Genomic DNA, 126,294 nt, shown 5'->3' on the forward strand with positions numbered 1-126,294 from the left:
AAAAACTACCACCTGCTCAAGAGGAGGCGGTAGCAGCATTTTAGCACACGCTATTCCGCGCATTAAGGCCCTAATGCACCTTTGTAAAAGGAGCCCTAAAACTCTCTCTCTCTCTCTCACACACACACACACACTTTTTTTTAAATTCTTTATTCATTTTCAAATTTACAATAAGTGTAACAATATATCCAAACAAATTAACAATAAATATAACACTTAATAATCATCAATGGTACAAATAATATGCTCTTATCTCTCACCCTTCCCACCCTTTCTTATCATATAATCAATACCTTATAAAATATGTAACAATAAATTTACCCTCCCCTCCCCCCTCACAATCAAACTTGTAAATTTAAGGGAAAAAATAAAATAAAATGTCATCTAATCGGTACAATACTTTGTAAATGGCTCCCATTTCCTGAAAAAACTGTGCTGTATTGCAATAAATCTTTCCATTTTATAAACATGACATAAGGAATTCCACCAGAAATTATAATTTAATCTACTCCAATTTTTCCAATCATACGTAATTTATTGAATGGCAACCCCAGTCATTATAAGTAATAATTTGTTATTGTTGTAGAAATCTGACTTTTTGCTCTCATTGCCATACCAAATAGCACAGTATCATTTGATAATGCCACTGGGTTGTCTAATAAACAATTAATTTGGTCCCAAATTGATTTCCAGAAATTCATAATAAATGGACAATAGAATAATAAATGATCTAAAGTCCCTGCTTGAGATGACAGTGCCAATATGGACACATTTTAGTAATAGCAGATAGACCTATTATCACATTTAGCAGGGATGGGCTGTGATTTCCAATGACATGGGAAATAACAATGAAATATCCCTTGTCATTTAACAAAAAAAGAAAAACCCTACACTTTTTTTTTTCCATTTGATCAAAACAGTGTACACTCTTTTGATAATCTGTACATGCTTTTCCCAATAGCATGCCAATTCAGAGCATTAAGAATGCACAAACCACTGTACATATTTGAATAGAGCATGCATGTGCAAACTCTCTGGAAGAAAATGTACAGTACTCTCTTTCTGAGCCCTCTTTGCAAATAATATGCATTCTTTCAAAATAATGCACTGAAGGACTTTGTTCCCATGACAACAAAATGGCCAAATAAATAAATACCCTCTGAAATGAGATGGGAACTATATGGAAAGGAAAACTTTTAGGCTACCTATTCTTAATTCCTAACATTATGACACATTCTTTAAAATGGTTGGTAGGAAGAAGTTTTTGTAGGGCCAAGAATTGAGGCCATGGTAAAGAGGAATAAATCAACTAGATAAGCATTTTTGATGTGCACTTTCTCTATTAGAAAGGAAGAATTTATAAATTATAAGAAACTCCACATTTTAAAGCTAGTATAAATCCTTAAACTTTCCTTTTCACAATTTTGGGAAGAGGGCCAACCAGATTAAGCTGGGTGGCTATTAACATTGGCAGGAATTACGGCTGCTCATGTGTGGGGGAGTAAAGGGTTAAGCTATTGTGGAGGGGGAAAGAAGAAGGGAAGAGAAAGAAATAGGTTAATATAGCAGGGCTAGAGAAGGGAAGGAATTAGGGATTGGAAAAAATAGACAAAGTTGATTGGATGGATGTTGTGGAGGGAAGAGCAGAAAAGAACAGGAAATTTGTCAGGTTGGGAGATAGAGAGCAATGGAGTGAGGCAGGAGGTGGGAGGGGAGGAAAAAGGGTTAGTCTTTGTGGGAAACTGTCTCCCTCCCGCCCAGCCTAGGTATGAGACTTGAAGGATGGGATGTGTGGGTGTGCACTTCAAGGTGGTTCGGGGGATGGGGGGTTGGTTGCAGCTGTGGGTTGGAGGGTGAGCTATGAAATCAGTATTGCTCTGGGATGTGGCTGGAGATATAAGATGTGATATAGTTATAAGTATTAAAAATTTGACTCGTGGGCGGTACTGTCACTGGTTGATGACACCATAAGTCACCAAGGGAGCAGGAGTAAAAGAATAACAGTCAGTAGTGGGAGCTAGTTCTGATTCTGGATGGCTCCAAGGCTTGTCCAGCTGCACGGTGGAGTTGGGTGGCCAATGTATTAATGAACAAGAAACCAAAGTAAAAAAATGTTTCATATGTCAATAAGTATAAAGACAGTTCATTTTTTAGTCAAGAAAATTGCAGTTCAACTGCATTCCTTAAGTATCCATTTATGTTTATGAAAGCTTTGTAAAAGTTAGAACATAAGAGTTGCCATACTGGGACAGACTAAAAGTCCATCAAGCCTAGTATCCTGTTTCTAACAGTGGCCAACCCAGGTCACAAGTACCTGGCAAGATCCTAAGGACTAAAATATATTTTATGCTGCTTATCCTAGGAATAAACATTGGATTTCCCAATCTTAATAAAGGCTTATAGACTTTTTGTTTTAGGACATTATCCATAACTTTTTAAAAAAACTTTGTTAAGCTAACTGCTTTCACCACTTTCTCTAGCAACCAATTCCAGAGTTTAATTAAAGGCTCAGTGAAATAAAAATATTTTCCCTGATTTGTTTTAGCTCTAAACCCTTCTCCATTATTCAGTGATTGTACGTCAACAGCCTTTGTAATTCTTTTTTTTTTTTTTAGGTGTATTCTTTGAAGTTCCATATTTATTCAAATGTTCATCTAGAGAAAACTAGATGAACTAGACTTTTACAGTAGCCTAGGCCCAAAGACCTTTGTATTGGAGTAGTGACAATTAAAATCAGATACCTACAAAGATTGTTCTTACTCAAGGAAAGAGTTTATACGTGCTTGGCAGGGCATCACATAAAACTGGAGAACTTGAACTTTGGAGATTTTCACTGGAGTTGGACTGGTTTGGTCTTACTTTGAGAGGGGAAATATAGCTGGCTGGGAGGAGGAACCAGGTTTATAAAGAGTGGAGAGAGAGAGATGGACACTACTTTTGATAAACACTTGCATTTCTGTTGAACTACAATGAACAATAGGGTGCATTATATCAGATGGTTCACTTGATTTGGAATTACAAAATGCAGTGTGGCATAGTCTAATAACAAAAATCCTTGAGGCTAATTAAAGACACACTTGATCCTTCACAAAACAAACAAACCAACCCAAGAACTAAAAGAACAATTGAACAAAAGCTTTATTGGATTGTCAAAAACAGACTGATTAAAATAAACAAACAAACCTCTTCAAAGTTCATTGTTTTTCAGCTCTTTTAAGAAAGTCTCTTATTGTTCACAATATCAATATCATTAAAATTTAGTGTGTAACTAATGTTTATCTTGAAAAAAGGTTTACATCCGGTTTATTTCGCTCTAGAATTTTATTATGTCTTGTAATATCACGGACTTTAGGACTTTTATACATTGAATTAAAAATCAGGCAAGTAAACGGTAACCTAATTTGACACCCGGAAGTTGCATTATTAATCATCTTGAGTCTTCTACGCCTGAGCAGTCTTCACCATCTTCATCTTATCTGCTGATTGGCTGCTTCTGGCTTTGTTTTCATCTCTGAAGAAGAAAATATGAAATAATGTTGTGTTTCTATGGGAGGATGTCTTGCTTCTACAGAAAGAGAGAGGGATTGTATGGGTATTGTTGCTCAATATATGTAACCTCTATTTATTGGGAATTGAAAAAAACCCAAAACGAAACAAAACAATTGGTTTGTTTAATTTATTTTTGATGCTGCTATTAGTAGTTTTGAAATGAAACTGTTCCACTGCCTTGGAAATACTTCTAGGAAAAGGTCAAAAGTAATTTTTGCCATAAGTTATGGAAAAGTACAGTGCAAGTATTATCTGCTACTTGAAGCCTGTTTCTTTCTTCTTGCTTCATTTTCTTCTCTTTCCACAAAGCGCACAAATCTGTCACAGTCACCCTGCTAATAGAACCCTGAAGACGTGATGTTTGCTGGCCGCGATCCGTATGCACGCCTGGATAATCTCACTTTCCATTTTGGTCGAGTGCCTTTGTCCATTTTTACAGAGAAGGAGCACTGAATGACACGTCCTGTTAGCCAAACCCCTCCAAAATCCGGACATACCCCCCTCCCCCCCCCAAAAAAAAGAACTTGACTGTTTGCCTACGGCTGTTATTAAGATATTTTCCTATCCCAAGGCAGTGCGAAAAATTAAGAGGCAATTTAAAATATGTATCTGGAGACAATATTTCTGACCATGGAAAAATTGTTCATCAGATCGAAGGGCAACTGGCCAGATCATTTGGATAACCTTTCCTAACTTTATAATTCTGCTTACATTATTTTATCTACATTATAATAAAGTGCATTGTCTTCCTCGGAGGAAATGCACTGAATTATTATTTCGTCTTTTCAAATAAGTTTGGAAATGTATGCTTAGAATTCTTGGGTGGGCTGCCTCTGATTCGAAACACAAAGAAAAAGTGCTCTAGGATTCTTTCGTTCCTCCAGAAATCTTCGATAGCTTTAAAAAGATTCCTCTTTCTAAAAACTTAAAATGTGCAGAACTCATTTTGGTGCATGTAATTGTGCAACCACAAATGAATCTGAAACAATGAGAATGTATTTATTGTGCCACAGTGAAACAAAACACATCTAAATACGTAAACGAAAACGCCATTCTTTGGATTCAAAGGCGTAAGAAAAGATGCAAAATGTACTGTACTTCATCTATCTATCTATCTATCTATCTATCAAAATTATACATGATACCAGTGGGCTACACGGGTCCCTGCTTTGTGCACACTAAAACATTATGAGGTTATGAGGTTGGAAATGGATAAAAATGTTGAAAGAACCCACAGTTCCTTATTAGGCGAAGATACAATATTTATTCCTTGTCTCCTGGGATGAAGCTCTTCCATCTATTGTCCTCCCAGTTCTCAGTGCTGATGCTTAATTTTCAAAACTTCTATATTACCAAGGGACCTACGACATCAGCTAAAGAAATACCCAGCAAGTACAAAATCTGATCCAGGGAGCGCCTCTTGTGCAGAGGGGAAATTTTTTCCTGCAGGTTTTTAAAGGAGTGCAAGGCAAGACGATTTTTTTTTTTTTTTTTTTTTAAATCTCCATGTGTGCCTATATGCATTTTGGGGGAAATACAAGAAGTTTGGATTTGGGGGCAATATTCTGTCGATAGAAGGAAAACTGCGTTCTCGGAAAAATGTCAACTACTTTCCCGGGACTTGTCCACGATGCAGAGGTATTTTGGTGCTGTTCTGATTTTTAATCCATAGAATCGTTACTTCTAAATTGAAATCTGCTTCCAATAAACTTAAAGAATGAGCGAAATCGTTCTGTCACCAGAAAACATTTTAGACCACAGAGCAGCTGCTCTAGTGAAAATTGTAGCAGAAAATATTAAATGAGGGAATTAATATGCGACACACCTTTTTTATTTTGTAGGTTCTGATTACCAAGTTTGACCACATCAGAAGGAAAATTGTATTTATTATTATTTAGAATGGGCTTTCTAAGCCGTATGTATGGGAAAATGGCATTTGTAATCGAACAAAGCGTTTTACTATTTTTTTTAAAGGGGGGGGCAGTGGAAACTGTATATTAGACGTATAATTTTCATTTTAATTAACACTTTAATAGGAAAAAAAAATGTGCATAGTAGTCTGAACCAAAAGTATGGCTACAATAGCCCCTTGAATTGACTTCAATATTTTCTTAACACCTATTGTCCTGACGCAACTATTTTGATGTTTCAGCTAAAGTCGGGCCTTGAGAAGGTCTCCAGGCATTTGTGTGACATTACACAATTTCTTGGCGTGATTACATTTTTTTTATTTCGGGCGAGCAAGATACCTGGCCCATGTCAGACAGTGCGATGTTTTAAAATGACAAACCTAAGAGGGTTTTGCTTTCTGTTTTTTTTTTTACCCTTCCTTTCAGATACGTCATGACGGATCAAACAGCTACCGTTTGATGCAGCTCGGATGTCTGGAGTCTGTGGCCAACTCAACTGTCGCCTATTCTTCGTCGTCGCCTTTAGCATATTCCACAACTGGAACTGACTTTACTTCCCCTTATTTCTCCTCCAATCACCAGTACACACCACTTCACCACCAGTCCTTCCACTACGAGTTCCAGCACAGCCACCCGGCCGTCAACCCAGACGCCTACTCCTTGAATTCTCTCCATCATTCGCAACAGTATTACCAGCAGATCCACCATGGCGAACCAACAGATTTTATTAATCTCCACAATGCCCGGGCACTCAAATCTTCATGCTTGGACGAACAGAGGAGAGAGTTTGGGTGTCTAGATGCCTACCGTCGGCATGATCTGTCTCTTATGAGCCATGGCTCCCAGTATGGGATGCACCCAGATCAAAGACTTCTGTCAGGACCAAGCCTGGGGCTTGCAGCCTCTGGTGCAGACGATTTGCAGGTAAATAAAAGGAATACTTTTTTTCCCCCCCTGTAGTATATTCTCAATAGATCCCCTCCACCCCCATAGTTGCAACGAATAAAACCATGAAGCTAACATTTAACATTAAGGACAAAGCAAGAATTACCTCAGTGATCGAATAAAAATCTTACCTGGATTTGATGATTAAAATAATGGGAATTCTTTTGAAGATTTTTCCTCTTCGGGGAGGGGGGGAGGGAGGGGCGTTAAGATATTTCAGAGAATTTAGTTTCCATCAACTTTAAAATTAAATGTAATCGTTTTCTTTAAATTTGCCTAGAAATTTTTAGTTTTCTTTAAACAATCAAATAAGGACGTCATCTATTAAAAAGTAAGATTCTTTGGTCAGATATGCCTCTAAGCATTGTTTGTATCCTCTAAATCACACTTTTTCAAAAAGCCATAATAATAATAATAATAATAAAACATATTACAAATACGAGAAGAAAAAGAGCAAAACGTTAGCAATTACTAGAAAAATAATCCCAAATCTTTTACACGATTGCTTCCATTGTCTAGATCTTCCTTATTCCCCATGCTAAACGCGTGCTGATTTGCAAAATGGAAGTGTTAAACTGAATTTAATTTGCACTTTTATAAACCATAACCAGTCACTGATCCATTCCCCGTTTTCTTCGGCACAAAATATTGCTAAACTCCCCATAATTCCGAGTTCTCTTTGGATTGCGGTAGGAATAGAAATGATTTCGCTTCAAAGAGTTAAAATGTTTACAAGCAGAGATTCAGTAAATCATTTTTTTCTGCTAGGGCATTCTTTACCAGTCTGCATTTCCACATGGGTCCCTTATGTCTCTGCTTCCCCTCTCCATCCCACTCCAACACACACACACACAAGACTTTGCTATTCAATGAACAGCTCAACTAAGACCTGTTTATTCTTTCGTTTTCTTAACCACGTCTGCTGCTGATTTTTTTTGTATCCGAACAAATTTTTTTTCAATGCTAGGCACCGAGCGTACTATTTTTCAAAAGAGGGGATTAGGCCCTTTGCAAGACCTACACAAAGACTAAATCCTTTGGAAAGAGCACCGTAGTTTATCCAATTTTCGACAATCCTATTCAACTGGTCATTTCTGCAATGTCATTCGACTCAACACGCTTCAAGTTAACAAAACAAAACAAAAAAACAAACAAACCCCGGAGACAGAGTAAAATTGCAGTCAAATACGCTCTGAGAAATCAGCATTTTATTTGAAAACAGTTACATCGTTTTAAAATAATACAAGTTTTATACATTGGCCGCCCTGTTTAAAAGTTTTAATTTTACCTCAATGGACGGATGATATATTTCATTTTTTTTATATGATGCATGTCAAAAATAAATATTTTTCTTCAAATGTAAATGTTGTATCTTTGGATCATGCAAGTTTTTAAATATATATTTTTTTCGTAATATAAATAGTTAAGGAAATAGTCACCCACTTTCTGGTTTTCATCTTTCTTTTCGTCTTTTCTTTAGAAAGGTCTCTCAACATATTGTCTCATTTGAGTTATAACAAATGTAAAATACATTTCTCCTGGGCAGAATTTTAAGTTAAATCCTAATAGTATGGAGAACAGTCCCTGGAACAGATGTAAACAGTTCTTGGTCTGCAGTTACATCTTTGAGGCTCCTAAAAAGATTTGCCATGCCCAACAAAGGAAACTGTCACACCTTTTCCCATCACCAGCTTAATTTATGCCACTTCTTACAGTTTTTCTGTATTGATTTGATAATCACTTTAAGGCAGAACGTAGGAAAAGAGCCAGCGAGTTGGGGAAAAAAAGAGATTCGATAAGCTTGTCTCTATATGAGGGAAAACAGAAAGGAAAGAAGAACTGTATGCTTGTTTTATAAATCTGGATTTTAATATGCACGAATTCTCCCCACGCTCGCTGAATTGTTCACGGGCTAGTTGGTGTATTAACACGCTTAAAGGCCTTTTTCTAAGTAAAGTGATCTTGTTATTCTAAAATATCGTGTTAAAGGGGGAAAACCCCCCCCCCCCCCAAACGAAACAAAACAAAAAAACAGAAGCAAACAAGGGGGGAGACAAAGATGCATGAAAAAAAAAAAATCCCATGCACAGTTTTCTGTAATATGTAAATATTGATCCATCTTCACAAAATTGGACTACTTTTCAAGGCTTTTTTTTTATTTCCTGGTAGGAAATTTTTGCAGCCTCACTTTCTAAAGATCTTTGTCCACATATACTTTTTAAAGAAAGCTATGTTCTTAATGTATGTGCACTTCACAATGGAACTTTATGAGATACAATCACATTGCACAAATCTGTCTTTAATAAACTTGCAATTGGTATAGGATGTATTTCATGTTTGCTTAGCATATATAAAATCTCCTTTCATGTACCACCGTTTATGGGTGAAAATAAAGAACGTGTCTCCATACAAATAAGAAAGATCATGAGGGGGTTCTGGGCAATAATTAGGAAACAGAAATGTGCACTTTGCAGAATACTTTGCAGAATGCTGTAGGCTATAAGTAATTGGTGTTGTAATAATCATAGGAACAATTTTGTGATAGTGCATGCTAGTTTGATTTTCGCCTGCTGCTTCTTTATGCTTTCTCTATGCATGGTTATACTTTAAACATATTTGTGCATATCTGATTTATGTTAAAGGGATCAGTGGAGGCACAGTGTGGTTTAGTACTGAACGGCCAAGGTGGGGTCATAAGGAGAGGTAAGAACACTTCTATATATTTGTTACATTAACTGTAAAAGGGATAAATCCATGTTTCAATTTCATTATAATATACTTAAGAGATGAAAAAAAAGATACTTCCACATAAAAAAATAAATGAGACAACATTAGAATTTTCAGAAGTGCAATGGACAATTAGAAATCTAAAGTGCACATAAGGAACATCATTTTTTTGTGGCAATAAATTTCTTTTTCTAAGTAAACCAGATGTCAAGGACGTTTTTGATGCCGTTTCTGGTTTTCTACCTTAGGTTTCTTCCACAACTGCAATGGGCAATACAAAATATAGGAATCAATTTAATGGGAACATTTATTATGCAACCTAATATCAACAATTTCCTTAGAGTTTGACATTTAATATTTCATTTTATTTATTAAAAAATACAAAAAAACAAAAATCAACTCTGCGAAAAAATCAGTTGCTAATAAGTTTCTGGAGGAAAAAATGTGGATTTTATTCAGTGTAAACATTCATTTCAAAGAAGTGGCTTTTTAAAGGCTAAATAAAACATACTTTTAGACACCAGATGACTTTTTTTTTAAATTAGCCATTAGAAATCTTTCCAGGTGGGAAGATTTTATTAAAAGTAAGGGACACAGAATAAGTTGCAAATAAATTAGTAGGTCATGACTTTTTTTTTGCAATAAAAGGGGCCCGCCTTCCAAATATATTTCTTGCAAAATTTTTGTCCTAAGATGTTGTAGTTGTATATTCTTATTATCATGAATTCCTAAATTATCAATTTATTATTACTAATGTATATTCTGTTACAGTGTACTGTAAATGTTCTCAGCATTCTACATGTTATATTAATATTAGACACTGCAATATTTAAACAAAAAACCTCACATACAATAAAATTCAATCACAATAACCTTATTTTTGTAACTAAAGATGACAAGGTTTGCAAGATTTTATACCATGAGAGCACATATATTTCACCATTGCTGATCCAACATTGCAACAATACACAGATTCTGTTTATTTTGGTACATTCTAAACATCACTTAATGGTTAAAATAGAAGACCATTAAGAGCTTCAGTTTATATCTTATCCTGTACTTTAATATTGAATGGGGAGATTTATTTGTTAAAATGTTTTAATGAAATTCACAATATATATTCAATTATACATGGCATCTTAATCTTTTAATTATGTTTGGCGTTTTCACTTGGGCATGCCACATCATCCCTTTAAAAGCATATTAAAGCAAGTAATTATGTTGATCTTATTAACATTAGATTTCAAGATATATAGTAAAGAATCAAAAGAAGGAAATACTTTGTCAGAGCAGATACGAAGTTGTTATTTAAACATTTTGCACTGTACTGAAAAGAAATTAATTAGAAAGCATAGTGGACGTACAGATGGTGCTGAAAGGCTAGTTCTATCAGTTATAATCCCTTCCCGTGCAGGACGCTTCTGGTAATAATATTTGGTGTTTTATAATATTTATTTATTTGACTTTAATTTCCTTTTGAAAAAAATGTTTTTACCTTATGGTTATTTATTTGAAATATATTTACTGAGAAGTTAAATTGAATTCTGGAAATGTAAATATACCATATAGGGAAGTAACTTATTAGAGAAGTAAAAGCAGCTTTAAGAAAACATGTCTTCCAAAGAATTGTGACTAATATTAAATTATGAAATTGCAACAGTAAAAGACAATAAATATTCTACTAATATTATTATTATTATTATTATTATTTTGAATGTATAAACTAAAATTTCATATTTTTCAAACAAAAAGTTTCCCCTTTCTGTTATATGCAAATTTTTAAAATCATTTTGCAGATTTGTTTGCTATTAATTAGACAAACAAGAGATTATTGTAGTTCCTGAACTAATACTTAGGGCTCCTTTTATGAAGGTGCACTACTGACTTTAGCGCAAGCAGAAGATTAGCAAGGAGGTGGTAGCGGCTAGCGCGCGTGGCAATTTAGCGCACGCTATTTCGTGCGTTAAGGCCCTAACGCGCCTTCATAAAAGGAGCCCTTAATCTCTCCAGATGTAGATGATCTTAGAAAATAATATGGAATCCCCATAAACTTGGATTTAACACTGAGCTGTCTGATTGAATTATAAATTCCAAGACAAGGCTGCATTTCAATCTCACATCAATCAAAGTTTATCATATTTTGCATTTTTTTGTTAGCCAACTGATGAAATAATTCCTGATGCACTGAAAGACTTAATGCAGTCCAGTAAAATAAGGGCTCTTTTTACTAAGCCGCGTTAGGGCTTTAACGCACAGAATAGCACACGCTAAATTGGCATGTGCGCTAGACCTTAAGATGTTTTCTAGCTGTGTAGCGTGAGGTTAGGGTGCGCTAAAATGCTGCGTGCGCTAAAAACGCTAACGCAGCTTAGTAAAAGGAGCCCTAAGTGTTTAATATACAGCAAAACTAGTAGGAAATAATTTTTTTTTTTAGGTCAAACAATTTTTATTGATGAAAATAGGCACCAACAAGAAAACAGCAGACAAGAAGGCATAACAACAAGGATGATAAATCCAAAAAAGGAGCAAACAAAACATCATCAAATGTGGGAGAACAACCACAATAGAACCCATCCCCCACAGATAAGTCTCCCCCACCCCCCAATCCCATAGCAACAGGATATCAACACGGTAACAATGCAGGAAGAAGCCAAAAAATACCTCATTGGAAGAGATGGGAATAGAAAATATGCCAAGGAAATATTAGCACAAAATAGGAAGCAGTCTAAGTGAAATGCAAATGTTTTGCTTCATACCTTATATTAGCAAAGCAGTTCTAAGAAAATACGATGAATGTACAAAATTCTTAAAAGAAACAGCTTTTACTTTTCATATTTCTGAGTAGTTGCTCGTTCACATTTTTACCAGCAAAAAATGGTGCTGATATTTATATTGATACTTTTAAGAAGTGAATAAATAACTATATAAAAACAAATAAGAACATAAGAACATAAGAACTGCCATCTCCGGATCAGACCCATGGTCCATCAAGTCCGGCGATCCGCACACGCGGAGGCCCAGTCAGGTATACACCTGATGTAGTTTTAGTCACCCATATCCCTCTATGCCTCTCATAAGGAGATGTGCATCTAATTTGCCTTTGAATCCCAGCACAGTGGATTCCTTGATAACCTCCTTTGGGAGAGCATTCCAGGCGTCTACCACTCGCTGCGTAATAACTCTTCTGATGCTCATTATGAACTTGGCGAGACAACTTTCCCCCTACTTGTCAGCAACAAATTTGGAGAACAAACCAGTGGTGCATACGGGAAGGATGTGTTATCTCTAAGGGCTCCTTTTGCTAAGGTGCGCTAGTGTTTTTAGTGCGCGCTGGCGATTAGCGTGTGGTAACCCCCGCGCTATGCATAAAAACTAACAGCAGCTCAGTGGTGGCGCTAGCATCTTGCGCACATGGCAATTAACGCGCGCTAAAACCGCTAGAGCAGCTTAGTGAAAGGAGCCCTAAATCTCCTTAGGTTGCCTGGGACCATTTATTATCTTCTTGCGTTTCCTTTTCGCATTTTGAAAACATTACGGGCCAGATACAGTAAATAGTGCCCTAAGATCGGTGTCATTAAGATCTGTGGTAATTCTATAAAGGTCAGGTAGTACTAAATAATCTACAGAATAGCACTAAAGAGGGGGGTACTGAAAAGTTCTCAGCCCAACCAACTAACTTCCTAAGTTTTGGGCATTATTTTGCCACTGTAGTTGAAAAAAAAAAGTGTTATCTTATTTCGTTAAGTGCCAATTTGCAGAAACAAAATTCTACCTTTTTGACATTGTTTCAGATCATTGATTGAACCACATCCACATCATTCTCTTCTTGGTTGGGCTGAGAACTTTTCAGCACCCCCTTTGTAGTGTGGATTCCCACACCCAAAGGACTTACACCTACTGAAACCTGGTGTAAAAGTTGGTGCACAGCTAATGGAAGTTGTGTCTGTGTAAATGATCCTATTTTGTAACACTGTGCCCAAATTTTGAGACTGTCCTTCACCCACCCAAGCCCCGCCCCTGGCCACACTCCTTTTAAGCTCTATGAAAACCGATTTAGGCATTCAGCGTTATATGTGAGGAGCCACTGGAAAATTTTCAGCCCAGCCAAGAAGAGAATGATGTGGAGTCATGAAACTTACAAGTTATTCAACACTTTACTTGACAATTTTCATTTCATATCATGGAAACGAAGAGTCAAGAAAAATGTGAAATAATTTGTAATTTCATGGCTCCACATTATTCTCTTCTTGGTTGGGTTGAAACTTTAAAGTGGCCTCTCGTAATAGCACAGATCTATGGATGTCCTAATTAATTCCAATTAACATCAATAATTGATTAATGAATCATTAAATAATAATTATGCATGTGAATTTAGATCCATGTTCAAACTGAGGCATCCCAATTTGAGTAACCTTTATAGAATTTGGTGGTAAATGGAAAATTTGAAGGCCAGAAAGTTCTCTGGGTTTCCCTTCCTAACTCCCATAGTGTATAATTTTTTTTATTTATTATAATGTAGCTTGGGTAGATTTGTGCTATACAGTATGGCTAACTGTTGTTGTCTTACTTTGAATATATACTGTAGCTTTTTTTTTTGCTAATTTATCCTCATTTTCAGGATTTGTAATTTGAAATTTATGTATACACATATGTATTTGGGGGGGAGGGGAGGAGAGGAAGAAAGAGAAATAATGTCTCTTTAATCAAACTGCAATGAAAATTTGCTGTTCCTGTGATTTGGCCCAAGACTTAAGGAAGGATGCAAATTTTAACACAACAAACATTGGGGATGTTCCCAATATTTTGTGTTACAGCTCATCACATTCTGTCACCTGCATATATTTATAACATAAACAACAAACAACCAATAAACATACTCACACTAACCCCCTCTTCTGTTAAACTGCGCTAGCAGGTTTTAGCGCAGACAGCCGCGCTGAATGGCCTCTGCTGCTCCCAATGCTCATAGAGTTCCTATGAGCGTCGTGAGCAGCATGGGCCATTCAGCGCGGCTCTGCGCTAAAAACTGCTAACGCAGTTTACTAGAAGAGGGGGTAAATTGTGGAACAAGCATTTGACCACAGCTTTATTAACTATTCATCTTTAACATAAAATTCAATCCAAATAAAACATCAAATACCCCAAAGCAGTTTCTTAAGAATTGTTATACTGGGACAGACTGAAGGTTCATCAAGCCCAGTATCCTGTTTCCAACAGTGGCCAATCTAGGTCCAAAGTACCTAACTAGATCAGAAGTAGTAAAACATATTTTATGCTGTTTATCCTATGAACTACTTTGTTAGAAATTTGCCAAACCTTTTTCAAACCCTGCTAAGCTAACTGATTTCATCATATTCTCCGGTAATGAATTCCAGAGTTTAATTATGAGGGGCCGCTGAAAAGTTCTCAGTCCAACCAACAAAGTTGAGGCAGTATCCATCGAGGGCTAAACACGTGGAGGGGCATAATCAAAAAAAGCGTCTAGGTCCCCTTTTGGCCTAATTCCTTAACCGTTTCACCCAAGAAGCAGGGAAAGTGTCCATAACCAAAACAAACGTCTTTGTTTTGATTATGGCCTTCCTCTGCCTAAACACCCAATCACCACTACGTCTAAAAGTACACCCACACCACGTCTACACTTTCAGCCATAAAGAAACAAAAAAACGCCTAAGCCACAAACGTCCAACAGAAGGGCTTTTAGGCGAAGGAGGAGCCAGTCCTTCGCCTAAAAGCTGGATTCTGTAACCGGTGTCTGTCAAAAACAAGACCGGTTACAGAATCCCCCCCCCCCCCCAACCATCCAGGCAGGAGAGTGCCCAAGCACTCCTGCCATGTCAAACACGACCCTCCCCCCGACAACATCGGGCAAGAGGGAGCTCAAGCCCTCTTGCCCCGGCCAACCATGGCACCCCCGATGATATCGGGGCAAGAGGGAGCCCAAGCCCTCCTGGCGCTGGCGACCCCCTGCCGCTACTCGATTGGGCCAGGGGGGAGCCCAAATCCTCCTGGCCCTGGCGACCCCCCCCCCCGCCGCTACTCGATTGGGCCAGGAGGGAGCCCAAACCCTCCTGGCCCTGGTGACCCCCTATCCCCACCCCCCACTACATTACGGGCAGGAGGGATCCCAGGCCCTCCTGCCCTCAACGAACCCCCTCCTCCCAACATCTGCCCCCCCAGAACCCCCTATCGCCCCCCCCCCAGTCGACCCGTGACCCCCCGGCCGACCCCGCGACCCCCCACCCCCGCCCCCCTTCCCGGTACCTTTTTAACGTTGGCTGGACAGACGGGTGCCAAACCCGTCCGTCTGGCAGGCAGCCCACAGCAGAATGGAGCCGGATTGGCCCAGCCATCACGGTAGGGAAGATGAGGCATCTCTCCTGCCGCGATGGTTAAGTTGCCGGGCCGCTGAACTGATGGCGCCAGCGGCCATCAGCTCAGTGGCCCCTTTTTCGGCACTTAGACCTGGTTTTATTTCGTCTAAGTCAAAAAGGTCTAAGTGCCGACTAGGCAACCTTTAACTGTTTTGGTTATACCTGTTGTATGCCTAGGTGTAGGTCGGCCCACCTCCCGCCCACTGCCCGCCCTTTCCCTCCTCTAAACACACCTCTTTTCTCTCTGTGCGTTTAGTGGCAGGGGAAAGGCCTAAGCTGTTTTTAGATACGTCTAAAAACCAGCTTTGGTTATGGGTACTTGGACGATCAGGCTTTTTGATCGTCCAAGTAGCCACTTAGGACACTTTTTAGATGTTTTTTTAAAATTATTATTACCCCCTTAGTCCAGTGAATTTTTTTACCTTTCTCATTCTGTATTTTTCTAATGGAACAAAAAAAAGTGTGGGAAATCACTGGACTAAGTGTGTGGCCCTCAATGGAGATTGACCGAACTTTGTTGGTTGGGCTGAGAACTTTTCAGTGATCCCTCATACATATTGTGTGAAGAGATATTTTCTCCGGTTTGTTTTAAATCTAATACTTAGTAGGTTCACTGCATGCCCCCTAATGCACTCAGTATTTTATAGACCTCTATCATATCATCCCTGAGCCATCTCTTCTCTAAGTTAAAGAGCCCTAGCTACTTTAGCCTTTCATCATAGGGAAGTCATCCCATCCCTTTTATCATTTTCATCACCCGTCTCTGTACCTTTTCTATTTCTGCTATATAATTTTTGAGGTATGGCAACCAGAATTGCACACAGTGTTCGAGGTGCAGCCGTATCATAGAGCGAATGAGGGAATTTCCATATTTGATTTCCATTCTTTTCCTGATAATGCCTAACATTCTATTTGCTTTCATAGTTGCTGCTGCATATTGACCTGAGGATTTCAAAGTATCCTAACGATGACACCTTGATACTTTTCTTGGGCAGTGAATCCTAACGTGGAACCCTGCATCACATGGCTATAGTTTGGGTTCCTCTTTCCCACATGCATCACTTTGCACTTGCTCACATTAAATGTTATCTGCCATTTGGATGCCCAGTCTCCTAGTCTCATAAGGTTCTCTTGCAATTTTTCACAATCCTCTTGCGATTTATCAACTTTAAACAACTTTGTGTCATCAGCAAATTTAATTATCTCACTAGTTATTCCCATCTCTAGATCATTGATAAATGTTAAAAAGCAGCGGTCCCAACACAGACCCCTGGGGAACATCACTATTTACCCTTCTCCATTGAGAATATTGACAGTTTAAACCTATTTTCTCTTTTCTGTCCTTCAAACAGTTCTTAATCCATAATTGGGCATTACCTCCTATCCCATGACTCTCTAATTTCCTCAGAAGTCTTTCATGAGGTACTTCACAATTCCAGAGAGCTATTTGGTGATGAAACTAGCTCCCTTTAATTTTGTACTTTTTAAACAGCATACAAGCTTGATCCACGGTAACATCATGTCAGGCCTCCTCTCACATCTATGAGTTTACATTTTAATTATTTATGAACTACTCATCTCCCAACTGCACCTGAGAACAATGCCCCCATTTTTCTGCCCCTCAATCAATAGCTGCAACCTCTCCACCCTACCCCAAACCCCTACTAACACCCCACCCCAAAGCCCAGGCACCACCCCTTGAACCACCAAATCTGCCACAACACAAAACAAAATACATTGGAGGGAGGGTGGGAAAATTACAACAGGTGCCATCTAACCCTCTCATTCCTTGTTCTTCGCAGACTAATCCCTCAAGTTCACCAAAAGTTTCCACCAATTCCATCATTTGTTTATCTAACTCCACCAATCCAGAATTCTGTTATATCTCTGTTTCTACTCTTGCTATCTCTTCCATACATACTGTGCTACTTAGTCTTCACTGCCCACATCACCTCATTTTATCCCGCCCTCACCCAAACCATTTACAGGTGCTCAACTCAGCTAATGTTAACACACCATATTAGTCTGGTGTGTCTCCTTAATTCTGTATTAGGCAGTTAGAATGCAGTAAATCTGCAAAATGCCTTCCAGGCCCCTCCCCACCCATGCCATACCCTTAGCAAAAATAGCACTTAGAGCCGGATTCTGTAACTGGTGACTATGTTGGTGGCTGCCTTACAAGCGACCACCGATCGTGTGCCAATCACTCGACAGTGCCGGCTACAGAATTGTGCCTAAATTCAGCCAAGATAGGCGGCTGAAATGTAGGCCCAGGAAACCTCTGCCTACATATCATGAGGCTATCTATGCCGCCGCGGGATCCTAAAGTCAGGCTGCAGTAGCCATAATCTGATCATGGCAGGGGAGGTCATCACCAATCAGATGAGGTGGCAGAGCTCCCTGAAACCACGGTGCCTACTGACGCGTATGCTTAGGCACTGGTTATAGATTTCCCTGTTAGAGCTTGATTCTATAAACGATGTCTAACTCCTAGGTACCCTTTGGCATGGTTGTCAATCAACCGCTAGGCACCATTTATAGAATCATGACTAGTGGCACCTAAGTGGTTTTAGGCACCGTTAGGTATTAAAATCCTTAGACGCACTCCATTTAGGCCAAGATTTTCTTAGCCTTAATGAGTACAGCTAAGGTACGACCTAGCAGTGCCTAACTCAATCTATACCCAAACTGCACCCTGAATCCACTCCTAACAATGCCTACTGGCCATGTAGGTGCTGGTAGATGCCTTGGTGTAGACGCCTACCTCATAGTGGTAGGCATTTACCGAATTAGGCACCTACCGACAAATTGATTTAAAAAAATGGTTTTTAATAGCATTTTCAATTAACACCAATTAGACCAATTTAAAAAAAAAAATTTAAGGGCTCCTTTTATGACACCTATAGTTAGGCACCTAGATCAGTGTGCCTAGTTGATTGAGGTGCCTAACTTACCCCCACTTTTACGAAGCTGCATTAGGCTTTTTTTATCACCAGTTGTGGCGGTATTAGCTTCGATGCTCATAGAATTCCTCTGAGCATTGGAGCTAATGCTGCCACAGCCGGCGATAAAAAAAGCCTAATGCAGCTTCGTAAAGGTGGGGGTAAGTTAGGCACCTCAATCAACTAGGCACACTGATCTAGATGCCTAACTATAGGTGTCATTTATAGAATCAGGGCCTTAATGCACAGTTAATTGCAAAAAAAAAAACCCCAAAACCAGCAAAATCCCTTAATACAGTTCTGCACTAACAGTTAAATCAGCAGAAACCAAGTTTAGTAAAAGGGCCTCTACTGAGTGCTTGAGTTTTCAAGACATATAAGGGTGCTGAATGCTTTCAGTTTAAAAGATTACTTTATTCTTAGAGCCAGTGGTTCTCAACCAGACTGTATTTTAGGATATCAACAATGAACATATTTGAGATAAATTTGCATGTACTTCTTCTATTTTTTTATATTTCTTTCATATATCCTGAAAACCCCATGACAAGATGTATCCTGAAGGCAGGATTGAGAACCTGTGTTCAGAGCTAAAGATAGCACTGGTATGTGTCTACGGTGACAATGCTGATGCTCTCTCAAAACCCTTTCGTAGCAGCATAATGTATGGATACATGTATGTAGGGCTTCTTTTCTTAGATATTTATAAAGTATAAATTTAGAATTTTTTTATTTGTTCAAGCTACAAATTGGGCACTCGGTACCCATGTCCTCCCCTTTAGTAACTTAAATAACATACAACACCACTCGCGTGTCTTCAACAGTAAGTGGATTTATTTAAGGCCACAGCCAAGGCTGCATGCATTAACATCTGCTAAGCAACTAACAATGAAAACTCCACCACTCTCCAACAATGAAACGTGATTACAGTTCCACTCAAATTATACAATCATGGTAACAATTTGTTGAACTGCTTTCTGCCCTATTCTGTTCTTGCCTTCCCTAAGCTAGTTACACAGCAGACCTCACTAGTTCTTGTATAGGAGACTGCCATATATGCAGCAACCTTTCACTGCCCATGGTCTTATCCGTGTTTTGTATCATCCCATCGAATGATGGGCCCATTCTCATGCCAAGCTTTGAGGATATCAATGGCCTCCCAGTCATCCAAACTGTGAGACAATCCTCCATTATACTTCTTAATATCACTTAAGCAATGACATCTATGAATATTTTACTTCCTTTTCATCTTAGCATTCCAAATAACTCCTGGTGCTTAAAGAGGTGTGTATATTTTATTTATTTATTTCTTCCATTTGTGCGTCGCACATACCTATACAAGCTCTTGGAGAAATTATAGAAGAAGGGGTTAGAAGAGGGTAGGGAGGACAATGGAGGGCAGGAAGATACAGGAGGAGAAGAGGATACAAGTGATTAGGTGCCAAATAGATGAGTTTTCAGTTTCTTCTGGAATTTCATGCGGTTAGGTTCTATCCTGGTCATTTCAGTAAGGTCATTCCAGGTTTTTACGTCTAGAAAGGTGAACATGGAGTGGAAAACACGCTTGTATTGTAGATTTTTTTGTGGAAGGGAGATTTAGAATTATTCTGCTGAGGGTTCTACGGGAAGTAGACCATGCCTTGGAGAAGTGCTGGATGAGAGGAGCCGTGGAGTTTCCTTAAGGTATACGGTGAATGATGCATGAAGTTTTGAAAGTTATTTGTGATGGGATGGGTAGCCAGTGCAGTTGCCTGATGAAGGCTGTAATTGAGTCATATTTTCTCAGGTTGAATATTAGTCTGACAGCAGTGTTTTGGATGAGTTGCATTTTGTGAATCAGAGTGGTGTTGATTCCCATGTAGAAGGAGTTGCAGTAGTCAAGTTGTGGAAGTATCATCAGCTGTACAACTAAGGCGAAGTGGTGTTGGTGAAAGTATGGTCTGATTAGTCTTAGTTGTCTCAAGGTATAGAGGGATTTCTTGGAGATATCCAGCCTAAACTGAAAACTACCCACCACAGCCCATGATAGCAACACCTCACTTATCTCTGGCTTTTCCCATTGCTAGCCTATGACTGTGGTCTTATTCCCTTAGCAATTGTTTCCAAGAAATCCTGTAACATGCTAATAAATATATCCAATCCAATATCATAAAGGTGTGCCCCATCATGTCTATACAAACCTGGGCAAGTATCAGAGATCAATTCATGTGATTTGGATAAGTCACTGATCTTTCACATGAACTTCTGTATCCACTTATTTATCTTTTTCCTTACTTTTTCTATGGAATGCTGGGACCTCACTCACCTCCATACTCTTCTAGGGATGATGTGATAACAAGCTAACAAGATATTAGGGAGAAAGCTTGATAAGTCCAAAAGATTATTCTGCATTTTACCAGTAAAACACTATTTATGGAGGTGATGATATTTCCTCCCAAATGTATTATCAAAGCATATGGCACTGGATGATTGCATAAGGCCCAAAGAATTGATGGCATGAACTGATCTCACATCATGCTCCTGAGACCCATCCAGACCACCAATAATTGTTTCCTGGGAAGTCCAAAATTTATGCCCAGTGACCTTGACTGTTCCCTCCTCTGTGCCCAATGTATAAACAAATGACTGCAAATCCAATAATGCCTTTTCTCCCCATGAATACCTGAAAAACATGAATATGTAGAGTTGACATACATGACTAATTGCTCACTATTGGCTCAAGTCTAATATATCTTCTGAATGCATTGGATTTCCTTTGCCCGAGGGCCATAATTTGCTCTCTCAAGTCTTTGTGCCACTGTAATGAGGCCACACCTATACTGAAGAAGTGCGGACCTAAATATCATTGTTTGCAGACCTAAATTTTCAAGGCATAGATGTAAGGTATGTGTGTAATGTATGCCTAAAAATTGTGAACAGGACAGGCCAGATCTTGGGTGTTTAACAAAATTGTATCCCTTTTTGTCAATTGATCAGTTTAGAATTTCTGAATGAAGGCTTCTAAATGATCATTCCTTATTAGGACATCCTACAGGTACAGGCCCGACGAGGGGGGGGGGGATTCCACACCTTCATCATTTGCGTAACTGCAAAATGTTTTTCAGGTTTCTTTATACCCAGTGCTTTGGAGAAGAAGCTAAAACTAGATAATGATGCGGCTACCTTATACTTCGTTACCCTTGCTACTTGCTTTGTACTATGAACTGCCTTGTAAGAGACCTGCTTCTAATCAAATAACTGTTGAATACAGTATATCTTTTTCTTGTCTGGTCTGCGAGGGAAGATACCATCATGTCTCATACTTTGAAGGGCTGAATTTCCATACTGACCCTGGTATTGGAGTAGATGTCTCCGCCTCTGGAGCTAATGCTCGGAAAACTGCCAGCTTTGAATGAGAAAGAGCATCTGCTATTTTATTCCTGACTTCTGGAATATGCTTAACTCTGATTGTGACATTCTGATAAAGGCATTGTAAAACAATTTCCCTTAATATATTGATTATGGGTAGTGTATTCCAACTATTGCCATGTTATCTGATCTGAACAAAACGAATGTTTCCACTAGATACTCTTCCCAGATGTGTAGCACAGCCAAGATTTGAAAAATCTCTAAGAAGGAAATGTCCTTAGTAGTACCTGAATTGTACCACAACTGAGGCCACTTCCCATAACACCATATCCCTTTAAAATAGATTCCAAAACCCTCCACCCCAGAAGCATCTGTAAACTATTCCATAGTATTAGCCTCTACTGATGATTCCTGCCATAAGCCCAAAAATATACAGAATAAACTTTTTAACAATTCTGGTACCAAACTTTCTATATGAAAACCTAATTTACTATGTCACCAACCCAAACAGATTCCAAAATATATATTAATTAATATTAAAGTTGTTTTGTGCTCAGAGATTTCATTAGTTTGAGACCATAAGGCCAGTCCACTGAATATTGCTAGAAAACTTTCCCACACTTTCATGTCTTCCGTAATGGGGCTGATTACCCTAATGTGATGGAACAGTTTGGATGCCACTGACATAACTCTAGCCAGTCTCCTGGAAAACACCATTCCCATGGGGTAACCCTTGTAACAAAATATAACAGGTCCAGCAACTCTTGAAATTTTTATATACTAGCTTTCTTAGCGCCTATTATTTTTGAAACTGCCATTTTGAGCTTCTCCAATTTCTCCTGAGGTAAGCATGAGACTTGATTGGTTATGTCCAGTTCTATGCCCAAAAATGTCTTATCTCCTGCTAGGGGAATTTCAAAGTTAGATGCTAAAGTACTGAACACTTGAAGCATGTGTTTGCATTCTCTCTCCCCTCCCTGGCAATAAAAAAGAAAGTTATCCAAATAGTGCACAGTCTTACTGGATGTGATAAATTGTTCCATTACCAAGTGCAAGAAAGTGCTGAATTGCTCAAAATAGGCACATGATGCAGAGCATCCCTTGAGAAAACACTTTCAAAGCAGAATTGATCATACAGGGAAAACCCCAACAGTGGGAATGAATCTGGGTAAATAGGAAGGAGTCAGAAAGCTGATTCTATAACCACTTTTGCAAGCTATGCCAGTTGCCCCTGCAGTTTTATCACCTGAATAGCCTGATCCAGGGATGAATATTGTACAGAGCATAACAGGGATTCAATGAAATCATAAACTGAATTGCCCACTGGATCAGAAAGATTATGAATTATCCCAAACTTCCCAGGCTCTTTTGTGAGCACAACGCAAATGGGTGAAACAATCATGTTAATGAATGGCAGGTTCTTGCATGGGCTCACCATTCTCCCAAAATATATTTCCTTTTGTGAGGGGGGGTTCCCCCTTGCAATCTGTGGAGCAATCTGAGGATATTTAAATTAATCATACACTGAAATGCGGTGTTCCACAAAGGTCGGTACTATCACCACTGTTATTGAATTTGTTTCTTAGCCCATTAGCGCTTATTATACAATCATGTAGCATAAGATTTTTTTTCTTATGCTGATGATATACTACTGGTTTATTACACTTTATCTAATTCACCAGACCTCTCTCTCTTGCAGATTTGTTTAACAAAGATTTCACTTTCGTTGGTAGAGCATCATATGATTCTTAATTCAGAAAAAAACTATTTTGTTGGGTAAGAGGTAGGAAGTTAATTCCTTCTTTGATTCCCACACTTTTGAACAAACAAATTCAAGTAGTCAACTCATTTTGTTACCTGGGAATAATTATTGATTCAGCATTATCATTTACTGCCCAGATAACAGCTGTGGTAAAAAACCTGGTTTTTATGCTCTATGGAGACTTAAATGAATTCAAAATTTTGTTACCAAAGAATCTTTACTAAAACTTTTCTATGCATTTATAAAGTCAAAATTAGACTATTGTGATGTGATCTGTGCAGGTTTACTGAAATCACAACTAAAACATCTTCAGACATTAGAAAATACAGTGGTGAGAATATTGAGTAATGCTCATAAATACGATTATGTAATGCCTCTATTAAAACAATTACATTGGTTACCTGTTTATTTTCGGATACATTTAAAAATTCTTACTTTGACTTACAAAATATTACATTACAACTTTAATTATTACATTACAACTTTAATTATTCCTTATTCTCCATAAAGGACTCTCCGATTTTTGTTAGATAATAGATTGGTTATTCCACATCCCTCGAAAACGAAATGGGAGAGAACCCGAAATTCAGTGTTTTTTTGCTATTGCACCAGCACTATGGAATTCTTTACCTGCAAATTTGCATTTAGAATCATCATATACTCGGTTTTGTGTACTTTTGAAAACTCACTGTTCTGAATGAGCTTTAGCTTAATTGAAAAAATTAGTGAAGAGCACATTTTTGCAGGGTTGGTCTTTCAATGAATATTTTTTATATTTCTTTTTGTATGAAGAAAGTATTCTATCCTATTTTTAATGACATTCTATTTCAATTTCAATGATGCGTTATATTGTAAACTGCTTTGAATTGTCTTGCAGTTAAAGTGGCTTTTCAAGTTTAATAAATGATAAACAATAAACGACAAACCCCGGGTGAGCCTGTATAGAGGATGCATTCCTGTATTGCATGGGGTATGTTGTTCATGGTCTGTGAAATGGAATTCTGAAACCCTCTGAGAATCCTGTCCGTATAGCCTCCGCTTCAACACTTTTAGGATACCCTGCAAGCCATGGCCACATCACTTCAAGCTTGATGGGGGATGGTGCTAGCTCCCTCAGTGTATAAGTTCTATGTGCACCAGCTGTTATTGTATTGGCTGCATGATCAACTCCCAAACTACAAACCTCCCTGCATGTTCTGTCTAAATGTACCCTTTTGCCATTGACTCAGTGCTGTCTGACAGTGTAGGCCCAACCTGAAGATGAATTGGTTTTGAAATCTATGAAGTTGAAAAGATCTGTTAGGTGACATTTCATGCTTCTGTGTAATGGACTTGTCCTCTGCCATAATTTTTAAAATTTAATGTCATAATTAAGCCACACCCAACCACCATATAATCTATGAGCTCTCATTAATGTGTCTGAGTACCTGATCTTTTGTAGTCCGTTCTGAGCTCATGGGAGGATGGAGATGGGATAGAAATCTAAATAAATGAATAAATAAGATATGGGATCATCTGGGATTTATTGGTGTTTTGGGTCACGGGTAGTATTGCTGATTAGCTTTTCTAGTGGAAACACACATGTATGTTTGTATCATTTAGGAGATATTTACAAGAAAGAGCAGAGATTCTTAGTAAAGTATATGAGATAAGGGGAAATGAGAGATAACTGAGCAGTAAGAAAGTGGTGTTTTATCTTAAATGTTATCCAATAAACACCTAATCCCCTCTTTTACGCTATGGGGTTCATTAAAAAAAAAAAGTCTAAAAAGTGTCCTAAATGGCTACTTGGACGATCAAAAAGCCTGATCATCCAAGTACCCATAACCAAAACTGGTTTTTAGACATATCTAAAAACAGCTTAGGCCTTTCCCCTGCCTCTAAACGTACAGAGAGAAAAGAGGTGTGTTTAGAGGAGGGGAAAGGGCGGGCAGTGGGCAGGAGGTGGGCCGACCTCACCTAGGCGTACAACAGGTATAACCAAAACATTTCACAGGTTGCCTAGTCGGCACTTAGAACTTTTTGACTTAGACAAAGTCAAACCAGGTCTAAGTGCCGAAAAAGGGGCCACTGAGCTGATGGCCACTGGCGTGATCAGTTCAGCAGCCCGGCAACCTACCCACCGCAACTCACCCAATCTCTCCTGACGCAATACATCACCCTCCCCCGACAACATCGGGGCAAGAGGGAGCCCAAGCCGGCCCATGTGCCTAAGGCCCTACCCACAGGAGGGTCCTAAGGCTCCTGGGCCTATTCTGATTGGCCCAGGCGCCTCAGGCCCCACCTGTGGGTGGGGTTTCTGCCGCCTGGGCCAATCCGGCCCCATTCTGGACCCGGCTGGCCTGCTGGATGGCGGGCTTGGCACCCGTCCATCTGGCCAACTGAACAGGTACGGGGAAGGGGTGGGGGGTCATGGGGTCAGCCGGGGGGGGTCGGGGGTTGGTGGGGGGATGATTGGGGGGTTCTGGGGGTGGTCATTAGGGGGAGGGGGTTGTGTAGAGGGCAGGAGGGCCTGGGCTCCTTCTTGCCCTGATGTTGTCGGGGGGGGGGGGGGTTCGCGGTTCGACATGGCAGGAGTGCTTGGGCACCCTCCTGCCTGGATCGTTGTGGGGGGGGATTCTGTAACCGGTGTTGTTTTTGACAGACACCGGTTACAGAATCCAGCGTTTAGGCGAAGAACTGGCTCCTCCTTCGCCTAAAAGCCCTTCTGTTGGACATTTGGGGCTTAGGCGTTTTTTTGGTTCATTATGGGCAAAAAGTGTAGACGTCGTGCGGGTGTACTTGTAGACGTAGTGGTGATCGAGACGTTTAAGTATATTACCGGCCGTATCGAGATGGAAGAAGAGATTCTCTTTCTCAAAGGACCCTCAGCCACAAGAGCGCATCCGCTCAAACTCAGGGGTGGGAAATTTCATGGCGACACCAGGAAATATTTCTTCAATGAGAGAGTGGTTGATCCTTGGAACGAGCTCCCGGTGCAGGTGATCGAGGCAAACAGCGTGCAAGAATTTAAGAGCAAATGGGATGCCCATGTGGGATCCCTTAGAGGGTTAAGCCAAGGGAACCTGTCACCAGGAGTGGGATCCCTAGGATAGTAGACTTGGGGGTGGGTCAGTAGAGTGGGCAGACCTGATGGGCTATGGCCCTTATCTGCCGTCATCTTCTATGTTTCTATGTTTCTATGATCTGGGCGTTTAGTAGAGGCAGGCCATAATCAAAACAAGGACATTTGTTTTGGTTATGGACACTTTCCCTGTTTCTGCTTTGAACGTTTAAGGACTTAGGCCAAAAGGGGATTTAGATGTTTTTTTTTTTATTATGCCCCTCCACCTGTGATTTTTACAAGGAGTCATGGACTGAAACTGAGGGGCACCAGGCCCAGGACAAATATCAGAAAGTTCTGTTTCTCACAGCGAGTGGTGGACGCTTGGAATGCTCTTCCGGAGGGGGTTGTGTCAGAGACCACCATTTCAGGATTCAAGGGCAAGTTGGATGCACACCTTCTTGGAAACCACATTGAGGGATACGGGTAAACAAGGTCTCAGCATGGAACCCCGGGATTGGCCTCCGTGTGTGCGGGTCGTCGGACATGATGGACCTAGGGTCTGATCCGGCGAAGGCATTTCTTATGTTCTTATGTTATGTTCTTAAGAGGGGATGTTTTTTTGCATCAGGGTTGTTGTTTTTTTGCTAGTGTTTATAATTAGAAATATATTTTCTCTCTCTTTCTTTCTCTGACAACACCACTGATTTTGTTTTAATATATATATAATATATATTATTTTACATGTTCCATTAATGTGGATTGGAAAGCAAAAACATTCATATTATTACATACTAGATGTAATTACTATGTAGATAAAAAAATTTGCTGTAGAATGTATTCCTGTGCAGAATTTAACCCAAAGTGTCACTGCTCTAACCATCAGAACCAATAATCTTTACTTTACCTAGTGTTCCTGTATCGATAGCTTCTCTAGCCTGGGGGCATGTGCTTTGATATGTTAATATTTCTGACTGCCAAATTCTGCAGAGATCATATTAACGTTGTTCATACACAGTGGAGCTTTGCTTTAGCTGAATATTCAGATTTTCTGTTTCAAAAGAAATTACTTAAAAATTGAAATTCCTATTTACAGGCATCTTTTGTGCTTTTAATTGTTTATTAAAACTGTTCTTACTTTCCAAGAGCTGGTATAGTCTTAGTCATGACCTTTCATTTCTAGCTATGAGTATCTAAAATAATTTCTTTGATGCCCTGAAAAAAAAAAACCCAGCATATAGATTTCTGCATATGTTGTACTGAAAGCTAGGTGATCTCTCCAAATATTTGAATAAAGAGACAACAAGATGACATTTGGCCTTTGTCGTTTTATGAAATCTAAATGGCAAACTCCAAATAAAGCTCTTGTTTCACTTTTTGATCATCTAGTCTTGCTGCCCGAGGCATATTTCTGAAGCTTAAATACTGTTATAGCCTCTGGGCCATGAAGAGAGGACCAGACTATTGGCAACAGTTATTTTTCAATTGCCCTTGGCAACATAAAACATAATCTACTGTACTTTGAATTAAAACATTTGGGGGGAATTAATATGATCTGAACCCTACACATTTTAGGAGATCTTGCGTTAGTTAAATACATACAGGTGAGTAGCTTCAGAAGGCTGAGTCATTAATTCTTTGATAAATATATTGTCAATTTATATTTAAGTTAAACCAGTTTCTGAGAAGATCGGAATGGATACCCAGGCACACCAGGGTAGCCATCCAAATATTATCCTATTCTAGCTTTTATTTTCTAACTGAGATAGTTCTGGAAAGTTCAATGTGGACACAGTTGTTGGTTTTTTTAAATCTATAATGTTGATGCCATGACTTCTTATTTAATATATTTAACTATACACAGGCATATGAGCAGACACACACACATACATACAAACATCAAGTGAATGTTTGAATAATCACCCACTCTTTTTTTCTTCTAAAATTATTTAAGGTTATTTGCTAGATAGGGAATCTCAATAGATGAATAATAGAGATATGCACAGTTTCTTCATCCCCCCCCCCCCCCCCCCCACCACCACCGTATGCTTAGAACAAGCTACCCGAATCCCTACGGTAGGCTCCATCTCTGGCAGTGTTCAAGGCCCAGTTAAAAGCCCACCTCTTCGAATATGCTTTCAGCTTCTAACTCCTTGCATCCTTAACCCTATATGTCATGTCTGTCTGTCCAAGTTAGATTGTAAGCTTTTCTGAGAAGGATACATCTATTAAATGTCAAAAAGTACAACTCTGCATATGCCTTTCAGTGCTATATTAGTAGTAATAGCCCCAACATTTCAAAAGCATCACATTTAGAGGTTATTTTACAAAGCTGATTTGGTGCTAATGTGCACCTAGCACATCTTAAAATGATGTACCATGGGACACAGTCAGGCATTCTGAGGTTACAGACAAATTAGTGCATGATAATCTAGGCACTAAAAAAATATTTGTATTTTATGGGGAAATGAGACAGGTCAGGAGGGCAGAGAATGGGCATTCCTGTGCTAAATGGTTAGCAAATCCACATTAGGTCATATCAACTGGTTAGAGCAGGATTAGTATGTGAGCCCACAAATGGATAGCGGTCAGTCGGAATGGGACAATTCATCATGGCCAGTTCATTTTGGGATGTTTCATCGCAGCCACAATGAACTGACCGCAATGAATCGTCCCATTCCGAGAGGGGCCAGACACTGGAGAAGGAAAGTTGGGGATGGGGCACAGGGAGGAGAGGGGGAGGATAAAATTTTTGGTGGGTGGGGGGGGGTCATCGGCCCTAAAATTCTGAATCACGCAGAATGAAAATTTTTAGGGGGATGGGGGGTATGGAATCCTTTTTGGGGGGCGTGTTTGCCTGAAATTCAGCCACTGTGCCTCTTCCCCAGTTATGGCAACTTTCAGTGCAATGCTTGAAAGAGAGAGGTCAAACTGTGGGAATGGTGGTGGGTGACCTCAGAGGGAGACATGCTGGACCGGGGAGAGTAGAAGAGAGAGGTACAGATGACAGGGACCATGCTTCATGGCTGATTCATAGAAACATAGAAGATGACGGCAGAAAAGGGCTTCAGCCCATCAAGTCTGCCCACTCTGCTTACCCACCCCCTGTCTATGCCCTAATGACCCAATTTCCTTATCTTGACCCTCGTAGGGATCCCACATGGGTATCCCATTTATTCCTAAAGTCTGGCACGCTGTCTGCCTCGATCACCTGCACTGGAAGCTTGTTCCAATGATCAACCACTCTCTCTGTGAAGAAATACTTTCTGGTGTCGCCATGAAATTTTCCGCCCCTGAGTTTGAGCGGGTGCCCTCTTGTGGCCGAGGGTCCCTTAAGAAAGAAAATATCATCTTCCACTTCGACACGTCCCGTGAGGTACTTAAATGTTTCGATCATGTCTCCCCTCTCCCTACGTTCCTCAAGAGTGTAGAGCTGCAATTTGTTCAGTCTCTCTTCGTACGAGAGACCCTTGAGCCCCGAGATCATCCTGGTGGCCGTCCAGAATTGCACACAGTACTCCAGATGAGGTCTCATCATGGCCCTGTACAACGTCATTATGACTTCAGGCTTTCGGCTGACGAAACTTCTATTGATACAACCCAATATCTGCCTTGCCTTAGATGAAGCCTTCTCCACTTGATTGGCAGTTTTCATGTCTGCACTGATGATTACTCCTAAATCTCGTTCTGCTGAAGTCCTAGTTAAAGTTTCTCCGTTCAAGAAGTACATCCTGCATGGATTTCCGCTTCCAAGGTGCATGACCTTACATTTCTTAGCATTGAAGCCTAGCTGCCAGGTTGAGGACCAACTTTCCAATGTAAGCAGGTCCTGCGCCATATAATTCTGTAAACTGCATTCACTTACTATATTACATAGTTTGGCGTCATCGGCGAATAGTGTTATTTTACCTTGAAGCCCTTGAGTCAGATCCCCTATGAATATGTTGAAAAGGAGTGGACCCAGGACCGAGCCCTGCGGCACTCCACTGGTCACCTCCGATGTTTTAGAGAGGGTACCATTAACCAAGCACTGAAATGACCATGATTAATTGTTCTAGACCCTGTAGTATGTGCTCACATGGTAATTGTTTTTTTTTTTTGAGGGGGGGTTAGGTCTTTTTAATAACTCTTGAATAAAGAACACTAAAACAAAGAAAGCACTTAAAGAAGCTGAACATAGGACTCCTTTACCTAAGCTGTGCTAGCGATTTTAGTGTGCGCTAAGCACACGCTACAATGCAGCTCGCTAGACGCTAATGCCTCCATTGAGCTGGTGTTAGATTTTCCATGTAGCGCGGGGGTTAGCACGCGCTAATCTGCAGTGCCCGCTAAAAACGCTACCGCAGCTTAGTAAAAGGAGCCCATAGTTTTTAAATAGTGCAATGCATAAGATCCAGCATAAACTATAAATATATTCCTCTGTTATTTTAAGGTACAGTTTTCCCCAAAACTGACAAAACAAATCCTCCTTTTCCTTACCCAACCCCTTCCCCCTCTCCCATTCCTGGGTAAAATATTCGTTTTTACCATAGCCATATGGCCAGACCTAGAAAGCCATAGCTGATACAATGATCAAGGTTCACTTGTGTTTCCTGCAGCAAAGCAGGATAATTAGCTTGAAACAAAGACAAATATTCTACTGTGAGATATACCCCAAGATTCTTGGTTTTATGTTCCAGCCATATAAATTTTAAAAAATCTATTTAACAAGGCTAACATAGCACTACTCAAATTAACATGAACCACTTCCAATTTACTCATATTTACATTAAAACCTGATACAGTAAATTTGGTAGAAAAGCACGAGGTATGATAAGGGATGTCATCAGCATAAAGTTCAACTCACTCTGAGACCTTGAATATCTGGGTTCTCCCTAATTGCCACGGTCGAAGTTTCAGTAACGAGTGCAAAAATCAGAAGTGACAGAGGGCATCCCTGGTGGGTTCCCCTACTCAATTCAAACATTAGAGAATTGCCCCGATTGATTCTCACACAAGCCCATTCAGTGGCATAAAAGGCTTTATTCTAATCCCAAAACTAAATTCAAGGCTCTCCTAAAAGCATTTTATTATTATATTGCTTTTCAGACCATGGTTTATAGATAACTTGGAAGAGTGCTTGATTAAAATGGTTGCTTGATGCAGTGATTGCATTGTTCTAACTTCCCTTTTGTCCATTCCTCTTCTTATTCCTCTTATTATTATAAACTCTCTATTTTCCCTTCCTATTGTGTATGTTGTACTGTCCTAGTTTATCTTTTGTTATATCTCTGAGTCCCATTTCCCTTTATTTTAATATTTTAAACCACTTAGATTGCCTAAATTTATAGGCAGTATGAGGGGCATTCAATAATTTATCTACCTTAGTAGGAATGAAAATAGTTTTCAAAAATGTTTTATTTTATTTTAAAGTATAGTTCCCTGATAGTTCCATACACTTTATCCACTTTTCTTGTAATGATCCCTTTGAAAATAATTTTTCTGTTTGAGCATCAAACCAGGACATGACATCTTCCTTGACGTCTTCATCATTTGAAAATCGCTGTCCATTAAAAGATTTCTTTAAAACTCAGAACATAGGAAATAATCTGAGGGAGCCAGGTCAGGACTGTAGGGTGGATGGTTCAGCTGCTGAAATCCACATTCTTGGATGGCAGCCTGTGATTGTCATGACATGTTCACCAGTGCATTGTCATGAAGAAGCTGCACACCTGCTATGAATTTTCCTCGTCTTTTCTCCTTGATTGACTCACACAAAGAGACCATTGTGTTAGCATAACTCTCCCTTGTTATGGTTGTCTTGTGTGGCATGAACTTCAGAAGCAAGAATCCTTCTTCATCCCAGAAGAAAGTTGCCCTGACTTTGCCTGAAAATTTTTCTCCCTTGAACTTTATGGAGTGAGGGATGACTTGTGCTTCCACTGCATAGACTCCATTTTAGACTCAGGATCTCTGTGATAGACCCAAGTCTCATCTCCAGTCACCAAATTATAAAAAAAAATAAATCACTGGGTCTTCACGGAGCATCTCCAGGTTCTCCTGACAGCACTGGAACTTTGTAGCCTTCTGACATGGTGTCAGCATTCTTGGAACCCATCTTACACTAACCTTGGGTATACCCAACTTTTCATGAATTATTTTCCAAACTGTACCTGCCAAGATACCTTTAATTCATCTGTCTGATAAAATTAAATCCTCAATTTTCTTGCACATTTCTGTGGATGTTGCTTCCACGGGTCATCCAGTTTGTGGATTATCTTCAGTGGACTCTCTACCAGTGTTCCCTCTAAGCGGGCGGGTGTTGTGAGCAAACTTTTTTCACTGTGAGCTAAAAATATCGGGCGCCAGCAAGTTATGAGCCAAATAAATATGTTGCTTTCTACCACAGAACTTCCTTACGTTTGTATGGAATCTATCCCCTTTCAACTTTAGAGAGTGCCCTCTCGTTCTCCCTGCCTTAGCTACTAAGTCTATTCCCTTCAGTACCTTGAATGTTTCTATCATGTCCCCTCTCAATCTCCTCTGCTCAAGGGAGAAGAGGCCCAGTTTCTCTAATCTTTCGCTGTACGGCAACTCCTCCAGCCCCTTAACCATACGTGACAAAAAATCAATTCATGTAGCAAATGCTACATTTATCTTTTGGCATGGCCCATCATGTAGCAAATGCTATAACTGATGGGCCATGCCAAAAGATAAATATATATATACTAAAAAATAAAAAATAAAAATAAATATATACTAGGAGTAAAGGGGCATGCAATAAAGCTTTTAAGTAGTAGATTTAAAACAAACCTGGGAAAATATTTTTCATTCAACATGTAATTAAAAAAAGATTTGGATAATTTCCTTAAAAAATCTGCATGACATTATTAAGATGGACTTAGGAAAGCCCACTGCTTATTCCTAGAATAAACAGCATAAAATCTGTTTTACTCTTTTGCACTGTTGTGCTTTCAGCAAAATGTTTTAAACACAAAAACAGAAAATCACATGCACAGGCATTAGGTCACCCAGGCATCTAGAATTAGCAATCTTGCACAGCCAGCCTATGATTGACAGGAGCTGCCAAATCACATTGAAAAGGATGATAAGGAAGGCAGATAAGAGATGGTGGAAGGAAGACAAAACGAAAAGGCAAGAACAAAACTGAAGTAGAAACGAGCCAAACATACAGTATAGCATACAAAAAATGTATGTTTTCCTTTGGCTTCCAAAAACTGATTGGCATCCAAGTTCCCTAAAGTTTCACACAGTCATCTTCTAATAATGTCACCATATACAGTTGGCTTGCCAGAAATATGTTTAGGATGCCACTGCAACTCTACCAACAGCATATTAACTTAACAGTGTAGCTTCAAAATAACTGCATCTCTATCCTTCCCTCCCCCCTGTGGTTTTTAGCATATCTCTCTTCTCATTTCCTCCACTCAGATCTGATCATTCTCTGCTCTCTCTTCCCTTTTCTTCTCTGGTCTTCCTTCTCTATTTTCTGCCTCCATCTAAATTAAATTCTTTCTTACTATTTAGTCCCGTTTCCCTCTTTTCACTGTGTCTACACACAGCTTGTCAGTCACCCCTTTCCCTCACCCCTCCATTATCTTACTATTTTCTTCCCCCTTTATTTATCTCCTCCTTCCATCCAGTATGTGTTCTTTCCCCACTTCCATTCAGCATCTGCTCTCCCTTCTCAACTGACATCCATCTGCCTTCTGCTCTCTCTCCCTTCTTCTCACTTCCATCATCTGTCCCCTTCTCTCTCTCTCTCATCTCCTCCATTCCATCATCTGCCCCTTCTCTCTCTCTCTCTCTCTCCCCCCCCCCCAACTTCCATCATCTGCCCCCCTTCCCCTCACCTTTGTGGGTCACTTTCTTTCCCCTGAGGGTGGCTCATGTCACAGGGGAAGCTTTGGCCGAGCAGAACCGCTTGATTGACAGTGGAACTTACTTGATTGATGTCGATGCTGGGGCCCGTTGCCGTTTGAAGGAAAAAAAAAAAAGGTGGAAAAAAGGAACCTGTAAAGGCGAGAGGAAGGGAAACCTCCAGGACAGCTGCTTTTTGCCCTCCTTCAGCGGCCCAAGAGTTCAGACCAGCAGCGGCAGCTCTGTATGCTTTTAACTTCGGCACAGAGCTGCCCCTAATCAATAGTTTAGCGCGGTTTCATGGTTTCATGAGGCAGCCTCGGGGCCTTTGATAGCCGGCCCGCTTCGATGATGCGATGTGGGCCGGCCTAGCAAAGGCCCCGAGGCTGCCTTATGAAACCGCGCTAAACTAATGATTAGGGGCAGCTCTGTGCCGAAGTTAAAAGCATACACAGCTGCCGCTGCTGGTCTGGAGGTGCGGTGGAAGGCAGGAGTCCCGGCGAAGGCAGGAGTCCCGGCACAGCGACTACAACAGGAAGTTGCAAGTCAGCTGACGCCGGCCTTTCGTTGCGGCGGGGACCGAATCCTTCGCGGACCGGCAAGATTTTGTTTGCGGACCGGCGGTTGAAGAACTGTGCTCTACACTGTGTGCGCTGTGACGAGAAACTTGTGCGCTGCGAGGTAATATTTTGTGCGCCAGCGCACCCCAGCGCAGCTTAGCGGGAACACTGCGTCTCTACCCCACTTATTCTGCTTGCTCCAAAATTTTACTTTGTAGGATGATGAAGCAGACTCACCATAAACTGCAGTCATGCCTTCATGGATCTCCTTTGGCTTTTTTCTTTCTTTTGTGAGAAATTTTATCACGGAACAGTACTCCAAATCTAACAGTTTCTTACTTGATTCACACAAGGACTCTCCTTACATCCAATTTCTTGGAATGTTAGGCTCACACTGAGCCATAACTGTCCATGAGCAACCTTGAGACATGTCACAACATGCACAGACTTGTTTCAACACACTTGCTACTTTCTATCATACTCAGGTAGATAAATTATTGAACGCCCCTCATATATAAAAAAAACTCAACTTGAATACCAAGCCCAAATATATATATATATATATATATAAACCAAGTATGGGAATGGCCAATGAACCTTGCCAAAGCACCAACACTGAGAAGACGCATAGGTATTTGAGAGGCATGAGTAATCCTCATAAGATTAATGGTTCTGCCTGTTCAGAATAAATCCTGACCATAGTGAACCTAGCTGCCAAAATTTTAGTCAAAACATTTACTTTAATTATTGAAATAGAATTATAGGACTGACAGTTCAATATATCTTTCTGTTGCTTAGGAATCAAGTAATCCATGCCTTCATCACAGTAGCCAGTAAAGATCCACCCCTATGAACTGTATTAAAGATATCTGTAAGAAATGTGACTAGTTCTGAAGCAAAATGTCTTATAGAATTCTCCAGAGAAGCTATCGAGACCTGGGTCTTTATGGGCAGGGAGTTTTTTGATGGCAGTTAACATATCCTCAATGGTAATTGAGGATATGTTAATAGTCTGGGTGGGGGACAACAATACAGCTCAATAGCTGCACAGCAATTGAGAAATCAGTAGTATTTAGCTCTTTATAATATTTTTTTAAATCTAAACTAAACTAAACCTTAAGTTTATATACCGCATCCTCTCCACGGAAGTGGAGCTCGGCACGGTTTACAAGAACTTAAAATATAAGAAGAGAAAGGAAAAGGTTTACATGAGCTTATATATAGAATGGAAGAGTAAGGTGGAAAATAGAATTACATGTTAGAGAAGAGCTAAGTTTTCAGTTGCTTGCGGAATAGTTGGAGAGAGCCCAGGTTCCGCAACGGGATAGTAACTGTGGTCAATAATCAACTAGTTTATCTTTAAGTTTAAAATTATACATAAGTGTAAAGCTAACAGTCTATTATTTTTCTATTATTGATGTTTCTAGTAAGCCTGATGCAAAAGTTATTTTACCCATAGCAGCCATGCAACTGCAGCTTTGATGACCAAGCTTCCTGAATATACGTGGAGGGGCATTTTCAATAGTGCATTTAAGTCTGACTCTGGACATTTCAGAAGATGTCCAAATATTGGGGTCAGGGAAACATCCAATTTCAAAACTGCTAGACATTTTTTTTTTTTAAATGACCTGTTTGGACGTCTTGGCCTTTAGGACATGTAACTTTTTTTGCCATTTTCAAATACAAAAACATCCACATTCAAAATATCCTGATCCAGACCATTTGGACATGGGAGGGGCCAGCATAGTAATGTATTGGCCATACAGACATTCCAGCAGAGTAGTGGGGCACATTATAGAGCACTACTGTGAACTTCACATAAAGGATGTCGGATGTATATCTCCAAAAGGCGATTAAAAACGCTTTAAAAACTACCAAAAATCTAATTGTTTTATTTAAATTTATAACTAGTATAGAGACTAAATAATGTACGGAGCAGAACTTATTTAGGTTTCATTTTAACCTGGTGCTTGTCATCTATGAGTTTTCTGCCCGGGGCCATGAAAGTTACCCACGTTTAATCCAGACCCGTACTGAGATATCTCTTTCACTATTTATTATATAGTTTTTTTTTATTATTATCTTTGTAATTATTGTTCCATTTACATTTAGTGAACTCCTCTGAGAGCCACATACAGGGCACTATTATTTGTTTTGTGTTTCAGATGTATATCTCACCACCAAAACTCCCTTAAAACCTACTATACTCACCTGTGTACCACCCCAATATCCCTTATGGCTGCTGGAGGCTCGTATATGGCAGTATAGTAGGTTTTGAGAAGGATTTGATGGGCACATACTTAATAACATAGGTGTTGTGGTTAGAGTGCCTTATGGGTCTAGGTTCACTATCTCACTCACCGAGTAACTCTACACACCTGATGCTCTACTAGGTTTCCCCATACCAGATGCTGCTGTTTTAGAGCCAGGTATGTACCTTTTTGTTCTCATTTATTTGTGGTAGAAAGGGGGTCAGTGAGCACTGGTGGAGTGTGGGTGTGTCTTACCTTGATGCATACAGCAGTCATCTGGTCAGTTTGGGCACCGTTTTGTCACTTTGATGCTTCTAAAACAGGTCTAGCTCCAAACATCTAAGTTCCATCGAGGACCTCTTGCAAAACACTTGATTATTGCTACAAGAAGTCCAAGTCTAACCTGCCCTTATGCATGCCCAAAGTCTGCCCATAGCTCATCTCCACCACGTCCATCTCGAGTTCTAGACACAGAGAGGCTGGGACACATTGCTACACATTCAGAAAGGTGGTTTTGATTATCAACACTTGGACGTCTTGGCAATTAGGATATCCAAGTGCCAATTTAGAATGCTTTTTGGATATTTATATTTTTTGAGTATGAGCCCCATAATGTCTGACCCATGTTTTTATATCACTTTTAGGATAGTGTTGTTAAGAAACCAATATTTGGTCACAGGCTCACCCTCTGTGTCTGTTAACTCTATCCATGTAGGAATATGATCAGGAAGAACCAATAGGTCCGCATGAACGACTACGTTGGAAAATTGAGAGCCATGGAATAGAGGGTGAAATACTCATGTGGATTAAAAACTGGCTAGCGGATAGGAAACAGAGAGTGGGGGTAAATGGACAATATTCGGACTGGAAGAAGCTGGGCCTATTCTCCCTTGAAAAGGAGACTGAGAGAGGACATGATTGAAACATTCAAGATAATGAAGGGAATAGACTTAGTAGATAAAGACAGGTTGTTCACCCTTTCCAAGATAGAGAGAACGAGAGGGCACTCTCTAAAGTTAAAAGGGGATAGATTCCGTACAAATGTAAGGAAGTTCTTCTTCACCCAAAGAATGGTAGAAAACTGGAATGCTCTTCCGGAGTCTGTTATAAGGGAAAACACCCTCCAGGGATTCAAGACAAGGTTGGACAAGTTCCTGCTGAACCAGAACGAACGCAGGTAGGGCTGGTCTCAGTATTTTAGGGCTGGTATTTGACCTGGGGGCCGCCACGTGAGCGGACTGCTGGGTGCGATGGACCACTGGTCTGACCTAGCAGCGGCAATTCTTATGTTCTTATGTTCTAAGTTCCTATGTTAGCTGCATAATCAGTACAAAGATAAGCATTATCTACAAATAACATGAGAGTATGTGATGCAGGGGTTAGAGCTAAAGCCTCAGCACCCTGAGGTTGTGGGTTCAAATTCCTTGCTGCTCCTTGTGACCCTGGGCAAGTCATTTAATCCCCTCATTGCCCCAGGTACACTAGATAGAGTTTGAGCCCACTGGGACAGATAGGGAAATATGATAAAGTACCCGAATGTAAACCACTTAGGATATAAATGGAATAAAAATAATAATAATAAAAAAAATCCTAGAATAAGAACCATGAAAGTGTGAATTAAAAGTGCAAATATTCTCAACCTTAAAGGTTGTCTGATCTCTAAGCATCCATTAATCCAAAGTTATCAATTAGATGCTTAAGAGCCATAGCACTGCACTTATCTTCCCAGATCTGATTGCAAACAGGCATTGATATCTCATCTCAAGAACAATTTTCCAATTACAAAAATGGAAAACAATTCGATTTTAAGTTAGCAAAGAGAATCTCGGCAAGAGGGAGAATTAGAAGGGCTTGAGCATGCGCAGATGCATGCTCAAAGCCGGCAGAGACAAGGAAGAAGATCTTCAAGCGGCACCGGCACTTTTGGGCTGCGTGCCGGTGCCAAAGAGGGGGTGAGTTAAAGTTGGTCGGGCAGGGGGTTCCTGTTCTCACGGGGGGGGGGGGGCAATTCGAGCGGGAGGGGGCCCTTTGCGAGCGGGGGGGAGGGATGCCGGTTATTGGGGGGTGCTCGTAAATCGAGTCAACACTCGGTTTGCGAGACACGTTTTGCGAGAATGTTTTGCTCGTCTTGCAAAACACTCGCAAACCGGGTTACTCGCAAACCGAGGTTTGACTGTATATATTTGGACTTCCAGCAGTTTGCCATTCAAAAATGGTCATTTTTGTTCCTCCAACTTTGGACGTTCAGTTGGAAATGTCCAAGTTGGACTTAGTTGGGTTTTTTGTAATGCCCCTCTAAGGGACATAGATGTTTCTGTTGCTTTATTTATTTTACTGTATTATGTATTGTATTGACATAGTAAGCAGCCTATTATGCCATTCTATATAGTTATTTCAGTATTTTTACTGTTGCAACTGTCTATTGCTTATGTTGAGTTTATTTTTGCTGTACACCACCTTGGGTGAATTTCTTCAAACGGCAGTAAATAAATTTGAATAAAGAAATAATAAATAACATAGACATTCTTTTTGACATTTGATATAGTTATTCTTTTATAAAATAATTCCCCATCCCCATTCTGTTTTATTTTATTTGTGAAAAGGAGTTTTTATAAAATAGTGTGGCTGAATGATCACATCAAGCATAGACATTCTGAGGGTAGATAGTAAGTAGGGCTGAGTAGAGCTGCAATGTGCACTTGTCTTTCTGAGAGGAGAGGAGAAGAGCAGAGGACATATTTATCTCTGAGAGGAAAGGAGAGGACATATTTTTAAGAGAGGAGAGGAGATAGGATATTTCTCTGGGTAAGTATATATTATTTTGCTCTGAGCTTTGATTATTTGGGGGATAAAAGCTAAACTGTAGGTTCTGTAGTCCTCTGCACTCGAGGGAGTGCAGAGGAGGGCGACTAAGCTGATAAAAGGTATGGAAAATTTTCCATACGCTGACAGGTTAAAAATGCTGGGGCTGTTCTCCCTGGAGAAGAGGAGACTTAGAGGGGACATGATAGAAACCTTCAAAATCCTTAAGGGCATAGAGAGAGTAAATAAGGACAGATTCTTCAAACTGAGGGGAGCCACAAGCACTAGGGGTCACTCAGAGAAATTGAAAGGGGACAGGTTTAGAACAAATGCTAGAAAATTCTTTTTTACGCAGAGGGTGGTGGACACATGGAACACGCTTCCGGAGGAAGTGATAGGCCAGAACTCTGTACAGGGGTTCAAGAAGGGTTTGGATAGGTTCCTGGAGGATAAAGGGATAGAGGGGTACAGATAGAACTTGAGGTAGGTTATAAAAGTGGTCAGAAACCACTTCACAGGTCGCAGACCTGATGGGCCGCCGCGGGAGCGGACCGCTAGGCGAGATGGACCTCAGTCTGACCCAGTGGAGGCAACTTCTTATGTTCTTATGTTCTAAATCTTAAAAGAGCAAGCTTTACTTAGCTAGATTCCATAGAGTAAAAGACTGCTATAGTTTTAAACTTGAACTTTCTGCTGGGTCTGACTTAGTCTGCATTCCATCCTACCCATCCCACACTCACCCATCCCTAATTCATTTCCTTTAATTATAGTCTTAATTTAAATAGTCAATTATCCTACTTAGCACAAGAAGTGAACATGTTATTACATATTCTTATTACATTTCATTACTTGCTAAGACTCAAACACTAAGGGGTCCTTTTATCAAGCTGCGGTAGGGTTTTAACGCGCATTAAACTGCTTGCCGCGATAGCTGCTAATGCCTGCATTGAGCAGGCGTTAGTTTTTTAGCCGGCCGTGGGGGTTAGCGCGTGATGAAATGTCCGACACGCTAACTCCGCTAGCGCGGCTTGATAAAAGGACCCCTAAATAAAACATACAAATTATCTTAAGGTTCTCTATACCAGTCTAACATACCCAGTACCTTAATAGGATTTTTTTTAATTTATAATTTTCAAACAAAATATACAAGAATCCACTTGTTACAGCAATACGGAGTATCATTTTAAACAACAAGGAACACAATTAATTTAACCCAAAAATATCCTTCTTAGACCTCAATTAACAATAGTGAGAAACAAGAAATAAATGAGATAAGGAGATAAATGAAATAAATAGATAAATGAAATAAAGAGATAAATGAAATAAATCACACAATAAATCTGAGGCAAAGGCTTAACATGACACACAGCCCAATTTTCTGCAGCACTTTTATGTTAATTAATTAATAACTTTCTTTGTGTTCAAGAAGTGTCGAAGCTGTTCTGGTGCAAAAAAGACATACTTGGTCCCAGCATATCTTAAAAGGCATTTGCAGGGGTAACTAAGTAGAAATGTAGCTCCCATTTTTAATACTTCTTCTCGCATAGCTAAGAACTTCCTACGGTCTTGAGTAGTCTTTGTTACATCTGGGTATATCCAAATTTTTTGACCCATGAAAAAATTCTGAGAGAATTTAAAATAAGCCTTCATAATTGTGTTCAAGTCCTGTTCAAACACTAAGGAAATTATCAAAGTTCCGCGGTATTCATTTTCTTCCTGGGAGCTTTCTAATATATCTGTTATATTATTTAAGTCCATTGATTGGGGATTATCAATTTGATTAAGAGGCAACTTTTCTAAATTCCTAGGCAGGTAATAGATTTTGTTTACTGGTGGTAAAAGTTCAGAAGAGAATTTCAAACTCTTTCTCAAGTATTTTATTAAAAGTTTCAATTGGTGTAGCGAAAGCAAGTTTAGGAAAATTCAATATAAGCAAATTAAGGCGCTTCTTATAATTCTCCAATTTTTCTTCTGTAGAAAAAGTCTATCTTATACCACTGTTGAAGAAACATTTTGCAATGAGGAAATCTCTTTTTCAATTTTTTCAAATTTTATATTAGTTTCTATCTTAATATTTTGAATTGAAATAGTCAAGTCGTCCAATTTACTCACAACATTCAGGATATCTCCTTAGGATTTTGTAGAAGCAGCTTCCAACTTCTGGAGCACTCTCCATATGTTTTGAAGTGTCGCCGTCTATGAGGAGTCAGCAGCTTCTGCTCCTCGATAGATGGTTGATTTGGCATCCTGATTTGCCTGGTGCCTTCCCCCGTGTAAGTCGGGCTCATCGGCTTCTTGGAGCTCATACTGCCCATGCCTTCCATTACCAGATTCAGCGGTGATTGTGCTGCTTGGGGGGGGAGGGGGGGAAGCGATGTTTCAAACCCCATGGCTACGGTGTCTCCTTCCACCCGAGCTACAGCAGGGACTCCCCCCTCCTAGTATGGCTGATGAACTCTTCAGGAAGCATTCCATCTGCGTTTGTCCGGCTTTGGAAAGGTCCAGCTGGATAACACCCTTGCGTTTACTGTGAGGCATTGGTCCCGAAGCAGAAACAAAGTAGGGATCCAAGGGGAAAACAGTCGAAGCAAAAGGTAGGACGGAGCGCTTACACTGGCTGCTAACACGCCACCGCCATCTTGTTTCTCCCCTCTACCTTAATAGGATTTAATTAAGCAGCTCAATAATAAGATGCAGACAGTAGCATGGCAGCAAGAGGGGAGCTATCCAGTCTTTTGCACCAAGTGTCACACATATGAATATCTCCCAGTTGGCGAGAAATTATATGTGTGTGCTCACTGCAAAGAGCTCCTGGCTCTCATAGACTGAGTTCATTCCCTTGAGGCTGGAGTTGCAGGCTTGGAAGAGTGGAGGGATACAGAGAAATACATAGAGGAGACCTACAGGGACATTTGGTTTTATATTTGCGATATATCAAATAAATTGAACTTGAACTTGTAGAGAAGTCCCACCTCCAGTGTGACAGCACCTGTGCTGGAGGAGGGTAGTCTCCTAAAAGGAGAACATTACCCAGGTGATGCAGGAAATGATCCTGTAGCCAGGACTTTCCCACCAGAAGATGCAGATTCAAATTCAAATTTATTTATAACCCCCTATACCTTGACAGTTCAAAACGGTTAACAGCAAGAAGATCTGCCAGACACAGATGAATTACATATCGGATTACATTAATTGCATGGCTGAAGTTCTTAAACAGATTTGTCAAAACAAATACATTACAAATTATGTTATTTATATGGCTGAGATTTCTTAAGTGAAGTTATCATACAGATAAGATTTCACAGATTTCCTATACATTTGGTATGATAGTGAGTTCACAAATAGACCACTTAAAGTGTTGCTCCATATACAGGCCTTGTAAGATAAAGTTTTGTCCAGGAACCTTTTTACAATACATCCTTTTAGCACTGAGGATCTCTCTCTAGGGTCTTCAGCCCAGAAGGGAGGAGTTAAGACATCAGTTATAGTGGAAGATTCAATTATAAGGCATGTTGATAGCTGGTTGACTAGTGGGTGTGAGGATCACCTGGTCACTTGCCTGCCTGGTACAATAGTGGCAGACCTCATGTATCACTTATATAAGACATTAGATAGTGCTTGGGAGGAGTCATACATCTTGGTACATGTAGGTACTAATGACATAGGAAAATATGGGAGGGAGGTTCTGGAAGCCAAATTAGGTTCTTAGGTAGAAAGCTGAAATCCAGATCCTCCAGGGTAGCATTTTCAGAAATTTTCCTCATTCCACACTGTGATAAGCGGACTATGCCTGCTAGGAGTGTCCCTAGCTCAGATTCTAGGGTAAGTCCTGCCACAGTCCAGAATCTGCCTTTTTCCCCATATTCTGCCACTCTGTCTGAATTTCCTACTAGGGCCAGTAGAGGGAGTAAGAAAGCAGCAGTGCTGAATTCCCATCCCCCTCTGAATCACAAGATGAATCTCAGGAAATCCTTTTCACCTGAGGGTTGGGGGCGGGGCTGCAAGCTATTTTCTCTGAAGGCTAAGCTCCTAGAGAGACAGAAGGGAGAGGAACAGCAAGAGGGAAGGTCGCAAGGCTCAGGGTTGAGAGCTCCTGATGGCAGACCAGCTCCAGAGGACATGGAGATTACTGAGGCTGAAGGAGAATTGCCTACCAGCCTGAGTGAGAAACCGTTGGCTATGGAATTAGAAACAAGCCCTGAAGCCTGTGTTGAAATGACTCCTGATTATACTTCCATGGAAGTTTGCACCACAAAAGCAAGTACTATTTGAATTTTGCTGGAGTTTGTTTTGAGACTTTTCTTTGGGTTTTTGCTGTCTGAAATAATCTTACTCAAGTTAAAGAGTGGATTGGACTATGCTAAGTTAAGCAAGGACTTTTTCTTTTTGGAAGTTTGTAGTTTTCTTCCTTGAAAGGAAAATGGTGGGTTTTTTTTTCTTCTTTTTGAAATGAAGCCTCCTTGCTGTGCGGAGACAGTGGGGTAAGCCCCGTGTTACGTGGTGGGATAGCGGGCCTAAGTTCAGGCAAGAATAAGACCACACGGCGCACACTGTCCTTCCAGCCTCAAGTGGCTGAAGAAGCCAGTACTTCTATATTGTCTGGTTATTTTGAGTTTTGGGAGGAAAAGTTTTTTTTCTTCTTTGCTTTTGAACTCTATTGAGACTATAATTTGAATGAGAGTTTGTTTAAGTTGAACTCTTTTTGAGTTCTCAACCAAAGACTATTCTTGGGAACTTTGTGCTCGATGATATAAGAATTTTGTAATCCTGACAAGCAAATTATTCTTTTTTCTTTGTTTTGAACAATTAAATACAAACCTGAATTATTGTTTGAAAGCTGTCCCTTTTTCTGAAACGTGAAAAAACAAGTCATCCTTGTGAGACATACAGCAACTCACAAGAGTTTAATTGTGGCCAGCAAGCCCAGGCCCTCTGCCTGGAGTGTGCAGGTTACAACACGCAGGACCCAAGAGGCAGGCAGAGCTCCAAAGTCTCAATGCATGGTTGAAATGATGGTGCAGGGTTGAGGGATTTAGATATATTAGGAACTGGGCTACCTTCTGGGAAAGGGAGAGCCTATTCCAAAAGGATGAACTCCGCCTTAACCAGGATGAAATCAGGCTGCTGGCACTAACGTTTAAAAAGAAAATAGATCAGCTTTTAAACTAAGAAAGCCGATAGTCACCTAGGAACAGATAGTTCTTGTGGAGAATCCTTGAAAGATATTTTTGAATCAGATAACATAAGAACATAAGACCATAAGCAGTGCCTCTGCTGGGTCAGACCAGAGGTCCATCGTGCCCAGCAGTCCGCTCATGCGGTGGCCCATCAGGTCCAGGACCTGTATAGTAATCCTCTATCTATACCCTTCTATCCTCTTTTCCTTCAGGAATTTATCTAATCCTTTCTTGAACTCCCCTTACTGTACTCTGTCCTATCAAACCCTCTGGAAGTGCATTCCAGAAGTCCACCACCTTTTGGGTGAAGAAAAACTTTCTAGCATTAAGAACATAAGAATATAAGAAGTTGCCTCCACTGGGTCAGACCCGAGGTCCATCGTGTCCAGCAGTCCGCACTCGCGGCGGCCCATCAGGCCCATGACCTGTAATGTGATCCTTCTCTAATCCCTTTTATCCTTCTATCCATACTCTGTCTAAAACCTATCTCTACCTCTATCTGTATCCTTCAATCCCCCTATCGTTCAGGAATTTATCCAATCCTTCCTTGAACCCCGTAGTGTACTCTGTCCTATCACAACCTCCGGAAGCGCATTCCAGGTGTCCACCACCCTCTGTGTAAAAAAGAACTTCCTAGCATTGGTTCTAAAATTGTCCCCTTTCAGCTTCTCTGAATGCCCCCTTGTGCTTGTGGTTCCCAATAATCTGAAGAATCTGTCCCTTTCCACCCTCTCTATGCCCTTCATGATCTTGAAAGTCTCTATCATGTCTCCTCTGAGTCTCCTCTTTTCAAGGGAGAAGAGCCCCAGCCTTCCCAACCTGTCTGCGTATGAAAGGTTTTCCATACCTTTTATAATTTTTGTCGCTCTTCTCTGGACCCTTTCAAGTATCGCCATGTCCTTCTTGGTTCTGAATCTGTCCCCTCTTAATTTTTCTGAATGCTCTCTCGTTCTTGTAGTTCTTGAAAGTTTGAAGAATCTGACCATCTCCACTATGCCCTTCATGATCTTGTAAGTCTCTATCATGTCCCCTCTATGTCTCCGCTTTTCCAGGGAAAAGAGCCCCAGTTTCTCCAATCTTTCAGCGTATGAAAGGTTTTCCATACTTTTTATCAAATGTGTTGCTCTCTTCTGAATCCTCTTGAGTATCGCCATATCCTTCTTAAGGTACGGTGACCAATATTGGACGCAGTACTCCAGATGCGGGCGCACCATTGCCCGATACAATGGCAGGATAACTTATTTCATTCTGGTTGTAATACCTTTCTTGATTATACCTAGGGAGTCCCAATAGAGAGGTTTCAAAAATAGTTGATTATACCTAGGGAGTCCCAATACCTAGGGGTTGTCCCAATAGAGAGGTCCCAATAGAGAGGTTTCAAAAATGGTTAAAAACAAAAAAGCCAAGAGTGCTTAAGAGGGAAGCAGAGTAAAGATGTCAAGGTCTCCCTGTCATATTCTCAGCAGCTTGTAGATTATAAGGAAAAAAACCAACACAATTTGAAGTGCTAGAGGTCTAAAAAATAAAGTAGGAGAGTTAGAGTAAATAGCACTGAATCATGAGGTAGATATAATAGGCACCTCAGAGACCTGGTGGAAGGAGCTAATGGGACACTGTGTTACCCGGGTAAAAATTATATTGCAATTAAAGAATAGATTAAACTGAGTGCCCTCAGGATGGGTCCTACAGTGATGGGCTGGGTCAAGAACTGGTTGAGTGGAAGGCAACAGAAGGTAGTGATCAATGGAGATTGCTCTGAGAAAGGGATGTTACTAGTGGTGTGCCTCAAGGTTCTGTTCTTGGGCCTGTTCTTTTTAACATTTTTATAAATGATATTGCTGAAGGGTTGTCGGGTAAGATTTGCCTCTCTGCGGATGATACCAAAATCTGCAATAGAGTAGACACGCTGTATGGTGTGAATAACATGAAGAAAGACCTGGCAAAGCTTAAAGAATGGTCTGAAATTTGACAGCTAAAATTTAATGTTAAGAAATGCAAGGTCATGCATTTGGGCTGCAAAATGCCGAGGGTTGAAAAGGTGACGGTGAAAGCAGGAAGAATGCTAGGTTGCATAGAGAGAGGTATGGCCACTATGAAAAAGGAGTTATTGATGCCCCTATATAAGACTTTGGTGAGACCTTATTTAGAATATTGTGTACAATTCTGGAGGCCGCACCTTCAAAAAGATATAAAAAGGATAGAGTCAGTCCAGAGGAAGGCTACTAAAGTGGTATGTGGTCTTCATCATAAGGCGTATGAGGACAGACTTAAAGATCTCACTCTGTATACTTTGGAGGAAAGGTGGGAGAGGTGAGATATGATAGAGATGTTTAAATACCTATGTAATGTAAATGCGCATGAGTCGAGTCTCTTTCATTTGAAAGGAAACTCTGCAATGAGAGGGCATAGGATGAAGTTAAGAGGTGATAGGCTCTTAGTAATCTAAGGAAATACTTTTTTACAGAAAGAGTGGTAGATGCATGGAACAGTCTCCCAGAAGTGGTGGTGGAGACAGAGACTGCATCTGAATTCAAAAGGGCATGGGATAGGCACATGGGATCCCTTGGAGAGAGAAAGAGATAATGGTTACTGTGGGCAAACTAGATATTTGGCCTTTATCTGCCATCATGTTTCTATGTTTCTAACACAGATAGTAGGGTGGAATCCATAAGGAGAGAAATTCCATGTGTGAAGGGAAAGATAAACAGGTAGGGTTATACTACCAGCCCCCAGGACAGAATGAGCAGACAGATGAAAATATGTTTTTAGAGATTAGAAAAACTGGCAAATTGGGAAACAGTATAATAATGGGTGATTTCAACTATTATATTTAAACAAGAAGCATAATCCAAAACCAGAAAAACAAAGAAAAAATTATGCTTGACACTTCAATTATGCTTGACACTCCAAGAAAGCCAAAATCAGATATCAACTATCCCAACATTGACTGGATAAATGTTACATCAGGGAGTGATAGGGAGATAAAATTCATAGACGTTGTAAATGACTACTTATTGGAGCAACTGATCCAGAAACTGAAAAGAGAGGGAACTATTTTAGATTTTAACCTTAGTGGAATGCAGGACATAGTACAGGAGGTAACTGTGTTGGGTCTGCTGGGAAACTGATCATAACATGATCAAATTTGAGCTGATAACTGGAGTGACGTCACTAAAGAAATCTACTGCAGTGGCATTTAATTTTCACAAGGGTGGCTATGATAAAATGAGGAAAATAGTTATAAAGGTGTGTGGCAAAGGTCAGAAATATAATTTGGAATTTGTCATTTATTTATTTAATCAATTTTCTATACCGTTCTCCCAGGAGAGTTCAGAATATTTTACATGCATTTATTTAGGTATTCAAGCATTTTTCCCTATCTGTCCCTGTGGGTTTGCAATCTATTTAATATGCCTGGGGCATTGGGGCACCAAGTGACCTGCTCAGGGTCACAAGGAGCAGCGCGTGTCAGAACCCACAACCTCAGGATGCCAAGGCTACATAGCATCACTACATGGCAAATAATATACAGTAATCTATTTTTGCTAGTATACAGTATTTACCAGAAAGGTGCTTCAAATGAAGTTATTCTAAATCACTGTCAGAGTAACTAGATTGAGATCAGAGATCAGATTCATCTGAACTTGACTTATTATTCTACAAGCAAAATGATAAGCAAGCATTTTGTTGTTTGTTTTTGGTTGATATTTTTGTTTGCTTTTTGATATATTTATTCCTAAAACTTAAAACTGAACAGTATTTTAACCCCCCACCCTTTTAGTAAACCGCAATAGCGGTTATTAGCGCAGGGAGCCACGCTGAATGCTCCACGCTGCTCCCAACACTCATAGAGTTCCTATGAGCATCGGGAGCAGCGCAGCTCCCTATGCCAATAACCACTATTGTGGTTTAGTAAAAGTGGGGGTGGGGGTAAAAAGATCATATAAATGAGACGTCTAGTTTGAGATATCATTCTGCTTGTAGTTTGGAACAGGATCTGTCAACCTAGTGTGTTGTAAAATACATTGAGGAATGAATATTTATGAGACAATTATGTGAAATAAGAGCATCCACTTTATAACCACAAATACCCAAGATAGCAAAGGGATCAACACAGAAACACACATGTATGTCCTGAAACACCAACACACACATTTTAATGTATTTATTTAAAACATTTATATTCTGCATATCCCAAAATCTATGCGGGTTACAAACAACATATGCAGTGTGGCGCAGTGGTTGAAGCTACAGCCTAAGCACCCTGGGGTTGTGGGCTCAAACCCATGCTGTTCCTTGTGACCCTGGGCAAGTTATTTAATCCCCCATTGCCCCAGGTACTTTAGATAGATTGTAAGTCCACTGGGACAGACAGGGAAAAATGCTTCAGTGCCTGAATAAATTCATGTAAACCACTCTGAGCCCCCTTGGGAGAACGGTATAGAAAATTAAATAAATAAATAAACATAAACAGCCAAACATATGCACATTAACAAAAAAAAAACATTTCAAAATAGTCTCTTATAAATCTCCTAAAAAAAGTAATAATTGGAACATACATGTTTATATCAACCATTTTAGAAATATACATGTGGTTTTTTTTCAAAGCTGTCACAGAGTCTGGTTTTTTTCAGAGGCTGTTCTCATACCAAGTGGCAATTAGGGATAAAGAGCTCAATTGTCTGATTCTCGATTCTTTTTCTTATTTACATTTCAGGAAATCTTAGAAAACTTATTTGTTTGTTAATTTTTTGTAATATTACATTTATATTATGCAGTGTTTGTTTAGCTTAATTTTGTTGTAAACCGCATAGATCTGCAAGGTACTGCGGTATACAAATAAATTTGTTATGTTATGTATCCTTTGACTGTATCACTTTTGGGTGTGTGAGGTGGGGTGGGGGTGGGGGACAAAAAATTCTGAAGGGTTACGGTGGCAACCACCCCTGCTCCATCCAGTGGAGAGAGGCACCCGAGGCATTCTAGAACCTAGATTCCTCAGGGGCAGTTAGACGGCAACTTCACAAAACCAGGTGGACTTTACAGTCTATGACCCAGAAATATCAAAGAAGAGACAAGTTCATTTAATCATATATTTGTAATGAGCATAACTAATGGGCAGACTGGACGAACCGTTCTGGTCTTTATCTGCCGTCTTTTACTATGTTATGTTACTAGGTAAATCCTAACATTCATGTTGGCAGACATAAATGAAATGGAGAATGCATGTGTACCTTTTTGTGTCATCCTGGTCCTGCAAGAAAGAAACACAAAAAAACACACAGACAATTTCCCCTTGCCAAATACATATTTTCAAGTTTTAAGACATGATTTAGATATATATGTAATATACACATGTAAAGGATGGTTTGTGCATGTCTAGATGGGAATAACATTTCTAAAATAAGGAAGACATTTGTTGTAGACAGAGAGATGATAGCGTTGGAGAAGCATTCCAGGAGCATGGAAGGAGGGAAGAGCTAGGGGATATTTATGGGGAAATTATGGTATGGAGGAAAATGGGAAGAAAGGTGAAGGAAATAAATTTGGGAACTTTATTTGAGGTTTAAAGATATGGGGGATTGGAGGTGAAGAAGTGGAAGGGGTTAAAAGAGAAAAGTGATTTGGGAGAGATGATGGGGGTTGGATAGTTGGCTGTGGGTATTGAAAGGGAGTGAAGGTATTGGAGAGCGGGTAATCAGAGGAAGGGTTATCAGTAAGAAAGTGAAGAGAATTAGGTGGGATGCTTTGGAGATGGTGAGGGCGGTGAGAGGCTGTTGGTTGAAAACTATCCCGCCCGGCCTGCCTTTCTTAGGGGGAGGGCAGAGTAGGATTCAGAGTGATCGCAGAAGGTGGAAAGAAAGGTTTGGAGAGCAAGAGGGTCATTTAACTTATTAAGTAAGATAGCAGGGTTCAGTGGTGTTTTAAGTTGGGACTCATGTGCGATACCAAGGAGACAGAGCATGGCCTTGTGGTACCGCAGGTTGTGCATTTTGGGTAAAAAGAGTTAAAGGCTATGGGTTAATAAGACAGCTAGTACGGTGCCGCCTAGCTGTGGAAGATACAAATTGTATTGTAATGGTGTTATGTCAATGTTACTGCTGCTGTTAAGGAATAAAGCTGCAAACAATGTTTTGCTACTATTTGGGGAGTAGAAATTAATCTTTGGGGATGACTTAAGTAATGAAAGGCAAATGGAATTGCAAGTGCCAGTGTTAAAAACCTTGTGCTTCACAAAATTTTCATGCCAATTTTGTTGCAGAGTAAAAATTGCACCTATTTTGTACCAGTGTTTCCTTCATGAAGAATAAAAGGCACAATGAAGTCTATACAGACACCAAATTTCTACAGATGAGCCCTAGCATATGAGTTTAAAATTCCGTTAGGATGTTTGTTTGGCAACGGAGCACATTAGTAATTAGAAAACAGAGTCAGAGCATCCTGATTTTAATCCATCTTCGCCAATTGCAGTGTGACCTGAAGCAAGTCATTTTTCTTCCCTGTGTCCATAACTTCATTGCATGGTTCTCAGGGCAGTTCATTTTAAACAAGTAAATTGTCTTCTAAAGGAGTCTGCCATGATCATGATGGCCTACAAAAATATTTTTGTTCTTTCCAATACAATTTTCAGGTGGTACCTGTGTGGTGAATCCTACAGACCTCTTCTGCTCAGTTCCTGGTCGCCTGTCTCTACTAAGTTCCACTTCGAAATATAAAGTGACCATTGCAGAAGTGAAGAGGCGTCTTTCCCCACCAGAATGTCTCAATGCATCCCTTTTAGGAGGCATTTTAAGAAGGTAAGCTTATTTTACAGGAAAAGATTTGCAAGCTATTGCTACTATTCATTTTTATTTTTATTTTTAACCTGAAATAAAAATCACCTCAATTAATCTAATCTACGTGTAGCACAGCAGGAGCTCTTCTTTAAAGGGTTGTGTATTTATTTGCAATGGAAATGAAAAATGTAGTGCAACAAGCTGTTTTGTTTCAGATTCAAAGGAAAATATAAAGATGCATTGTATATTAAAATTTAATAAAATCTTCAAACTAAAAAAAGATGCAAACACAATCTTTGCTTAATTTTGTTATAATGTTGTTATTCAATGCCTACAGGGAAGAAGCAATTCTCACTTTATCCTTTAACCTTCAGTGGAGTTCCTTTCTCTCTCAATTCTTGTAAACTGTGCCGAGCTCTACGATTGTGGAGAGGATGTGGTATACATACTTAAGGTTTAGTTTAGTTTAGTTTGTAGGAAATGCAGGAGAGGGGAGATAGAAATGTTTAAATACCTACGTGGCATAAATATATATGAGGTTAGTCTCTTTTAATTGAAAGGAAACTCCTGAGTAAGAGGCTCTGGGGTAATCAAAGGAAATACTTTTTTTATAGAAAGGGTGGTAGATGCCTAAAATAGTCTCCCGGTAGAGACAAAGACTATGCCTGAATTCAAGAAAGCATTGGACAGACACGTGGGATCTCTTAGGGAGAGTAGGAGATAGTGGATGCTGCAGATGGGCAGACTGCCATGTTGGCCTTTATCTTCCAACATGTTTCTATGTAACTGCATGGTGATCTGCAAATCGAACAGTGATACTGATTGTGCTCTGAGCCTCAGAGAGCCTATAGGGTATGGCTGAGAAGGGATGTTCCTGAGTATGTGGGCTCAGGAGATGGTTTTGTGTTTAATTCAAGCTAAAACAATGAACTTTGGTTGAGTTTGTTAGAGTTTTGAGTTCCTGCATGTGTGTCTCAGGAGTTTTTTCCTGAACATTTTTACTGTTTTCTCTGAAATGGGCTGAGTTGTGAGGAAGCTCTAGAGAGAGCTCAAAGAACTGGAAAGAAGCTGTAAGAGCTTTGCTTTGGAAAAAGACTGTGGTATACTTATTTGGTAAAGTTTTAAGTGATTTTAGTGTGTTTTCTGGCATCTGAGGTGTAGAGATGCTGATAAAGGACCGCATTATTGAGCACCTTCATGGACACGATCTGATTAGGACCAGCCAGCACAACTTCAGCAAAGGAAGAACTTGCTTGATGAACTTGCTGCACTTCTTCAAGGTTCCCACAAGGTTCCCAAACACCCAGTTAATAGCACTGATACTTTTAAATACCTGTGATGATATATTGGACACTGTTTATAAGTATGGACAGTTGCCTGTTAGTATCTGTGAGTTATAGATTTCTCAAAATAAGTTAGTTCTATCAAAACTTGAGTGCTTTGGTAAATTGAAACACAAAATGGAACTCAGCATTTAGATCTCCTACCCTGGACATCTAGGTTACTGAAAAGTGCTCTGATTGAGTAGTGCTCCATTAGAATGATTAAGAGAGGTTACCCCCTTAATCCCTCAGTGTTTGATCTCCCTCACCTCCCCCCAAAAGTAAAACTGGCAAAAGATAATGGACTTGGTTACTGCTTTAGGAAATATTGACCCTCATGTTACAAAAATCACTAACATAAGTGTTTGTGCCCCAGCTATAATATAACATGGGTGTTATGTGCTGCGACATTGTCATCCATGTCTCTGTTTTGCTCCATTCATATTAGAGGTTTCTTAAAATTGTGACATATAACCATTAAGAAAGAACTTCCAGAGCAGTTTACATTTTAAAATTTAGTTTAAAAAAATTTAAAAAGAAGGGGGGGATAAAGAAAAATAGCTCCATTCAATATAGAATAATGCAAGAGAGAAATTAAATTAGGGTAATAAAGGATTATAATGCTAGTGTTCGGAGGGCTCCTCAGGCAGGAGCCAAACATCCACTATGTCATTAATAGCCCCTCCCCTTTTTTCAAGCTATCGGGGGGCGGCGAGGTAAGTGCTCTGATGCTCATGGGAATTCTATGAGCATCTGAACATTTACTGCCCTGGCTCGCGCTATAAACCTCTAGTGCAGCTTGATAAAGCATCTAACAGTTAATAATATAGGCATCCCAGAAGAGGAAGATTTTGAGGGTGGAGTGAAAATCAGTGTAATGGCTGATTAATCATATTTAAAAGGACAGGACATTCCACAGAGTTGGACCAATACCGCTAAATGCATTAGAGCAAGTAACATCAAAACATTTGTCGGGATGAAGGAAAATGTAACAAATTTAATTGAGATGATCTTAATGCTCTGGAAATATTCCATGTTATAAAATGGATGTTCATACCACACATAACCAGTGCATGGAAATTTATTTCACCATATATATTTAGAATAGGCTCTATGTCAGAAGATCTTGTTCTGAAATGCAAGTACCACTTGGGATGCACTGATCATTCTGGACATCTCGATCCCAAACTGGAAGTCTTTTCTAAAATGCATATGTGTGTGTGTGTTTACCGACTCTAATGTGTGTACTTTATAATATTAAGCCCCTCCCCATTTTCTCCTTCACCACTGGTGATCTGTTTTTTTCTTTTTTTTTTCAGAAGTTCCCTCAAGTTAAGAAAAAGTTGTGGGAATGGGAGAGCAAAGGGGTCATTAGAAAGATAGGATGTGCCAACAGTGGTGAAGGTGAGGATAGCCTTGGATTAGTATTAGTTCTTTTCTGGCTAAGATAACACATGACTTTTAAAAAAAAGAGAGAAAAACTATCTATTAGAGAGAGTTGTTTCAAATGCAGAAAGACTTTTTCATCACTGTTGTTATACAGTAGTACAGAGCTGGGGGGAAGCAGAACACCAGCTCCTCTTTATTTCCTTTTAGGTAGCCCTTGGCTTTACTCTGTACAAGGGCCATATCAGGAACTTCCAAATAATCAAAATAAACTTTTTCACGGTTCAACTATTCTTTGAATTGTAGTGCTTGAGGCAACCGTTGCTTCTCATTAAACACAGTTCCAGCAGCTGTTTCTCCTTTCCCCCAAGGGTAGGTTAAAGGAAACCCTAACCTCCTAGCTGGGATACTGCTTTCTCTCCCCTGCTCTCCACGACACAGGAAAAAGGGTTTTTTATTTTCCTTTCTTTCTATTCCTCTTCAAGCTACAGCCTAGCTCACTGCAATGCTTCTCTCTGCACTTTTGCCCAGCTTGGGCTATGGCACTGCTGACCAGTTTTCTTAGGGACAGAGTTCTGGGGATACTCCTCCCTGTATAACAGTTGGAATCATGCCCTCCCAGTCCCCTTATAAGTGCCCTAGACTGAGCTTTGGCAGAAGGCAGCTTTTAGCTCCCTAAGTTTTCCCACCTAGCTCTTGTGCAGTAAATTCCCTTCCCCCATTCCTAGCTGGGGAATTCAGTAGTATTCACACACACACAACTTTCCATTTTGAAACTAACTGCAGCATTTACTTTCATACCCCATTGGTTTAAACTGAGGCTTTATTCAAACATACCTTCATTCACACAGGCTTCTCTGTCAGTTAGCCAGTCCATGCAACTGTCTAGATCACTATAACAGATTCAATATCTTCATAATCCATTAATAAATCAGGCTCTGCATAATCTTCCCTGCCTCCTGCTTCAGGAGACAAACGGCCATTCTCAGCAGTTTCAAAGGCTTCCCCTTCCCTCACACCTTCCCACACTGCTACCTTGGGTTTAAGAACTCGCCTTTTCTCAGTAGGGCTCTCATGGGAATTAAAGTGAAGGTAGCAGGCAGATTTCTGCCTAAAGAGGCTGTCTGTGCTTTCCTGTTTCCTCGTGGCTCTGAGAAACTAGGCTGCAGCCTCCCTGTTAGACCAGCTGGGCTCAATTTACCTGCACATTCTCTGCTTGCTGGGGAAACTCTCTCTCTGATTGGCTGCACAGCATGTTCCTCACTAGACTGAGACTCACTTCCTCTGTTAACATTTTTAGGGTTATTTTACTAAGGTGTGTTAGCCGTTTTAACGCATGCTAAATGCTAACGCGTCCATAGACTTATAATGGGCATGTTAGTGTTTAGCGCGTGCTAAAATGCCTTATTAAAAGAACCCCTTAGTATCAAATCTTATTCTGTGGGGCTCACAGATATTCTGCTCAGTCTTCCTAGCAAGGGAATAATAGGGAGTTACATTATCCTGTCTGATTCTGGTAGAAATCTCCCTTCTGTTTTTATCCCTCTGCCTTGTATCCACTGGGCTATTTCTCCTAGCAGGTGTTGGGACAGTTTTATCTCTGGCAATGTCAGAAGGGGTATTTCTACCTGAGACAGGCAGTTGCCTGTCACAACACACAATATATTAATACATATATTAATACAGAACGGTAATCACAACATTAAAAAAACACAAAGTACACTGTACACAGAGAAAATCTTAATTATCATTTATATTTGTTTTTTGTTTTTTTCCCCAAAGAGGTCACCTTAGTAACAACTATTGAAAAATAGACAAATATAGTGCAAAATATAGACAGCAGATATAAATTGAAAATAAAATCATTTTTCTTACCTTTGTTGTCTGGCGATTTAATGAGTCTCTGGTTGCATTTCCTTCTGACTGTGCATCCAATATTTCTTTCTGCTTGTGCATACTTCCTCTCCTCTGGACCTCATTCCCTTGCCCAACCAATATCTCTCTCTGTCCTTCCATGAGTCCAACTTGTCTTCCTCTCTCCTTTACCTCCATTGGTAACGTCTCTCTCTCTCTCACTGTCCATTTGTCTTGAGAGATCCAGGCATCTCTCCCACCCCCTCTACTACCACATCCAACATTTCTCCCTCTTTCATCCCCTGGATCATGTGTAGAATTTTTCACCATTGTCCACCAGCCCCATGCCCATTTCTCCTTCTATCACCCCTCTCCAGCACCATGCTACATCTCTCCCTCCATCATTATGTCCAATATTCCTCCCCTTGCATCCCCTTCAATTTGTCTCTCTGTTCTCTCCATATCCAACATTTCTCCCTCTCATCCTTCTCTTCCCCATGCAACTCTACCTCTCTCTTCTCTCTCTCTCTCTCTTCCTTTCCCCATGTGCTACCATCTCTTTCCCTCTCACTCACACACTCATACCCAATAAATATCCCTTTCTATTCCCTCCCTCTTATGTCCCCTTCCTCCCCTGTGTACCATGTTCATGCCACCTCCCTTCCTTCTGAGTCGAGTTCGTGCCCCCTCCCCATCCCTGCCTTCCAGCCATTGTCCCAGAATCGTGCCGCTCCTTGCCCCAATGTGCTCCTTCCCCCCCTCCTTTTTCCCTTTGTCCCAGAAAGATCATGCCCCTTTACCTGTTCAAGCTGCACTCACTCTGTCTGCTTTCAGCAGCTTGTTGGGGGGACACGCAGCCAGCAGCGATTCACATGCTGCATGTGGCTGACCCACAAGCCTTCCCTCCGATGTCAGCGCTGACCTGTCAGCTACGTGTCAAATGTATAAAATTAGAATATAAATATATTTATTTATTTATAACATGTCTAACCCGCTTAAACCTCAGTGGCTTACAAAAAATACATATAACTGTTAAATAACACATAACATGTACATAAAAACAGAATTCTATAAATTTATTACAGCATTACTCCCCAATCAATTAAAAGCTTCTATAAACAGAGTAGTTTTCAATACCTTTTTAAATTTCAAAACATCAGAAAGTGATCTTAAAGGTCCTGTCAATTTATTCCATAGCACTACTCCTGCTGCTGAAATTACAGCTGCTCTTCTGTTTTCATAGTGCATATGTGCAAACCCATCCATTGACAAATGCATCATTCCTCAGACCTTAATGATCTGAGAGGCTGATAAAGTGACATCACTTGTGTCAAATACCAAGGGAGTTTACATTGAATAACTTTAAAATTCAGCACAAGAACTTTATAAACCATATGAGATTTGATAGGTTTCTTCAACCCTGGTGTTACATGCTCAAATTTACTTCCACCATATATCATACTCGCTGTTGCATTCTGAATAATTTGCAATGCTTTGCACCATGAAGATGGTATTCCCAAATAAAGAGCATTGCAATAATCCAATTTTTGCATGATTACAGTCTATACCACCAAACGGAAATCCCATCCCAATAACATTGGTTTGAGTTTACTCAATGAGCACATTTGAAAAAAATACTACCTTAATCACCACCATTACCTGGTCTTTCATATTTAGTGCTGAATCTCACCAGACCCCCAAAATCTTCAACAAGTTTCATGCCATTCACTAGAACACTTTGAGGCTATGAGGAGTCTTCCTTCCTTCCAAGCAGCATCACATGAACTATTAATCGAGTACAACATTTCATATTCCCATATCATCTCAAAATTAAAATTAAAATACTTACAATAACTAAAAAGTGTTCTGCATGTGTACATAAGCAGCTCCCCATCTAACTGTTGTGTGCAAGATGTGCAACTTCTTTTCCTTTGGTTGCTTTCCCAAGTTTATGTGAACATTTAGAGTAAAGTTTGAGATGTACAAGTTAGGACATATTTAGTTTGTCTTTTCAGAAATACCTACAAGAGTGTACATTTATTTACTGGCACATACAGCAAGAGCAGCCATTTTAGAAACCTATATGAGGATAAATTATTTAATCCATATACTCATACTTGTGCATCATATTCCTTAGGACCCCTGAAGAAGGTGTTCATAGCTGAAATACTGATCATGTTGGGTCCACACTATTCATTGTTGTGTGATAATACTACCTTCACCATTTGGAATGTTTATGAAGAAGTACTACAATAAACAGTGACATCAAGTACCTCATATCCACAGTTCTCTTGTTTTAAGATTTCCAAAGCTTCCACATTGAAGTGGTAATTTTGCAACTTCCATATGTCTGACAAAATTAATTCCTTGACTTTCTTGCACATTTTTGTAGATAAATTATTGAATACCCTGCTTTCTCATACAGATGTCTGCATGCATACGTCTCCAATTGAGTAGTGAGGCTGCAATTTTAATTTGGTTTTATTTTGAAGGTAGAAATAAATAATGGGGGATTAAGGAGAATGATTCCCTTAATCCCTCATATAAAAGTATGGCCAAACACTTTTCATAAACTGTGTATGCTTCTGAGCTGGTATAAAACCTAACAGGGAATTTTGTTTCCCATACATATCTAAAGTTATTCCCACAATGCCCCCTTGAAATATCTGCATGGTATGGATCTACAAGGGGCGTTCAATAATTTATGCATCTGAGTATGAAAGAAAGTAGCAAGCATGTTGAAACAAGTCTGTGCATGTTGAGACTTGGCTCAAGGTTACTCATGCACCGTTATGGTTCAGTGTGAGTCTAACATTCCAAGAGACAGGATGTCAGGAGAACCTTCATGCAAATCAAGTGAGAAACTGCTAGATGTGGAGCACAGTTCAGTGATAACATTTCTCACAAAAGAAGGGAAAAAGCCAAAGGAGATCCACGAAGGCATGATTGCAGTTTATGGTGAGTCTGCCTCATCATCCTACAAAGTACAATTTTGGAGCAAGCAATTTAAGTGGACAGAGAGTCCATTGAAGATGACCCTTACACTGGACGGCCTGTGGAAGCAACTTCCACAGAAATGTGCAAGAATGTCAAGGAATTAATTTTGTCAAACAGATGAATTAAGGTTTCCCAAATAGCTGAAAAAATGGGCATTTCAGCAGGTACAGTTTGGAAAATAATTCATGAAAAGTTGGGCATGTCCAAGGTTAGTGCAAGATGGGTTCCAAGAATGGTGACACCATGTCAGAAGGTCACGAGGCTCCAGTGTAACTGGAGATGAGACTTGGGTCTATCACAGAGATCCTGAGTCTAAAATGGAGTCAATGCAGTGGAAGCACAAGTCATCCCCCACCCCAAAAAAGTTCAAGAAAGAAAAATCTGCAGATAAAGTCATGGCAAATGTCTTTTGTGATGATGGACTTTTGCTTCTAGAGTTCATGCAACACAAAACAACCATAACCAGGGAGAGTTACACTAACACAATGATCACTTTGTGGGCATCAATCAAAGAGAAAAGATGAGGAAAACTCACAGCAGGCATGCTTCTTCTTCATTACAATGCACATCTCACAGCATTCACAGGCTGCCATCCAAGAATATGGGTTTCAGCAGCTGACCCATCCACCCTACAGTCCTGACTTGGCTCCCTCAGATTATTTCCTATTCTGAGATTTGAAGAAATCTCTCCATGGATAGCAGTTTTCAAGTAACAAAGGCGTCGAGGAAACTGTGATGTCCAGGTATGAAGGTCAAATAGAAGAATTTGTTTCAAAGGAGTTAGTCATTGTAGGAGAAGTGAATGAAGTATATGAAGCTATCAGGGGACCATATTGAAAAATAAAACAAACATTTTTTGAGAACTCTTTTCGCTCCAACTGAAGTAGATAAATTATTGAATGCCCCTCGTACATATCTAAATATTAGCTTTTGGAAATCATCATTATACTTGTATGCAATCTACACATGGGGCGATGGAACTAAAATAAGAGACAACATCATGGGGTCTTTGTGCCACTTTGCCCTACCCTTGGAGCCTTGTGATGCTGTTGCCTCTGCTGATGATGCCTGCCTTGGAGCTTTTAGATGGACATTCCAAAGTTAGAACCAAAAATATAGGAAGAATTGCAACTCCCTCCTCCCCATTGACTTAATTGAAACAAAATGAAGGACAATGAAACAAAATAAAAAATAACCTAGAAATGAACCAAACCAAATGACAGAAAAGAGAAAATGAGACAAAATAATGGAACAAAGTGAAATTTTGGGCTCCTTTTACAAAGCCGAGCTAGGGCCTTAATGTATGGAATAGCACGTGCTAAATTGCCATACGCAGAATAGTGCAAGCTAAATTGCGATGCGCGCTAGCAGCTACCGCCTCCTTTTGAGCAGGTGGTAGATTTTCAGCTAGCGCGCGCTATAGCGTGCGCTAATCCGGTACTTGCGCTAAAACCGCTAGCACGGCTTTGTAAAAGGCTTTGTAAAAGGAGCCCTTTGTTTTCCATGCATACCTTTTTTTTTTTTTTTTCTTTCAATTTACATTAGTTCATTTTCATAGCCAAGGAGTAGAAAATGGTGCAATCTAACGGGCATTCTAAATAAATATCTAACATAAAAATCTACAAGTCATAAGTCCAGGAATATACCTTGAAACTCTGGCCAATTTACTAATATCAGTATGTTCTGAGTTCTTGTTTGACATATTAGTCATCTATCTGTAAGAATCTGTGAAACTGGAAGTCAACATATTTGTTATAAAAACCATTTGATAGTGCAAATTGTAATTTGCTGTAGCAACCAAAATACAAGACACTCAATGGGGTAAAGACTTCCATTCATCATTCACATTATCTTATAAAGAAGTTGTTATGAAGTAGAATCACTGCTTCTTTTAGATTGTATGAAATATATGATCCTAGTTGATATGGACTTGAACAAGCCATTCAGTCCATTTTGTTTGCATTTTATTTTCACAGAGCAAAGTCCAAGAACGGGGGTCGTTGTTTGCGGGAAAAGTTGGACAGACTTGGCTTGAATTTGCCTGCAGGGAGAAGGAAAGCAGCAAATGTAACTCTCCTTACATCCTTAGTGGAAGGTATATTAATTTTTTCCAAAGAAAAAAAATAAACAAACAGATGCCAGTATGAAAATGTAACGTACTTAGATATGGTATTTATTAAACATAAAAAAAATACTGTAAGTTAAAAACAGAGTAAGCATTATTGGGATGACCAATGGCAAATGAAGTATCCATATTGTGACATGTGGGCAATTCTGTTGAAAGGAAGACAAAAACCAATGCATTATTTGGTAGCTCTACTTTCTGCATATACATCTGTTTTTAGCTTGAACTTTCTCTGATAGTTATATTCTGGCTTTTTCCAGTATTTTCTTTTCACATGACAAAAGACTGATGTCGAAAAAAGTCCATTGTGAGTTGAGGATTAGAGCACAGCATGGAAATACTTTGATAACAGATTTCTTATGTAAAATGTGCCAAAAGAAACCTATTTTATACCTGTTTTGGAAAAGAAACATAGGGCTCCTTTTATCAATGTGTGGTAGGCGGTTAACGTGCTTAATACCGTGTGTTCAACCACTTGCCGCGCTAGTCGTTAACGCCTCCATTGACGAGGCATTAGTTTTTTGGCTTGCCGCGGGGGTTAGCGTGTGATGAAATGTCCGACGCGCTAACACCCCTAGTGCACCTTGATAAAAGGAGCCCATAGACACCCAGAACCAGCTCTGTGAGTGAACAAACCTTTCACACCAATTCAATTCACACCAGTTCTCAAGAAGAAGTAAACGTGTGAGAGTACTTTAAACATGCACTCTTTTATTTTTATAATATGCATGTGTTTATCACAACACCAGCATTTTGCTGCCCAAATTATTTTCAAAAATATTTACCTACTTAAAATGCTTTTTTTTTTTTTTTTCATATTGTGCACTCACTTCCCCCAAAAAACACACTTTATTCAACAGTATGCCTATATAGAAGCTGAGCAGAGAGCAGCGTGGAGAAAGCAAAGTATACATAGGGTTCCTTTTACCAAGCTGCGCTAGTGGTTTTAGCGCGCGCTACAATGCCACGCACGCTAGACGCTAACACCTCCATAGAGCTGGCATTAGTTTTTCCATGTAGCCTGGGGGTTAGCGCGCGCTAAAAACGCTACTGCAGCTTAGTAAAAGGAGCCCCTAGTGATTCTCTGCATATTTATGTGTATATTGTGCACTTGTGTCTAGGGCCCCTTTAAACAACCCACAGTAGAGCTTTTTACTGCAGGCTTGCAAAGTAAATGTCTGATGCTCCTTCAGTTCCTATGAGTGTTGGATCATTTACCTCGTTAGCCCTTGGTAAAAAGCGTGATTGTCGGCAGCTACCTTAAAAGGGGCTGCCGATCACGCAACAGCAAACAAACAAAAAATGGAGTTCTATGCTCAATTATCTTTCAATTAGAGTAAGCTGGATGCTATGGGGCTCATAATCGAAAGAGAAAAACGTCCAAAAACCGGCCTAAGTCGGCACATGGACGAACATTGTCAAAATACGTCCACGTGCCGATAATGAAAACGGGTTTTGGACGTATTTCTAAATGACCTAGGCCTTCATAGTGCCTCTGAACGACCAAAGCTAAACAGGGCATTTCAGGAGAAGTGTCGAGGGTGGGAGTTGGGCGGGACGTGGGCCAGCTTAGACTTAATCGTACAGCATGTATAACCAAAAGTTATACAGCCCAGCATAGACGAAACTTGGACGTTGTGACTTAGACCAGTGGTTCCCAACCCTGTCCTGGAGGAACACCAGGCCAATTGGGTTTTCAGGCTAGCCCTAATGAATATGCATGAAGCAAATTTGCATGCCTATCACTTCCATCATATGCAAATCTCTCTCATGCATATTCATTAGGGCTAGCCTGAAAACCCGATTGGCCTGGTGTTCCTCCAGGACAGGGTTGGGAATCACTGACTTAGACCATTTAAAACATGGTCTAAGTCACAAAAGCCCACCTAAAGTCCCAGATAAGCACTGCAAACACATAATACAGACCCCCACACACTACCCCAGTGATCACCGACCCCCCCCAACCCCATAAAAATCATAATCACACCTTTAAAATTCAGCCTTCAGACCAGGGGTAGAGAACTCCGGTCCTCGAGAGCCGTATTCCAGTCGGGTTTTCAGGATTTCCCCAATGAATATGCATGAGATCTATTTGCACTGCTTTCAATGCATATTCATTGAGGAAATCCTGAAAACCTGACTGGAATACGGCTCTCGAGGACCGGAGTTCCCTACCCCTGCTCCAGACCATCATCACCTGGCAGCCTGGCATAGGAAAGCCTTGTCATCCAGCACAGAGGTGGCTTAAGCCGTCTTGGGGATGGATTAGGGACCCATGGAGAGGAGGACCCATGCCCATAAGCCCCTATAATCACTGCATTGATACTTAAACATGTACACTTCCTTAAACACCCCCAAAACCCTTTTGTACTGCCATATAAGTGGCTCCTGCAGCTATAAGGGCTATTGGGGTGGTAGATAAGTGGGTCTAGGGGATTCTGGAGGTGGTTTGGGGGCTCACTATGACCTATAAAGGAGCTGTAGTGAGATGATAACATGGCACCTTTTTTGTGAAGTTTACAGCAGTGCCCTGTAAGGTACCCCACTATTTAGGTGCCATGTCTGGGTACAGATCTCTCCCACGTCCAAAAGGGCTTGTTCTAGGCATTTTTGACTTGGATGAAAATTTGGATGAAAATGTGGTATAAAGATGGACAATTTAGCGACTTGGACGATCAGATCGGCAGGACGTATAGTTAGACGATTTTCGAAACCAAAAAAATTTTGGATGTATTTTTTGAAAATGTGTCCTTGGCTGTTTTTTACTTTGGACGACGTGTGGCTTAGACAAAAATGGACTTACACTTTTCTTTTAATTATGCCCCTCCACGGTTAGAAGCTTTCAGATGCCTGCGTTGATCAATAAAGAAATTAATACAGCTTTTGGCAGGTTTTGCAGTTTCTTTCATTGAGCTTCTTTTAACCACCTACTCTAACTTGTGAAGTTATAAATAAAAATAAAAAAAATGCTTATTGAAAGTTTAATATACATGCGGCACTTATCTTATAGCCAAATATTTGCTTGTGAAGTGAACAGCTGACCCGACGGGACCGTTTCGCCAGTTAATGGCTTCTTCAGGGGTCTATTGCGTTCAAGCTGCAACAAATTACAAAAAGTGACTATATGAAATAGTAAACTCACATTGTGTATACAACTAACAGGCTTAAATGCCTCTATCGATTGGTGTGCTTTTTTCTAAACATGTCACATTAGTATTTAAGTGACGTCAATACGTCTTGGTTTAAAAGTGCATGCGCAGAATTGTTTTTTTGCCCGCACCATTTTTCACTTGCAAACACAGGTTTAGCTGTTCACAGTGAGTACTGTTCTTAAGTTTGTTTCACAATTGTTGTCGGTTAGTTGTATACACAATGTGAGTGTACTATTTCATATAGTCACGTTGACTTTTTGTAATTTGTTGCAGCTTGAACGCAGGTGGTTAAAAGAAGCTCAAAGAAAGAAACTGCAAAACCTGCCAAAAGCACAGAAGTCCGTTTTTTGTTTGGTTGACATACCTTGAGGGACTTTCTACCATTGAATTGAAGAGTAGTCAATCACACAATAGCGCCATTTATAGAATTGCTTTAGGAGACATGTGTCACTGTCGGGAAAGGTGGGTGCCGGAAATTTAGGCCAGGGTTTTCACAGCCTACATCTCTGGCGCCTACCTTTTAAGCGAATCGCACCTACAGAGGCACTTTACAACACCTAATACCACTTCCGGCATTAGCCATGCCTACAGTGGCGTTAGGCACCATAAATCCCCTCCTTAGGCGCAATTCCAGCACTGTGTTTTTAGTTGCCAGTAGGTGCCTTGGAATTTGTTTTAAGAGTGCTTTTAAATGACATTTTGTACTGGTGCCTAGGTTAAGGTGCTGTTTATAGAAATGCCCCATATTCAGCACTATTTAACCAGCCAGGAATGGCTCCTGGCCAGTTAAACAGGGTTCGGCCAACTAATCTCTAATATTCAGTGGGAGAAAGCCAACTATCTCTTGATGAATATCCTAGTTAGCAGCTAGCTGGCTATATCTCATGACATACTTGGAGAGCCGCAAATAGTTAGATGCTGGCTGGCTAAGTTTAGCACTTAAGATAGGCCTCTTAAATAGCTAGTCTATCTTTGGCCACTAAAATGTTAGCTAGTTAGTGCTGAATATCATATAGCCAGCTAACTTTTTAGAGGCCAATAAAAACCTGGATATTCAATGCCAGTCACTGGAAATGGCCCAGCATTGAATATCTGGACTCAGTGCCAACTGCGGGAGTTAGCTCCCATGGTCTGAATATTAACCCCAAAGTCTCTTACAATAAAAAAGATATTTTTAAAAATAAAGTCATCCTTTGGTATAAGGAGTTCTACCACATTCATCTTTATCTGTTATTTTATTTAACATCTACATTCAACCCTTGGTTTCTTATTTGGCTGAGCAGGGATTTTCTTTTCATATTGGGGTGGGGGATGGGAACAATGAAAATAGCATTAGAAAACAAATGTTATTAAGTTTTCCTAAGGTATGCAAACTCATTCTTTTCTGTGTCTTTATCATACCAAGGACCTAGAATTTGGGACTCTCCCCATTGTGCTTCACTTAATAACTGACTATGGGATCCTTTTATTAAGGTGCGCTAACCGATTTATTGCGCGCTAAATACTAAGGCATCCATTATATCCTATGGGCATCTTAGCATTTAGCGCATACTAAATCGGCTAGCGCACCTTAATAAAAGGACTCTTATATCGCCTTTTATTACATAAGGTCTTGATAAGTAAGGGAAACCCTGTTGATTCTTACATGGTTATTGAAAACTGAGGAGAAAGGATCAATGTTTATATAATTGAATTTCATTTGGACTTGACAATGTATTTCCCTGGTATTGTCCAGGTCTTCTTGAATGTAAGCCACACTTAACCTGTGTAAGGACATAGCAGATTAAAAGAATTGCAATAATATAACATAATGACATAACATTGATAATCTGCAGATTCTTCTCTCAGTTGGCTGATGCTCCATTATTGACTTAGTCAGTGGTATACCTACCATATGTGACACCCGGGGCCCATCATTTTTTGCCCCCCCCCCCCATCTGTACAAAAAACATGATTTTTAGTAACAAGCCACACGTCACACACGAGTACCTAGGAAAAGGCAGCATCTTACATATTGCAGTGAGCAGTACATCAATATACCCATTGTAAAACTAAACAAGACAGACCAGTACAGATCAATCCTACACCATCAATCCTAACACACAGAACACAGAAAACACCTTCGCCTAGTATGGAATATGTCATCACAAACTAACCCCTCCCCCTTTTACAAAACTGTAGTGTGGATTTTAGCCACGGTGGTAACAGCTCTGACGCTCTTAGAATTCTGAGCATCAGAGTTGCTACACCATGGCTGGCGCTAAAAAATGCTCCACAGTTTTGTAAAAAGGGGGATAAAATAGAAATACATAGACAAAGGTTAAATTGAACCAGCAAGAAGCTGGACTCTGCATAAAATGCAACACCACAGAAACAGCGACACATGTCTCCTAAAGCAATAAATAAATAGAAAATTTTTGATCTACCTTTGTCTTCTCTGGTTTCTGCTTTCCTCATCTTCTTGTTACTCTCTTCCTTCCGTCCACTGTCTGCCGTATCTCTGCCCCTCCCTATATGGCATCTTCTCTCCTTCTATGCCCCTTCCAGAAACTGTATGCCTCCCCCTTCCAACTCTCCTTTCACCCCCATTGGTCTGGCATCTCTCTCCTCTCCTTCCCTCTCCTACACCTCTCTTCAGCAATCCCTTTCTTCCCTCATTTTCCTTTTCAATTTATTTTCTACATCCATCTAGATTACATTCTTACTACCCTCTCATCAATTTCCTTTTTTACTGTCTACCTACAGCTCGCCACCTCTTTCCCTCACCCCTTCAGTATTTCCCTAACTCAAACCTTTTCCCCCATCATCTGCCCTCTTCTCTCTCCTCTCTTCCATCATCTGCCCTCTTCTCTCTCCCCTTTCTCCCCACTTCTATCATCTGCCCCCTTCTCTCAATCTCTCCATCCACCACAGGCCCATCTTTCTCCCTTCCTCACCTTTCTGATTTTGGCAACAAGATCTGCAACCAACACCCCCTACCCCCTGCGATGACACTTAAGATTGGCAACAGGCCTCCTTCTACCCCCGGAATCAATAGAACTTCAGATCGGCAATGCGGTGCTCAGTCAAAAGTGGAAACAGGAAGCTGAGTCAGAGGGAAGCTTTTGACGTGAGCACTAGAGAATGGCACAGGGAAAAAATCTGTCCCAGTCACTGCACTGTCCCCTTCACCATCCCCGCAGCATCCATACAAGCCTCAGCACTGCAATATTTAGCTTATTCCTTCCTTATAAATCAAAGTTCTGGCTGCTGAACTGGAGAAAGAGATGTTCAGCTGGCAGGGCTTTGTTTATAAATTTTTATCAACACAATTAATATACTACTTTATCCTGAAGCAAAAAAAAAAAAAAGAAAAAGAAATAGAATTTTTTTCTACCTTTGTTGTCTGGTTTCTTCTTTCCTCATGTTCTCATTCAATTTCTTCCATCCACTGTCTCTCTTCTCTCTGCGTCTTCCATTTGCTCTGTTACCGTGCCTCTCCCTTTCTCCCCCCTTTCAAATTGATCTGGCACCCTATTTCTTCCCTCAGCTCCCCCCATAGTCTGGCATCTCTGTCTTCTTCTCTGCCAGCGTCTTCTCCCCACTCTCTCTTCCTCATTTCCCTTCAGTGTCTTCTCCCCACTCTCTCTTCCCCATTTCCCTTCAGCGTCTTCTCCCCACTCTCTCTTCCCCTTTTCCCTTCAGCATCTTCTCCCCACTTTCTCTTCCCCATGTCCTTTCAGCGTCCTTCTCCCCCCCAGTCTTCCCCATGTCTGTCTGAGTCAGTCCCTGATTTACGCCAGATTCTTTCATGTTTCCGGACTTCTCGTTTTATGGTCAGGAGGTCCGCGTCAAACCAACTGTTTGAAGGGCGAAGAGTTTTTGAGCGAAGTTTAAGAGGGGCAGTGGTGTTAAGAATCTGGTCGCTAAATTTTTCCCAATTTAGGTGGAAGTTGGGGTCTGCGTCGGAGTCGGAGATGGGAGTGTAGTGTGACCAGAAGTCTGCTGGATTAAGATGTTCTCTTGTCCAGATGGATTGCTTTGTATGGATGGGGTTAGGCTTTTTGTCAGGTTGTTTTTTGTGCCAGGCAAGTTCAAAATTGCACAGGAGGTGGTCAGACCAGGGGGTATTTGACCAGGTTTGGTCTAAGAGATTTATATTGGGGGTGGTGTTGGTATTGGAGAGAAAGGTGATGAGGTCGAGGTGGTGGCCTTTGTTATGGGTTGTGGTTTGGGGGGGATTGGAGAAGCCTAGTGTCGTGAGGAAGGAGAGAAGGTCTGCGACATTTGGGTTCTCTTTCTGTTCTAGGTGCAGGTTGATGTCTCCTGCTAAGAGATTGTAGGTACCTGCTGAGGAGTTTGCAAGAAGGTGTTCGTAGAAATCATCTTTTGCTTGATTCCATTTATTAGGGGGTATATAGAATAGCGTGACGATTAGGTTATCTATACAGTCTGTTTTGGAAATTTTGCAGGTGAGGATTTCTAGGTCCTTGGTTGATTTTAGAGTCTAGGACATGGAAGTGAAGGTGATTATGGAGAATGATAGCGAGGCCACCTCCTCTTTTTGAGTTTCTTGAGAGAGTGATAATTTTGTAGTGTGGAGGGAGAATGTCCCCTATGATGGGGTCCTGGTCGGAAATGAGCCATGTTTCGGTTAGGAGGACAATGTCTAAGCAAGTTTCTTCCAGCCAGTCTTTGATGAGCTGGGCCTTATTTCTAACTGAGCGGATGTTCAGGTAGGCACAAGGAAGAATGGATTGTTGTGGGGGGCAGGAGGGTATCGTACGTTGCAGATATTTTAGAGATCGTTTTCTTTTAGGAGTTGGTCTAGGAGGGTGGCGGGTGGTATTGATCACAGGAATTGGGAAAGGACCTGCTTCTGTGCAATCGTGTATAAGTCGATGAGGGCGGAGGAGTTTGTCAGGACCGGGGATGCTAGTCCAAGTGGTGTAGGTTGAAATAGGTTCAAATGCTAGAACATTTGTAATCAAGCCTCTTGTGCTGAGTAAATAGAGGAGGAGAAAGGCGGGAAGGTTGTGGGTGATGCTGGTCATGTTGGAAATGTTGGCCTGGTCAGGAGGGGGGAGAAGATTCAGAGGGGGGGGCAATCTGGGAGGCTAGTGTGAAGGGGAGACTAAAACTGGGTTCGCAAGGAGGGAGATTGAGGGGTGTTGGGGGAAGATAGAAAGAAAAAATCTGTGAACTTGAGAGAAGATGATCAGGTCAGGGAGGCCGCAAGTGAGAGTCAAGGAATATAGTACGTGGCCCTTAAGAGGGCTGGGAAGGCAGGCCGGTGCCGAAGTGGCTGCTGGGGGCGGGGCAAACCGCCGAACGCGACGCTCCTCCGGTGCAGTGAAGGGGGACGACTCGATCTCCCTTCCCCTTCACTGTGCTGGGGCAGGAAAAGGCCCGGTCTGCAGAGCCCTTAAGAGGGCTGGGAAGGCAGGCCGGTGCCGAAGTGACTGCTGGGGGCGGGGCAAACCGCCGAATGCGACGCTCCTCCGGTGCAGTGAAGGGGGACGACTCGATCTCCCTTCCCCTTCACTGTGCTGGGGCAGGAAAAGGCCCGGTCTGCAGAGCCCTTAAGAGGGCTGGGAAGGCAGGCCGGTGCCAAAGTGGCTGCTGGGGGCGGGGCAAACCGCCGAACGCGACGCTCCTCCGGTGCAGTGAAGGGGGACGACTCGATCTCCCTTCCCCTTCACTGTGCTGGGGCAGGAAAAGGCCCGGTCTGCAGAGCCCTTAAGAGGGCTGGGAAGGCAGGCTGGTGCCGAAGTGGCTGCTGGGGGCGGGGCAAACCGCCGAACGCGACGCTCCTCCGGTGCAGTGAAGGGGGACGACTCGATCTCCCTTCCCCTTCACTGTGCTGGGGCAGGAAAAGGCCCGGTCTGCAGAGCCCTTAAGAGGGCTGGGAAGACAGGCCGGTGCCGAACTTTAGTTATTAGTAACTAGATCTCATTGCATAAAATGGGAGTTGTGCTAAAATAGGTTTACCAGATGTCCAGATTTACCCAGACATGTCCTCTTTTTAGAGGACATGTCCGGGCATCTGGATGGCTTTTCAAAGCCCGGCACTTTGGGCATGATCTTCCACTGAGGTCTTCTCTGCATACCTCTGTGCAGTTCACATTGACATTCTATGATGTTGTTTACTCCGTGCCCTTCTCCCTACCATAGCTTGACTCTGGGGCAGGGGTTCTCGGAGAGGTCAGTCTACTCCTGCTAGGATGTAAGGCACTGACATGTTGGTCATTATCACATACTGTGCACTTAATGGCTACCTTACTGTCTTTAGACAAGCACTTAGTTGAAGAGCAACACTTATAGCAGATTCTATATTTTCTTAGCAGTTCCTTTTGTTCTATGAAAGTCTTCTCCTTGAACCCTCAACATTTCAGAAGAGGATGTGGTTTCTTATGTATTGAACATTGTCTTTCTGAGTCCTCTATGTTTTCTATAGTAGGAGGATGGTCTGTTGGTTGAGCTGATGTGGGTAGCACGTCCATCTTGTGCACTGCTACAGATTTTCTAGCAGAGTTGCCATACCTCTTGACTGGTTTCACATTCTGGAAGTAGCCTACCTTCCCTTGATCATGAGTATCATTCCTAAAACTGGGATTGTTTCTTCTTTTTGCAGTTTTCTAATAAACTCAGTGAATACTATGAATGGAGGGAATCTCCCTTGATTATCTTCCTTATATTGCATACCTAGAGCTAACCATTTCTCATTGATATTATATGGTAGCTTTCATGTGAACTTCTTTATGATATAGTATGTGTCTAGGTAGCTCAGGACTGGAATACTTGGATTGGCTTTGAGTGCTTCCAGTTTTTGGAAGAGGTCTCCCAAATCCAGCAGCTTGTCATGATCTTTGCTGGCGAGTTTTGGAAAGTTATCTATTCTCTTCACAAATGCTTACTGGATGGCTTCTGGGTTGCCATACGGCTGCTCAAGCCTCTTCCATATCTCCTTCAGGCCCCGAGCATTATCATGCTGGAATGCATCTTTCAGTCATTTTATCTTTTCTGATGATTCAGGTCCCAACCATCTTATCATTAAATTCATTTCTTGCCTGGAAGTTGGCTTTATGATTGATATGGCATTTTGAAAGTCAGCTTTCTACCCACAGTACCTCTCTGGGTGGTCATTGAATTGGATGAGTCCCATATTCACTATTTTCTTCATGCTATGTATATTGCTAGCTCTTCTCTTGCTGAGATCCCTACAGTTCTGGTGGTAGGAAACTGTGGCTGACTACTTACTGCCATCTGCCCATAGACAGGTACAGAGTAAGGCGTGCCAGATGCCTATTGCTTAATCACAGTGTACTGTATGGGATGTGGTGGCTCAGCCTTCATTGGAGCCAAGTTCCTGTATGGCGCCAGAGTCTTTGCTTGAGATGAAGCGTTCTTCTCGGGGAGCCTTTCTGGAGTGAGTGCTAGTGGCAGTGCGTATGGACCACTGTAATGGTGCTGTATCTCTGTGGTATGTTCTACCATAAGCTTGCTTCTCGTAGGTGATCTTGACTCCGCTGCTGAGGAATGTGCCTTCCCTTCATCATGTTACTCCAAGTCAGACTGTGATTGTTTGCTGTCTTGCTCTGAGGCATAGGCCTTCATGTATTCTAACGTATTCCCATTTGATATGGCTAAGCTGACTCTCCCCGCCATCAGCCCATGTGGCTTCCTCCAGCACCTTAAGCTGTGCCTCAGTGGCAGCCACTTCTTTCTGTTGCAGTAGCAACTTCAAGGCAATATCTAGCTCTGGTTTTTCTGTTGCTGCTTCTACTGCTGCCTTTTATTGCTGTTCTTCTAGTTTTAACTTCTGTGTCTCTATAGCAGCTTCTTTCTGGCTATAATTTTTTTTGTTTTTTCAGCTTCTGCCTCCATTCTCAATTTAACAAACATGGAGACTGTGTAGTATCTTGTTGATTGGCCTGAGTGTTCTGTTTTGTGTGCTCTATATGTTCTACTGGTTCTGGAGCTCCTCATGGAGTATTTAGAACTGCCTGTATATTGGGATTCAGTGTCTTTATCTGGGGCCTCTGACTGCTCTATCTCTTTAAGAGTATCCTTTACTATGCCCTTCCATACTGGGTCTGTGGCCCTTTGGTTTTAAGACTGGGCCTTATTATCTTGAGTACCGGGGAGGGGCCTAAGGCCTGATTGTCCCAGGCACCTAAAGCCCTGCCTATGGGTAGGGCCACGGGCACATGGGCCAACCTAAAATTCCGGTTGGCCCATGTGCCTATGGCCCCACCCATAGGGGAGTTTCTGGCAGGAAGGATTAGGTACCCTTCTACATTACATTACATTACATTAGTGATTTCTATTCCACTTGTGCCTTGCGGTTCTAAGCAGATTACAAATAAGAAGATATCTGGACATTACCCAGAGAATTATATAACAGTGATTCATGTACATTCCAAGATACAGTTGATCCCATGGAATTACATAGTAAAGATTCGAGTACTTACAGGGTACAGTGAAGATTAACAGTATTTTCGGGTAACAGAAGAAGATTACCTAACATTGAAGGAGGAAGTTTATTAGATACATGTGGTAGAAGCTTATATAGGAATCTGGATATTTTTTAGTAGTTATGGTTTGAGGGATTGACTTATGTGTTATTCACGGGGGAGTAGGCATGTATGAGTGGGAGGAGATTAGTAAGTAAGGACGTGTTTTTTGAATAGAACTGTTTTGATTTCTTTTCGAAACACTTTGATGTCTGTTGTTTTGCTCATCAGTTTGGTGATGGTGGGGTCAATTTTCACTGCCTGTGTCGCTAGTAGGCTGTCGTAAAGTTTCTTCCATCGGGTACCATTATGAGGAGGGAAGGTGAATAGGTTCTGAGTTCTCCTTGATCTGGGTAAGCGGTAGCGGTATAGGCGGTTATTTAGGTAGCTGGGGGCAGTACCATGGGTTACTGCCCCCAGCTACCTAAATAACCGCCTATACCGCTACCGCTACTTACTGGTTTTATTTGGGGGTGTTCCAGCAGGAGGGATTGGGCATCCCTCCTGCAGCAGTCATCAAGGGAGGTGGGGGGGTCTCAGCAAGAGGGATTGGGCACCCTCCTGGTGGTGATCTTCAGGGGCAGATGGGAGGTGTTTTGGGCAGGAGAGATTAGGCATCCCTCCTGCCACATTCGTTCAGGGGGGAATGGCGGCTGCAGCCGCGACTGCTAAACTTATCACGGCAGGGAGATCCCTTACCATGATAAGCTTAGTGGCCGCATCTACTTACAATGTAGGCCAGCATTTTGGCCTACATTGTAAGCGTCTCCTGCTCTACTAGGGGGACACATACAGCTGCCTAGGTTCACCTAAGGTGACTTCCGGGGCAAACCATGCCTATGGCTAGCCTTAGGCGAGCTTAGACGGGCCTCCCTAGGCTCCCTGAATCACCTCCAATGTATGCGGCCTGCCTCGGGAGCTATTTTTTCTAAAAATATGTGTCCCGATTGGCTAGTTAAACAGTGGTAGGATGCCTACCGCTGCCTACAATTGGGACGCAGTTTGCAGAATACGTACAGAATAATTTTATTTGTTAAGGCAATCTATGAATAATAACTGTTACTATTGTATCTGACTGCAGGAGAAGCACTACATTTGGCAAGAGATTTTGGCTACACCTGTGAAACAGAGTTTCCGGCCAAGGCAGTTGGCGAGCACCTTGCAAGACAACACATGGAACAGAAAGAACAGACAGCAAGGAAAAAAATGATCCTAGCAACAAAGTAAGCAGAAGTTGTTTAAACTACTTTGATCCTCTTTAGTTCCAGAAATGTGCAAATAGGATACCGAAATGAGGCTTCCAAAATTTCAACAAGCAACTCACCAAATGAAAATTGGAAAGAAGAGCTATAGATTCATGAAATCTATAGATGCATTTAATTTCAATCTGGAAGGTGAAGAGAAAGCAAAAAGCAAGTTATTATAAGTATTTTAAAAAGTCAGCAACAAACGGCTTAAAGTCTTTCAGGTGTTGATCTTCTGATCTGAAAATTCCATCTACACTTGAACACATTTGAGTTTTAGACTCTTAAAGAAGGCATCTTTATGCTCAAACACTGGCCATGTTGAGTCAGTTGTATCATTTAGAACACAGTTCTTCAACCGCCGGTCCGCGGACCGGTGCCGGTCCGCTGAAAATTCCTGCCGGTCCGCGCAGGGCCGGCGAGATGGACGCTGTTAAATTTCCTGCCCTGGTGGTGTTCGGGGAAATCTTCTGTTCCTCCCAGCCTCGGGCAATCAAGACAGGCTGCTGACGTTGGGCATTCCCTCTGAGTCTTGCCTATGCGGAAACAGGAAGTTGAAACAAAATAGGCGGGACTCAGAGAGGGAAGGTCCCGACGTCAGCAGCCTGTCTTGATCGCGGCCCCTGCCGAGTCGCCGAAGAGGGCCGCGGGGAAGCGGCAAGTAGAAGGGAGATGGTCAGCGTGCGCGGTGGGGGGCAGCGTGTGGATTGGGGCCATCAGCAGCGTCTGTGCTGAGAGTCTGCCCACGTGCAGGATGCGGCGGATAGGGGCCTCCGGCTCGTCTTGGGCGGCAGGGCCTGCGATGCAAAGCTGTTTTTGCCGGCTTGGGAGGGGGGGTCGCGAATGTGCAGGGACCCTTCAACAGTGGCTGTCTCCTCTCCTAGCAGTTTTGTACTTACCAGGGCAGTGATTCACTTTGGCAACTTCCCCTTCCTCAGAGGCAGCAACGACCCAAGGCTGCCTAAGGAAATCACTGCTGCAGGCAAGTACTGAGAGCTGCTGGAAGGAGAGGAAGCCACTGTTGGAGGCTGGGAAGCTGATGGATAAAGGGAGAGCTACTACTGGACCTGGAGGGAGGTAGAAGGAGAGATGCTGCTGGGAGGGGAAGAGGGAAAGGGATGGGAAGAGAGCTACTGTTGGATAGGAGGGAAGGGAGAAGGTAAAAAGGAAGGAAACAGCTGGCAGGGAGATTAGAGGAGGGAAAGGGGAGAGACAAGAATGAGAAAGTAGAGAGAGATTGATGCTGGAAAGGGGGTCAGCAGAGAAATGAGAGAGGGATAAATATGCTAGATCTGGTGTAGGAGAGATAAAAATGAAGAAAGCAGTGAAGCTGGAATGAATGATGTAAAAAGGAGAGAGGAGGCACAGGCTGGATGGAAAGGAGAAAGGGGCATCGAAAAAAGTCAGATACATATGGAAGGAGGAGAGGCCAGACAGTGGATGGAACGGGCAGACGCTGGAAGGAAGAGTGGAAAGAAGATGAAAGCAGAGACCACAAAAGGTAGAAAAAAATAATTGTATTTCTATTTTGTCATTACAATATATCAGATTTGAAATATATATCCTGCTAGAGACATAACTGGGGACTGCAAAGCCTAACACTATTCCTATCATGTGTGACTGCAGTATTCTGTTATGATATTTCTGTGTAGCATTCTGTAATAATTGGCTTGTTCAGTTTTCTTGATAGTAGAGGGGATATATGTGAAGGGGAGGGGAGACAGGGGTTTTGTTGGTCCTTGCTCTGAATATTTATATTTATAAAATGACAATTGTACAGAATATTGTTTTTTTATACTTTAATAAAATACGTTCAATATAAAATCATAACTGAGGCTTGTGCAGATGGGATCAGATGGTTTGCGGGGACCGAGCTTGCGGAGACGGGGCGAAAATTTGTTTTTTATTTTGGTCTTAGTAGTTTGCCGGTCCACAAAATAATTATTTTATTTCTGCCGGTCCACGGGTGTAAAAAGGTTGAAGAACACTGATTTAGAACAGTGATTCCCAACCCTGTCCTGGAGGAACACCAGGCCAATCGGGTTTTCAGGCTAGCCCTAATGAATATGCATGAGAGAGATTTGCATATGATGGAAGTGATAGGCATGCAAATTTGCTTCATGCATATTCATTAGGGCTAGCCTGAAAACCCAATTGGCCTGGTGTTCCTCCAGGACAGGGTTGGGAACCACTGATTTAGAATATAAATAAAGATCCTGTGGAAATATCTCCTTGATAATAATAAATTTTATTCTTGTAAACCACCCTGCCATAAGTTCTGAGCGGTTCATATAAAGAGGACTGTACAATTAGTGAAGCATACAAGCTAATATCAGAGAATACATCAAACTTAATAAGTAATCAAACAATTTTGTCTTTAGGGCTCTTTTTACGAAGCCGCGTTAGGGCTTTAACGCACGGACTAGCGCATGCTACATTGCTGCGCACGCTAGACCTTAATACCATCATTGAGCTGGTGTTAGTTCTAGAAGCACAGTGTGTGGTGTAGCGTGCGGTAATTTCCTGTATGCGCTAAAAACACTAGCGCACCTTAGTAAAAGGAGCCCTTAGGGCTCCTTTTACAAAAGTGCACAAGGGTTTTTAGTGCACGTAAAAAATTACTGCGCTATAGCACATGGTAGCCAAAAATCTACCAAAAGAAGGCGGTAGTGGCTAGCGTGCTTGGGAATTTAACACGCGTAATAGCGCATGTTAAAGCCCTAGCGCGCCTTTCTAAAAGGAGCCCTTAGTGTCTTCCTAAAAGAGTGATAAGATTGAGCATGGAAAATAAGAGGACTCAACCAAGAATTAATTTTTCCTGCCTGGAAAGCAAATGTCCTTTCAAAGAATCTCTTAAATCGAACAGCTTTTAAAGATGGATACATTAACATATTTGTATTTCGGGTATTCCTTTTGGAATTATACAATTCAAACTGAGAGGAGAGATAATCTGGAGCCAACCCAAATAGTGCTTTGAAACAAATACAGCCAAATTTAAACAAGATTCTTGCCTCAAAAGGTAGCCAATGAAGCCGATGATAGAAAGGTCTCACATGGTCAAACTTTTTCAGCCAGAAAATCAGATGAACTGCTGTGTTTTGTATTATGCACAATCTATTACAGATCTTTTTTTGAGACCCCACAGAAATGATGTTACAATAATCAAGATCAGACAAAATTGAGTCCTGAACTACTATCTCTACTTCTTTCATTCTTGTGTAAACCACTTTGGTTTGTCTAGTATCCCTGCTTTTTAATCTGTTTTTATGTAAATTTTATATTGTACAACGCTTAGAAACCTGATTAAGTTTCAAGTTTATTTATTATTTGATTAATCGCCTATTCCAAATTCTAAGCGATGTACAAATTGGTAAAATAAATTGTCTAAAATATACATAAAATAGACCATATAATTAATAAGGGGATAAGTCACAAAATAAACTAATTAAGATAAGACAAGAATACAATAGGACAGGTGGGATAGAAATACAATCTTAGATAGGAAAGAATCAACAATTAAAGGTAAAACACAACAGAAATCGAAGGACAAATAAATAGGTAAAATAAAAGTAGACAAAAGAGCAATTAACGAAAGAGCAAATTAACATTTCAATTAAGTATTGAACGCATCTTTAAAAAGAAAGCTCTTAAGTTGGCTCTTAAATTTTTCCAAATTCTTCTCCTCTCTTAAGTATAGCGGGAGTGAATTCCAGGTCTGAGGCGCCGTAACAGTAAAAATAAATTGCCTTCGAGTATTGATAATTTTGAGAGTGGGGATGATTAAGCAGTTTAAAATCTTTTTTATAAACTTGAAACTATTTTAATCACTTAGAGATCCTTTTCTGATCCTCTTTTGGATATTACTAATTTTTTTCACCAGCAGGAAATATGGTGTGCTGAAAAATGGTGAGTGTTCATTCATTTGGCAACCATCATATGATATTCCTTGGGACTCTCCTGACTTTCCAGTCATACTTAGTATCTTTATGACTTCTTGGGTTCTGTTCTGCTAGTGGTACAGAACCATTTGCTCTCCGTTGTGGATGATATTTTTGTTCTCATTCCTTTCCACAGTAATTTAGATCAGACCTTACTTGCAGTTATTTCATTGTATTGACAAGATCAATGCCTGGGTGCTTTCTCATCTTCTAAAACTGAATACAAGTATAAGGTTCTCTATTCCATTAACAAAGATTGAATCTAGGATTAACAAGCGGTTTCAAGTCCTGCAAAATACAGTGGCTTGATTGATTTTTTTTAATTCAATAGTATGACAAGGTCACTCCACTAACAGCTCTACTAGCTTCCTCTTGAAGCCTGTTTGTTTTAAACTGGCCTGCTTTGTGTTCAAAACCTTACGTGGTCTTTTTCTAATTTGTTTTACAAAACTTATTTCCATGTTGTGCTCTGCTTATAGCTTTCAGATGGCTGTTTGTTGCTATGTTTCCCTTTGACAAAGGGTGTACATTTTAAGAAAACTTGGATGGTACATTTTATATTTCAGTAGCCCAAATCTGGAATGGATTACTTCTTTCTGTAAAGCAATAGTCGTCTTATTTTCTATTTTGGAAGCATTTGAAGATTTTTGTTTGTTTTACAACTATCTAAAGCCCCTTTTACAAAACCGCAATAGACTTTTCTTTATCGCTGTTAATCCCCCATCCCCCTTTTATGAAGCTGCTTTAGGCTTTTATATTTACGGCTGACGCTCTTAAAATTCCTATGAGCGTCGGAGCTAATATCTCTACGGCCGGTAATATAAAAGCTTAATGCAGCTTCATAAAAGGGAGGGTTTGTCAGTTGGTTTTTTATTATTTTTAAAGTGACTGTTTTTAAATTAGTAATTAATTCCCAGTTTTTGTCTGTTAACTCTTTTGTAGACCACTGAGGTCCCATTGGGATGAGCAGAGTGTAAGTGCTCTGAGTTGTTTAAATTAAACTTAATGGCCCTATATGCCTGGGCAAGAAAATGTCAACTTTAAGCTAGCACTTTTTAACAAATAATAGAGCTTACAAAATTCAATGCAAGTTGAACTATTCCATTTGTACAATAAGTAAGGTGCCCTTTGATAAAGCTTAGCAAGTTTCTAGTTTTTTCATATCATAGGAAAAATAGCTTATGAAAAATCTGAAAACTCACTGGACTAAGGCTCGGATTCTCTATATGATGCCAGTATCGGTGGCTGGCTAAAAAGTGGCAGCTGACTATGTGTCAATCACGCGATGGAACCTTAGACAGAATTACACCTCCGGGACAGATAGGCTACCTTGAAGTGGGGGAGATGAGAGCATCCCAGGGAGAGAAAGGACCAAAGCTTGAAATCCCCCAAATTGCTGGATCCATGACCACTAGGAGGCATAAGGTACTGGTGGTTGGTAATTCCCTTCTGAGGGGTACAGAAGCATCCATCTGCAGGCCAAATATGATGTCCTGGGAGGTATGCTGTCTGCCTGATGCTAAAATCCAAGATGTTATGGAGAGATTTCCAAGAATCATCAAGCCTTATGACTATTATCCAATAATGCTCATCCACGTTGGCCAAATGATACTACCAGGTACCCCTGCAAACATATCAAAAGTAACTTTCTGGCTCTGGGAAAGAAGGTAAAGTAGTCAGTTGCACAGAGAAACACACATCCTGGAGATGAATGCATGGTTACATGGATGGTGTCGTCGAGAGCATTTTGGCTCCCTGGATCATGGGATGATTTTTCAAGGACTGCTGAGCAGGGATGATATACATCAATCAAAGAATGGAAGAAGTGTCTTTGGTGGCAGACTTTCTAATCTACTGAAGAAGGCTTTAAACTACAAGTGAAGGGGCAGTGTGATCAAAGCCCCTGGGTGAGTATAAGCCCTCAGGTAAGTAAATCACTGAACAATCTACACAAATGGGAAAAGGGGGCAATGTCTGGAAAGTTATATATACTAATACTCGAAGTATGGGAAACAAGATTCTGGATCTAGATGCTGTGATGGAAGAAGAACCATGACTGGGATCCAGTTATACCAGGCTATAATCTGTTCAGGAAAAACAAGGCAGGAAGAAAAGGAGGAGGAGTAGTGTTATATGTTAAAGATCATATTAAAGCCATACAATTTCAGGATCTGCAGGGCAAGGAAGAGGCACTGTGGATCAATTTAGAAAGAGGGAATGGTAAATATATTTACATTGGTATGATATACAGGCTTCCTTCACAGACAGAAGATTTAATAGTACGCATTCAGAATATATCTAAAAAAGGGGAAGTTTTACTAATAGGTGATTTTAACATGCCAGATGTTGACTGGAGTATCCCTATTGTGGGGTCTTCTAGAAGTAGGGAGATCCTGGATTCTCTACAAAAAGAACTGTTCCAGCAGTTGGTAATGGAACCCATGCAGGGTTAACTTTAGAGACGGCCCTTTCGTTCTTCCTGCCTTGGAGAGGGTGAACAACCGGTCTTTATCTACTAAGTCTATTCCCTTCAGTATCTTGAATGTTTCTATCATGTCCCCTCTCAGTCTCCTCTTTTCGAGGGAGAAGAGGCCCAGTTTCTCTAATCTCTCACTGTATGGCAACTCCTCCAGCCCCTTAACCATTTTAGTTGCTCTTCTCTTGACTCGTTCGAGTAGTACTGTGTCCTTCCCCATGTACGGAGATAATTTTATAAATGTGAACCTATATAAAAAGTATGGTCCAATATTCAGACCATGGGAAGCAGCCCGGATACCTCCCATGGTTGAGAGAGAACCCAGAAATTCAATGCCAGAGCCTTATCTGGCAACCAACATTTAATTTCAATGTCTAGCTGCATTTGACATAACCAGACAAGTCAATATTCATTGATTAATTGACGAGATCCTAGCGGTCAAAGATAGACCTGCTCCATAGCGTAGGAGGCACCCAGGATGGTGATGCCCACCCCACCCTCTTCTCTGCCCCCGCTCCTCCCCCGCCTCCCCTGCCACATAGTGTGCCCATTCCCTTCCCCCCTTCCCCATATCTGTTTAACTTCCCTGGTGTGAGCTGCATTTCCAACATGCTGCACGCACCAACCTCGGCTCTCCCTCTGACATCACTTCCTGGTCTCACAACCAGGAAGTGATGTCAGAGGGAAAACCAAGGCTGGCACAAGCAGCAGGCTGGAGATGCTGCTCTCACCGGTGAAGAGATAGTGGTACAAGGGGTGGGAAGGGAAGATGCATGCAGCAGGAAGGAGCAGGGGGCAGAGAAGAGGAGAGGTGCCAGAGCCCCCACTAAGATAACACCCAAAGCTGTCTGCCTCCCTGCCCTCTTGGACCACTGGACCTGCTATCTAGGTGGGTCTATCTGGCTACTAAATCTATCTGGTCAGACAATGAATATCGGTGCTGACTGGCTATGTCATGGTTAACACTATTTAGCCGGCCAGAAGCTGTTCCCGGCCAGTTAGATAGGATTGAATATCAGTCGATATGTGCATATTTCCCCCTGTGTGCAGGTGAACAAATATTCAAAGCAAAAGAATTAATTATTTTGGTTTTAAAATTACATCAGGGAATTTATGTGCTTATATTTACACCTGCTATTTGCACATTGCCCTCCTTATCATTGGATGAATTTCAATATATTATTGTAGAAATAAAGACTTCTGTATTAATGTAGCTCTTCTGATATTTCTCTCTAACTTTAGACAAATTTGTAAAGAATTCCAGGATCTCTTAAGTCAAGACAGATCACCCCTTGGATCATCCAGGCCAACTCCAATACTAGATCTTGATATCCAGAGACATTTAACACATTTCAGGTATGGTTTTATGTTAAAATTGCAGGCTTTCAAGAGAATATAAAATTTGGAATAATTTTAATTATTATGGGGCTCATAATTTAAAAAAAAATCCAAAAAAGTGGCCTAAATCGGTACTTGGATGATCAAAAAGCCAGATGCCCAATCTCTCCTACTGCTATCGCGATCCACCCCCCACCCCCGAAACAATACCGGCAGGAGGGAGCCCAACCCTTCCTGCTGAGATGCACCTGTGAACCCCCACCCCCGAAACAATATCGGCAGGAAGGAGCCCAACCCTCCTGCTGAGATGCACTTGCGACCCCCCCACCCCAAAACAATACCAGCAGGAGAGAGCCCAACCCCTCCTGCCAAGATACACCCACGACCCCCCCAAAACAATACCAGCAGGAGGGAGCCCAACCCCTCCTGCTGAGACACACCTGCAAGCCCCCACCTCCTAAAATATGGCCCTTAGGCCTTAGGCACCTGGGTCAATCGGAATTGGGGGTTGGGGGGGCCGATCAAGGGTTGGGGGCTGATTGGGGGTTCCTGGGGGCTTTCGTGGGGGGTGCCATGGGCAGGAAGATCTGGGCTCCCTCCTGCCCGTACATCGTGGACAGGAGGGGTTGAGCTCCCTCCTGCTCGTACTTTAGGGGGGGTAGGAGGGTCGTGGGTGCATCTCGGCAGGAGGGGTTGGGCTCCCTCCTGCCGGTATTGTATCGGGGGTGGGGGGGTCGCATGTGCATCTTGGCACGAGGGGTTGGGCTCCCTCCTGTAGGTATTGTTTCGGGGGTGAGGGGTGGATCGCGATCGCGGCAGGAGAAATTGGGCATCTCTCTTGCCACAGGTCATGGCAGTTCGGGGGGGGGGGGACGATCATGATTGTGGCAGGGGAGCTGAGCCATCTTTCCTGCTGTGATCATTGCGCGGGGGGGTTGGGGGGTGGATTCTGTAACCGGTGTTGTTTTTGACAGATGCTGGTTACAGAATCCTGCTTTTAGGTGAAGGACTGGCTCCGCCTTCGCCTAAAATGTCTTTTTTGGGTGTTGGGACTTAGGCTATTTTTTGGTTGATAATGTGTTGTAAGTTTAGATGTAGTGATGGTCTGGGTGTTTAAACTGCTGAACGTAGAGGTAGGTCATTCTCAAAAAAAAACCTCATTTTGGATGTTGTTTTTTTTTTGAGAATGGACATTTCCCCTGCTGCTACTTTCAGCGTTTAGGGCCTTAGGCCAAATAGGACTTAGATGCGTCTCATTTTTACAAAGTGTATTTTTTTAGGAGAGCAGAAATAATGGATAAGGTCCCTCTGTCTTCATAAACCAGTCACAGTATTAAATTACCTGATTTAGATTTTGTTTCTTACTACTAGGATAACATGTCATGGTCTCCATTCTTTGGGGAGGATGTTTATTAAGCAGTGCTAAGCAGACAGGGTGAATGGGTACACACTAACAGCTAGTGCACACTAAAATCAGCCAGAGTAGCAAAATTTCTATATTCTAAATTTCCAAGTTTATTTAGACTTTCTATCCCGCACTTTATGGTAAAATCTTCTCGGCGGCTTAAAATTCTAAGTTAACTTTAAAAGCGTGACATTTAAAACAAGATAGCGAGGGTAAATAATAGAAATTATATTCTCTAAATTCTAGCTCCTTAGCATGGGAAGGGGTGGAGCTTAGGAAGGTCATGGGCAGATATTGACATTTCTGCTTGCTAGCTGTCAGAACTGCCAATAACATGGCCACCTTCACTGCAGCTCAAGGTGGCAGTAAGTGCAGGTCATGTAGGCAGGTAGAATGACCGTGGCCTAACAAAATGGAACCCCTAATCTCACCAAAGTACATCCTACAGACAGTACTTCCCCAGACAAACAGTAACCTCCATACAGTATAGTTCAAGATATTTATCTCACCCTCAGAAACAACCCCAACTAAAACTATCCTCCAACTGGAACCCCTTTGGGAGATCCTCTCACAGAATCTCTGTCCAGAAATTGCCCTGAAACTCTGATGCCAGTCCCATAAACCCTGATCCCAACTAGGAGTTTTCATAGTGGCCAGTGGAAGACAAGAGTCTCTCCTGCCCCCATCAAAAACTGGGTTCAAAATGGCACCCAGATACCACTAGCTGCTATTACTTTGCTTCATGCTACCAAACAAGGGTGGGGGGCAGTATTGCATGTAGATGACACCTAGATTATTGAATTGCCCTTCAGGTACATGACATATTCTTCAGATATTCTTAATGCCACCTATACAGGTGATGATGATAAGTGATCTGCATTATAGAAACATGATGGCAGATAAAGGCCAAATGGCCCATCTAGTCTGCTCATCCACAGTAACCATTATCTCTTTCTCTCTCTGAGAGATCCCACGTGCCTATCCCAGGCCCTCTTGAATTCAGACACAGTCTCTGTCTCCACCACCTTTTCCGTAAAAAAAGTATTTCCTTAGATTACTCTGGAGCCTATCACCTCTTAACGTCATCCTATGCCCTCTCATTGCAGAGTTTCCTTCAAATGAAAGAGACTCGACTCACACGCATTTACATTACGTAGGAATTAAACGTGTCTATCATATCTCCCCTCTTCTGGCTTTCCTCCAAAGTATACAGATTGAGCTCAATGTAAATGATTTCTATATTGAAAAATGATGTATCCAAACTTAAACTATTGTGATGTATTTTTTAAAGAGAGGAAAATAATCTCAGAAACCTGCTCAGAATGTAATAGCTCAAGGAAATATATCCGAGACATAAAGGTTCCAGATTTCAATCATGGATTCTTAAAAAACCTCTCTTGTGTGAGTGAATGTGCATTAAAGAATTATTAAAGTGTCAAGTCTCTCTATCTTGAAAATGATAGAAACATAGAAACATAGAAAAGACGGCAGAAAAGGGCTATAGCCCACCAAGTCTGCCCATTCCAAATTCCCGCCCCTCTGATTTTACTCCCTTAGAGGTCCCATGTGAACATCCCATTGTCTCTTAAAATCTGACACGCTCTTGGCCTCAATCACCTGCAGTGGGAGTTTGTTCCAATGATCCACTACTCTTTCAGTGAAGAAGTATTTTCTGTAGTCGCTATGGAACTTCCCTCCCCTGATTTTTAACGGATGCCCCCTGGTGGTCGAGGATCCCTTGAGGTAGAAGATATCTTCTTCTGACTCGATACGGCCCGTGATATACTTAAATGTTTCAATCATGTCTCCCCTCTCTCTTCGTTCCTCAAGTGAGTACAGCCGTAGTTTATTCAGTCTTTCTTCATACGTGAGATCCCTGAGCCCCAAGACCATCCTAGTGGCCATACGTTGAACTGACTCGATTCTCAGCACATCTAACTTATATTGAGACTTGTGTTGAGATTTACTTTTCTTCAATGTGTTGTAATAACTTCCTTATTTATAACAAAAGCAGACATACAATCTTTCATATGACTTGTGTGGATGCAAAAATATGATATTTTATCAATGTTACTATCCTGTTGTTCATAAACCAGAAACACTTGTAGTGTGGTAAATCAGTTACTCAAACATCACACTCTCAATAACTTCATTCATTAAACTATTTTGACATGAAGTATTTGAATATTGCACTTATCTCATCCAGCCAAATCTCTACGGGACCCATTGCACCTGTGATGGCTTCTTCCAGGGTCATAGATTAATGGTTGGTTTTTACATGAAAACAGCAAAGATTTCTTCATGGTACCAGGGCAGGATTAATTCGTCGAGGGCCCCTAGTTACACAAGTACACTGGGCCCCCTGCCCCGCCCCACTCCACCATGCGCCCAGGTAGAAACAGGAAGCTGTGTCAGAGGGAAGCTTTGGGCAAGCAGCATCGCTTGCACAATTACAGTTCCTGTTCCCTTTCTTACTCGCGTTGCTTGCTTGTCTTACTTTCCGTTGATGGGGGGGCTGTATTGCCGATTGGGGTGGGGCCAGCATTGCCGATCGGGGGGCCCGTGTTGCCGATTGATGCTGGAAGGGACCATCACCGTTTGGAAAAAACAATGTTGATGCCCTCCTTCATCAGGCCCCCCTGACCATTTCGGGCCCTAGGCACGTGCCTACTTGGCCTATTGGTTAATCCTGTCCTGCATGGTGCTGCTTCTGCTTCTAATGCTGTGAGCATTAAATCACAGCTTCCACTATGACCTTTTCAACCCGTTTGGCCACCTTAAGATCATCACATACAATCACACCCAAGAAACGCTCTTCTGTCATGCCCATAAGTTCTTCATCCCCTAAACTGTAGCATTCCCTCAGATTTTTACATCCCAAATACATGACCTTGCATTTCTTAGCATTAAATTTTAGCTGTCAAATTTCATACCATTCTTCAAACTTCACCAGGTCTTTCTTCATGTTATTCACACCATCCGGCATGTCTACTCTATTGTAGATTTTAGAATCATCCACAAAGAGGAAAAGCTTACCCAACAACCCTTCAGCAATATCATTTATAAAAATAGAACCTTGAGGCACACCACTGGTAACATCCCTTTCCTTAGAGCGATCTCCATTAATTACTCCCCTCTGTCGTCTTCCATTCAACCAGTTTTTGACCTTGGGACCCATCTCGAGGACACTCAGTTTATTTATTAGATGTCTGTGTGGAACACAATCAAAGGCTTTGCTAAAATCTAAATACACCACATCTAGCGCAAATCCTCTATCCAATTCTGTGGTCACCAAGTCAAAGAAATTGATCAGATTTGTCTGACAAAATTTACCTCTAGTGAAACCATGTTGCCTCCAGTCCTGTAATCCACAGGATTCCAGAAACTTCAACAATCTCTTTTTTAAAGTATTTCCATTAATTTGCTTACCACAGAAGTCAAACTTTCCAACCTGTAATTCCCTACTTCTTCCTTATTTCCACTTTTGTGGAGAGGGACCTCATACACCCTTCTCCAGTCCTTCAGTACCACTTCTGACTTTGTTAATGATGGATGGGGGAGGGAATTTTTATCTTTTGTATAAATACTGATTGATTATAAGTGCTTGGTTAATTATTATTTGTATATAAATTGTAGTGCATTTTTTGTTGGCATTAAAAACTAAATAAAGTTAAAAAAAAAAGAAAAGGTCAGTCAGCGGAGCTACCAGAACTTTCCTAAGTTCCTTCAGTATCCTCGGATGTTCACCATCCGGCTCTATCGCTTTGTCTACCTTTATTTTAGCCCTTAATGCATAAATTAACATGCATGATGGGATATTTTTATTTTTAAAAATTTTTTGTGGGTAAACGGTCTTTTATAAATTCCCCAGATGTTATAAATGTAAAAACTGCTGTAATGACAAGAAGGTTTCTAATTTTAGAAGGTATCTAATTTTAAATGACCTGTGTTTAGGTATATTTTGAGACAGAGTTTGGTAAGAATGTGGGTGAAATCACAACTTACATGCATAAGGAACAATTCTACAGTTTACGTAAGAACACAAGTGTTGTCAAACTGGAACAGACCAAAGGTCCATCAAATCCATTATCCTGTTTCTAGCAGTGGAAAATTGAGGTGTCAAATATCTGGCAGATCCCAAAAGAATAAAACAGGTTTTATGTTGCTTACCCTAGAAATAAGCAGTGAACTTTCCAAATCCATCTTAATAATGGCATATAAACTTTCCTTTCAGGAAAGTATCCAAACCTTTTTAAACCCTGCTAAGCTAACAGATTTTACCACATTCTCTGGCAACAAATTCTAGAGTTTAGTTACACATTGAGTGAAGAAATATTTTCTCCAATGTGTTTTAAATTTACTACTTAGTAGTTTCATTGCTGCTTAGATACCCAAGGATGTGTAATATGGGTCTATTCTATAATGGCACCTGGGCATTCAGGTTCCATTATAGAATATTAGGATAACCCAACATCAGAATATCTAAAATTTATGTGCCCAAAATTATATCAGCCATAGACCTGGTGTAATTGCAATCATGTAAATACATCAGGAATGTACGTAAGTTATAGATGTGAGTGAGTCTCCCTCTTGCATGAATGTTGCATGTATGTCACTTATGCATGTCATCAGAGAACAGCTTAGGTATCCTGCTGGCATTTTTACAGATTAGTGTAGACCTATATATGTAAGTGCTAATATTCTATGATTTATGTATATATGGAGTATGTAAATAAGAACAAAGGAATATAAGAATTGCCATACTGGGTCAGACTGAAGGCCCATCTAGTATCCTTCTTCAAACAGTGGCTAATCCAGACAAGTACCTGGCAGAATCCCGGAGAGAAACAATATTCTATGTTACTCACCCCAAAGTTAAGTAATGGCTTCTCCCATGTTTACATTAATTGCAACTTATGAAGTTTCCCTCCAGGGATTTGTCCAAACCCTTTTTTAAACCCAGATATATTAATTGATTTTATCACATCCGTCAACACAAAGTTTCAGTGCTGAACTATTTGTTGAGTGAAAAAATGTTTTAAAAGTATTACCTTGAAACTTCATGGAATGTCCCCCCACCTTTGTACTTTTTGAAAGAGTAAACAATCGACTCACATTTACCTGTTCTACTCCATTCACAATTTTTTAGACCTCTACCTTCAGCCATCTCTTTTCCAAGCCAACCAGTTCCTTTTATGAGAGAAGTTCTAACTAGAGAATGCCACGGGGATATATTTATCCCTGTCCCTGCAGGAGCTCAATTTCCCTGTCCCGTCCCCACGAGTTTTGTTGCAGTCCCTGTCCCTTCCCCATTCCTGTAAGCTCTGCCTTAACCACACAAGCCTCAAACACATATGATTTTAAAGTGTTTGAGGCTTGAGCAGATGAGGACGGAGCTTGCAGGAATGGGGCAGGGACTGGAAAAGAACTCGCGGGGACGGGACGGGAAAATGAGTCCCCAGTTGGGACGGGAAAAAATTTGTCCCTGTGTCATACTCTAGTTCCAAACCCTTAATCATTTTGGTGGCCCTTCTTTGAACCTTTCTAATTGCACATAGTACTCAAGATGAAGTCGCACTATGGAATGATACAGAGATATTATAATATTCTTTGTCTTATTTTCTATTCCTTTACTAATGATTTCTAACAAATTGTCCACAATGACAGCTAGATTTCTTGGGCATTGATTGCTAATGTGGAATCTATGGTTTAGAATAGATTATTCTTCCCAATGTGCATCACTTTGCACTTATCCATATTAAAGTCTGTCTGCCATTTGGTTAAACCTGCCAAATTCCTAAGGTTCTTCTTAGGAATTTCACAGAGTCTGCCTACAATTTAACAACTCTGAATAGCTTTTTGTCATTTGCAAATGTAATCACTTCACTCATTTTTCCTATTTCCAGGTTATTTATACATGTTTATAAGCACTGGTCCCAGTACAGACCCCTGGTGCACTCTATCTTCTTCAATTAAAAGTGTTGGTCAATTAACCCTACCCTCTGTTTCCTATCTTTTAACCAGTTTCCAATCCAAAACAAAATGTTGCCTCCTATCCTTAATCTACAGAATTGCCTCATAGTTTCTAAAATACTTGTAGACGTGTAATTTATTCAATTTAATTTACTTTTGCTCCTGAGCAGATACAAATGTCTATAGTTTCATTGTAAAATAAACAAATATTAAAGACCATTAAAAAAAAAAAAAAATCCAAAATGAACATTGGTTCTAAATTTACTGTAAAAATCTCGACTTTTCATTAAATTGATTTAGTTAGAATTTTAACCTCTAATCAAGTTAAACTAATTTAAATTCAATGGGGACAAGCCTCAGACTTAGGAGTACATATTTTCCAAATTGGGATCTAGCATGAGTTGGTTTTGAGTTTCAAAGATTGCATGCTGATTCGCTCAAAGCATTTGTGTACTCCATACTAAAATAATAAATGTAGTTTTAAATTTAATAAGTTATTAAAGATTAAAATGAATTAAAGAGTAGGAATAAAGTTTATAAGTATTTATTTGAAAAAAGTAATGCAGTCTAGTTTAAAAATTTAATTAAATATTTAATAAATTAAATTTATTGGTAGGGAGGTGAGGTAAATAGCCGGTGATGATATAAGGAGGCAAGAGAATAATTTACTTTTCTCTTGAAGTAATCCCAATTTGGGAAATATGTACTCCTAAGTCTGAGACTTGTCCCCATTTAATTTAAATTAGTTTAACTGGATTAGGGGTTAAAATTCTAACTAAATAAATTTAATGAAAAGTCAAGATTTGTACAGTAAATTTAGAATCAGTGTTCATTTTTTATTTTTTTGTAAATGGTCTTTAATATTTGTATACATGTAGACATGAGTTCTGCTAGTTTATCTTGAGTATTTTTAAAATATAGACATATGAGCCCAGATTCACTAAAGATAGCGACTCAATCACAGGTGGCCGATTCTCTGGCTAATTTTCAAACAGCAATTGATTCACTATCAAGTTTGTATGCAAATGATATGCAATGAGGTACAAATCATTTGCATGCAAACTCACCGACTCAATCGCTCAGTGAGCGATTGAGTTGGTACAGAGCCCTGACAGTAGTGACAGAAGTAGCCTCCTGTCACTGCTGTCAGGCTTCTGCTTTTTTAATGGGACAGATGTTCTGCGCAACTTAAATGTGTACCATCTGTCCCATTAAAAAAGCCGACAATTGTCCACTAGCCCCGAACAATAGTTCCCCCATCCACCCGCCCACTTCCCTGAAAAAAAACGGCAGGAGGAATGCCCGCTCACTTCTGCCATGACTCCTGCCAGCCCACCCAATTCCCTGAAAAAAACAGCAGGAGGGATGCCCAATCCCTCCTGCCATCGGCCCCCGCCATCTGAATGCCTAGTCTTCCAGTTTCCAAGTTTTTCACAGTCTGCAAGTATTTTAACAACTTTGAACAGTTTAATATAATCTGCAAATTGAATCACCTCACTTGTCGTTCCAATTTCCAGATCTTTTGTAAATAAGTTAAATAGTATTGGTCTCAGTACAGATCTCTGAAGCACTCCACTATTTACCCTCCTCCATTGAGAAAAATGGACTTTTAACCCTACCTTCTGTTTTCTTTCCAATAACCAATTCCTGATCCACAACTGAGCATTGCATTCTATCCCATGACTCTAATTTTTTCAGGAGTCTTTTATGAGTGTCAAAAGCTTTCTGAAAATCTGGTAGTAGCTGAGAAGGTAAGGAATAAGAGGTTAGCTTTCATAAACTACAAAAGATCGTAGAAAGAGGAAGACAGGCAAAAGTATCTGGAAAAGTTAAGAGAGGCTGGTCGTGTAGTCAGGAAATCAATGATGCAAATCGAAGAAAAAATAGCTGACATAGTAAAATGAGGAGACAAGACATTTTTTTTAGATATATTAATGATAGGAAGAAATGTAAAAGTAGCATTGTGAGACTCAAAGGTGAAGGGGAGGAATATGTAGAAGCAGATAAAGAAAAGGCCAAATTGCGTAACAAATTTTTCTGTTCTGTGTTCACAGCTGAAGTGCTGGGAGCGGGAATGCAGAAGACAAACATGAATAGTGATGGAGGAGTAATAGACCCTGATTGATTTTCATAGAGTTGTGTTTGTGAGGAGCTAGCAAAAATAAAGGTAGACAAAGCGACGGGGCCGGATGGTGTATATCCGAGGGTGCTGAAGAAACTTAGGGAAGTTCTGGTAGCTCCACTGACTGACATTTTCAATGAGTCTCTAGAGTCAGGAGTGGTACTGGAGGACTGGAGAAGGACAGTTGTGATCCCTCTCCACAAATGTAGAAGTAAGAAAGAAGTAGGAAATTACAGGCCAGTAAGTTTGACTTCGGTGGTAAGCAAATTAATGGGAACACTTTTAAAACTGAGAATGGTCAAGTTTCTGGAATCCTGTGGATTACAGGACCAGAGGCAGCATGGATTCACTAGAGGTAGGTCTTGTCAGACAAATCTGATCAATTTATTTGACTGGGTGACCAGAGAATTGGATAGAGGATGTGCGCTAGATGTGGTATATTTAAATTGTAGCAAAGTCTTTGACTGTGTTCCACACAGACGTCTGATAAATAAACTGAGTGCCCTTGGGATGGGTTCCAAAGTAATGGGCTGGGTCAGGAACTGGTTGAGTGGAAGGTGACAGAGGGTAGTGATCAGTGTAGATCGCTCTGAGGAAAGGGATGTTACCAGTGGTGGGCCTGTTCTTTTTAACATCTTTATATATAATATTGTAGAAGGGTTGTCAGGTAAGATTTGCCTTTTTGCAGATCTTACCAAAATCTGCAATAGAGTAGACACGTCGAATAGTGTGAATAACATGAAGAAAGACCAGGCGAAGCTTGAAGAATGGTCTGAAATTTGGCAGCTAAAATTTAATGCTAAGAAATAGATCTTGTAAATCTTCTTCCATAAAGAGCAAATAAATTAATTCATTCAGTCTCTCCGCTCTGGCCTTTTCCTCCCTGAGTGCCCCATTTGCTCCTTGATTATCCATCAGTCCCACTGATTCCCTAACAGATTTTCTGCTTCTGATGTACCTAAAAAAATTGTTACTATGAGCTTTTGCCTCTTTAGCAAGTTCCTCTTCATATTCTTTTTTAGCTTTATTTATCAAAGCTTTGCATCTGACTTGAAAGTACTTACAGTATGTTTCTTCTTATTTACTTCATTTGGATCCATTCTTTAAAGGATTTTTTTTGGCTCTAATAGCCTTTTTCACTTCACCTTTTAACCATGCTGGTTCTTGTTTTCTTTTCACCTTTGTTAATATGTGGAATACATCTGGTCTGGGCTTCCACAATGGTACTTTTGAATAACATCCATGCCTGATTTACAGTCCTAACTTTTGCCACCAATCCCTTTAGCTTCTTTTTAACCATTTACCTCTTTTTATCAATGTGTGATTGAACTCTAGAATTCATTGCCAGAGAATGTGGTAAAAGCAGTTAGCTCAGCAGGGTTTAAAAAGATTTGCATACATTCCTAAATGATAAATAAGTCCATAGGCCATTGTTAAAAGATGGATGTGGGAAAATCCACTGCTTATTTGGATCTTGCCAGGTACTTGCGATCTGAATTGGCTTCTGTTGGAAGTAGGATACAGGGCTTGATGGACCTTTAGGCAGTCCCAGTATGGCGCTTATGTTCTTAACTTGCATTTTTGTTAACAATATAACAATAGTGAAATAATCAAACATAAGCATAAACACAATTGAAGAGGTAAACTTGAAGATGGCAAATTGGATCCTAAAAATAGGAGTAACATTACCTACAGCGCCCTCTGTGCCCTGTTATACAATTGCCTTTTCCTTGTCCATAAAATTGTATTTAATAAAATTATGTTTTCTTCTATTGTATTCTTTTTCTTTAATAGTCTGATCACTCATGGTTTTGGGACCCCTGCAATTTGTGCAGCTCTAAGCACTTTCCAAACTCTTCTTAGTGAAATGTTGAACTACTTGGAGAAACATACAGCAAACAAGGCTGGAGGTACAGCCGAATCTGGCCAGGGAAATTCCAACTCAGAGAAAACACCACTGCGGAAAGCATCAGAGGCTTCCATGAAAGATGGCAAAACTGAAAAGACAGACTAGCTACATGAATCAGAATTTATTACTGGAGAGTTGTGCTGCTGAAATTTTATACATATATATGTGTGTATTGCTGAGAATAATTTATCTACAGTAGACCAAATCAGTATCAGCTACTGGTTGGTTCAAACATTCATCATAAGTACTCTTCAGAGCTACTTAGGCCAATTGGTTGATCAGATTCAAAACTTTGGTCTATTCAAGAATGTAAATCACAAATGGATTATGCATAAAGACAGTAAAGGACTTATAAACCCTGACAATATTATTTTGTGTGAAAAAAAAAATCTTTTTTATGTTGCTAACATATTTTGTGCATGTGGTATTTTATTGTTCTGAACAATTCTCTTCACTGTTTACTCACTTTCGGATTTCTATCTCTTTGATAGGATATTTGTCACATTACCTTATCAGAAACACCTTTTTTTTTAATAACTGGTTACAGACAATATTTTCTGTAGGAATATAGCTGTATGTCATAAAAGAAATATAGTCACATCAGCTTAAGCACCAAGGTGTATAAGCTGCACTGATTTCCCTGAAACTGCATTAAAATAATGAATTCTGAATGAACATGCATTTTGTTTTGTCACCTGAATCAATGTTATTAAAGCTTTATAAACAATTTGAACAACTGACTTCGACTTTCTCACTTCATATGGCAGGCCCCTATTTTCTGAGCTGTGTTAGCTGCTTAATGCACAATTTGCCGCACCATAACGGCATGGCACCAAGCTGACAGTTGTCACAGCACACTGGTTGTTATCAACAAGGGCTACTGTTAAGAAGCGTTATTTTAGCACTAACTTGGACTAATTTAGTTCAGGTCCCATTTTATGCACACTGCAGTTAAAAATAAAATTTCTTTATGGTGACCTACATTGATAATTTTCCTTCCTAACTCTTAAGTCAAGATTCTATAAACAGCGCCTGAAGATAGGCACCTATATTGGAGCACCTAGCCAGTCTAGGCTTCTAACTTAATTATTCAACTAAGCTTAATAGATGCCATTAATTGAAAAGCACCATTAAAAAAACAATTAATGAGCTGGTAGGCACCTAACTCGGTAGGTGTCTACCACTTCAAGGTAGGTGTCTACATAAATGAAGCGTGCCTAAGATTCCAACGCCTACCGGTGACTAAGACTACGTAGATGCCTCTAAGCATGATTCTATAAACATCACCTAGCGGATGACTGATAAATGCAGTCCTTGGCTCCTAGAAGTTAGCCACCATTTATAGAATCAGGGCATTAGTGCTTACACTAATGATCACAATAAACAAATAGGCCTGGATTCTCTATACGGCGCCAATATCAGTGACCACCTAAAAAGCGGTTGCCAATCATATATCAATCACGCCTCCGGGACAGATAGGTGCAAGAAATGTCGGCCAGGGTTTTCTAGACTTATATTTCTGGTGCCAATCTATGCCACAAATCATGCCTACGTAGGCACTTTGTGATGCCTAATGCCACTTCTGGCATTAGCCACGCCCATAGTGGTGTTAAGTGCTGTAAAGTGCCTACGTAGGTGTGATTCCAGTACTTTTTATTTAGGCGCCACTAGTCGCTTTAATTTTACCAATTTTTGTCATTTTAAACAGCGTTTCTCAATTAACTTAGGCGCCGGTAAGATGCCTACCGGCGCCTAAGTTTCAGTGTCGTCTATAGAATATCCCCGCTGATGCTAAAAATTCCATTCTGAGATGGGGAAAATGTAGGGATTAACAGCAGAGAATGCAGAGATCTTAGATTCTTTAATATGATCTTATGTATTCAATTTTCTATACCATTGTCCCAGGGGAGCTCAGAACAGTTTACATGAATTTATTCAGTTACTCAAGCATTTTTCCCTGTCTGTCCTGGTGGGCTCACAATCTGTCTGATGTAGCTTGGGCAAGGAGGGATAAAGTGAACTGCTCAGGGCCACAAGGAACAGCATGGGTTTGAACCCACAATCACAGGGTGCTGAGGCTGTAGCTTTAATCTTCAGAGCATCAGCACTGTCCATTGCTATGAGGAGTCAAGCATGGCTCAGATATTGGACCTGGATGCTAATGTGCAAAACTGTTTAGCAAACATACCATGCTTTGAGAATGAGCTCTTTTGGGAGAAAATAGAGGAGGCCACCAAAAACATCATCAGACATGAGCAGTCAATGTCCATACTTTCTGACAAAATCTTCAAAGCCTCTGCTTGTCAAGCGCTTTTACAATTTCGAGTGCTGCTCTTATTATTCCAGAAGGAAGTATATTCCATCCACCTCTTCTTCCAAGGCTCCAACACAGAGGCGGTCTAAGCAACAGAGTCCCCAAAAGATACAACCTCAGTCTCAGCAGTAAACCTAACAGTCGTTTTGACTTTATAATAGAGAGCCTTGTCAGCATCCAACAACTTCTCCTCAGACTCTTCCAACTGGAGGTCGTTGGGCCCGAATTAATCAGACACCTGGATCCCACACACTCATATAAAAGACATAATTAGTGTTTGAGGATTATCAAGCTGGAAACAATGTGATAAGGCAGAAGGATGCTTAGCTGCCTAGTGAACAACATAACCAGCAGAAAGCAAGAAGTGATAATGTCCATATACTAGAAATTGATAACCTTTTCAAAGACTTAAAAGACATGAAATGAGTCAGAGGAAAGTGACCAAAATATTAATGGGTCTGCACCAGAAATCATAGGAAAAAACATTTAAAGGCCTTAATATATATACATTCACATCCCTGTATATATATATACCACCTGGAGAAAAGGACAGACAGGGGAGATATGATACAGATATTTAAATACTTGAAAGATGTCAATTAACAAATGAATCTTTCCAAAAACAGAGAGGCCATAGAACTAAATGATGTGAAATGAAGCTACAATTAAGGAAACTGAAAAGCAACATCAAGAAATACTTTTTTCAGAAAGAGGGAGGTGGATGCCTGGAACGTTCTTCCATGGGAAGTGGTGTGATGAAAATGGTGATGGAATTCACAAAGGCATGGAATAAACACAGGAGATCCCAATATGTCGAGAGAATGGAATAATAGTTTGGGGACTCATTTTCAAAGCACTTATACACTCAAAGTACCATATATATAGCAAGGTGGTGTAGTCAGAGCTTGTTAGGGATGGGACTAGAGAGGAGCCAAAGGATGGGCCTCCAACTCCTGATTGCAGAAGGGGAAGGGATATCCAAGTTCAAAAAAGACGGACGTCCATATTTAGACCTAGTACTTGGCACATCCAGGTTTGAGAAAGGTACTCCAATTGAGTGGTTCTCTACTGAATGGATTAAGGAAAGTCACCGTAGGGATTGTCCTGTCCCTGAAGGGATCATACACATACACACAAAATAAATTATAGAATGTTGCAATAGTATTTGAGATAATAACCAACAACACGAATAGTCTCTAGCTTTAGATATCCTTTTATATCAATTACCATGCATATCTAGTAAGATCACACATATAGTACCCAAAGCTTATTCGGTTTTTTTCAAGTCTTTTTCAAGAACCTCAGAACACCACTCCAGGCTCACTTTGCTCATAGCTTTAAGCTTGATGTGTCCGTTCCTCACCGGTTCAGATTTTAAAGTGCATCGTTTACAAGATTCAAATTTGTTTTAATAGTTATTTTTCATTAACTTTCAAAAAGCTTGCAACCTTGTTACAAGCTTTTTGAAGGTTAAGGAAAAATAATTACTTAACTATTTGAACAAATTCACATTTTATAAATGGTGCACTTTAAAATTGAAACCGATGAGGAACGTACACGTCAAGCTTAAGGCTATGAGCAAAGTGAGCCTGGAGTGGTGTTCTGAGGTTCTTGAAAAAGACTTGAAAAAAACTGAATAAGCTTTGGGTACTGGATATGCATGGCAATGGTATTTGAACCAGTAACCTCTGGGTTGTTATTCAGATGCTTGGCTACTGTAACCGTTAGGCTACTTCTTTAAGAGAATTTCTCTGTGGCTGTTTTACAATATGGATGTCGCTCTGCTGTCACCACAGACAACCATGTTCCTTGTTTAGTCCCATTTCAAGTTTCATTTTATTTGATATACTGTTCAAAGACAAACCATCTAGAATGGTGTACAATATAAATCAAATTGAGAGACAAATAGGAAGGATGAGAAGTAGAAATACATTTATCACATAATTTGGACTTTTCAGTTTGTAAAATGGATGTTGATGCTGAGGACATAGCCAGCATTTGAACATCCATTTCTCATTTCTTTTAGAACAGACTGATGTTGGCAGATCCTGTTCCGAAACACATGAAAAATGGATGTCCCTGTGTAATGTACAGACTTGGATATCCATATTCTAAATTGGACGTCCTTGTTAAAATACCACTTTGTGTTTCTAAGTCATCCATCATGCAGTTAACAAGTGGTAGTGAACTTTGTTTTCTGCTAACTACATAGCAGCCCTTCCAAAAATCTTGGGAATGCTCCCAATAATTAATGCAGATGTTTTCCAGTGTTTGCACATTAATGTTGGCTATTGCAGCATGGCGATGGCTAAACTTAAGAAAGAAACAGAAGAGCAAATCCCCCGCAGATCAAATCCAATATGATAAACCTCACCCGGCCCGTTCACGGAAAGGACTGACGGTTTGATAGCTCTTTCTCAATTTAGTGGGTGATGTTACATGGCCATTCTTAGTTGGTGGAGCGATTTGTTTGTTTAATTCCAATAGCAAATGAGACTCCTCCATGCTAACAAAAGAAAACAATTGGTCATTGCTGGTTCTCCGATTATAAAAATTTAGCATTTTTTAATAAATAGAGGCCCTAAAGCATTATGAGTCAGGCCCAATAACCTGACAGCAGTGCAGTTTGCTGTCATGTGGGAAAATCGCTACAAATTTGAATACCAGGCACCCTCCTTCCCTAGTCATCCCAAAGAAAATGTGTAATCATACTATATTCCTAAGAGAGCTCAATTCTGCATATGTCTATCAGCCTAGAAACTGGCATGCAGCTGGCTGGGTACATTTATCAACAACATTTCCTATGCTATTTCATGTCAATTTTAGCCCAAAATGACAGGAAAAAAAATAGAGTATGTGCTATTTATGACATTGTCTCTAAACAACATGGGAAACTAAACAAAATGAAAATCCTGGACTTTACACCCTTACCTATGGGAGGAATATAAGAAATAAAATAAAGCCATTCCAGTGTATCTGCTAATCAAGGCTTATGCCTTGATGCATTGATAGCTCTCGTGGCAATTTCAAATGTTTGCTAAAAGCTTCTGCACCTCCAGTATCCCCATGACGAAGAATGAAACACGTCAGAGGGGACTGGGTGCAGCAACGTTTAAAAAAGCTAAGTTCTACCTTATTTAATCTAACTTTAAGAAATGAAGAATTATTTATAAGGAGAATTTTCTATATCATTAACATAAAAAGTTTAAAAATTAAATTAAGTGTATCCACACCATTTAAATCAGTGGTTCTCAACCCTGTCCTGGGAGACCCCCGAGCCAGTTGGATTTTCAAGATATCCCTAAAGAATAAGCCATATTTGCATGCCTGTCTCCTCCATTATATGCAAATCTCTTTCATGCATATTCATTAGGGATATCCTGAAAACCCAACTGGCTGGGGGTCCCTTAGGATAGGGTTGAGAACCACTGGTTTAAATGATGGGAAACAGTAAGGAGTGCTGCCACACCATTCTACTGAAGTAGCGTGGCATTCTGAGTATCCCCGGTGTGTATTATAAATTAAAAGCACATGAAAGTACATGAAGATATTATACAGTGCTAAAGTGTGATTATTAGCATAAACTAGAGCAGGTTCTGATTTAACCAAAAGGCTAGAAGGTAATTAAATAAAATCTGACTCGCTGAGTGAAAAGTACCAAAAGTGGAGTATGTGACTTATTTGTACCACAAGATAGAGGGATAGTGACTGTGCAATCCTGCAAATTTCAGCCTCAGGTATGGACTAACTACATCTTTAAAAAAAAATGAGAAACATTTATCAATAAAAAGTAATTAACCCGAGAAATAACATATCCCAATTTTTAGGGCCTGATTCTAGTAACGGTGCCTACATTGGCTGGCGCCTCCGAAAACAGGACCAGTTGCATTTTAATCAGATGTAGGCACCATTAAAAGAATCACGGCTTTCGTCTAACATAGATGCAATTAATGTAGGCCAGAGTTTTTCAGGCCTGCGTTATCAGCACCTGTTTGATGAGAATTGTGTCTACCAATTCTTTGTGCCTACATACTTTGACCTTAGGTGTCATTAGGCACCTCTGTAGATATGATTATGACATCCTTTTTTGTAGGGCACCTACATTTTGTTTATAATCACTTTTTGATTGGTTTTAAATGATGCAGTCAATTACTGTGCCGATTAACACCAATTAAAACAATTAAGTTAGGTAGCAGGAGGGTGCCTAATGCCACATAGCTTATAGTGCCATAACTAGAATCAGGCCCTAAGGACCCGATTCTCTGAAAGCTGCTAAAGTTAGTCACCAGCAGGCACTTAGATCACGCCTACCGGAGACTAACTTAAAGGTTTTAATTGTTCTAAGTGGCACGATAATTGATCGAACCACCAAAAAACAATTAAAGCCTCATCAAACAAAAAATTAGATGACACTAGGCGGCTTCCGGGACCGGTGCCTAGGTCCATGGTGCCTAGCATTGCCTATTGATGTCAAAGCCCAGAAGTGGGCATGTTTACGGGCAGCACCAGACTTTGGTATCCCTAGGTGATGCTCGTTGTGATTCTACAAGGACCCTAGGTCCGTAAAACCCTGGCCTACATTAAGAAACATAGAAACATGATGACAGAAAAAAGCCCAATGGCCCATCCAGTCTGCCCATCCACAGTAACCGCAGTAACTCTTTATTATTTAGCTCAGGTTGTGATAAAATAATAATATAATCAAAACAGAGGGATCTCAACTAGGTTCAAGAAAAATCAAAGAAAATGAGATCCCATGCACTGAAATTGGGGAAAAAAGCCTCAGATGTCTGTTGGTATAAAATTGTACTCATGGTTATGTTGCCACTATATTACAGGACTGACTTTCATTCAATGTCATACTCAATAAGCCCTACAATTAAAATCTTGGGAGTTGTTCTTGATTAGTGCTTGACCATGAAAAATCAGATTGATGCAGTCATTCATATCTTATGGAAACTACCTTATGGAAGTGCATACCTTATGGAAACTATGTACCATCAGATCCTATTTTGATGTCGCTGCTTTCACAATTTTAGTTCAGACACTACTTCTGAATATACTGGACTATTGTATTATTGTATATTTGACAAGTACTAAGAAAAATTTGGCTAGATTGACCCTGGTTCAGAATACAGCAGTAAGAATGATTCATGGTCTGAGGAAGTATGACCACGTAACCCCCTATAACATTAGCATTCGCATTTCCATCACCTGCAAGTGAAAGCTAATCACCATCAATCAATAATCACACAACTCAGTTTTATTGGAATAAATATTTGGCCGCAGCTTTATTATCTATCTGAATATTATCTCCACTTACAATACAATCTGTGTCCAAAAACCAACAAACCCCCAGTACATATTTCACACACCCCCAGGGAGCTATTCGGTGTCGAAACTAGCTCCCGTTAAGTCTTTAAATTTATAACATTCCCCCAAACATGACCCACGGTGACGCAAGGCCATTCTTCCCCTCCCCTCCCCCAAAACATGACCCACAGTGACACAAGGCCATGCTTCCCCTCCCCTCCCCCAAACATGACCCACGGTGACGCAAGGCCATGCTTCCCCTCCCCCAAACATGATCCACCATGACGCAAGGCCATTCTTCCCCTCCCCTCCCCCAAAACATGACCCATGGTGACACAAGGCCATGCTTCCCCTCCCCTCCCCCCAAACATGACCCACGGTGATGCAAGGCCATGCTTCCCCTCCCCCCAAACATGATCCACAGTGACACAAGGCCATGCTTCCCCTCGCAGCGGTATCGCATACAAGTGTTACATTTATTTATTTATTAACTGCTCATCTCCCAGATCCAACTGGGCCAAACCACATTTGTCGCCCCACCCAAAGCTGTGACCACCTCCCCCCAACCCCATAAGCTCCACCAATCCCACCCATATAACATGTACATCCCCCACCCCACCCCACAACACTGACACGAAACATAACACCAGCACAAATGGGAGGGAGGGAGTACTGTTTCCCTTTCCTCACAGAATTCACTCCAGCCTACCATAACATCCAACCAATCACGTGACTGCTCCACCCCATCACCTTAGGAACCTCCCTAATCATTTTTTCTTTCTTACAAGCTCTGTCTATTAACCCTTTCTTACCTCCTCATATAAACTTGTCAATCCTTATTCTACAGACCCTTGACAACACCTCATATATTCCCCTCACCCTCTGCCCTCCTCCTATTTTGCCCACACCATCATTCAATAAATATTACCAGCCGGTGACATCAGCTCAGCTAATGTTATATCACACCAGATGAATCTGGTGTTCTTTACTGTGAGCTGAATTGGCTTCCGGTCGAGGCCCAGGTGATCTTTAAGTTAGGATGCTTATACTGGGAAATGTAAGGTTATGCACCTCGGTAACGGTAATCCATGCAAAAATTACACCTTGAATGGGGAAACTTTAACTAGTACTTCGGCGGAACGAGACCTAGGAGTAATCATCAGTGCAGACATGAAAACTGCCAATCAAGTGGAGAAGGCTTCATCTAAAGCAAGGCAAATGATGGGATGTATCAGTAGAAGCTTTGTCAGCAAAAAGCCTGAAGTCATAATGCCATTGTACAGAACCATGGTGAGACCTCATCTGGAATACTGTGTACAATTTTGGAGACCTCATTACCGTAAAGATGTGCTCAGAATCGAGTCGGTTCAACGGATGGCCACCAGGAGGATCTTGGGTCTCAAAGGTCTCTCATACGAGGAGAGACTAAACATACTACAGCTCTACACTCTAGAAGAACGTAGGGAGAGGGGAGACATGATTGAGACATTTAAATACATCACAGGACGTATCGAGGTGGAAGATGATATCTTCTTTCTCAGGGGACCCTCTGCCACCAGAGGGCATCCGCTCAAACTCAGGGGCGGGAAATTTCGTGGCGACATAAGGAAGTACTTCTTCACAGAAAGAGTGGTTGACCGTTGGAATGAGCTTCCAGCGCAGGTGATCGAGGCCAACAGCGTGCTGGACTTCAAGAATAAATGGGATACATATGTGGGATTTTCAATCCAAAATTACTTCCTGTGAACTTTGTAGAAAGCACAAATGCTAATTTAACATATTAGCTTTGTCTAATGCCGTGCCTCAGAGACCGAGTCATCAAGCAGGATTTATATGCTCATCTTCAGTCGAGATCTCGATCATCGGCAACTGGCATGTGCTAACTGCACTAAATTATTTTATTTTCTATCTCTTTACTTTTTTTGTATATAAATATATTTTTTTCTTTTGTTTTTAAATCGTTTTGATTAGTTTCTGATGTATAAATAATTTAGAACATTTCAATATTCAAAAAAGCATTGACCATTTAAAACGATAGTGCATGAATTCAAAAAGCACTTATCTGAGTTGTCTGCTAGCACTGTTTAAAGCCCAACGGGGCCACCCGTTTCACCCTGTATGGCTTCTTCAGGGGAAATATTTAACAGTGCCTGAAACACAAAACGATTAGACAAATTACATTGTATTCTTCTTAAAAGAGAGAACATGAATCTTCAAAGTTTAAATAAGCAACTTACAGAACAAGGAAACCTTAACTCCTCTGCATGAAATTCTCAAAAGAAATGGCGCCGCACTGAAAGACGCCAGGCTATTTAAAGTACCCAATACGGGGCCTGCTAGTATTCACGTTGCTTACGTAACTGACGTAAGTAAGCGCATTCATGTGAGTGGACAAACGTATCCAAAGGACGTACAAAAAAAAATTTTTATCTTCAGCCAAAAAGGCTAAAGTAAATAGAATAAAACAAAAACAGAAAAAAGATGACAATTACTGAATGATTAATAATAACTGGACCAATCAATGTCGTCATTCAATCCTGTTGGATGAAGAGTTTGCAGGGTGAAAATCCAGAATGTCTCACGTCTTTTCAACATTAACGTTCTGTCCCCTCCTCTAATATTCTTCTTGATGACATCGATGACACATCCCCTAAGATTATCAAAAGTGTGAGCAGCTTCTGTGCAATGTTGTACTAAGGGCTCTTTCAAAATTTTCCTTTTGATGTTAGACTTATGTTCACCCAACCGGGTTTTAAAGGGTCTGGTAGTCATGCCTACATACACCTTATTGCAGGGACATGTTATTGTGTATATAACATGGTCAGTTTGACATGTACTAAGGTGATTTAATCTGTAAGTCAACTTGTTGAGAGGATTCATGAAACTTTTAGTTTGAACAGAAAAATCACAGTATACACAATGACCACATTTATAATGTCCTACAGGAGCAGCAGTGCTATGTGTCTCTTGGGTTTTGGTGGTACTAAAAAATTCCTTAAGATTTTTTCCCCTTGAGAAAGCAAAACGTAAGCGATTGTTGGTAAATTCAGGAAGAGATTGTATAATATTCCAATGTTTTCTGATAATTTTCTTTATTTTTGCACTCGATGTAGAGTGTTTCAAAACACATGTGGAACATGGATCCTCATTGATGGTGTCTTTTTGTTGCAATTCATGCAATAACAAATCCCTGTTGTTATATTTGGCTCTATTGTACGCATTTTTAATAATATGCTTTGGATAGCCTCTCATTTGTAATTTTTTGCTTAAATGTTTTGCTTGAGTTTTAAAGTCCATCAGTAGAGAACAATTCCGCCGAAGTCTTAACATCTGGGAAAAAGGTAGACTATTCTTTAAATGCCTCGGATGGCAGCTGTAATACTCGAGAAACGTGTTTTTAGCAAGGGGTTTCTCAAATGTCCGAGTAAAAAAACCTTGTTGTTCAATGGTGATTTCAATATCTAAATAATGAATACGTGAGGTTGAAAATGCATAAGTAAACTGAATCTCTGTACTGCAAGTGTTGAGCCATGATACAAAAAGCTGTAACTGATTTTCAGACCCTTTCCATAACAAGAAAACATCATCGATGTACCTCCACCATGAAAAAATAAGATGTTCAAAAGGGGTTTGATCTACCCATGTTTTTTCAAAAGCTATCATAAATAGATTAGCTATCGAAGGGGCAAAAGTGGCCCCCATGGCAACACCTTGTATCTGTTTGTAAAGGTTGCCATCAAAACTAAAGAAATTTTCGCACATGGCTAGTGTTGCTAAAGAGATGATAAATTCCGTGGGTACAGTTTGAGGTTTTGGCTGGCTTTCCAGAGTTTCTTTGATTACTTGTAGCGCATCTTGTTGCGGAATGGAAGTATAAAGTGAGGTTACATCTAGTGTGACCATGATGAATGGTCCCTCTTTTCCATCAACCATATTCAATTTATTGAGAAAATCCTTAGAGTCCCTGATGTATGACTTGCATTTAGGAACTTCGTTTTTGATGAATTCATCTACATATCTGGATAGGGGTTCTAGTACCGACCCACGTGTTGAAGTGATTGGTCTAACCGGAGGGTTCAGAGGATCTTTATGAACTTTTGGCAAAAAGTAAATGTGAGATGTAATTGGATGTTTAACATTCAAAAAACGATAGTCTCGGTTAGTGATAAACCCAGTTTTTAGGGCTATATCAGTGATTTTTCGAATTCTGTTTTGTATTCTTTTAGTAGGATCTAATTTAATATGCTCATATGCTACCAGATTTGATAAGTGTTCTAAAGCTTTAGCTTTGTATGTAGACGTGTCTTGGATAACGATTGCTCCGCCTTTGTCGGCTGATTTAATAGTGATATTGGAGTTGAGTTGAAGATTAGTCAAAGCATTACGTTCTTGTGATGTTAAATTCGGTTTAAATTTGGTCTTTGCAGTATGTTGAAAAATTTTTTGACTATCTTTTAGCACTAGTTCTTTGAATACTTTGATTCTAGGATCTATAGGACCCGAAGGTTTCCACGTAGATTTTGGTGCTATCATAGTTCTATCTGTCAGATCTTTTTTTGTTGCAAAAAAGATTTTAATTTCAAGAATTCTAATGAATCTTTCAAAATCAATATTGAATTGAAACTCGTTACTGGGTACCGTGGGTACGAATGATAACCCATGATTAAGTAATTCAATATCAGAAGAGTTTAACTCATATTGTGAAAGATTAATAGTTGTTATTGATTTTTTGTCGTTTGAGACCTGGTCCAAGGTCTGCTTCTGTTCATATTTCTTCCTCGTCTGTTCTTTCGTGTTTGGAAGCCACCTCTTGCCCCTAAAAATGGCTTCCCTGATGTTGTGCTTCCAGAGGAACTGAGACTACTTGAGGACGCGCTGGAATCACCTGTATTAGTTGCAACGATGTTATTGGGGTTCTCATTGGTATACATCCAATGGTATATTCTGTTATTCTGGTAATCTTTTTCATCTCTGTAAAAATTTTTTAATTTGAAACTCTTGGTATTTTCTTTAAATTTTTCTAAATTTTCATTAGTTTTCACTAACTGGTTCTGAAAAGATTCTGAAGATTGTGTTAATTTTAAAGTAGATAAAGTTTTCTCTAGATCTTGCTTTAACCCCTCAATTTGTTGCCTACTTTTTTCGATGATTAATAGCATCAGGTCAAAGGAACATTTGTTTAGAATCATGTTCCATTTCTTCAGAAATTCATTATCTTCCTTGAAATTCTGGGGTTCTTTGTTTATTCTTAGCCCCCGAGGAATTCTTTCAAATTTGCAATATTCAACAAGAATACCACTATTTAACTCAGTTTTGATAATTTTTTTATTCTGATTGAAAAAAAGATTCCAATCTGGAGTTGAAATATCAGTACTAGCAGTGTTGATTTCAAAATGAGAAGGTGCACTGAGGATGGATTCTCTTTGTTCTACATTGAACCCAAAGGTAGTGTTCCAATTGCTTAATGCCATAGTATAGCAATAAATGGTGAAACCAAAATACAATTACTGCGGAAGTATCCACAATCTATTTTCAATCCAAAATTACTTCCTGTGAACTTTGTAGAAAGCACAAATGCTAATTTAACATATTAGCTTTGTCTAATGCCGTGCCTCAGAGACCGAGTCATCAAGCAGGATTTATATGCTCATCTTCAGTCGAGATCTCGATCATCGGCAACTGGCATGTGCTAACTGCACTAAATTATTTTATTTTCTATCTCTTTACTTTTTTTGTATATAAATATATTTTTTTCTTTTGTTTTTAAATCGTTTTGATTAGTTTCTGATGTATAAATAATTTAGAACATTTCAATATTCAAAAAAGAATTGACCATTTAAAACGATAGTGCATGAATTCAAAAAGCACTTATCTGAGTTGTCTGCTAGCACTGTTTAAAGCCCAACGGGGCCACCCGTTTCACCCTGTATGGCTTCTTCAGGGGAAATATTTAACAGTGCCTGAAACACAAAACGATTAGACAAATTACATTGTATTCTTCTTAAAAGAGAGAACATGAATCTTCAAAGTTTAAATAAGCAACTTACAGAACAAGGAAACCTTAACTCCTCTGCATGAAATTCTCAAAAGAAATGGCGCCGCACTGAAAGACGCCAGGCTATTTAAAGTACCCAATACGGGGCCTGCTAGTATTCACGTTGCTTACGTAACTGACGTAAGTAAGCGCATTCATGTGAGTGGACAAACGTATCCAAAGGACGTACAAAAAAATTTTTTTTGTACGTCCTTTGGATACGTTTGTCCACTCACATGAATGCGCTTACTTACGTCAGTTACGTAAGCAACGTGAATACTAGCAGGCCCCGTATTGGGTACTTTAAATAGCCTGGCGTCTTTCAGTGCAGCGCCATTTCTTTTGAGAATTTCATGCAGAGGAGTTAAGGTTTCCTTGTTCTGTAAGTTGCTTATTTAAACTTTGAAGATTCATGTTCTCTCTTTTAAGAAGAATACAATGTAATTTGTCTAATCGTTTTGTGTTTCAGGCACTGTTAAATATTTCCCTGAAGAAGCCATACAGGGTGAAACGGGTGGCCCCGTTGGGCTTTAAACAGTGCTAGCAGACAACTCAGATAAGTGCTTTTTGAATTCATGCACTATCGTTTTAAATGGTCAATGCTTTTTTGAATATTGAAATGTTCTAAATTATTTATACATCAGAAACTAATCAAAACGATTTAAAAACAAAAGAAAAAAAATATATTTATATACAAAAAAGTAAAGAGATAGAAAATAAAATAATTTAGTGCAGTTAGCACATGCCAGTTGCCGATGATCGAGATCTCGACTGAAGATGAGCATATAAATCCTGCTTGATGACTCGGTCTCTGAGGCACGGCATTAGACAAAGCTAATATGTTAAATTAGCATTTGTGCTTTCTACAAAGTTCACAGGAAGTAATTTTGGATTGAAAATAGATTGTGGATACTTCCGCAGTAATTGTATTTTGGTTTCACCATACATATGTGGGATCCCTACGAGGGTCAGAGGAGGAAAGAGGGGATCCCTAAGAGAGTCAATCTGAATAAATAGTCACTAGGTATAGACTTAAGAGGAAGGGACAGTACGGTGGGCAGACTTGATGGGTTATAGCCCTTTTTCTGCCGTCATCTTCTATGTTTCTATGTTTCTATACTATAAAGTTGCTTTTGGTGTTGCCCCATTATATCTTGCCGACAGATTTGCTATTGTGGCGCATAAGAATAGTAGAAAATCTCATGCCCTATTTAGGTTCCCTTCAGCCAAGGGCTGTAAAAGCAAAAAACATCACGGGCACTGTCTTTCCTACCAAGCAGCTTACTATGATAAAGATTTCAGTCCATTATTAATTAAACCCCCGTCTTATGACCATTTTAGAAAACTGTTGAAAACTTTTCTTTTTTCTAAATTTCTGATCAATTAGATTTCTGTATATTATATTATATTATATTATTCTTGTAATTTTTCGTAGCATAATCTTTTGTTAACCGCATTGAACTCATGGCTATGCGGTCTAGAAATCTGCTATTATGTTATGTTATTCATTGGCAAAAAAAACTTCCATATAACTTATTTTTAATTATCTAAACCAATCATGTAGCGTGTGAGTAAAGATATCATTGGTTAAGTGCTTGCTAAGTTTAACATGATAATTTTACTTACAAGCCATGTGATTGGTTTAGATTATTTGGAATAAATTATATGGAGTTGTTGTTGTTGTTTTGTTTTTTGTCAATGAATGAAAGTCAGTCCTGTAATATGGTGGCATCTGAGGCTTTTTTTTCCCCTCCATTTCAGTGCATTCATAATCTTTTTCCTTACCTTCTCAACTACTACTTATGAGAACCAAAGCAACCTTCTTTTCCTCTTCCTTTACATACTTTCCTTTCAAAATGGATTTGTTGCCCTTAAAATAGCTTCTTTCAGTTTTACTCACTGCTTTCCTACTTCTTCCAGATGTTCCCATCCAGATAGTTCCTTAATGTAATCCCCCACCTGAACAAAGCTAGTTTTCTTTAAAGTCGAGAACTTTTATTTTTGAATGAGTCATCAGAAAACACTTTTGTTGTTTGTACGCATTAAGTCCAGTATAGCCCCATTCCGCATGGTTTCCATTACTAACTGCTTGAACAGTTCTCCTTGTACAGCATCCAGGTTCTTCCTACTTCTAGGACACCCCCTATAGGAATGCCCCCAATCAATATCAGCATGTTAAAATCACCTATTAGTAGTATTTCCCCTTTTACAGCTATATTCTGAATGTCTACTATTAAATCTCTATCCACTTCTTCTGTCTGTGAAGGAGACCTATATATCACACCAATGTGAATACATTTTCCATTACCACTTTCCAGATTGACCCACAGTGCTCCTTCTTTACCCTGTAGATCCTGCAATTGTGTGATATTAATATGATCTTTAATGTATAACGCTACTCCCCCTCCTTTTTTTCCTACCCTGTCTTTCCTGAACAGATTATAGCCCGGTATTACTACATCCTAGTCATGGTTCTCCATGAACCACATCTCTGTGATCGCCACTAAATCCAACTCAGCTTCTTCTATTACAACCTCTAGATCCAGAACCTTGTTTCCCATACTTCAAGCATTAGTATATACTGCTGTCTAGACATTGCCCCTACACCCCATGTATATAGAGGTATTTAATAGTTCACTTACTGAGGGTTTATACTTACCTGGGGGCTTTGATCACCCTGCCCCAATGATTCTAGTTCCAAGCCCTCTTCAGTAGGTTAGCCAGTTTGCAGCTGAAGACATTTCTTCCCTTCTTTGACAGATGCATACCATCCCTGCTCAGCAGCCCTTGGAAATTCATCCCATAGTCCAGGAAGCCAAAACGCGCTTGACAGCTCCATCCACACAACCACATATTCATTTCCAGGATGTGAGCTTCTCTGCCTGAACCTTTACCCTCAATAGGGAGGATCAACGAAAATACCACCTATACACCTGACTGCTTCACCTTCTCTCCCAGAGCCATGAAGTCACATTTGATATGTTCATAGGGGTACCTGGCAGTATTGCTAGTGGCCGCCCATGTCCCATTCACCATATGTACACTCCCTTGTACCATGTGCTATATAAGGTTAGGTGTGTCATTAAAGAATATTGCTTAGGTGCCCTGCTACATTTTCAGCATATAAGTGCTAAAACTAGACATTTACACATGCAAGAGACACATAAATATGGATGCCTAGATTCTAAAATTGCAAATCACATGTAGAAAACAAAGTATGATATTTAAAAGAATCATGTCTAATTTTTCATTTTTACAGGATTATTTTGGAAAGGGTGGTATTAGGATGATCATGATTATATAGTTTACTTCTCAAAGCTCTGGTTGGCAGTGAAGAAACTTCAAAGTTTGTTGATGTGGAAACACAAAGCTAAAGGTTTGCTTAAGACGCTGAATACCGTTACACCAGCCCTGGCTGCTAGCAGGGGGAGGGGAACTGAATGCAGAGAGATCCATGACCTGTGGCAGATGAGGGAAGACTATGCCTGAAATCTGTGGTTAATAAGTTTGGAAACCATGCAGCTCCATATGGTTAGGTAAGTTTTCATTTTCTTTACAGAGTAGAAAAAAAAAGATAACGTGGGATGCCCTTGATATATACCTAGGGGATTGTTTCAAAAGATATTTCTGTAGGTAAAGTAGTCTTTCATGTGGAAAAACAGCTTTTTATAAAATTACATGGAAAATATAGATATAAATTTATGGTTATTTGATCCCCCAAATTCTATAAAAGCACTAAAAAATTGCATGCACATGTTGATTGCGAACCCAAATTGTGTGCACTATTTAATTGAATAAGAAGCTAATTAGCGCCCCAAAGCTGGCATTTTAACAAGCAATTTTTTGTGCTAATTAATTTATGTACGTGTCATTGTAATCTTCTGCATCACAAACCACCAAAAATAAAAAATAGAGGAACCGGAGTACATCAAACACAAAACTATTTTTAAAAAACCTCCAGTTATGCATATGCTGGGTACTATGGGCTCCTTTTACTAAGGTGCACTAGCATTTTTAGTGCACGCAAAAAATTAGCACGCGCTAATTGAAAATACTAACGCAAGCTCTATGGAAACGTTTAGCGTTTAGTGTGCATGGCATTGTAGCACACCCTAAGTGCACGCTAAAACGCCTAGCACACTTTTAGTAAAATATGCCCTATATGCCAGGAGAAGTGAACCGCAATGGAAAGCAATGTTTTAGCAGCATTGTTAAACACCAAAAGATAAGTTACACTTGCTTTGAATTTTCACTGATTGTATTTTGTTTAGACACTGCTATAATATTAACCAGTGCACCCAAACTTTAAAATTTTCTGCTACCTAAGTGGGTTTTTGGCCAATGATAGAAGCATGGGGGAGAACAGTTGAAGCACTTTGCTCTCTCTCATATCTCTGATGCAGGTGTCTGCCCCGTGGCTTCTGAGGCCTTTTCCCTCTTTAAATAAGTTATTTAATAACTTTGTAGGTTATTTCACTGGCATCTTAAGGCAAGGAATACACCTGGCATATAGTGCCCAGCATATGCATAACTGGAGTTTTGATAGTTTTGTGTTTCATTGTAATCTGCATGGTTTTTATGTGGACTAAAATTTTCAAATAAAGAAATAACTCAGGGGTATTTTTCCCAGGGAAAATGTGTACCTTCTTTCCCTTAGAAAAGTGTTATAAGCTATTCACATACCCGACACACATGGTTAGATGACATATTATAAAAATTTGCCCTCTAGGAGTATATCCATCCATGGGTCCAGTAATTGTGAAGACTCACTACAACTTAGAAAAGTGGCTGCGCCTTAGGGCAGGGAAAATTGAAATCTAGGTCTGTTTGCAAAGAGAGACTAAGCCTGGGTGTTGTGAAACATTAGTCTGCCATGAAGAGTAAGTTGATACTTAGAACAGAACTGGACAAGTTTCACAATGGAATTGGCCATGTTCTCAGAAGTATTCTAATACCACAAAACTAGTCTTTGCTGCCCCCTAGTGGGGAGGTTTGGAGAAAACAAAAGCTTAGAAACACCAATTGGAGCATATACTACAGTTCCTTGAGAAACAGCTTAGGATGGTTTGTTTTTTCCCACTAAAGGGTGGACTATTTGATGTGGTTATGCCTTTTTTTTTCACCACTGCCAGTTTACAGTGAAAAGGTGAAGGATCAAAAAGAGAATTTAGCCTGAGGCCTAAATAAAATTGCTCTAATTACACCTTTACAACTAAATATATGCCACTAAATGATTACATGCTGTTCTTCCCTTACCCAACCTCTAATTACATGATTATTACTAGGCTGTTTAGTAAGTTAAAAGCGATGATATTATCTGTATTAATTTTTTTATTTTTTTTTTTTAAGTTCAATCTTTTTATTGTTTAATCAAAAACAATATAATACAAAAATAGATAACAACAATGCGTATAGCACATCATACAGAGAGCTATTTTTAATAAATCCTGTGAATAGGGGAGCTATATGATCACCACCCACCAGTGAATGCAGAATTCCCACTGAATAGCAGCTACCCACTGTTTATATGGTTAGTACTCTCACTGATTACATAAGAGGCTTTGAAAATTAATGCCAATATTTTTCATACAGAATTGAACATTTCATTTCTCTGCAGAGTCTGAAAATAGGAATAGTAATGGAAAATGTTTAATAGAGTTCTATACAAAATAACTCCTAAACTTACATAAGAAAGTTCTACTGCACAACTCAGTAAAATTTTTACATGTTGATTAAAAGAGGGCCTTTACATGCTATGCAAAAATATTTAGCAAGGCCATATTTATTTTATTTTTATTTTTTAAATTTCTATTCCACTTAAAAGCCTAAGTGGATTACAATAAAACAGACATAATCCACTACATACAGACTCATAACATGAAAAACATTACCTTCTCACCTCTTCCTTCCAAGTATCATATTACCTCACTTTTACTTAAAAACATGCCAGTCTCATGAAAAAAACTTTTACAAATAAATAAGTTTTCAATTGTTTCTTGAAAGACGTCAAGTCCTTACACAGTCTCGAATAGCCTAGCAAACCAGTAGTGCGGCTGAGATAATAACATCCATGTTAACATACACATATACCCCAAAACATGATTTATATCCATGTTAGCTCAAGATCCAAAATCCTTGTAAAATGTAATTTTATAGTTAGGTGCCTCTGATAAAAAAAAAGTAAGGAGATGATTAAATTTTATTTTGAAAAAACTAGTATATATGACCTAGGGGAGATATAAATGTCTATTTGGAAAACACTGTTTGGACTTGTTCTGATGTGCTTACATCATCTTATGACTACAGGACCCTTTTGTCTGATTGAGTGAAGGAGTAAAGCATTATGGACCCCTGATGCCTGCACTCAATTTGTGCCGAAACACGGTTCGTGTTGGGTGTTTGAATAAAGTATACCTTCACTATTCCCAACCCTGAGGCTATTGGTGCTTATATTAATTTTGGTCATGTATCCATCAAAATTAGGGGATAGGGACTTGTATACTGCCTTTTTGTAGTTATACAACCACACTCAAAGTGGTTTACATACTTCAAGCATTTTTCTTATCTGTCCTGGTGGGTTCACAATCTATCTAATGTGCCTGGGGCTATGGAGGATGAAATGACTTGTCTAGGGTCACAAGGAGCAGTGTGGGGTTTGAACCTACAACCTCAGGGTGCTGAGGCTGTAGCTCTAACCATTGCACCATACTCCCCAAGTACATTTATGATCTATGAATGTACTTGTGCAATTTGGGCTCTCTCCAAATTCTACCCCTGTACAGGCCCACTAGCAATGTACGTGGTATCATGTCATGGCACATACTATTTAACTAGCTGGTATTCTGAAAGGGATCATTTATGCATGTTTTGCCACATCTGCATGTAAATAATTAAAATACCCCAAAGTGAATAAGTACTTTACTACTGAAAGAATGTGTCCCCTTATAGAATTAGTCTCACATTCGATTTTAACACGTCAAATCATGCTTACCTTCAAGAACTTCTTATTGGTTATTTCAGAAGCTTTATTGTACAGCACAGTGAGAGATTAGAGAAACTGGGCCTCTTCTCCCTTGAAAAGAGGAGACTGAGAGGGGACATGATCGAAACATTCAAGATAATATAAGGAATAGAAATAGTAGATAAAGACAGGTTGTTTACTCTCTCCAAGGTAGAAAGAATGAGAGGGCGCTCTCTAAAGTTGAAAGGGGATAGATTCTGCATAAACGTAAGGAAGTTCTTCTTCACCCAGAGAGTGGTAGAAAGCTGGAATGCTCTTCCTGAGGCTGTTATAGAAAAAAAAACACTCTCCAGGGATTCAAGACAAATTTAGACAAGTTCCTTCTGAACCAGAACGTACGCAGGTAAGGCTAGTCTCAGTTAGGGCACTGGTCTTTGAGCTAAGGGCCACCACGTGAGCGGACTGCTGGGCACGATGGACCACTGGTCTGACTCAGCAGCGGCAATTCTTATGTTCTTAGATGTGCAAATACTGGTATTTACATGTCATCTAGCATACAAGTAGAAATCCTGATTTTAAAAGGTTGGGATTTACATGCTGAAATTGTGAAATCATGCTTCTGGCAATGGGACATGGTCTGGATGTGTTTTAGGGAGTCTAGGGTAAAGAAAAAAAATGCCCATGTATTCTTTATTTCACATAAAAGGAATGCCTAGCTATGAGTGTGGAGATCAACATCGGGATTTACAGCTGCTCTGGGCACTTCTAGGCTTTGTAAAAGTTCTTATTTTGGGGTGTGATTTTGATCAAAATAAAATCACAGGAATCATATCTTCAGCTTAAGTCAGCTAGATTACATTATAATAAGCAATTGAAAGAGGCCAAAAGAGAATATTTCAATAAAACCTTAGCTAGTTGTGGAAACAAGTCTAAATAATTATTTAACCTGTATCATTCTCTAGTTAATAGTGGTCAGGGGGAATCTGTTCAAATGCCATCAGCTATATCTTTGGCAGAATTTTTTGAAAGCAAAATGATTCTACTTAGGGCCAATCTTCCATTAGATAAACATGCTGAAGAACCTTAAACATCACACAAAGAACCTTAAATTTGACCCGCATGTCAATTGGAAACCAATGAAGATCTCAAAGTATCGATGTAATATGATCGAATTTAGAAGCGTGAACGAGGAGGCGTGCCACAGCATTTTGCTCCAGCTGCAATGCTCGCAAGACATATTTAGGCAGACCTAAATAAATGGAATTACAATAGTCAAGCAAAGGCGTTATCATCAACATGATGACTGTACGAGAGTTATTATCTGAAAGATAGTCATGCAACCTCTGTAAATAATGCAACTTGAAAAACACGGCAGATATAACAGCCTTAATTTGAGCTTTAAAGAACAGCGTGGAGTCAAAGACAACTCTCAGGTACCCAGGCAGAAGTGACTGCTAGTCTTATAGAACTTCTCAAAAATCCTCAACCCAACAAGTTAAATTGGGATCAAGTGGTAGAGCAAAGACATACATTGTCATGACCCAGTACTGAAAAATGTTGATTTTACTCAGGAGTTTGTCCTACAAACAGATGCCTCAGAGGTAGGATTGAGGGCAATCCTGAGCCAAGGGAGTGAAGAAGAGTAATATCCCCTTTTATACTTGAGCCACAAATTGTCCAAAACAGGGTAGTATTACTTGACAACAGTGGTGTAGTGGTTAGAGCTATAGCCTCAGCACCCTGAAGTTGTGGGTTCAATTCCTGTATTGTTCATTGTGACCCTGGGTAAGTCACTTATTCCTCCACTGCCCCAGGTACATTTGATAGACTGTGAGCCCATGAGGACAGATAGGGGAAAATGCTTGAGTACCTGATTTTAAACCGGTTAATATACCTTGTCCAAGCAGTATATAAAAGCCCCATTTCCCGTCCCATTCCTTAAAAAGAATTCCTGGCAGTGAAGTGAGCTATAGAATCACTGCAATATTACCTGCTGCGTGAGAATTTGTGTTAATAACAGACTCTGCGTCCTTGAAAGGGCAAATGAAAAACACTAACCCTAGGATGATGATATGGTATCTTGGCTCCAGGCTTATGGCTTTCTGGTGGTACATAGGTCCGGGGCAGCACACATCAACACAGATTTCTTATCTAGAGAGGGGGGTTGCTGGTGAGGCAGAGGAACACAAGGTTCTTAAATTTGGAGAGTATGTCCCATCATGAGGAAGATAGCCCCCAGGAAGATGTAGATGTAAGAGTAGCCTTTTGTTGAACCCCCTATATTGGGAGGTATTAGTCATTAGTGAGGACTAGGTAGATGGTGACAGGGACTGGCTACCCGATACTGAACTTAGTGCATACTCAACAATACGAAAAGCAGACGAGCATAGATAAAAACTTAATGACTTGATTTGCATATTAATTTACATGTGACTTAAATCGCAGAGAAAAGGGACCTTTTGAAGTGGAGAACATACTCTCAGAGACTTGGACTTTAGTCATAAGGGAAAAAAGAGGTACCTTTCCAAGACTGTTGAAAGGGGACGGTTGTTCTCTTCTACCCAAGGTGGGGAGCTGCTTATAGGACTCTCAAGCAAGGAGGACTCCCATAGGTGACCCTAATAGGGATGAATGCTGGCCAACGCCTAACTCCCAGTAAGTCTATATGACCGGTGTGACCAGAGAGTCTAGAGTATCCAGAATGGTTACAGTTACCCCAGAGGCAGGCTTGATTACTGTACCATATACAAAATCCATTGGTACTTTTAAACCCTGACTTGCACCAGTCTTCACTGCTCTGTGTACATTTTTTTGGAACTTGCCAGGGATACAACATGCAGGTGGTCATTTACATGTGTACTTTATGGGTAGGTGCTATTTTTAGGGAAAAAGCAATAAATTTGAAAATCTAGTCTTTGGGTATTTTCCAGCCTCACAGCCTTCTGGTAGTATTTTAGAGCAGTGGTTCCCAAATCTGTCCTGGGAGACAGATTTTTAGGATATGTACACTGAATATGCATGAGAGAAATGTGCATGCAGTTGAAGCAGTACATGGAAATCAGTCTCATAGAAACATAGAAATTGACGGCAGAAAAGGGCCACAGCCCATCGAGTCTGCCCATACCAATGACCTACTTCCTGACTTTTACTCCCCTATAGATCCCACGTGAATATTCCATTTTCTCTTAAAATCTGATACGCTGTTGGCCTCAATCACGTGAGTATTCATTTCAGATATCCAGAAAATTTGACTGGCAGGATAGGTTTGGTATCCAAAGCTTTAGAGAATGTGATGGTACACTTAAGGAAAATAATTTTCAGACCACATTTTACATAGGTGAAACACAATGCCTTAATGTAAATAGTTTTAAGAATTGCCTTCCCAGGATTGCATTTCAGCCTTCCATCTTTTTGACTGATCATCTGTGATTCCTTTTGTTGGTACGAAAAGAAACTGCAGACCTAAACCGTGCTGCTGTATTAAGTGAATAATTATGTCAAGTGAGTAATTGGGCAAAAAATAAGGCACCGAAGGGGAACTTCTGTATAGGACACCGGTTTCTGCAGTTGCCTAAGAAGTGGCTGAGAATAGCACACCGATGTCCTTAATAGAACCGTGTCTGCCGTAAGGGACAGATGCCCAACCCCGCCTAACCAGCCTGATTCTCTAACCAGCACCCATGTCACAGATGCTAGTTAGAGAATCACACCTGATCTCTTGCCATCAGCTGATCACAGCAAGGGAATCCCCCTGCTGCGATCAGCTGAGTGGCTGCGGTAGAGAACCCCCGAATCCCCTTGTGAACTCAGCCAGCAGGAGAGGTGCCCACTTCCTCCCGCCAGAACCCCCTGAACTCTCCCCTCCCCATGAACTTGGCTGGGCAGAAGGGATGCCCATTCCCTCCTGCAACCCCCCTTCAGAACATGAACCCACCTGAACTCAACCTCTTGAAGATTTAGGCCCCACATCCCTAACTCTACCCCCAACACCCCGTCCCCTTTCAGTTGAATGTCTGGCTGACTGACCTGCCATTATTAAATGGTGGGCCTTCCCGGTGCATTCTGGAATGTACCAGTGAGGTGGCCTAAGGCTCTGATTGGCTTAGATGTCTAAGGCCCCTCCTGCCCAGCTTGCTTTGGGGGGGGGGGGGGTTCCAGGAAAGGAAGGAGTGGGCATCCTTTGACCCAGCTTACTTTGCGGATGTGGGTTCAGGGGTTCGGACAGGAGAGAGTGGGCATCCCTCCTGCCATCTGACTTTGCTGGGGGGGTTGTTTTCCTGCTGCAGCCACTCAGCTGCTTGCTATAGGGAGATTTCCTTGCTGCGATCAGTTCAGCAGCTGCGTCTATTTGAAATGTAGGCCAGCATTTTGCTGGCCTATATTTCAGATGTCTGTTGCAGTTTTAAGAAGATGTCTAGGCCTGCAAAGCTCACCCAAGGCTACTTCCGGGCAAGACCACACCCATGTACAGCCTTGGGTGAGTTTAGGTATAATCACAGGATGGCCGGAGCCTTCAGTATCATTCACATCAAGATATGTGTATAACCACTTTTGGCTCTCTTCATAGCCTCCTGATGCTGTATTTTAATACTGTTGCTTGACTTTCTATCATTCTTTTGAAAATAAACAAAGACTATACAACAGTAAAAGTTTCTTTGTTACTTATCCTTTTAATGCAGTGTCTCTAGCATGCCCCGATGGGCCCCATTTCACCCAAAAAGGGATTTTTCAAGGGTTCATGTGGGAGCTCTTTCTCAGCGTCCTTATTCTTTAGGGGCTAGCAGATTAGCTCTAGCCCCTAAAGAATAAAGATGCTGAGAAAGAGCTCCCACATGAACCCTTGAAAAAGCCCTTTTTGGGCGAAACGGGTCCCGTGACTTTTTTTTAAAAAAAACCTTTTACTTTTAAACAGCCCAGCAAGCAAGGGAAGGGCAGGAAATCAGGGCTGAGATGGGGCAGAGAGCAGATCGGGGCAGGCAGGAGATCAGGGCTGATACGGCGCAGAGAGCAGATCAGGGCAGAGAAGCAGGGCGACAGAAGGCAGGGCAGTCGGAAAGGACCTCAGCGACTGGTCCTCAGCAGTCGCTTACTTTGGATCGGCCAGCCCAGTCGGTGTTGCTTCCTTCCTGCTTTGCATGCCAATTCCTCTCATTTGCATGCATGGATCGGGATGGGTTCGCTACACAGGTTAGTGAATCAGGTTGGAGGGAAATCGGGTCTCATAGGGCTCACAAACTGATTGGTACATGATCGGTTTGCTATGTGAATCTAGCCCTTAGTGCCTAACTTGAAAACACACCCATGATCTGTCCCAACCATATCCACGTTTAACTACGCACTTCAGACTAGGTACCTACATTTTATAAAATCGCGTCTTTTGAGTTTGGTGCCTTCAATTAAGTCCAATTAACAGCAATTATGAGGTGTTATATACAAATTATAGATGTAGATACCCAACTTTAGGCAGACTTTATAGAATACATAAAACCTACTACATACATTAAAGAATACATAAAACCTATCTAGAACAGTGTTTTTCAACCTTTTTACACCTATGGACCGGCAGAAATAAAAGAATAAGCCTGAAGTCATTATGCCATTGTATAGATCCATGGTGAGGCCCCACCTGGAATACTGTGTGCAATTCTGGAGGCCGCATTACCGTAAGGATGTGCTGAGATTGGAGTTGGTCCAGAGAATGGCCACCGGGATGGTCTCGGGACTCAATGATCTCCCGTACGAGGAACGGCTGGATAAGTTGCAGCTGTACTCACTCGAGGAACGCAGAGAGAGGGGTGACATGATCGAGACATTCAAGTATCTCACGGGCCGCATCGAGGTGGAAGAAGATATCTTCTTTTTCAAGGGTCCCGCGGCAACAAGGGGGCATCCGTGGAAAATCAGGGGCGGGATAGGGTGGTTGATCACTGGAATAGTCTTCCACTTCAGGTTATTGAGGCCAGCAGCGTGCCTGATTTTAAGGCCAAATGGGATAGACACATGGGATCTATTCACAGAGAAAGGTAGGGGAGGGTCATTGGGGTGGGCAGATTAGATGGGCCGTGGCCCTTATCTGCCGTCTATTTCTATGTTTCTATGAATTATTCTGTGGACCGGCATCAATCCGTGGACCAGCGGTTGAAGAACACAGGGCTATGTCGGGGACCAGACCCCGCCCATCTCCACCCCAGACCCCACCCCCATAATAGTACTAATTGCACCTTGCACGTCCCGTGCCTCATCTGGAAGTCTTCCCTCTGACGTTGCAACGTCAGAGAGAAGGCTTCCGGTTCAGGTGCAGGATGCCCATAGGAGCCACTGCCCTGGCTTTGTGCACTGAATCAGTTAGGAAGAGGGAGCTGACTCGAAGATAACGCCGCATCGATTGCACCATGGACCGGCGGTTGAAGAACACTGTGCTAGCCCTGTGGACTGGCAGGAAATTTCTTTGGACCGGCACTGGTCCATGGACCGGTTGTTGAAGAACACTGATCTAGAATACATAAAACCTATCTAATACTACCAGTTCCTACCCATACCCTACCTACCCACTCTACACCCTTAATATACTCTAATATGCTTCTAACTACTGTCACCCACCAGGCCTCTAGTCAGGACAGCAGAGAGCGCTGGTGGGGACTAGATTCGAATCCCTGGTATGTTCCCCTGGAACTAGGGTAACCCTTAGGAATAAACACTGGCCCGGGAGCTTTCCCAGGTCCAGCCGGTATGCTGGCTGTAGTAGCCAAAAACATCACCATACAAAACAAGTAGTGAAAAGAAAAAGTAGTCTTTATTTAGCCCTTTCACTGGGCTTAAAGCAAAATATTCAGGCTGGCAATTGTAAATCACAAAGGCAATCCACACCACAGTTTTCATGAAATTCAAAAAGAAAACTTTACAGAGAAACATGCAATGCCAAACAGAAAGAAGATACACCATAAACTGCACCACTGAGTTGTAGCTGTTTGCAATGGCTTGTGCTGCAGGTAGTCTCACAGATTTAATCAGGTCCTATAATGGCTTTATGCTGGCAAATACTTCAAAGAAAGAAGGGTTGTTCCTTTTCCTCCTGGTTGAAGTGGTAAGTGAGGTCTGGCTTGCACAAAGGAGAAGAAATTCACAAATTAGCATTTATTTAAAAAAAAACCCAAAAACCTCATAATAAATACCAATCCTCTTGGTCTGACTTCCAGGGCTCTTGAGCCTTCTCTCCAGGAACCCGTTCCCAATAGTCCATACCTGACTGCAATTACTGCCAAACTGAGCAGTAGGGAAAAAAAACCTTCACAGCCAAAAAGAAATGCAGGAAAAGAAAAAACTCAAAAACACTGATAGGGGAAAAGAAATAAAACTCCCCAAACTCAGCTTCCTGCTTCCTCCTATAGAAGCTTCGGCTTCCCAGCCCCAGTTTACCCCAAACAGGCAAAGGAGAAAAAAAACAATTCAAAACAGTTCAAAGGTTTAACCTTTCAGGGACCCACCTCCATAACTTCAGGAAGGTAACTGAACTCCTCTGGCCCACAGGTGGTATCCATAGCTTCCCAATCTGGTGGTTCCCTGGAGGTTTGGGGTGAAGCCAGTCCCTCCTCAAGCATGTCCACCTCTTGGCCCAACCATGGCTCAGCAAGACACTACTTTGCTCCCTTGGTCCTTTCCTCCAGCTCCTTCTGCTGCCTCCAGCACTGCTCCTGAGGCTGTTTCACCTGCTTCTCTTGCTCTTCCCACGGCTCCTCTAGCTGTTCCAAACCCTGCATTTTATGCTTGGAAGAGCCATGCCCGCTGCACCTGGAGCGGAGAAGGGGAATTGATTCTCTAAGCTGAGAAGCCTGGCTTCCTTCATACTACTTTTTAAGGGACGGTCTCAAAATACCAGGCTTCTCTTTAAAAACAGTAAACATTCTTGGCTCAGCAATAAACCTTTCCTGAGGTCTCCTTTGTGTGTGGCTAGGTAACCAGTCCCTGACTTACTCAGCTTCACTGCCTGGGGAGTAGCCAGCTAACTCCTGACTATGGCTACTGACCTGGTCAGCTCTTTTGGTAAGGGACTGTAAGTTCCTAATGCTGCCTTTTCTTGGGAGAAAGCCAGCACTGGTGCTGGGTTGGTCACACTACCCAACTAATGCTAAAATGGCTCTATTTACCCAACACTTACCACTTTAAGATCTCGACAACTCTTTGGTAATTCTTATGTAACTCTTATGACATTTCTTATGCTATTCCTGTAAACGTTCATGTAAACTTTTATGTAATCTCTGAAAACTTTTATATAATCCGACTTGAACCGCAAGATATTGGCGGAATAGAAATCACTAATGTAATGTAATGTAATGTAATGTAATGTAATTTAGGGGTCAGTCTCTCCCCCCCCCCCTATGAAACAGTGTAGGAATGTCACTGAATATTTCTGTGGAAGCATGAATAAGTGTGCAAATAATACTCAACAAGTTCGGTACATAGAACAGATATGGAGAAAAAGTGGCAGGTTTCTGATTGGAACCGCAGAAAAATGGTAACACCCAGTACAGCTAACAATGAAATGGGATGAATCAAATAGAAAAGGTAGTCTGAGTGTCTAAAGTTTTATTGCTTTAGCAAAATCAAGAGCTGGTGTTTGGGGAGGAGATTTCAACAGGGCAATTGTCCCGGTCCCCATTCTGTTGAGAATACCAAATCTGCTTCAAGTAGCAGGATATACGGGCCTGTTGAATGGACTTTAGGGCCTCTTCCCAAGTTTCTGTCTTGGACCCCAATATGTTAAAAACCAGAGCTGGCAAAAAAAAAAATAAAAAAAATCCTTTCCTAAACCATAATCTACAGTCAGACTTACTATTAAGAAAAATAACCATCCAATATAGTATGGAGTTCTTATGCTTTCAGGCGGATTTCCTGGGTCATCAGGCTTCCCAATGGTATAAATTATTAACTGGACTTATTAAAAAGAAACCAAACACTGGTCTGAGAAACATTTGGGGCATAGAAATTAAACATCAGATTTCTGTGTCTAAATGGACACAAATTTGGACTTGGAGGTTGAGATGTACAATGTCCAAACATGTTTTTTTCTGTTACATAGAGCGTTATGGACCCCTGTTCGGTTACAAAAATTGGATAGCTCTAAGTCTAATAGATGTTGGCATTGTCATCTCGAAGCAGGGACTTTAGAGCATTTATTGTTCTATTGTCCATTTATTATGACCTTTTGGAAATCAATTTGGGACCAAATTAATTGTTTATTAGACAATCCAGTGGCATTGTCACATGATACTGTGTTGTTTGGTATGGCAATAAGAGCAAAAAGTCAAATTTCATCAAATAATAACAAATTATTACTTATAATGACCGCGGTTGCCATTCAACAAATTACGTACAATTGGAAAAAACTGAGTAGCATACAAAAATAGACAAATATACCCTCCATCCTTTTTATTAAACCACAATAGCAGTTTTTAGCGCAGGGAGCTGCGCTGAATGCCCAGCGCTGCTCTTGACGCTCATAGGCTCCCTGCGCTAAAAACCACTATTGCGGTTTAGTAAAAGGTGACCATATTGTAAAATATAGATAGCAGATATAAATTCAGAACTGTGCATAGTAAGTAAAGGGAAGTTTTCATCTCTGGGAATTTACCCAGTTAACTATTAAGTTATTTGGGCAAATTCCTTTGAAAACTGTGGTAATACTGCCTCCACTTTGCTAAATTTAAAATAAAATCATTTTTCCTACCTTGTCTGGTGATTTCTGGTTGCACTTTCTTCTTCTGACTGTGCATCCAATCTTTCTTCCCTTCTATCAGCCAGTATGCTTTCTCTCCTCCACACCTCATTCCCTCCCCCAACTTTTTCTTCCTCTCTCCCTGACCTTTCTTTCTTTCTTTTTTTCTGTTTCTCTTGACTAAACTATAATTTTTGGTGGAATTCCCTATGTCATATATATAAAATGGAAAGATATGTTGTAATACAGCGAGGGTGTTTTAGAAAATTTCAAGATGTGTGGGAGCCATTAACAAAATATTGCAATGATTAAATGATTCTTTTCCCTTGATTTACAGGTTCAATTATGAGGGGGGAGGGGGATAATTTTATTATTTTACTAATGTATATTGTACATTGTATTTGATTATATAATAGGAAGGGTTGGGGAGGGTGGGGGTTAATAGCATTTTATGTGTACACTTGATGACTATTAAGTGATATATTTATGATCTATTTGTTATATTATATTGATGCACTTATTGTACGTTTAAAAATAAATAAAGAATTTTAAAAAAAAGAAAGAAAAATAACCATCTTTTTTACCTTACTAAAAATATGTCTGTCAATCATGAAGGAAAATGGAAAACTAGGGGCTCTTTTACTAGGCTGCAGATTAGCGCGTGCTGCTCCCCGCGCTACACGTAAAAACTAAAGCCAGCACAATGGTGGTGTTAGAGTCTAGCGCACACGGCAATGCAGCGCACACTAAGCGCGCACTAAAACCGCTAGCGCAGCTTAGTAAAAGGAGCCCTAGGTGTATGGAAAAGAAGGAAGGAAAGAGAATGTATTTTCAATGTCAACCACCAAGATCTTGTCTTAAAACAATTTAAATTTAACCAGAAATGGTCTGTACTTTCAATAAATAAATGATGACTTTAAAAAGCAATTTAAAGAATACAAATGTATTAATTAAAATAGTGAAAAATTGTAAATGTATTTAAATGACTCACAAATCATAAAATGAAAACAATCTTATTTCTAGTTTGTAGATCCACCTTTTATTGCTTTTTTATAGATAAATCGTTTCTATATATTTTTCTATTTGCCAGCAGAGGGCGCTTCACCAGATAAAAATGGTTGGCTCCGGTAAACTGATTTGTTTTACATTTGTCATGTTATGTGCAATCTTATAACCTACCAAATCCTCATTAATTAAAGTTCTAAGTGGGTTACAAGCAGCATATTTCCACATAGAATTCTGTGGAATAGTTCAACATGTTACAAAGAATTATGCATGCTATAAAGAATTATATATGCCATTTAAAGTTAACAAATTGTTATCAAGTTGTGCATTCAGTCATTTCTCTAACACTTTGGATAAGAAATAGCTTACACTACATTGTTGACATATACAGGGAAATTCTATAACCAGCACCAGAGCTTAGGCATCAGTAGGTGCCCTGCTGATGCCTAAGTTAATTGAAAAACGCCATAAGATTCGGCAAAAAAATGGCAGTGCTGAAGCACCTACCAATGCCTAAATAAAAGGCATATGGCATTGCGGCTAGGTAGCCACTTTAGGCCACGCAATGCCAAAGTAGGTGTGGCCAATGCTGGAAGTGGTGTTAGACTGGCTAAAGCGGCTACCTAGCTGCGATTCATGGAAAGTTAGGCGGCTGAAATGTAGGCCCGGAAAACCCTGGCCTACAATTTCAGCTGCCTATGTATGCTGCCACAGGATCCTAAAGTCAGGCCGCAGCAGCCATAAACTGATTGCAGCAGGGAAAGATACTTTCAGTCAGTTGAACCATAGGAGTGGCCTAGTGGTTAAGGCTGCAGCCTCTACACCCTGCGGTTGCAGGTTCAAACCCAGCGCTGCTCCTCGTCACCCTGGGCAAATCACTTCACACTCCTTTGCCCCAAGTACTAGTCAGATTGTGAACCTACCAGGACAGGGAGAAATAACTGAGTACCATTTAACCCATTAAAAACAAATTACGTTGCACACCAAGTTTTTTTCTTTAAAGCATTCCTGGGCATCCATGATTAGGGTGCACCGTGTGTAGAATCAGGCCCAGTTTGTCCATGTCTTAATCCTACCTTGGAAAACAGGACTTTTGTATGTAGGTTTAATGTAGCAGGGTTAGTGTGACCAGATTAATGGTTGTATATTGTACTGTCTACACTTATTGCACTATAACACAATAAGCACATTATAAAGG

General features: G+C 40.5%; 1 protein-coding gene across 1 annotated transcript; it reads left to right on the forward strand.

The window, feature by feature from the left end:
• The first annotated feature begins 5,148 nt into the window (after window positions 1–5,148).
• Window positions 5,149–93,862, forward strand: TFAP2D (transcription factor AP-2 delta). The gene is made up of 8 exons (XM_033939481.1): window positions 5,149–5,187; window positions 5,886–6,383; window positions 9,047–9,107; window positions 51,877–52,042; window positions 61,557–61,675; window positions 74,434–74,575; window positions 82,253–82,366; window positions 93,643–93,862. The coding sequence occupies exons 1-8, from the start codon at window positions 5,149–5,151 to the stop codon at window positions 93,860–93,862; spliced, it is 1,359 nt and encodes a 452-aa protein (XP_033795372.1).
• Window positions 93,863–126,294: the final 32,432 nt, after the last annotated feature.

This window comes from Geotrypetes seraphini, chromosome 3 (assembly GCF_902459505.1).
Source record: "Geotrypetes seraphini chromosome 3, aGeoSer1.1, whole genome shotgun sequence".
Classification (NCBI taxonomy): domain Eukaryota; kingdom Metazoa; phylum Chordata; class Amphibia; order Gymnophiona; family Dermophiidae; genus Geotrypetes; species Geotrypetes seraphini.

What these genes read in the sequence shown, in the direction of transcription:
- TFAP2D (XM_033939481.1), top strand. Translation starts at nt 5,149, where the DNA reads ATGTCAACTACTTTCCCGGGACTTGTCCACGATGCAGAG. An exon ending in TTAGGAGGCATTTTAAGAAG is followed by an intron (nt 52,043 to 61,556) that starts GTAAGCTTATTT and finishes TTATTTTCACAG; the next exon opens with AGCAAAGTCCAAGAACGGGG. An exon ending in AGACATTTAACACATTTCAG is followed by an intron (nt 82,367 to 93,642) that starts GTATGGTTTTAT and finishes TTTCTTTAATAG; the next exon opens with TCTGATCACTCATGGTTTTG.